Below are 140,412 nucleotides of genomic sequence, written 5' to 3'. Positions count from 1 at the left end.
TCAAGGTAGCCAAAAACCTGTTAGGGGGTAGACTTTCATCCTTGCCCCTAGACCAAAAAAGGACATTAAAAAGCTACCAGATCTGTACCAAACTGTATTCAGTTTTACTTCGATTAACTTTGTATCAAGCAGAATTTGTGAAATAAAAATGTTCATAATGAATTATAAGCAGTGTATTGTGTAAATTTCTTTGTTTCAAACCTAAAGAATGTTTAGGTATTGATTCCACCACACGTGTTTTATATCTAAACACAAAACATTTAATATCTAAATATCAAGTGCTTAGATGTTAAATGGATTGTGCTTAAGTATAGACACTTGGCAAGTATTTAATACCTAAACACGAGTATTTAATACCTAAACACAAAACATTTAATATCTAAACACTGAATGTTTCAGGGCTAAACATCAAGTGTTTCAGGTCTAAACGCCTAAATACTTGTTAAGTGTTTAGGTATACAACGTGTTTACAAAGTGGTGGCAAGAAAGTGTTTAGAAAAATGTTTAGAGTCTAAACACTGTTTTTACAGTGTAATTCATGTATGATAATTATATTACTCTGGTCTGTTTACATTTTGAGATAAAGTTTTTTTTAAACATTTTTGATAATTTTGGTTTTTGACAGGAAGTAACCCCTTAATGACCTTTGACCCCAAAATTGTAGGCATCCTAAAGACCCTAGCTAGTAGCGTTGCATGTGTGCTAATGGCGACTCTCTGCTATGTAATTTGTAAAGACAGTGATTTTTTGAATATTTTTACAAATTTTTCAGACTTTTACCGAAGTGACCCCTTAATGACCTTTTGATTCCAATTTTGTGGTATAACTTTTAGACACTGGCTATAGGTGATGCATGTGTGCAAGTGCCGTCACGGTGCTATGTAAAATGTGGAAGGACTAGCATTTTTAGTGAAAATCACGGTTTTGGCCACTGACATGATGCAGTCATGTCTACAGTAGAATTCATCTCGACCTTTGCAGGACTTAACCCCATTAAAAAGTAGTACTGCTAGCGCACTAGCCTACTGCGGTCCCACAGACCCCCAAGCCCTTGCAACTGTCCTATCAATGTCAGCAACATAGATTCAATGCTGACTTCAACATCAATCCACGGCATTGCCTGGGGTTGATTGTAGATCTGAAGTCTTACAAAGTGTCACAAAATGTGGACCTTTATAACATTAACATCATTTGACACCCAAAGACCCTTGACAAACAAATAGCCAAAGACAATCACTATGGGTCCACCCATACACTACCCTGCGGCCCCACAGAGCCCTAACAATCCCCATATCATATCTAGAATTTGATAGCATTAGCAAATTCTAATTTTATTATAAATTCTTGACCCAAAATGCTCAAGTAATATTATATAACCCGAGTTCATGTGTCAAGTGTAAATAATGACATTACACTGGTAACAGAACAAAATCAACAATCGCACAAAACAACTACAACTCTTATCTTGATTTTTAAACTTAAAAAAAATTAACTAGAGCAACTGTGCCCTTTGCAAGGGCACAAGGTAAGTTAGGCGGATGACTGTGACGATCTGATCAAGCAGCAATACTGTGCTGGATAGTATTAATTTTAATAAGACTGTTTCATTAATTGTCGTTTTAATATACCTTGATCGTGGAAACCCGGCATTTTGAAAACTTGACCTTTGTCCATAGCCCATACCATTGAACAAATTGTCTGAATTTTCAAATGTTGAAATTATTGTTCGCATGAAAAGTCTGAAGGAAACAACACATACAAAATGAGTACAACTCAAGAAGGACTACAAATATTAAGTTTAAAATCTTTAATTTCACCTGTAGAATTGATTTATATCATAGTTATCAGGTGATGATCTCCAGACTATTAAATCATGCATCTCTATAAATCGTAGATGGTCTTCTAGTCAGTCGAGTAGATCCAGGAGACAAGAACCCCGGGTGCAAGATGTAGCAGATGAAGGGAGGAGAGTTGAAGAAGGGACCAGCAGAACTGGTAGAAAAGGGAAAATTATCACATATGACTACATTTAAGGTGTTGCAACTAGCAAGCTAATTTTAATTACCTTTGTAGTAATGTTGTGCATTTTCTTCAAGTAAAAACATTTGGCTCAAGTGGCATAAGGTGTTGCAAGCTAAAGACCCCATTTGTAGTAATGCTGTGCATTTTCTCCAAGTAAAAACATTTGGGTCAAGTGGCACAAATAGTCAAGGGCAAGGTACATGTAACAAGAAATCATTGCAGAAGACTTTTCAAAGTGTTTGGAGGAGGTAGATTTACCCAAGTTGTGTGTGGGCTAAAAGCCTTCCCACATTCTTCACCACCTGTCAACCTTTTGTCAACCCAGTACTGTGGCGTATACTAGAAAGTATTACCATGATGAATAGGTTTAAGGATGCTTCATGAGGACATTCATGTGAGATTCATAGATAACACCCAACCATCAAATACCTTGTCTTGGCCAAGGAGTATGCCTGCCACTTCCACATACTTGTGCATAATACGGAAGGTCGATTTGTGCCCATAAATGTTTAGGCCTATGTTAAACTGTATGTTATACAAATTGTACAGCTATCATTTCTACCCTATGACGAACCGACATACCTGTAAATCAAATAGCCCACAAAAAACTGGTCATCGCTGGTATTTTTTCATGAAGAAAAAACGACACTTTTTTACGCCGGAACATGTCCAAAACACTTCAGCTGACGTACAAGCCTCCCCACGCATGTACATAAACAAGCCGTGTTCATTGTTTAATTGTCACCTGCAGCTGTTCGCAAGAAAACTTTCTGCATAAAATTACCTGGGGTCGTTATCAGGCCTGAGACACACTGGCGCTTAGTTTGAGGACAGTCACTATGAGTTACTAATGTCGGCACATGCAGAAAATGCGTGATGGGTCGCCATTTTGTGACTCGTGCAAACTAACACAAACAAATTATTGGACTTAATAATCTTTTCAAGTTTTAATAAAACGTGCATCTATCATGATAATATTACATTTTATTATTTTATTATTTGAATTACATAAGCTATGTCAATTTTGTGTCCATGTTAATTTTTATATGGATTTACCTGTGTTGATTTTAAACTGTTGTGAACGTGGAGCTACGCAAATTGGCAGGCGATTACCCACCATGCAATGCGAATACACGGAAACGATCCAGTTTAGGATGCATCGCAGTTCCTGTTGTGTAAACCAGGCGTAAACCGCGCATCCAACCTGATCGTGTGCACAGGATTTGTGCTGGAGGCTAGTTAATGTGCACAACCAATGCGCAGAAGAAGACCTTGATACTAGGCGGAGCTTACGTTTCACAAGAATGATTGACAGCTGTGAGTAAGTGAAATTCTGTTCTGTGATTGGTACAAAAATATGGTTCTCGTATAAATGAATATATTATCCATGGCTTCAAAATTAGGAACTGTTTCTTCCACAGAGCCCTATATAGGGCTCTATGGTCTCTACTCATCATACACGACCGTAGAAGATCTGGCCAGCGGCGACGCTTGCCAATCAGGCTAGCTATTTGTACGGGCGTGGCCTCTCATCCTTTTTATTATCTCTGGTCTTGTCACGCTGGTAGATTCGCCCACCTGTGATTACTGACCTGGATCTGACAGAAGATTGTGGAATTTACGATTTTCAGCAGCAGGATTTTATGAAACTGCCAATATTTGCAAGTATTCTGAAGGATCGGTAATAATTAAAATATTTTTCATGGTGTCGGTAGTGCAAGTTGAAGTTAGTGAATTTGTGGTTTTGTATGTTATGTGCAAGAGTGTTTTCAGGAAGCGTAAATAGGCAGGCCGTTATGCTAAGCTCTCCATCTTATATGCAAGTTCGGCGACGAACTGGACACATCACACGGTAGTGTGATGTGTCCAGCCTGGATATAGCCAAGGAGGGACATTGAATGCAATATTCCACTTTCCTGTATGTGAGTGCCACAAGACATCCAACAATGCGGAAGACAGTTCCAGATTGTATGTATTTATTATGTATTTAAGGTGGGACTTACCAGTTATGGTATAGAGTCCAGTGATTATCGCAAAAGGTCCAAGGCAACGTCCTGGGCGATATCAGGTCCGTATTATGATAAGTAGGGATGGCCGTATTCCAATATACTACACTCCTCCTTTCTTAGCTAGTCCCGTGGTAATTCGTTGTATGTAGCAAAGTTCATAAATTCTAATAACTTGTAACGTAACACAAACAGTTTATAACTTCAACTCCAAACTTGTAGAACAATGTTCTTGAAACGCGTAACTTGGCTAACTCAACTTTTAAAACTTAACGTATAATACATAGTTCCTAGGTGACCTTATTACAGCTCCTCAATTAGTCTCCGCGGAGGTCGTGTATTCCTCTGCGAACGACGTGGCACTGATGATGGACTTTGACGTGCATTTCTTTGAGCTGCTGCTTCCGGAACAGTTCCGCAAGGTACTATCGCTGGACTTGGAACATCTACCGGTGTCTTGTCACTAGTGCTTTCACTTGGAGTCGGAAGATTTGGACTCGTTTCTCTTGGAGTCCATTCTCTTGGAGTCGATCTTTGAAACGGCGTTCGTGGCAAATTACTCTCTGTAGCTGGTAGCAAATTGCTTTGAGTAGCCTGTCGCGATGGCATCACATCTCCTCTCCGTAAGTGATCTACATGTCGCTTCCATACTCTTCCATCCGTAAGCGTCACAATGTACGACTTAGGCGCTGACCGCTCTGCAATGGTACCAGGCCACCATGTTTGCTCCTTTCTACAATCTTTCACCAGCACTGTCTCACCAGGAAAGAATTCTCTGTATTTGCTGTGCATGTCATAATGGTCTTTCTGCATTGCTTGTTTACTGATGACTCGTTCTTGCAGATTTGGACGAACTAGCGATAGTCGTGTTCGGATTTCTCGTCCAATAAACAGCTTCGCTGGACTGCATCCTGTTGTTGCGTGTTTGGTCGATCTGTATGTCATTAAGAAGTTGTCCAATCTTTGTTGTATATTCCCTGTAGCTGCGCTCATACCTTTCTTGAATGATTGTACCACTCGTTCAGCTGCTCCGTTGCTAGAGGGTTGATCTGGTGATACTCTTATACTTTTTACTCCTTGTTTCTTCAGGAAGTTTTGATATTCTTCGCTCCTGAATTGCGGACCGTTGTCGCCACGATTTGAAGTGGTAACCCATATCTCGTGAATAATTCTCGTAGCACGTTAACTGTCGCTTGTGCTGTCGTACTCTTCATTAGTATAACTTCTGGCCATTTTGAGTATGCATCTGTAATGACTAGGAAATTTTGTCCATCTTTCTCAGCGAAATCTATATGGACTCGTTGCCATGGTGCTCCAGGCCACATCCAGGGCATCAAAGGTGCTGTTGCTGGCTTGTTTTTCACTTGTTGACAACTGGAACACAGTTTGACCGTCTCTTCAATTTCGTTGTCCATGTTTGGCCACCAAACCCAACTGCGTGCAATCTCCTTCATTCAACCATACCTGGAGTGCGCTGTGTGTAACTCTTGCAGTATATCTTGTTGATACTTTGCTGGAACAATCACTCTTAGGCCCCATAATATGCAGTCTTGTTCTACTGAGAGCTCAGATTTGCGATTGAAGCACGGTTTCAAACGTAAATCGTCTACTTCCTGTGGCCATCCAGTTCTAGTAAACTCTAGTACTCTTGACAGTACTGGATCACGTAGTGTCGCGTTCTGGATCTCCTTGCTCGTTATTGGTAAATTATCCAACATCTTGTCTTCTACTCTGAAGATTGCGTCTTCTTCTTTCTCCATCACTGGTAATGGTAGACGTGACAAGGCGTCTGCTAGCGTGTTCTGCTTTGCTGGGATGTACTTGATGTCATATGTGAATGCTGAAAGCGTAATAGCTCATCGTTGCAGACGTTGTGCAGCTAATGTTGGTATACCGGTCTTTGGTCCTAGTATTCGTTCCAAAGGCTTGTGGTCAGTCAGAATTGTGAACTTTCTTCCGTAAAGGTACATTCTGAACTTCTTGAGTCCAAACATAATTGCCAAGGCTTCTTTGTCGAGTTGAGCGTAGCCCTTCTCATGCTTGTCCAGACTTCGTGATGCATATGCGATAGGTCGTCGTGATCCGTCTTCGTAAACATGCATGATCACCGCTCCAACACCGTATGGCGAAGCGTCCGCTGCCAACTCTAACAGCAATTGTGAGTCGTAGTGTGTCAGTATCTTTTCAGATGTCAATATGTTCTTGACTGTCTCAAAAGCTGTCGTGCAAGCGTCTGTCCAGTTCCATGGTTTATCACATAACAGTTCATTCAGTGGATGTATCACCGTGAGACAGATGAGGTACAATTGAGCTTGAAAATTCACCATGCCTAGAAATGATCGCACTTCCGTAACATTCTGCGGTTGTGGTGCGTCCTTGATAGCTTTGATCTTGTGATCCGTAGGCTGAATTCCTTGAGCTGAGATTCTTCTACCCATGTACTCCACTTGCTGTTCCATGAACTTGCATTTCTCTGGTTTTACTCGTAATCCATACTTCTGCAGTCGTTGAAGTACTTTCTCCAGATTGTGAAGATGTTCTTCGTCATTTCTGTCCATAATGGCACATGTGTAATCCAATCCTGCCAAAGCTTGATCCATAAATCGTTGCCAAATGGCTGGACTCGAGGAAATTCCAAAGGGTAAACGTGTATAGCGGAATATCCCCTTCCATGTGGATATTATCACCAATTCTTGAGCTTTGTCATCTAACAACATCTGTTGATAAGCGCATTTCAAGTCAATTTTTGAAAATTTCTCGCCTCCCGCCATCTTGCTGAATACTTCCTCTGGCGTCGGCATTGGAAATTGCCTGTATGTATCGCTTGGTTGACGCTTCTTTATAATCTCCACATAATCTCACCGTTCCGTCTTGCTTTGGTATGCAAACCAGGGGTGTCGCCCATTCACTAAAATCTACAGGAACGATAATACCTTCATCTTGCATTCTCTGTAATTCTCTATCTACCGCTGGACGTAGGGCGACGTGCACGGTCGTGCTTTGTGAAATACTGAACTGCGTTTTCCTTCACATGAAGTGTTGCTTTCATACCTTTCACTGTACCCAATCCTGGTTGAAATACCTCACTATATTTCTGCTTCAATTCAGGCACCGTGCATGAACTCTTGACACTGTATTGACCTTGTTGTGGAAACAAATTATGCCAGTCTAAGATCATCTCCGCTAGCCAATCTCTACCAAATAATGGTGGTGCATATCTGTCTGCATCTACAACAACTAATCGAAGTAATCCTGCGTGTTGATCTTGGTACTTTACATCAACATTGATCTCACCTGCCAAGTTCAAAGGTGTACCGGCATAAGCATGTAGTGGACGAGACACTGGTTTCAATGGAAAATTACTGAAATGCTTCAGGTAATCCTTGATATTGACCATCGACGGTCCTGCTCCGTGTCCAACTCCATCTGTAATTTCACTCCTTCAATTTCCACTGGTAGGAAGACTGGTTTTGACGATGTGTAATTTACACTGTCTTGCTTGCGTTATCTTGTTTGTCGTCATCATGCGATCGTCTCGCTTTGTCGTCACTATCGCTGTAGTCGTAATGGTGAAAGTAGCGTCACGAAAATCTTCAAATTGTTCATCGCCTTCGTTACGTAGCGCACTGTGTTTTGTTTTGCATGGTAGTTTGACGCTGCATGACATTCTGATTTCAAATGTCCTACTCGATTACATTTGTAACATGTAAAGTTCTTGTACTTGCATTCATTTGGGGAATGATTAGTTAAGCCACACCTGTAACACTTGCTTTCCCATTGTCGTTAGGTCTGCCGTCCGTGTTGGTTGACTTCCGCTGACCAAATTTGGGTCTAAATCTCCCCGTCCACTTCCAGAACTTCTGTTGTTACCTCGTCCATGTCCTATTTTGTTTACCGTTGATGGCGTTTTACCGCTGATATCCTTAACATTCTTCGTTGCCTCTTCTTCAGCTATTGCCATGTCTACCGCTTGAGCAAAATTATAATCCTTTGCTTGGGGACCCAACAATTTCTCTATCGTATCTTCAGATCTTAAACCACAAATGAACTGATCTCTTAAATTCTGCTCCAACTGATCTCCTTGAAATTCACATGAAGCAATTAATTTCTTCAAGTTGGTAGCATAATCACTGATAGATTGACCAGGTTGTTGTTTACACGATCTGTATCTAAATCTTTCTGCTACTACTGAACGTTGTGGTCTATAATGCTTCTTTAACAGGTCTGCTAATTCCTTGTAGGTCTTACCGTGAGGCGGATCTGGGTAGCTGACATCCCGTAAGGTTTTGTAGACATTATTTCCAACGCTACTCAGGAGTATTGCTCTCCTTTTTGGCATCTTTTCTTCCGTGTCAGCAATATCCATAGCGATAAAATATTGCGATAATCTATCCAAATAACACTCAATGTCGCCATCCTGATCATTAAACTCCTCAAAAATTGGCCTTCGTGACATCGTGATTGTCGAGTAGATCGTCGATTGGTAAGCTTAAACTCTTCGGTGCAAAATTCGGCAGTTACGTCGTGTGTCGTCTGCTCGCGTGTCAAAAAGTCGCGATCGTAAATCACTGTTTTAAAGTCCCAAAATATCCGTTGTACGTTAGCCAACTTATCCGTACGTGCTATAACAGTTCTGTCACCTGAAACTTTGCTGTAGGTTCCATAAAAATGATTCTCGTCGCCAATATTATGTATTTAAGGTGGGACTTACCAGTTATGGTATAGAGTCCAGTGATTATCGCAAAAGGTCCAAGGCAACGTCCTGGGCGATATCAGGTCCGTATTATGATAAGTAGGGATGGGCGTATTCCAATATACTACAGTATTGAAGTGAGGTTTACCTCATTCACCAATAAGAATTTATCATGAAATATTGTGTGTACAGATGGACAGACGGACGGAATGACGGACGGCCAACCAGGAAATATAATGCCTCCGGGTCGACTGGGCCAGTGCTAGGATAGCTGAAGAAGAAAGCAATGAAAGAAGAAGGAAGTTACAGATACTACTTCCTCATGCAAGAAAGTACGATTTGGAGTTAGGTTGCCCATGTCCTGTATGACGGTGACTGGTTTTTTTTCAGTGTTTGCAAAATTGATCAGATGCAGCAACATATTATTCTACTGCAAAATCTTCTGATTTTTTTACATGAATCATAATTCAATTTCAATTAGCTATTTAGTAATCATTACTATCCTTGCTTAAAGCCTAATTGTAACATTTGCTCAGGAGGACGCCCTCCATATTTTTTCAAAATTCTATTTTTTACACGATTGTTAAGTTATGTACATACCCTGCAACAATCAAGACTTTAGATGCTGTAGTTTTGTCAAAATTTTGAATAGAGAGCAAGAACTGTTGTTCAATTATTACAATGGAAATATTAGTTGAACGCGTATGTGATGTTCATAACACAGTACGTACATGGCATGGCACTGGTGAATTTTTTATATCCAACTTAAGGCATTAGTTTTCCCTCCCCCCATAAAAAATCAAATTAATAATAATAGTATTTTAACAAATGAAACAAGCCACTCTGCCACTGAATGATCATTATCTTCAACAGCAAAACATTGCTGCATCAAATGCACAGCCTCCAGAAGTGATTTCAACATTGAACCATCAAACAGGACTAACAAGGCAACTGAAAGAAGTTTACAGTCTCTGGAAGATGACTATGATAGATTTGTAGAAGCCGGTGGAAAGAGAGAATTGAGTAAAGATGTATCGGACAGTGTTGTGGCTAAACCTCTGCTACCAATAATCTTTGTACATTCTTAGAGAGGGTATGAATCATAATTCACAATTTGCTATTTAGTAATCATTACTATCCTTGCTTAAAGCTAAATTGTAACATTTGCTGAATTATTAAGCACTTTATTAAACTATCATACCCAGCAACAATCAAGACTTTAGATGCTGTAATTTTGTCAAAATCCGAGATTTTGAATAACTTGTTTAATTACTACAATGGAAATATTAGTTGAACGCATATGTGATATTCATAACATAGTACGTACATGGCATGCGAGACGGTCATACACACATCAAAGGACCGGGATATAGTACGGCCGATTGAGTGATACGCATTGGTGACATTGGCGCTGGTAGTAAATTGCAATTGCCACTGGTGAATTATTTATATCTAACTTATGGCATTAGCTTTTACAAAACTTGTTCTTTTCGTTGAACATCCACGAATGCACATCAAGTGAAACAAATGTCACAGCGTAGTCACAGAAATCTTTCGCTGTGAAAATTGACAGCGAGACTCTCTACAACGAACTCGTCAGTACGTTTGACAAATTTAAGTTAGGCCTACCACATGTGGAGTAACTTAATATCTGTACTCATAGAGTCATGTTAATGTCATGCAAGGCTCAAAAAGCGACTTTGAAACTCGACTTTGAAGGCCCACACTTGACAGTGATTCCTGTCAACACATTCACAATACCAATTACGGAAGTGGAACTGGCAACAGAGAGGGAAATATTATTAGTTGGTATGCATAGTCAAGGTGCATAAAGCACAGAACCTTAGAGAAGAGTCTATGACTTAAGCACTAATAAGATGTGTGGACAAAATGTTTCATGATTGTCGGTTGGTCTTGGAGAAGATCTAAGAAATTATTTGAAATCATGTGGAATAAATTCGACATACTTTTCGACAGTTCATATCTACTTCATCTGTACACGCCATCAATAATCAAAAGAATTATCTCAATGATGTTACTTTGTTGCATTCTTTCTGCATGGTGTCGAGAGGGGCAGACAATAGAAGACACACTTAACGACATCGACCAGGCAGCAGAGCAAGAGCAAGAGCAAGAGGGGGGCCAATTGTTATGGCAGCAAGTTACAAACACAATGTCGAATAAAAATATGTCATTTGGCACATAATACAGTATCCACTTTACATTGCTCCAAGAAATGGCTACAATTCTGTGTAGACAATGGGCAATTATCCTTATTGTGCATCTCTTTATATGCCATATTGTGCCTCTTTTTTTCACTTTCATACCAGAATGGATGAAACACATCTTCAGAGGAGTTCAACAGGAAAAGGTACATAAATCGTGATGAACCTCAGCACTGTGGTTGAAAGACTGGGCACAAAAAGTGTTGCCTCTGCGCTTCAGACAAAAAACAAAATTATTTTTGGGAAAAGGGCATGTCTGTTGCAGTTGACATTTTCTTCACAAAAGGTGATGGCCCAAATAACTTGAAAAAAGAAGTTTACTTCACAATATTAGAGAGATGCAACCAGAAAATGACATCCACATTGAGTATTGCTGAATGCTGATCATGTTCTGCAAAAGTTAACATGTGTACCTGTGTGTGCCAACAGTGCTCAAAGCAAGTAACACTCTGTCAAAGGATGGTGCTACAGCAGATGGTTTGTTTAAAAAAAGATGCTACAAGCAAACAAACACCAGCAAGAAGTGTTAGCTGAAGACACATTAACACAAGCATCATCAGCACTGTGAGCAAGCCATTGAAAGGGGAGGATAACAGCTAGCGTTGCACGCAACTGTATAGGAAGTATACGAAATGGAACAGTGTCAGGACAGTCGCAAATTGCTCGAGTAATGGGCTATTATGGTAGTCCTAAGTTATTGGCCCTTGGGGAAAACCAATGAGAACATTGCATGCAAGCAATACATTGCCCATCATCAGCTACATAATAAACATACAGGTGTATCTTGTGAGGAGACAGGACTGGGGTAAATCTCCAATGTCGATCCCTATGTGGTGCATCCCCAAACAGCATTGTTTCATGCAACCGGTGTGGAAGGGGTCTTCTAGAACTCAAAAACCCATATACCCACAGGCACTTGCCTATAAAGGAACTTGCGTGCCAAAAAGGTAGCTTTCTTACCAATAAGAATGGAATTCTCCAACTAAAGAGAACGCACAATTATTAGGCACAGGTGCAAATACAGTTGTAGACAAGTTGCTTTCAGTGGTGTGACTTTGTCGTCACAACAGTGAGCTCATCTGATAACTTGCCTGATAATAGATTTGGACTAAATTGTAGCCGTCCGCTCCAAGTAGGAATTATTCTTCCGTGGGGAATGATGGTCGACATTCAACACAAGTAGAATATGGTGGTAATAAGAAGATTGATTTGATTCCATGTTAACAATGAGTTGTGTGTAGAAGTGTAATCAATTTGTGAAATATTCGAATGTTATTTCACTATCATATCCCACGCTAATTTGCATATGTCAGACGTTGCAGTAAAATTTATAATTTTCCATCCTTCTCCAATGGTCAGTATAAATTTGTTTTGATCCCCTTCAGATAAGGACTCTTTGACATTACTGAAGAAGTCAACCGACCTGGTTGACGAAACTCGCTAATACCGTGAGTAGAAAATTGGATTTGACTACATAATTAACAAACTTTATGACTCTTTGACATATTTTGCAATGTTGTCCCATTTTTTCAGCGTTTCAGCTGGTAGTTTACGTACTACAAATACCAGAGCATTAAACTGGACCAACTAAATTGCCACCTTCATTTTGTGTTTCTGAGCAAATGTTCATTTACAAACGACTATGAATGACTCATGAAGCCATAAAAGGCTTCCGAATAATTTGTTAGATTGCATAAATGGCCTAGTTCGGCCTACTGACCCGTTTGCATGATATTCGTATTAAAAAGAGATGATTTTATTGAAAAAAAAAAAGGATTCATCCCCAAACAAAGGTTTCAGTTATAACTTGTAACAACCCTTGTTACTTGATCATTAAACGTTGACTTCATTTCAACCCTGGGATTTCTAAGGTTAACACACTATTATTTTCATCATGGCTGGTAAAGTGGACAGCGAAACCGTTAAAGTAAGGGTGACAAATGCCCAAAGTGAGGTGATTAATTTAGGTGACATTATATGTTCAAATTTGATTTCGCAGATGATAGAGGCCCATGGAAGTGCTATAGGATGCCTCCAGAGTTTCTCTTTTTTCCATTACTAACAATAACTGCAAGGTGCATGGGGTCAGATCGAAGATCCAAATTAATGAGCAATGATGAGATTCAAATTGGATTTGAATGTAAGAAATTCATGGAAGAAAATGAGAGTACCTTAAATGAAAAAAAAAATTTCTATATTGCTGCTGCAACATACATGATTAAGAACTATCCTTTCCAAGATGAACTGCACCCCAGAGGTACCCAGTTCTCAGACGGGTCATGGTTTTTTCTTCTCTGAATTCCTTCTTTATTCATCCTGTACCTTGTTAAGAATTACTTCCTATCAATTATTTTTCACACAAAATGGACATTCTTTTAGCCTTAGTTATCACTTCTTGAGTGTTAATGATATTATATGCAGCGGGTGTGCTGGTTGTAACCCGGTGTTTGACATTGGTGAAGAATCCATTCATTTTTTGTTGTGGATATTAAATTGCATGCATCTTTGCAAACACTGTCAATATCCTTTCGATGGCCAGCACTACCATCATGGCATTTCAAATTTTCAGAATTAAGCAAACCATGGCGCTTATAAAAACCAGGCCTCAGTAATACCAATGACGAAAGTGGCACTGGCAACAGAGAGGGAAACATTATTAGTTGGTATGCGTAGTCAGGGTGCATAAAACACCGAAACTTAGAGAAGAGTCTATGACTCAAGCCTTATAAGGTGTGTGAACAAACTGTTTCATGATTTGTCGGTTGGTCTTGAAGAAGATCTAAGAAATTACTTGAAATCATGTGGAATAAATTCAACATATTTTTCAACAGTTCATATTTACTTCATCTGTACATGCCATCAATAATCAAAAGAACTATCTCAATGATGTTACTTTGTTGCATTCTTTCTGCATGGTGTCGGGAGGGTGTCGAGAGGGGCAGACAATAGAAGACACACTTAACGACATCGATCAGGCAGCAGAGCAAGAGCAAGTTCAAGGGGGCCAATTGTTATGGCAGCAAGTTACAAACATAATGTCGAATAAAAATGTCATTTGGCACGTAATACAGTATCCACTTTACATTGCTCCAAGAAATGGCCCCAATTCTGTGTAGACAATGGGGAATGATGGTCGATTTCTAATAGGCAAGACATACACAATTAAAGGAGATAATAAAGTGCCATCAAGCGTCATGACGAGCACGTCATATGTACAAACAAACGGCTCCAGTCAAATTCAAAGAAATGAAGAATTGAAACCTGAAAAGTGGATGTGGAATGAACTTTCACTAGAGCAAGAAGCGGGGCTACTGCGACTTCAAGATGAAGAAATCATGAAAGATATATTTCAAAACACGCAAAACAAACACATTGACCACTACTTAAAATTGATAGAACGTCAATTAGACTCAGAAAACCTTGACTATGTTGACCAACAGATTAAGGAGGAAAATGAAGTACTTGAAGAGAAAGTTTGTATAGATTGTGGCTCAGTAACTGCCTCGTCCTACAGATACTGTAGAGTTTGCGGTGGTTTCCTGAGTGGTTGCTGAATGGCTAAACCACAACTTCCTCACACTCAATGTTAAAAAAACCAAAGGGATTATTTTAGGTACTGCCCAAAAACTTGCTCGTAAAGACATGGAGCTTGAGGTTTACATCAATGAGTCTGTCATAGAGAATGTTGAGAAGTTCAAATACTTAGGTGTTTGGCTGGACCTGTCCTCACTTGGTCTTCTCACATTGAGAAGATTTCAAGCTCCGTTCTAAACGTAATGGTTTGTTAAGAAGGCTGAGAAACATCTTGCCCAAGGAAACTCTCATTCTTTTGTATAAAACGCTCATCATTCCGCAACTTGATTATTGCCATACTGTGTGGGGCAACGCTGCTAAGACATCCCTCAGTAGACTTGATAAACTCCAAAATGCAGCTGGTAAGATCATTCTGGGGCTCCCACTCAGATATCCCACCGAAGTACTTCTCAACAACCTGAAATGGGATAAACTGGATTGCCGCCGTAATTTCCATCTAAATATAATGGTGTACAAAAGCCTTTGTAACCTACTCCCATCACCCCTGTGCAATATATTCCACACAGTTGCTTCGAGTCACAACCACCTGACTAGAGCAGGGTCACAAGGTAATCTGGTCATCCCACTTAGTAAGAGCGAGTCGGCTAAGCGAAAATTTACATCCAGAGGCGTGGTCTCTTTTAATTCATTGCCAACCCAGGTTAAAGTACCATTACCTCATACACTAGGCTGTTTCAAAGCGATGTGCAATTAAATTATTTAATTATTCAGGTTGTTGCATGATGGTCAGCTGCAGTGCGGACTCTGTCTGCGGGCTGTCTTAGAAGCATTGCTGCACTGCAGCCGACCAGCACAGATGTGCTTCCTTGGTGTGTTCATATATGATGTTATTTGTTAAATCCATGGTATGTAATTCTTTTGTATGTATTTCATTTGTATTTTTGATGTATTTTGTTTGACCCCTGGGCCAGACTGGAAATCAGTGTAGACCACTGAGTTTGTTCCCCAGGCAAAATAAGATCTAATAAAATAAAATAAAATAAATATATAGCGATTTGACCCCGGATGACCCCAATGACCTTGCAATTATGCAAATTTTGCGCTGAAAAGCAAATCAGGTCAAGAACCTCTGGTCCCGGCCTCTGGTTGTCCTGTATACAGGTAGATCAGTTAGCCCAATCTTTGGGAAGAGGATTGACAGATGTCCTGCTTGCCTTTGATTCAACCAATCCTGCCAAGAAGCGGCAGACAAGGGAGCTACAAAATGTACTAACAACGATGTGGGAGGAGGCCCCTGTGCAGTTGTATCAAGCAACTGCTGTAATCAAGGCAAAAACAAGTAAGTAATTATGCCAACTAGCGGTCACCCATCTTAGGCGGTGAAGGTGTTTCAAGATTATCTTAAGCTTATTGACATGGATTTGGCAACAAAAACCTGCTAAAAGTTGGAGACCACCAATTGCCACCCCTCTAACAAATTGTATCAAAATACGCCTTACCAGTTCCGGGAAATTGCACTCGCAAGCTCGTTTCGTATGGGTTACAACAAGACAATTAGCAGTAAGTTCCTTGTCCGGGGGAATTTCAACCTAACTCAATTTTTCCACGAGAGTGTACTAGGCAGCACCAGGGTTCGACCCCGCAACCTCTTGCACCATACCACACATTTAGTTTCTCACATTTTTGTTATGAAGGTAAACATCTACTCCAATCAGGCCAAATGTGAACAAGAAATTTAGGGCCGATCTAAATAAAAAAATAAGTTAAAGCACTGGTATGAGTATTGACGTGAATGAAGTTGAGGGAGAAATAAGCATCCAAGATGTGATCTGTGACTCGCTAAACAAAGCAATGGTGTGTAGGACTGAGGACCAAGACTTAACTACCGTAAACACACAAGCAGCAAAAAATGGCGGTAAGAAAAGTAGCAAGCAACAACAGCAGCAAACTAGCAACAATGACATCCTACTGATGCTGCAAAAATTTATGACACTGATGTTGACACTGCAGTCAGCAAAGTTCTAAGCCAGCAAAGCAGACAAGCAATTCCTAATGAAAACATACAAGCAGCGCTCAAAAAGCAGGCTTTGGTTGCTAAATATGACACTGACAAAATAGAACAATACTCAAGAAGAGAATCTCTTCGATTCTCTGCTATCGCGGAGACTGCTGATGAATCTGAAGAGACATTGGCTGGAGCTGTTCAGAATATCGCTAAAGCTATTAGCGTGGAATCCACGCCGTGGATATCAAGAGCAGTGATATTGAGGTGATTCATCGAGCAGGTAAGAGTTCAGGTGCTCAACCTAGGCAAGTATTGTGTAATTTTCTTCGAGAAAACACAGAGATAACATATACAAGAACAAAAAGAAACTGACCTAAAGAACAAGGTCTTTATCAACGAAGACCTCACCCCACTAAGAAGTAAAATGGTTGGATATATCAAAAGCCTCGGCATCACAACGAGCATATCAACATACAATGGCAGAATCTTCTGCAATATGAAGGACCACAATGGCAGAGACCAACTTGTCATCATCGATAACCCAGATGATATCTTCACGCTGGGAGTCGATAAAGTCGACTATGAGAGACTTGGGCTTAAGAACTATATTCGTTCACTGCATAGGAGTGTGGCAGAGAGCCTAAACAAGTTAAGACTGCTAATATAGATGCATCAAATAGCAAAACTATTCATCATTTTCATTTCGACCATCAATATGCACTCTCAAGCTGTACTAATATGAAAATTTTAAATGTTTGTGGACTATCTTCTAAGATCAACAACCCAGAATTTAGAGAACTTGTAGCAGAAAATGACTTTATTTTAATTACTGAAACCAAAATGGATGATTTTGATATACCGAACTGTGACATTGATGGATATAAATCTCTTTTATTATTATTATTATTATTATTATTATTTGTAAAGAAATCTGGCGGGACTGGAATTTATGTTAAAAATTGTTTTGTACATTATGTAAAAAAAATCGAAGGCACAAGTGATGATGTTCTGTGGATAATTCTTGACAAAATAATTTTTGGGCAAAAAACTCTTCTTGGAATTGTTTATATACCACCAGAAACTTCCAGATTTTCTAATATAGATACCTTTGACACAATTGAAAATGATATTATAAACCTGTCCAACCAAGATGGCATTAAAATCACTGTTTGTTTAGGTGGTGATTTCAACTCTTGGGTTGGAAAACTTGATGATTTTATAACTTATGATGACTGTATACTTAATGATATTAATTTAAATGCAAGCAACTCCACTACAGTCCAACAATTTGTAAACAATAGTAATCTTGACATCCTTGGCATCCAAATATACCACAATTCATGTAATATTAAGGGCTGGGGTATGAACGTTTGGACAGTATTTATTGTGGGACATTGGAGCACATCAGACATATCAATTGCATTCTGAATACTGAAGAATGTCCTTCTGATATCAAATAATTTTGATTTTTTTTAAATTTGCAATGTAATACACATTTTATGGCAAATGATTAAAAATTGATATTTTTGATATTTAACAGTATACTAAGTAAACTTTATAAATCTGATGATTTATACTTAAAGTGTATGTAGGTGGGATGAAAAGCCGACGATCAATTGAAAATTTTGACCTTTTCGTATTGAAGATATGAATTTTTTCCCAAAACACCAAAAAAAAATTAGGTCTTTTTGGCAAAAAAATCTATATCTTCAATATGAAAGGTCAAAATTTTCAATTGATCGTCGGCTTTTCCTCCCAGCTACATACACTTTAAGAATATATCATTAGATTTATAAAATTTACTTCAGGACTGTTATATATAAAAATGTGAAAAATATCAAATCTTAATAATTTGTCATAAAATTTGTATTATATTGTGAATTTCAAAAAATGAAAATTATTTGATATCAGAAAGACATGCTTCGTATTCAGAATGCAATTCGATATGTCTGATGTGCTCTCATGTACCACAAAACATACTGTGGAGTGTCGAAATGCTCAAAACGCTCATTCCAGATCCCTTAAGACCAATAATTTTGGCCATAGACTTGGCTAGCTATACAAGAGTTTCAGAGAGCGTCTTGGCCAGAAATGTAGATATATACTTCGGAGGAATTTGCACAAGCTGAACAAGATGTGTGCTCTAACATCGATGTCATTTATGAAACAACATGAAACCCCAATTCAGCAAGTTGGATTCTAGCTGGAGTCCAAGTGGTTTTCAGATATCTGGAATTCCTGGGACACGAAGTGCACACTATTTTCAGGCTTTGAGCTCAAACACATAAAATGGCTCTCAAGACTCACAGCAGTCCAAAGGGAAAGCAATCCTACCTATTTCAGTTTCAGGAATGGATCCATTTCTAATACTCACAAGCAACAGTCAGTATCCCAGTTCGTGATGCCTCAACACCCCCAGGTCAACACCAACCCCAGTCCAAATCTCAGTCAATCTCAATGTTGGAACATGGGTTGAAGTGATATGATACTCAATATTCAAAACAACAACTACCAAATATTCTTTGACTCCTTGTTCAAACCAACAGGGTTCATGGTCCAAAATGACAATGTCATCAATGCCAAAACTGTGACCACTGCCCTTAAGATGTTTGTAGACAGCTGAATCGTTGGCACTTGTGTTGTCAACAAACATCTTGAGGGCAGTGGTCAGTTTTGACATTGACAACATTGTAATTTAAAAGAATATGAAATTACATAAATGATGTGGATGAGTTAAAAAGTCAAAACAAGAAGCTCTCAAAAGAGTATGAAAAAACATCAGAATCCCTTGATAAAGCAAATCAAAAGTTGTCTGATATGCATGATGCTTATAAAACAAAAGACAGCTGAAGTGAAGAATTTTGACAAAATGATAAAACGCAAAAGTGCAAGGCTTGAAAAACAATTTGACAAATTGCAGAAATCGAAAGCTGAAATAAAAGCAAGCCAAAAACTGCTGAAGGAGACAGGGGAGAAAAACGAAAAGAAAGATGCCCACCTATCTGAGAAAGATGAACAAATTAAACATGCAGTTGAAATGATGAAGACACTGGAAAGTGAAAAGCGAAAAGCACAAAAAAAAACTGAGCCAAATGAAAAATAGAAGTAACATTATAGGAGTGGGCTATAGATGGCTCATACTTTGTTTTAATTTCTAAACAGTTTTTTTTTTGTTCTATATAACCTATCTCAGCATGAAATGACAAAAGTTTTGGCAGGGGGTCTGAGAAAAAAGTGTGCAGCGCCCTCTTTTGTCACCATACCTTATCTTTGTGGAGGAGTGGATTTGAGTACAAAATCCTTCATAGTACTCCTTTTCTAGCATATGATTTTGGTGTCTAAATATATGTAAATGAGCTACAGATACCTAATTTTGAAAGTTTTCATGAAAATCGGACATTACGTTTTCTTAAAAATTGCCATTTTGGGACAAAATTGAGCGTGAGGGCGCTTTTCAAGATTTTGGGCAAATGTTCTTCCTTTCAGTATTTTATTGTTTACATCTATGAAAATACACCAAAGTTTGATCTGCTCGAGAAATTTGAGCTTTTTAGCAGAAGTAGTTTGTCCGCAACACTCATCAGAACGTTCATTTGGATGCCACCATTGGATTTACATGACAAAAGGTCGTTGACCCCATGTATTTGTATAGCAGTATCGAAGAAACATTCAAACAAGTGCTACGGACAAACTAATTGTGATAAAATGCTCAAATTTCTTGAGCAGTTTGAACTAATGATCATCTTCATAGCTATTAACTTAAAAACAGCGAATGGACGTTAACTTTTGAAAAATCATGAAAAGTTTTTAAGAAAACGTAATGTCCAATTTTCATGGAACTTCCAAAATTAGGTATTTTGAGCTCATTTACATATATTTAGACACCAAAATCATTTAGACACCAACATGCCAGAAAAGGACTACTTTGAAGGATTTTGTACTCGAATCCACTCCTTCCACAATGATAAGATATGGTGACACAAGAGGGCACTGCACACTTTTTTCTCAGACCCCCTGCCAAAACTTTTGTCATTTCATGCTGAGATAGGTTATATAGAACAAAAAAAAACTGTTTAGAAATTAAATTCTGAGGCATATAATTGTATGGGTTTTTTCTAATATTGTTTTTCATTTTTAATGCATGCAACCCCTAAAAAGTTTATTATAATTAACACTTTCTTAATTTCCCCACTAACAAAAATGTTCTTGCTCTTTTTATGATGAAATATCATCATCCACTTCGAAATGTAAAAAAAAATAATAATAATTTTTTTTTTTTTTTTTTTTTTTTTTTTTTTTTTAGTAGAAAAAATTGGAAAACCGATTTAAATCGGGAATAATCAGGCCTTGGTTGAAGGCAATGATCCTACCTCACTAGTAGGAAATTGCTTGCATAGTGATACCTCCACAAAGTTTCTTTATCACTATCAAAGCTTTCAAGTTACTCTAACCAATGGTAAGACAATGTCTATCAGACTGGAAGAGGTGGGATCAGGTGACAGCCAGTCGCTCATGACTGCTTTCCATGATACCATTACGTCATTGGCTTCTGCAGTGGCTAAGGAAAAGAGCCAGGAAGATGTGATTGCTGACCTTTTGACATCTCTTAAAAATACCATGAGCGATCAAGGATCAATAAATCCACTTTTTAATGCTCAGTTGAGAGAATACAGAGGATCTGTCTTACCCAAAGCAGTAGAAAACTGGGAGAACTTATTCCAGGAGTCCAGCTTGTTGAAATGGGTCATTTACTGCAAGATGCATGTTTTAGTCAATTGGACTACAGAGGCAGAAAAGGTTTTAAAACTCAATGAATGTGATGCCATTGTCAGGGGTAAAAATCCTTTCCCATTTGGTGTGGAAGGTGAAGCAGTAAGACTCATCAGGATTGCAGCTAAAGCACTTACTCAGAGAGGCTCAGAGGAAAAGCGGGGAAGCACACTGGGAGGACTACTTAGCAGAAAAAGGGGAAAAACACATCATAATTATCCACGGAAAGCCTTTTATGGTGCTGCTGCAGTCTTCTATCACAAGGATGATATTGAGGCATTCATATCAAATTTGCCTGAGCCTAACAGCTTGCTGAAAAGTGTTGCCTTTGACATGAATAAGAAATTATATGTAGCTCAATTAAAAGCTCTTGGTATTCTGGATAAAATTGTAACTGAACCATATTGGCGTCTAGTTGAGTCCACAAAAGGTATACTGGACCTAACTGATGACATGGAGCACATGCTGAAGAAATTGAAGGAGTGGAGTCTGAATGCATCCACATTGTTTAATGAAGAGAAAGTACCACTTCACAAGGATGAACTACACCCCTTCTGAAGACATCAAATTAGATGTGTATACCCAGATTGCATTATCAACTCCATGATTTTGATTATTGAGAGGCAAGAAAAAGATCAATTACCAGGGGGTAAATACTTTGACCCCACCCAACAACTCGGAGACCAGCTCGAAATGTTCCCACAACAAATACTATCAGTGAGAGGGACCTCGCCATACTTGACATTCTGATACGGATCAAACCTTCTGCATCATATTTGTCGTATGAAACATATATAATGTGGATCAACAACAAGCCATCCGAGTGGCTGGACACGCTGTCAACAGAAGAAAAAGACGACCTTATCAACAAGGCTAGGTTGAATTACCCAGTCATTCGGCAGCAATCTCATAACAGAAAAAATAAGCTAAAGCAAAATAGGCTTGCCAAACTTCATGAAAAAATGAAACGAAAAGAAAAGCATGATGACAAGGCACGTCTAGATAAAATAGCAGCAGCAACAGAAACTGTTGTGAAATTTGGTGGCGTATGGACTTTGCATAACATGGATGACAAATTAGAAGAGATTGAGGAAGTCAAACAGAAAGAAGCTATCATATGTCAACTCAAATGGTTGAAAAAGAGTGTTCTTGCGAAAGGACCAGCAGAACTTTTCTACAAGTCACGAGGTGGTGTAGAGCACACTGAAGCTACATTACGAGAGAACTTGAAATGGGTGCTGGATATGAACTCTGTGAAAACATTGCATCAAGTAGTCTCAGATATCGCCCAATTGATGACCTTGCAGAAAAGGCAGAGTAAAAAATCGGAGTAGAGCAACAGAAAAATCTCCTTCCAAAGCCACTATTGATTATTGCATCCATTGCCACAACCTCAAGAAATCCTTTAAAAACCATGTATTTGGTGAAGTATGATGTAGATGAAGAATGGGAATGTCCTCTTCTGCAAGATATGAAATATGGTGACCTTATTATAAAAAATGTGGCACTCGCATGTTAAAACTCTCCTTGTTCAAGGGCGATTTTTCGATCTTCTTGCTCTAGAAACAACATGTCACCATTGGAAGAGCATTATTTACAATCTTCCCCACGGTGTCCTGAAATTTTTGGTCAATGCCCTTGGTGACACAATGAATAATAAGACCAATCTTAAACGATGGGGCAAAGCAGCATCTGATAAATGCAGAACTTATGGGAACCGTGAGACCCTCCACCACGTGCTTAACCATTGCAAAACTTCCCTTGAACAAGGTCGGTTCACATGGAGACACAACAACATTCTCAATTATATTGTCAAAACCATTAAATTGGGCTTTATTAATGATGTTAGTCCTCCCCAAATTTTGTCCGACTTGGTAACCAGAGCAACTAACATTCCACCCCCCACAACAATTCCTTTTGAATGTTCAACTACAAACCTGGTTCCTGACATTTGTCTTTTTTGGAAAAACATAAAAAAATTAGTCATCATTGAGCTTACTGTCCCTTTTGAATTCAACGTTGCTAAAGCTCATGTTCGAAAGTGCAATAAATATGCCCCCTGGTCGCTGACATTGAAGACTCTGGTTACGAAGTTAGTCTTATTTGTCTAGAAGTAGGTTCAAGAGGATATATTACACCAGACAATATTCATCGTTTGAAAGAAATCTTGAAACTGTGCAATAACCCGACTTCCTTCAAAATATTCAGGGATAATCTTTCAAAACTGGCAATTGTTTCATCTTTCAGTATTTTTCATTCAAAACAAGAGCCTTCCTGGATTTGTCCACCGCTTTTAGAAATTTAATATTTTTATATTGTTAATCTGGGTGTCTGGTCTGTTTTAGGCTGCTCTCTTTACTCTTCTGATTGTCTTTTTATATTATGCCTTTTTATACAATGTTTTATAACATGTTTTATATTTGTGTGTGTTTATACCTATATGTCTTGCATGCCACCATCAACATGGGGCACTGATCTAGATTTGTATATTTTTGTTTCCTGTTCAATGAATAAAAGTGATGTAAGATTGATTGATATCTCATTTTTGAAAGTATGAATTTTTGAGGAATGAGTAATGAATGGAGATGAAGGTTAAAATCAATTTGGTTGAATTTAAAAAGTTCCCTTGTGAAATTCAATTAAGTTCCCTCAATGTTAATGAGGTACTCATTCAAGGGAACTTAATTGAATTATAGGGAACTTTTGAATTAAAATTGATTTTACCCTCCATTCATTACTCATTCCTCAGTTCATTAACCTTTATATTGTTAGTTTGTTACCAATCCTATTGCTGAGCGCATAGCAAAACCATCATGCTGTACAGGATAGTCCATGGCCTTGTCGCTATTCCATGTGGTCCACCTACTTCTATCCATCCACCAGTGATGCAACCAGAGGTCACTATTTGCAATTCAGACAACATCACTGCAGAATCCAGTCCTTTCCAAGTGGCATCTGTGGAATGTGCTCCCAGCTTCAGTTGTGTCGGCCCGTCCTTGGAGACGCTCCCGGAGCCGGTTGAGCCCACTGTAGCTTTGTTAGATGTGGAGAGGAATTTTTTACTCGCACTTCATCACCAATCTTCACCTGCACGTCTTCAAATTTGTGTTTCCGCTCGCACCCTTTGCACCACAGACAGTACAAAATACTCTGAAGTTCAACCTCTAAGAGGGGTGTACTTATTGGAAGAAAGAAAGAAAATGCATGCATGAAAAATAAAAAGCGTGTCGATAGCTAGGTGGATGGAAAAAAATTGATTAGCCCATCTGCTTTTATCGCCGGAAAGGTGTGACAGTATACAATTCTGAATCAAAAACGGACACCTTAGTTCAACAACACAAGTAATTATTTCAGGACATTGATGAACCAACTATATCAGAGGTGATGGCAAAACGAGACACAATGAACATAAGCCACAATCTTTGCAACATTGTGGGTATGGTTATTCCGGAAACTCCAGATCTAATTGCAGGGCCAGGTGCTCGAAGGTTCATCACACATCCTTACCTCCATAAAACGGCCAGACACCCGGACAAGCCACAGACACAAAGAAAGCCAAGTATTAATTTAGATCTGTGCACGCAAGTAAGAGTAAATCATATATCAAAATTTGGACAATAAAATGGAACTATCAATTACATTTTAATTGAAGAACCGTCTGGTAACACATGGGGTATTACTTATGATGTCGAAGGCTACCATAACCGCTTAAATCTGAAGGCTGCAGGGAAAAGTAATTTGCCCTTCTATCTACTCCTTTAGCTACTGTATTTATAGGCCAAATTTGGCAATGTCCAGGTAAAGCTGGTAATCGAGAGGAAGATGGTTAATCATCAACACAAGGTGTACAAGAGGATGCAGGGACAACTGGACAAGTTCTGGACTCAGTATGAAGGAAAAGAGATATCTTCAAAGACACTCCTGCGGTCATGTGCATATCTCAACGGTGCTGGTCCCATTCTATGTATTGAACCTATAGGCTAAATATTATGTGCTAGATCAATCAAACATGTACCAGATACCATATAAATTACAGGATTCCTTCCACATTGTGAAGGCATGTCAGAGGTGCAATGTAGGGAGCTTCTGGGTAAACTCACCAAAGAACAGTCAGGCATAGTTCTAAAACTGATGGACATGCTATCTCATCACAAGCCTCCTGCCCTACTACGTTACAGATATAATTAAAAAGACAAGGCTCTGCTTGTTTCTTTTATTTGTGTATTTTTTTACCTTCTTTGAAAAATTTTAATGTTTTTTTATAATTATTTAAAAAAATATTTTTAACCACTTGCTACCCATGCCCAAACTTTCATTTGTTCAATATACTTTGCTTGTTTGGGAGGGGGTCAACATTTTCAACCTATGTTGTTATTCTTACCCATTTATAGTCGCACTGACCTATTTTCTTTACAATTTTATTTCAGATCAAGTGTGAAAAAATGGCTACCCTGGTAACTGTGGTTGGATCATCTACTGGAGAACCACATGTGGGTGTTGTTGGACCATGTAAACTTCCCGCAGGTGAGAGAAAACTTTGTGTGAAGTAACTAGAGCTAATTTTTTGTACGTTTTGTAAATGCAGTCTACATGTTAGCAAATGGATGGCATCAGACACACTTCAAATTTTAAAATTAGCTGGCTTCACTTGGTCAAAACTTCCTTTTCCAAAGTGTAATAAATCATAAAATAAATGAATCAATGAATAAATGAGTAGAGGAAGATAGAAAGGAAGAAACAACAATGGTAATACAGAAACTAAAGGTTATAGTTTACAACTTTACATTATAGGGTCCAAGCTTTTGAATTCATACACTCGTAGATGGCGAGAACCAATCAGAGCAAGTGTTACAAAAAGGCAAACCATACATTGATTGTGTCTAATGCATGGGTGCACACTCCGCGCACTGCTGTTGGACAAGTTTTTTTTGCGGGTTGGAGCATATATATTTGCTTGTATTTTCCAACATTCAATTGACAATTTGTTATAAAAACAGCAAAAATCATGTGTTTTTTTCTTCTCGTGTATGAAATAGGTTAATGAACGTGTATTACTTGTTGTTTGAGAAATTAGACAAAATAATACACTTGCGCTTATGTTGATGCATCTAATGCACTCCCCCTTTGTAGCTCGTGATTAGAGTAGACACATCAGTGAGTGCACGTGCATTATTTGGCCTAATTTCTCTCCCAACAAGTAATACGCGTTCATTAACCTATAATTATTTTCATTTGTAAAGCAAGGTTTTTAAAATTTCCATATATTTATATTTCTTCCATTCTTTCTTTTACATTTTTTCCACATATCAAAATAAAGTGGGAGAGGAGTGTTCGAAACTTGGGATTACTGCTGAGGTGTTGCTTAATGGAGATTTAAAGGAGATTTATGTTCGAAAGGTTACCAAAGCTGTCATAGCAGAACTTTATATATTTTATCAAAAACAAAGGGATTGTACAGTTAAAGATCTTGTAACATGGATGCGAAGAATATTGGGTTTTGTGCCCTGCCAGGGGAAGAGTGACAAACCCTGGCAGGCACATCATCCCAAATCAAGAGACAATGTAAAAACAAAGGTGGAGCAGTAAAGGATACCATTTACAAGTTTAGACATGCAGATGTTAATAATAAATATGATGATCATAATGTATCTAAGCAATTACCTTATATCTTTGTTTTATCATTTGTTATTTTTTTATTTGTTATTATCTTTGTTTCAGTAGTCCATGTGTTCAAGAGACTTCAGCAAGAGAAGAAAAAGCCGTTCTTTATTTACCCTGATATCATCAAATATCAGCAAGATGATGGCACACTTGTACAGGTGAAGTAAACTGAACTAAACAACAGCTGTTGCTGAACATTAGCATGTTCATGTTTGACTCTTGATAATTGATTTTTTTTTAAATTGTTCACATTTAAACTGAAAGCTTTTGATTGAGACCATAAAAATAATCTGATATAAAACCCAATTTATTTTGGTAGAACTCTTGTGCAGAATTTCATGGACTCTAAGAACTCTCAATTTTTCATGAACATGCATATTGGTTCCTGCTTCATATGTCAATATGTACACTACCCCTAGACTCTTTTTGACTCTTGTGCACCTTTTGTTCTTTAGGAAAGGGATTATTCACAACCACATCAATTGAAGCTGGCCAATATACTGGACAATAGATAGGAAAGCATTTAACAGGCAAAGAGACTGATGAAGTTGTCGATGGTACATACTTATACAAATGTATGTGTATGCATATGATGGCAAAGAATGTGGGACACTTAATATTCATATTTAGCATACACTTTGGCATCTTTCAGCCTTTTACCATGTTTACCATCATTTCGGTACCAGATCCTCATGGTTGAAATATGTTTAACCATAGTTAAAAAAAAAAAAAAAAAAAAAAAAAAAAAAAAATTAGACACAGATATTAATACATTTCACAACACTGTGTTTCACGCCAAAGCGATCTTCAGGTGAATAAATTATTTAACCATAGTTATATAGACTGGTAATGCCCTAGAGAGCGGCAAATGATCACAAAGTCACACTGATTATCTCTATAACACAATGGCAAATAACCATGATTACAGCAGCTAAAAAACATGCATTTGTATTTTTATAAACTTTATTTTAGTTATCAAATGTTAGTCCTATAAAATTCCACTTTTATTTTAAAAGGGAATTACTGTAGGGAAAAAATTGGACTACATTTTGATTTTTGGGATTCGCATAAGAAAATCTTTAGACATGCAACCTGTCGTCACTGTGCCTCCTGTTGAGATTGAAAACTACTCCCTATTCCAGAAAAATACAGCACTAAGTTTTTCAAATAAAAAAATATTACCCTGTTGCGTGTGATGAAATATAGCTCTATCGTGATCCTTTAATTTTTAAAGTAACTTCCATTTCATAATAATATCGGATTAAAAATACCAAAAATAGGGGTAATTTTGAGGCGTTTTCGGCTGAATTTACCATAAACACCAATGTATCATAATATGAATCTGCGCATCTATGTCATACATAGGACTCGACCATATTTCACAGGAGCCACAGGAAAATCCCGAGTAAGTACACATACATGGGGAAACCCCGTGCAGATCGTGCCGCTGTTGTTTACCAATTTGAGACGGTAATTTCCAACTTCTTTTACACAATAAACCACTTTTTATTATTGTTTTTTAACACATGTCTTTCGTTTATTTCTATCTACTGCTGTAACTGGCACATTTTAACATAAATTACACATGAATTACATTCCTAGATCTTATGACGGAAACAATAAATAAGCTTCTTATCTTACCGTCCGGCCCGGGATTAGCATGTTAGCTGATTCGGTCAATGTCGATCTCAAGAAAACGATTTGGCCCTTTTTCAAAAGCTATTTTGATTTAAATGGATATTTTCCGCACATGTTTAATGTTATTATTGTTTTATTTTTATTTTCCATACATTTCCATTATGTTGATTCTTGTTAGTATTCCCAAATCGCGTCTAGTCCAACGACCGGTCACAGGAGAAGCATGTGGTCGTTGTGGTCAGGTATGTGTCCTCTAAAGGTAAGCTTACTACAACATACCTGGGAATGGAGGCTATTCCTGATGGTAGGGAGGTCACAGTAATGGCTGCACTTGAGACGGTCCTGAACGCATTTGGAGTCCCATGGAGCAGAGTGGTGGGCCTTGGTAGTGACGGGGGAATACCTTGACACGGTGGATATGATGCTGATGACTTCGGGTAAGTAGGTGGGACATTCAAGTAAGCAAAAGCCGCAATTTTATTCTAGCTAAGTCACTCGACTTCCAGGTTGCGAATACTACGTTTACAATTAGGCTTACCTATTAGTTAATCGGTGAAAATGCCGGGAAAGAAATTTACCAAAGGGAGAGGCGAGGATTTAAATCAAATTGACGCCACCATTGTGGAAAGAAGGATGGAAAGAAAGAAAGGAACACCTGAAAGAAAGAAATGTGGATGAAAGAAAACCGTCACAGATATTGACAATTTTACAGCCACGGTGATAGGAAATGTAATTCATAATCTGCATAAAAGTCACAAGCATTACTCTGGAAGTCAGTAATGCAGAACTCATGCACAAGCCTACATACGATCATCAAAAACTTTTAAATATGGACAAAGGCAGGAGAAGTGTTAGGGAGAAGTAATATTATGATGGCCCGATGGAAATACCTGACTAGTTGAGGCGAATATAGACGGCAAAATTGCAAGATCATATCAGGATGAGACATGGGTGGATTCTCACACTAAGGTCAATGCCAGTGGTAACTTGTGACCAGACTGCAACAAGGAGGAGGAAATGCAGGAGAAGAGGATGGTTTCTCGAGTGGAGTGGGTCTAATTTTCTGAGGCAAACACAGTACTGGTGATTACCATAACAAAATGAACACCAAACACTTTATGGAATGGTTTGAAACATCTTTATTACCAAGTTTGCCCGAACCATTGGTAATTGTACTTGACAATGCACTGTACCATAATGCACTTGTTGAAAAAAAAAAAACCCTCCATCGAGAACTAAAAAGGTGACATTAAACAATAGCTAGATGCCCATGGAATTGAATATTCCAATACAATGACTAAAGCGGAACTCTACGACATTGTCAAAGTGAACAAGCTGATACCCAAATTCAAGACTGACCAACTTGTGGAGTTTAACAGGCACAAATGTATAAGATTGCCAGTGAAATACTGCGAGTTGAATCCTATTGTCTTTATAATTGAGCCTGTGTGGGGCCAACAGGACAATGAAATTAACTGACATAAGAATTTATGGGTGAAGGCAAAGGAGATTATCACCCCACAACAATAGAAACGATATGTTAACCATGTTGTGAAAACAGTTGAGGAGGAGTTCTGGGAGGTAGATAGCCTAATACCTGCTCATCATTCCCAAGTTACTTGTAATACCACTCAATTATTACAACCTCATTTCAAAAGACATTCCCTGAATTTTTTTAATTTTAATGCCACCCAACCAGTTCCTCTCTTCAAGAGCTTTCATTTGATATTTAAAACATTATGTTTTTATGAGAAAACAAACTTGACTGTTTTATTATTTCACCGTCTCTAAATGAGTGTAGCAGTGGCTGTACATTTCTCTAAATGCATACTTTGAAGAGCCATAACTTCCTTATGAAATATGCTAAGGTAAAATTGATTTCACCTGTCTGCAGAAAGAACTTAAATTTGAAAAATGGGATCATTTTTGAAGAAAAAAAAATGAGATCACTTTACATACCTATTATATAATTCAAGCTGTTGGACTAAATTTACACTTCCCCTACTTTTGGAATTCCCTTTACAGTTAGCACTGGCAGATTTTTGAAAAGAAAAGTGCCTGACTCCCTAATTTGTAGAACATATAATGGTGTAGGTTATGGTTTATTATGAAATAATATTACATCCATGGACTTGTAATTCTGAATCCTTGTATAAGATTTTCACACTAAATGAAATATAATGAGAAGCATCAAGAAGTTTGAATCAGAAATGTTTGCATCAGGCAAGTAGTGTTGAAACAACCTGGCATTAGGTGAGCATTTCTTGGCATTTATTTAGTGTCATGGATTTCTAATTCTAAATCCCTGTGTAAGTTTTTCACACTTTCTATCAATGAAACACCACAAAAAGTGGCAAGAAGTTACAATCAGAAATGTTTGCACCAGGTAAGTAACTTTGAAACCACCTGACTGAACCATTAGGTGAGCATTTTTTCGGCATTTACGATTTGACATACAATACTATGTGTGTAAACATGTTAAATGCATTGATTGAAACAAAAGAAAACAGACTTTGTTTTCTGGAAAGGCACGAAGCATTAAATGAAAAAGTACGATGGAACTACACAGTTTTGCTTTAACCAAGCATGAGATAACTTGTCCTCATATTAAACTCACTGACCAGGATACCAAGATGACAAATTACTCGGTCACATTATTCAGTAGATTCCTATTTGAGTGCTCCCTCAGTACAGTAGAGCTGGTACACCAGCTTGCTTAATGCTGGTCCAAGGTTCCTGAAAATAAAAACCAATCAACACATTTTATTTTTAACTCTTTAAAAGTTTGCATAAAACATTTAATTTTTCTTCATCAAAATTTCATTTGTTTGAACGTAAACTTTCTGTTAGCTCAATGCTATTTGCTAATATTCATAGGACATTGAGCATGGTCTATTATGTGTAACATGGCAAAACATACAAAATGTCACACTATGTAATACTTTGTGCTAATTCATGTTGCTCTAAGAAAATAGAATATGTAATATTGTTTAAACCTGTTTGACAAAATTAGAACATAATGTTTAGTAAAATAATACTTTTTGGCAATACTTTAGAATAAGTGCAGTCATTCCCAGAAGATTAAGGTTAAGTTTAAGAGTTAAGATTAAAATTAAGGCTAGTGACCACTATTCTTATGTTGCTATCCTTTTGTCAAACAAATATCAACATTTCTTACCTCTGTGTGCTTCCACATTTGAGACGTGCCAGTAACTTTTCCTTGTCCTTTTCCAGGGCACAAGATGCATAGGCATCCAGGAGGCTGAAATGCAAACAGAGAATAAATTTGGCTTATTTCTTTCTCTATTATGAAAGTAACAAATTAATGGTTGCAATTTTGCCAAGTTTTGCTACAATCTTGCTATGCAACAACTGACACTGTTCTTGTACTTATGCTACTAAATGTGGTATGCTGCCAATTATAGCTCACTTTTGAATGACGAACACATCATTGTCAATTAAACCAGTATTGCATTGCAATGAGATGTCACAAGAATTTTTAGCTTACTTTATATGCTTCCTGTTTAAAATGAATAGTTTGTTATGGCCTACCTTGCTGGTGTCTTGTATACATTGGTTATAGCTACAGCCTTCTCAGCAGACAGTCCTGCAAACTGCAACAACTGCTTAGCAAAAGTCTCAAATACTGTGGTCTCCTGCAAATGCAAAGTGAAATACATAATATTGAACAGAAAATACACAATGTAATGCGATTACAGCATGATTTTATTACTTGCTGAATTCTAAACTGCAACAAGAACTCCAAAATAACTTCACAGCGTTGAAGCATAACAACACGCAGTATTAAACGTGCATGATAGGCATATGTAATGAAGTGCGCAATTAGATATTATTATTTCTTCTTTGCGCGGCTTGGTGGTTTCCTTCCGTGGCGACATTTTAAGATAAGCTAGGTTTTATTGTTGAGCAGTATTTCTAGTTTCTCGTATGTTACACATGATACATCAACTTCATAGGCTTGTACATACCTTGTTTTTAATTGAGCAATCATTGAACTCTTTGAAAGTCATCAACTGCTGAACATCACCAGTTAAATTTGTGTCTGCCTTACCCAAGGTGTCCAAGTCATCCTTCTGATAGGCTTCTAAAGTTTTGTTCTGCAACATACAAACAAATATAGAGAGTTCTTAAACACAGATCAGACTATGCTACTGGGGTTTCAGATTAAGCTACTTTTCAAAAAATAAAAAATAAAGAACACCAACTGCCATTAGGAATTACCTGTGTAAAATCCACAGGTCCATTGGGCATGTGTGAATACGTTCATTTTCTATATATCTACCATTCTTGTCATTATATAGATAACAACATGCTAGTTAATGAGGTAAAAGAGTTGATGCACCAGTACAAATACTTAAAAAAGTTGAACACTTGAGTTAGCTGTATTTCAAAATCAAGTTGAGCGAGAATTCAATTATTTATTTGTCACATATGATTATTCATGTATTTAACTTACAGCATAATATGCTTGTAGGTATCTAGTCATGACAGTCAGGTAGGCCACTGATTCTTTCTGATCTCTTGTATTCTTTACAAAGAAACCATTCACAACCTAAACAGATGTTATATAAAAGAGAAAAACAAATAACACATTTATTTGTAGTAATTTCTAGAATAATTTGAATGTTCTAAGGACAGAAACTTTCAAACACAAGTACCAAGTGATATGAGATTCTCTTTGATTAATTGCATTCTTAAAGAAAAAGCAGAAAAAATAGTCACTAGAATCAGAAATTCAAACAGAAACCTTTTTTCATATTTGATAGTTTTGTATTCTTGGAGAACTAAAAAAGAAGCTCTGATATTGCTCTCAGGTTATAGTTCCTGCAGTTCTGGAAACATAAAACATAGAAATGCCACTCCTTATACGTCCCATCCTATATCAAGAACCACAAACCTTAAAATGTGAACAATATGTTGCATTTCCTTGTGCTTTTTTTTAATAAAATGCAACACCCAATTTGGTTGCAAAGTTGTTTTTTAAATCCAGAATAGTATTTTAAATGAACCAAACAAATTAAGTAAACATAATCTCTACCCTGTTTCCTTAACACTTACTTGAGTATTGATGGCTGCCTGTCTCAAAGATGGTGCTGGGATACTCAGATGATCAATGGAGCCAAACTCTTCCACAAGATAAATGGGTTTACGAAGACCACATTGCTTCATACGGAACTAAAAATAAAACATGTACACTAGCTAATACTAGTATGTGGTTGTCAACATTTGGAAATCAAGCTTATGTCTTAGAAAAAGTATGAAAATCATGGAAGTCACAGTGAAGCTAGCTGGTGACCCATTGCTCAACACTGCAAGTGAATATGTATTTCCCACCATATGCATATATGATTTAAAACTATATGAGTGCTCCCATTTTGCCAACATTGTCTGAGTTACCTCCATCCCCTCAGAGCATATACCCTAATAATACTGTACGAAATGGGATACAAATTTACTTTTCAACCAACAAGATGCTATTTTATATCTAGGTCCAATCAGTCATCATTTCACAAGGTAATGCTTAAGAATTGACCTGTCAAATAAAATATGAACCAAGGCCAATCATTAATAGATAACATTATGCTCCTATTCTAATATTACATGGAAACAGAATCATGTTATCGTTTGAGACTACTTTGAAGAAACAACCAACAGTTTTCAAGTGCATCAAATAACATACAACATTAAAACCTGCCAAGGTTACACATATTAAAGTTAAACATTGAATATTATCGTACTTACCTTTTGCTCATGGAATCTCCCATCCATTATACTGCCACACAAATCATCCATTCTCTTCCTCTCTACCACATAATCAAGTACTAATTCTCGGCCTGTAGGCATCTGTAGCATTCCTGGAACTGGAACACGTCTCTCTCTGGCGATCCAAAGGAAATCCCCCACTTGCAATTTGCGGACATCTAGGTTGACACCATTTTTCTGCAGTTCTGGAAGTAGTAGATCTTTACGTGTTGGTTTGTTGCTTCTACAAATGAGGGATAAAGAAATGCATTTAGCACAGTAAATAAAATTATTATACATTGCAGAGGGATTTTAAGGTGCATTTTGTGATCCCACTATGATTCTACCCTGATCACTTTGTTTTAAAGATGACCAGAAAATGTATTATACCAAAATCAGTTGATTCTGTGATGCCTTCTAAATCTTGTCCCTTTTGTAAATCACAGGCTAGTGCATTAATTTCTTTCCTTTCTGGTATACAAAGTTAAAATAAGATAAAATTTTAAAATACCACAAAATGATGATATAAACAGATATGCCAGATTTGTTATGTATGACCTTTTTACTCTAAATTTGTGCAATTTCACTAATGCTTATTGAATTATGCGATGTCTTTACCCTATATTTGGCAACTCAATTTTAGTATTATATTGTATTTTTAATGTATTTTATAGTGTTTTTTAAAATGTGTCTTATAATTATGTACTGTGTAATTTTAGTTCTTTTATTTTGGTGTGTGTATAAGGGACCCCATCCAGTGGGCCTGCGTACCTGTTCGGGATTGCCCTTTTGCACCACACACCGCATTTTGATATTTTGTGCAATAAAGGTATTAAACTAAACTAAACTATCCAGTTCTCAACAACAACAACAAATCTTAACATTCTACAAAGGAAGTATGGTGACACAGCTAGGGTTTAAAAAACAGTCAACTTACAATAAATGTCACTATTCATAGCAATTGATAACCAACTTTTCAACACTTACTACAAAAGACCCAATGCCTGACTGTAGGAAAAATGGTCATGAGCAACATCTATGTGACGTGACCTTTTCTATGATACATCACAGGATAAGTTTGCAGCATATCACCATTTACTTACCCTCCTTTTGTTTCACAATTGTCCACACACAACACAATTTCAAAAGTTCCTGGTCTCATTACATAAATAGGCTTGGGTGGTTCTTTCAACACATTTGAAGTACTGCTGCTAGCTTGCGAATTCATAGTTCCAACTGAAGAGGCCACTGAATGCTGCGAGTCCTCGCTATATTGTGTTCTGACATTTGTGTGTGGGTAGCTACCATTGGAAGGTGCTGCTGCTGGACGGTATGGTTTAGTGTTATCATCATCAAAAGACGAAAGTCTGGATAATGTGTGAGATGAAGATGCTGTGTTGCCTGATGGTGAAGATGAGGAGATAGTACTTGATGATGGATTCACTATATTGTACTTTAATACTTCCTTACATAATACTTCCTTACATAAACTACGGTATCTTAGCATGGGGAAATACTTGTCAAAAATATTTGGAAAAAGATTTTCAAACTTCAAAAAAAGCCCTTAGAATGATATCGAATAGTCACTTTTTAAGTCACTCAGCCCCTATTTTCAAGAATTACAATTTGCTTAATGTTTATGATAGTTATGATCTCGAACTAAGCACTTTCATGTACAAGTATAATACCAATCTGTTACCAAAGGCCTTCAATAGTTATTTCGTTGAGCAGAGGAATCACCTCAGGTATCACACAAGAAACGCTGAAGATTACAAGATCTGTCTTACAAAAACAGAGTTTGCTAACAAAACAATAAGAACCGCCGGACCAAGAAAATGGCATTCGATCGACAGATGCGCCAAAACGCTACATCAGTAAAACTCTTTAGATCCCAAATTAAAACAAACCTTATGGAAATGTACACTTAATACCTCTTAGTTTTGATTTACTTATTTTTATTTTTCTCCTTTTAAAACAAAAAAATCGATTAAAATTAACTGATCTCTTAGCATTTATACTATATTCACAAAATGTCAGCTTTCTTTTATATACGTGAGCATATGTTATGAAATCCTAATTTGTCTTAAACTTATATTCTGCATGTTCTTTATTCATCATTTTTTTTTCCTGCTTAGTTCGTTCTACATGAATGTATGGAAGAGGGTGGGGGATGGGGGGTGTTTGTATGTATGTAATTGTATTTTATTAAACAAATTAAGAAACTTAGGCTAAGGTTAAGGGGGTGCTTGTTCAGGCCTTTTTGGCCTTCTGAGCATCTCCTCATTCAAATGTGTTGTTTTGCTGTTATTGTATTGTTGTATTTTGAATGAAATAAAGATTGATTGATTGATTGATTGATTGGACGACTGGCATAACTTGAGCTGCTTGGAAAACTTGTACTGGTACTGTTATATGCTGCAAAAGGTAAAGTATTAAACTGTGTTATAAATTAAGTGCATAACAATACAGCCATACGTTTATTTATTTTTAGTAGAAAGGTGAATTTATGGTAATATTTATGACTTACTTAACCAAAAGATATTTATTACTCTGGCCCCAAACCCCTATCCCCTGTGTTGGATTGTTTTGCCAGTTACATTTTCTCCCTGACAATTACTGCCCTTTGAAGGGTATAAAATTACAGTTATGCTACAACTTGAAACACTTGAGAAATAGGCCTACATCTTCCATGCCTACAATGGCTTAGCAAATGATTTGGATGATATGAGAAATGATAAAAAAAAAAACCCTTCAATTCAAGCCTATCACAAGGAACAAAATGGATGGAAGAATAAAATCAGATACAAAGGACAGGCAGATTCTATGAGAAAAATTCTAGCTCTGCATAAACCCACTTGATCCTGACCAACACTCCGACAGACTGGTAAACACAGATTCTGGCAAACTTGTGGGTTGTCCATTTGTCAATGTCAACAATGCTCTTCACCTAAACAAGCAACAGCTAGAGATATATATAAGAAGAGTTGTGCTGCTGGTTTCCATTGCACAATACCAAAGATGGTTAATACAATTGTGTTGTCTTGCAAGAATATCACCTTTTGGCACTGAAATCATCTATGCCAGGGCCAAAGCTCTTTCTTCAGTTAAGTTCTCAGTGCCTTGATACTGATAATCATTTGGCTCATGAACTAGCAACTTACCAGGGCTATAACTGTCTGAAGCAGATGGTCATATGCATGAGGGAAAATCAAAGACAAATCTGAGGAATACTCTCAAAGTAGATTCCTCAAGCATGATCATCTTCAAAGATGTGGAAGCAACATTTCTTGATGGTTGAGCTGTGGGTGGTGTCATGGCCAGCAAATGGAATTGTGCAGGATTAGTTGGATCACTTTTGTGGCTACCTCATGGTATCACCACCATTAAAAGGATGTACTTTGATTGATATCAATGCTACGGTACACAGATACAAAGATATCATGAATGACTTAATTGGCATTTAAAATGCTAACAAGATGTGACACTTTTGCTCTTTACATTAGCATCAGTAAAGGCACTACCCTTGAAATACTACAGAGCAAGGGATATCCAATAAACTGGTTGGTGACACTACAGTGCCTCTGTCTCCAAGTCAGGCCACATAATTATAGGTCAATAAATGCGTATCACTTGTTAGGAGTGAAATTGTACAAAAGAATGCACGCGTACTGAGATGTTGATGCGTCTAATGCACAAGCCCCGAAGGGGCGAGTGCATTAGACGCATTCTGGGCAAACATTTTGGTACAATTTCTCGAGCAACAAGTGATACGCATTTATTAATCTATTTCATACACAAGAATAAAATCCCGTTATTTTCGAATTTTTTTTATAACAAAATTGTCACTAAAAATGTTGGAAAATGCAAGCAAATATAAATGCATCCACCCACAAGAAAAATGGACGCGTCCAAAAGCACTGCGTGTACTACGTGGAGTGCGCGCCCATGCAATTATACAATATTTATGCACAGCAAGTAATTTACTAACGTGTGCTCTGATTGATTCTCACTATCTAGGAGTGTATGAATTTATATTTGTGTATTATGGGCATGCAGCCTCAGTGTCAAAGTTTGGCAGCAGATGGACTTAAAAAAATATGAACTACCAAAGTAGTCGGAGTGTGGCACTGTCACCTAGGTTGTGCATGCTGCCACCCTGTAGCTTGTGCACACCTTCAACTCCAACAAATTGCAGCTCTACCCAACATGGTATCTCACTGGTTCTATGTACCATCCCAAATAACATTCCTCTTGCCCCAAAGCCTTGTTGAAAACAACACAATGGCCTTGTAGAGGTGCTAACAGCATTTGCTTGAACTGCAAAAATTGCCACAAATGTCACTTTTTGAATGTTTTACTAGAATGCATTTCAATGGGTTTATTTTAGTAGTCTATTGATTAGGATCGAACATTACCACTGATCCTTAATGCCATTTTCATTGGAATATTGGAGGTACTATTTCCCCCTTTCCCTTTTCACAAGCAATATAAAAAGTCACATACAAGTTTGTCTCCTTCAGATTAATTCTATAGAGGAGCCACAAATTCATAGTGTTTCACAGTAATAACTGTGCATGAAGCAAGATGTGTGTATACCTGATGAAATAATCATTTTAATGTACCATACCAGCCCATGTTTAGTGTGTACACCATCGTGATCATGATCACCAACTAGCAATGGAACTATGAACATTTCTAAAATTGACTATAAACTAAATTCCTGAATTGTTAGGAGAGTGCACAGTATAACAATATGGAGGTGCAATGTAGCACAGAAGAATTGAGAACACAAGTGATTCTACACAAAGCAAAATAGGGCCTCCAGGCTCTGCAGGTCAAAAGCTTGCTACAGCCAAACCCACATCAATCACAGCACAATCATACCGCTTCTTACAACAAAAAAACTTGTAACAAAGACTGCTATAAGCACTCTTATTTTCCAAGATCATTACTAGATTGGAATAAACTAACCACCTCAAAAGTCCAAGAAGCTATAAAACTTTGAAGCAACCTTAGACAAGATTAAAACATCTCTTGTGCACAGCAATTCTTACACACTTGGTTCCAGTGAGGAGCGTTGTGTAGTGTCAACCATAGATACAGTTATGAGCCGGGCATTAAACGTACACGATCATGAAAGTAGAACTTATCAACAATCACAGTTATCACACTGATTGAATAATCAACAACCATGAAAACAAGATGTTTTGTTTGTTTATTTCTTCTTTACCCTGGGTCAATATTCAAAGGGAAATTATTTATGTATCCCTCTGGTTGAGCAATTGGTCATCAAGCATGTAGATTGAACATTGGATCTTCTACCCGCTTGATGATCATCATCTTGTACCCGGAACTCTAAAGAATAAGGGAAGTTTATTTTAGTTACCTTGTGGTTTGGTAGGCACTGGACAAAATTCTTCAGCATCATCATTGTGAATGTATGCATAGACCTGACCATTGCTAGTAGACTTGGAAGTATCCAGTTTGTATCTCAGCACGGACTGCACCAATGCTTGACGCTGACATTTGATTAAGAAACCTATTGACAACACATCTGTGAACAGAAATGGACAATATAAATAGTGTTTTTTGTCACATGAAGACAAAGCTAATTCATCATACCCAGCTAACATCACTAATATTATTATTTATTGATTGTATTAGGCAGAAGTACTATACAGTAAAATGATGGGGTGAAAAAGCAACTTGTAGGAACTGTGTGACACACACCATCCCATGCTTAACAAATGCAAAACTTTCCATGATTGAACAAGGTTGGTTCACTTGGCAACACGACAATATTCTCAATTTTAGTGTCAAACCTTTTTTGTTTGAATTTGTAGATGAGGTGCCAATTTAAGTAAATGGGGATTTCCGTTACCCACCCTGTACACAAAATGGAAGCCAACATAGTTAGTGTTATTTCTTACCATCAATTAAAACAGCTGCAGCATCCTTGGAATGTACCTCATGTCCCCTATCATCTATGTACCAGTATTCCAGTCTGTCAGGAGGTTTGGATATAGTATGGGGAGCTGTAGGTCTAGAATCGGGAGCAATAGAAATGCTAGGCAGCGGAGGAACCCTGAAATACAATGTTCCATGTCATTAGTAAATAGTTTTATTAGAATAAAGCAACACACACTCACATTAATTATCAGGTACAATAAAATTATTATCTAGAATGTCAACATTCTGCCAAAAAAAAAAAGAAATTTCAAAAAATTATAGAGTCTGTAGCTTGTGCACACTAAAAACTTTAGTCCTTGTTTTTGGTTTGTTGAGGAAAAGCAAACAATGTTTAACTAGGCCAAAAAAAATTGTTTGCTTGCCCTCCAGTGGGAATTTTATAGGCCTCTATAGGCCTGTAGGCAATTAACATTGGTCATATGAAAAAAAATTGTTTTTTGGCCATATACTAATGTATATTGCGTATAGCTCAAACACATCACTAAAGCTTTCAAATACCTGTTTGATGATTGGCTAGGTCTGGTGTATGTATCACTGTCCGATCCAGATGATCCACCAATGGCAGTAGTTCTACCATTAATATGTGGTGGGGATGTTGACTGGTTAAGTTGGTTCTGTGCTTCCACTGTCTCAAGCTTATGAGCCAATTCACAACCAGCTTCAGTGATGATGTATCTGTAGATAAATATACTCAAAACATTTTAATATGCATTTAATACATTTTCGACTAGGGTGAGGAAAAGGCACAGTTGCTCTAGCCTTGTCAGATCTCAAATGGTTTGCCAATTTTAAATTCCCCATGTAAAAGACAACTTAGATGGAAAAGAGTCAGTTTTATTATCACATTACAACTGCTAATATCACATGACATCTAAAATGCAACTGTTTTTTGAAACACAGATATTAAAATCAAAGTTTTGATAGTATACCATTTTTTGTAAATAACAGTTACCAAATTTCTACCACTACAATATAGGTGCTATACATACAAACCTTTTAGAAGCATATTATTGTTTTATTTCAGGCCTTTGCTGAATGAATAGCGATGTAACAGAATCATAATGTTATTGGTTCGATGCTGGGAAGGTAACAAGACTTGCTGTGGAGGAGGTGTAGCGATCCCCTATAGCAACATTACATGGATGAGTCTGGCCCAATCACTGACGAAAGAGAGATGGGCACTCCAATCACTGTTTATACAGGATCGTCTCCTTTACCTTTTTTAGAATACAATATGATGGATTTCCTGTCCTATATGTCCATCATATACAGAGTGATCTAATCAGTGTTATGGTTTTCATTTATAGTTAACCTGGACATAAACTTACTTTGCTGGACTGCCCTCCTTTGTGATGTAATTCTTTGAAATAAGATTACCCATTGATGACCATGCGGTGTAATGGGAGCCAGGTTCAGGCTGAAAAAAATGAAAGAATTATGTTATTAGCTTTGGGCATTCTGAGGAAGAACATGTGCAATTTGAGTAGCAAATTTATGCTGCAAATACTAGTAGGCTAATAAAACAGTGAAAGCATAACTCTTGCCTGTTGAAAGTCTGTTATTCAAATGCAAGTATCCCAACATAGTTCACATTTTGCTTTACCAGATTATACTATAAGAGTAGCCCTATTTTACAGAGACGCAACATATCCATATATCCTGAAAATTTTATCTGGTCCTTGGTTTCTGGCACTCCCAAGTGCTTATTATGCCAAAATCTAAATTTCTGGCAATGTCCTGAAAAGTAACATCTCTGATGTTTTACTTAATAACACACACACCTTTATGTGTGATCAAATTGATCACAGGTCTTTTTAAAATGAACCATATTGAGAGTATTATAGTTTTCGGTAAGATTTTTCAGCAGTCTGCCGATTTGGTGTTGTTTAGATGTAAATACAGTTCAAGTGGAATTATTGAATCATGTCATCATCACACCTGCACTTCATCCGCCGATCACGTAGCATCGTGTGACCTTGTTCTTTTTTCCAAGATAATCAGGTAGAGCAGTCAGACACTGCTAAAGGACCTTGCCAAATACTATACACAAATCTCTTTGTACTTACCAGGGTAAATGACTTCTCACTCAGTGGCTGAGCCTCCCTCTGTAGTTCAACTTTGGTCATGTAACCTCTGCTGCCAGGTTTCTACATTGAAATACAATGTCAGAGATTCCATTTCACATGAACAAAAAAATGACTAGACTTAGCTGTGGTCTAAGACCACGAACACAGCCGTGTTGTGACCCCTTAATGACCTTTGACCCCAAAATATATGAAAACCCCATAGACATTGGCTAATGTCAATGCACATTTGCACGTGACATCACTACGCCATGTTATTTGTGGCAGAAGGGGCACTTTGAAGGTTTTTCGTCTCAGACCGGAAGTGACCCCTTAATGACCTTTGACCCAAAATAAAATTACCACATATACATTGGGTAACCACAATTCATATGAACATACCGTTACTGTCCTTTGTTTTTCTTAGCTAATAAAATTTTTTGAAGGTATTTCGTTCTATACCGGATGTGACCCTTTAATGACCTTTGACACCAAATCTGTGTACACCCCATACACACTGGGTAACATCAATGCATGTGTGCAAGTGGCGTCACTGTCCTACGTAATTTGTGGAAGAAGATGCATTTTATAAGTATATCTTTTTATACCGGAAGTGACCCCTTAATGACCTTTGACCCCAAATTAAAAAATACCACATATACACTGGGCAACCACAAGTTATGTGTGCATATACCGTAACTGTTCTATGTTTTTCTTAGATAATAAAATTTTTTGAAGATATTTCGTTTTATACCTGAAGTGACCCCTTAATGACCTTTGACCCCAAATCTGTGTACACCCCATAGACACTAGGTAATTACAATACATATGTGCGAGTGGCGTCACTGTCATACGTAATTTGTGGGAGAAGATGCATTTTAAAGTTATTTCGTTTTTATACCGGAAGTGACCCCTTAATGACCTTCGACTCCATATAAAAAAATATCACATATACACTGGGTTACTGCAACTCATATGTGAACATACCGTTACTGGCCTGTTTTGTTTAGCTAATAAATATTTTTGAAGGTATTTCGTTTTATACCGGAAGTGACCCCTTAATGACCTTTGACCCCAAATCTGTGTACACCACATAGACACTGGCAGCGTTAAAGAAATTTTGGTTGTCCGGTTGCACGAGACAACTAAAAAAGTCGCCGGACAACCAAAAATACTGATTCGGTTGTCCGCCGGACAACCATAAATCTAGCCAAAAGTCAAATTTGTAGGCCTACGGACAACCAAAAACTTAGACGGACAACCAGAAATTGTAATCTGGTTGGACAACCATTCATTTTTCCTAAATTCGAACACTGGACACTGGGTAATATCAATGCATGTGTGCTAGTGGCGTCGCTGTCCTACGTAAGTTGTGGGAGAAGATGCATTTTTAGTTGAAATCACATTTTTGACCCCTATGTGACCTTTGACCCCATGAGTTTCATGTAACATGTAGGGGCACGGTCAATGATTATTGTGATTAAGTTAGGTCAAAATCGATGTAAGCATGTGAGTGCTAGAGCAAATGTAAAATTGACAGAAGAAAGAAGAAGAAGAAAGAACCTGTAAGAAAAAAGACACAGCCGTGACTGACGTCACAGCTGTGTAATAAACTGTGATTATATCAAGGACTCTGCTGATATGCAGGTTTAACTGTAGCTCTTCTGCAAATATTTCTCAACCTGCTTGGGAAAAGAAATCATGTCCTGTTGGAGACTGATCTGACATAACAGGTGCATGTCCATGGACTTGCAAAAAAACCACGAAAAATATATGTCTATTCTGGGCAAATTTGAGCCAAATTGCACTTTTAAAGCTCTTCTTGAGGACACTGGCAGAACATTCTCCAGCTCTTCACATCATTTTAAAGACCAATCCATGACTAATCATAATAATAATTTCAAAAAATACTTACAATATGATTCCTATAGAGAGTCAGAATAATTGCATAGGGTCCTGATCTGTACACAGGCACATATTCTCTTGGTGTGCGCTTTGCTGCCTTACGTTTCTGTGAAGCGAATAGCATTGACAGAGTGTTGGATGTTAAGTTTTTACCCCTGGAATTGATCTGAATGGTGATATGTGTCGAAAAAGTAATGTTATATTCAATAATAATAAATTACACTACTACTAATAGAAAATGCAAGAGCCCCAAGTGCTAAGAAAAAAATTACATAACACGAAATGATTAGTCCTACAAAACATAAAATTTACAGAGTTTTGCATTAATTAACATTAGTTGAATGTAAATAAGCATTATCATTAAATGTCAACAAATATTAAATATTAATGAAGTTTTCTGGTCTACAACCCCCCCCCCCCCACACACACACACACTTTTTAGATTCTTGAGCGAACTGTCAAAAACAAAAATTTATTGAAATTGAGACACACACCCCTAGAATAAAAAATTAGCCCCTTGTAATGTGTTGACATACAAAAAACTGAATAAAATACCCCTTCAGCGAAATGCTAAAAAGAAAACCCTGGCAACACCCACACAATACTAACCGGTTTCTCTTTCACTGTTTCATCTTGAGGTGGCGGGGGTGGGATGGTAGGCATTCCATCATCTATTATATTTGGCAGACCACCAAGGCTTGGAAGGGGTGGATCATTTTCCCCATAAAATGAAGCCATAGGATCTGGAAGTTCACCTGGTGCAAAAAAATATGTATGAAAACTTAGGTCAAAATTATTTGGCTTACGAATGTTAAAGTTTTTTATTCCTTTTTTTTTTTAATTAAAACCCAAATTTTACAAGATGCCCTGACTTACCGTATTCGTCCGAGTATAGTCCCACGTTCGAGTATAATCCCACCCCCCATTTTTCGAAAAATTTCAGAAATTGTAACAAAAATACTCTATTAATGATTTCAAAATGCATTGAATTTGAATGCATTTTGAAATCATTAATAGAGTATGACATGAAAACAAAGTATCAATTTTCATATTAAAAATACAAAATATCTTGAAATTTTTTAAATTTTTTTAGGTGAACCATGAATGATCCTAGCATCTAGGTCTAGGTCCAGGGACACTCAAAACCGGAAAAAATAAACTTTAAAAATGTTTTTTTTTTTTGTTTTTTTTTAAATTGAGTATAATCCCACCCCCAATTGTGAAAATTTTTCACATAAAAAACGGGTGGGACTATACTCGGACCAATACGGTAATTCCATCATGAGCAGTGTCTGATTCGCTAAATGCTATGACAGAGTGGTCCTAAATTTAAGTACATGGGCTAGGACTCTAGAAAAATTAGATCTTGGCCTGATTTGATAAATCAATCAGTTTAATCTGTAATATTATAATGTAAAGATTGGAAACACTAAAGTTACAATAATTATTATTGTTTGGGCTTCCCCATCAAATTATAGTGTATTGACGAGTCAAGGTACATAACACCTAAAAGTTCATATAATAATATGCAAAACTTGATAAACATGATAAAAAGGAAAAGTAGACCTGTTGTAAAAATTGATAGCACTGACTGACTCCAAATATATTGCGTTGTATTTGCTTCATCATTGCATACATTCTAACTAGAGCGATAACCGCACCATAGCTGAACCATGTGGCTTCGGCAGTATATTGTGGTAGGCCTATACCACTGTCACCCGGAGGTATGACAGCCCGAGCGGTGGTAATGAAAGAGGAGAAGTAAAGAATATAAAATGAACTAGAGGAACTGTGCCCTTTGCAAGGGCACGAGGTACCGTAAGTTAGGCGGATGACTGTGACGATCTGATCAAGCAGCAATACTGTGCAGGATAGGCCTAGTATTAATTTTAATCAGACTGTTTCATTAATTGCCGTTTTAATATAGGCCTACCTTGATCGTGAGAAGCTGGCATTTTGAAAACTTGACTTTTGACCTCTGTATGACCCCTTAATGAATTTTAAAATATTTAAAACATGTTAAGAATGTCATAAGGATCATTGCATTTAAATTCCAGCTCAATTGAAGCATTTTGAAAACATGACCTTTGACCCCTTTATTGCCCTTTAATGACCTTAAATGAATTTTAAAATATTTTCAACATGTTTAGAATGTCATACGGATCATTGCGTTTAAATTTCAGCTCAATCGGAGTATTTTTGAAAAACGTGACCTTTGACCCCTTTATGACCTCTTAAGGACCTTAAATGAATCTTAAAATATTTTTTTAATGTTTAGAATGTCATAAGGATCATTGCATTAAAATTGCAGCTCAATTGGAGCACTTTGAAAACCTTGACCTTTGACCCCTTTATGACCCCCTTAATGACCTTTAATAAATTTTTAAATGTTTTAAACATGTTTAGAATGTCACAAGGATCATTGCATTTAAATTTAAGCTCAATCGGAGCATTTTCAGTTAAAATGACCTTTTTTGACCCCTGTGACCCCTGGATGACCTCCGACGTTTGGAAATATTTTTATCACATTCTTTATGTTTTCCTCTTTCTTATGATACCACTCATGGGGTCATACCTTCGTCAACATTTAGAGATATGTCCATTTCAGACCAAATGGTTAGTTAGTAAGCTAGTAAGCTAGTAAGTAAGCTAGTAACATACACTCTTATAGGCTGATACCATTTCATGGTTCAGCAAGCACAATGGGTACAGGAGTATGCACCAGTTTCGATGCAGAATCATACTCGGCAGTCCACGCTTTTTAATGCGTGCCGGTTCGAAATTCTGAAAATTGGTAAAAGCGTGGAGGTTTAAACTTTTGGGTAAAAAGCGTGGAATGGTATAAAGCGTGGGAATAAAATAAAAAGCGTGGGCTTGTTTCAGCTTACAGTATATTTTTATTGAATGTTAAAACAATCATAATTCCAAGAAAAATCGCCAAACCTGTGCAAGATAAAATTCCATTTGATGCAGGCAGCGCCTGTTTACGTGAGTCCAGACCAGCGCAATGTGCACAATATCCTCCCCGGAAGCCCTTCCGTGATATGCAAATGTCGGATTTTTTCCATGACGTGTTACGATGTGTTGTAGTTAATTCTTTACATCGATCGTACGTATGAGTGAAGTCATTAGTCATGCATAATTGATTGAGCGAAGAAGGGTCATGAATCAGTTCATGACAAGAACAACATTTGGACGCCAAAAAAGTACAGTTATACATTAAAATGTTTATTGTACAGTACAGTAGTAGCTTTTCACATAAAATTTGCATTGTTCACATAATGTATCAACTTCATGGAGAGAAAAACATCGGACTTCCGAAATTTTTTGGAAGGCAAGTGCTGCTCCGAATTCAAAAATGCAGCTCAGTTTGAGAAAATATTTAAAAAGATGAGGCATCTGGAAATAAAATAGAGCCTTGTGCCACTTTTGGCAAAGATGTCTGAGATTTAGAGAAAAATTTAGCTTAAAAGGCACTTGAAATAGGGAGGCTCTGGAATGGAAAAAGAAATTGATGGGGAGTCTCCAGAATAGAAGAAGAGCTTGACAAAGAGGGTCTTAAGTCAGTTGAAGACGGCACTTACCAGTGCAGACCGCAAGGTATATGGAGCCCGCCCCCTGGTTGTTCCTAATACCAATTTATATAATTTTTAAGAAATATCAAATGAATAAGGAAGGAAAATCTTAATTGCCTACATGTAGGTGAAACATGCTCAGATCTAATTGATATTTCAGCACATTTGTACTATGTACCCTCAAGAAAAATTCTCTGTGAATTAGGCTAAATAATTGTATGTGTACAGTATACACGACACGTATAACCACATGTACACTCAAAATCAAAAAAATAAATTTGCATGCAGTATGGGTCATAATATACTTCAAGCATGTCATAATATTTTTAAATTCAACTTACCATGTTCAGCTATATAATTCTCTAGCTTTTTGTCCAACATCTTGCATATTTTGTCACCAAAGTTGTCTAGAATTTTGGCTTCTTTCCCTGATTTAAGTGGTAGCGGATAGCATTTCAATGAGCGTAATGCCTGTAACAAAGAAACCATTTTTATAGGCATGGGAAAAAAATGTTACCGGTACTGTAAAGCGTGATATATTCGCAGAATAATTTTTTTGGGGAGCAGTTTTGCCATTTCTCGGGTAATTTCGTGCCCTGGTACCCGGCGCATTTTTCGGGCGGGTAACCGAGTACCTGAAATTTCGGTTTTGTAGTGTCCCTGGTTGACCTAACAAAACAAACAAACAAAATTTGCACGATGTTTTGTGTTTTTAATATGAAAATTGATACTTTGTTTTCATGTCATACTCTATTAAGGGGGTACTACACCCCAGCCAATTTTTGCTGAACCATGAAATGGTATCAGCCTATATTAGTGTATGTTACTTACTTGCTTACTTACTTACTTCCTTACCAACCATTTGGTCTGAAATGGACATATCTTTAAATGCCACGAAGGTATGAACCCCCAAGTGGTGTCAAATGAAAGAGGAAGGAGTAAAGAATGTAATAAAAATATTTCCTAACATCTGAGGTCATCCAAGGGATCACAGGGGTCAAAAAAGGTCATTTTAACCGAAATGCTCCAATTGAGCTGAAATTTATATGCAATGATCCTTATGACATTCTAAACATGTTTAAAATATTTTAAAATTCAGTTAAGGTCATTAAGGGGTCAATAAAGGGGTCAAAGGTCAAGTTTTCAAAATGGTCCAATTAAGCTGAAATTTAAATGCAATGATCCTTATGACATTCTAAACATGTTTACAATGTTATAAAATTCATTAAAGGTCATTCAGGGGTCATAGGTCAAGTTTTCAAAAATGCTCCAATTGAGCTGAAATTTAAATGCAAAGATCCTTATGACATTCTAAACATGTTTAAAATAATTTAATATTCATTTAAGGTCATTAAGGGGTCATAAAGGGGTCAAAGGTGAAGTTTCCAAAAATGCTCCAATTGAACTGATATTTAAATGCAATGATCCTTATGACATTCTAAACATGTTTAAATATTTTAAAATTCATTAAAGGTCATTGAGGGTGATCCATGTACCACAATATACTGCCAAAGCCCATGGTTCAGCTATGGTGCGGTAACCGCTCTAGTTTGCTTATTTTTGCGTTTTTCTCAAAAATTATAGCACATTGGTGACAAGTAAGATATGTATATTACAGGGACAAGGACTACAACTACTGCACTGAAAATTCAGCAACTCAAGGCAAGTAGTTATTGATTTATTGATCAAATATTGGTTTTCCCTCATTTTTGACTTAACTCCACAACTGCTGTCTGTGCTGAAATAAAATTTCCAGTGTAGCAGTTGTAGTCCTTGCCCCTACATGTATAATATACATATATCTTACTTGTCACCAGTGTTCGATTTACCACCTGCATACCTGCACCAGTGCATGTAACATTCCCTCTGTGCATGCAGCTTTTCACTACCTGCCTGCACGCGTGCATGTACGATTTTAGCGCTAGCGATATGACAAGGCAATATATACAAAAGTAAACAAGCAGTCAGTCCGATTTGGAAAAACCCAATCTATTTTTAGCGCAACATCCTGACTTCATTAGAAGGGCTGGCGCAAATCGCGCAATTGACAATTCCCGATACCCCTATCACGTGAGAACTGTCACTTTTTTTCATTGACTTCCCTAGTCTCCTACACAGCCAGTTTGCGTTGGTCTGATACTTGTCGGTCCTAACGAACATTCGAGATAGCCACATACAGTCTGGTCCGAGACTATGACTTCCCTTAGAGGGGCTAGCGTAATGTGGCGTCATCCACCAATTCGATACCCTCGCACATGTAGAAGCTGTCATTTTCATTTCATTGAAAAAAAGAACCGGAAGTTAAACCGTGGGAAATATTTGTCTACGTATATATGGAAAATAATCATAATAATGTCCAGCAAAAAAGGAAAAAACACAAAAAACACTTGCATCATTCTGGAAATCGTGCACCTCGTCGGCGACTAGTTCTAGAACAGATGAAGCCACAGCATCCAGTGTTTTGGCTAAGAAATCGGCGAGTGATCGGCATAAAAATGACAATGACAGTGGAGCCGGGAATATTATTACAAGCTTAACTGACAATGATCGTGATTCAGACAACAATGTGATTTTATGTTTGCTTTAATTTTGGTGCATGCACACTTTTTGCTGTGCATGTAGAAATTTTGGGCTACATGCACCAGTGCAGGTAGGAAAAAATTTGTAAATCGGCCACTGCTTGTCACCAATGCTCTATAATTTGTGAGAAAAATGCAAAAATAGGCACAAAATTGGGCAGGGGTGTAGTACCCCCTTAAAGTAATGATATCAAAATGCATTGAATTTGAATGCATTTTGAATGCATCATTAGATTTAGAGTATGACATGAATACAAATTATCAACGTTTACTTCCATTTTCAGAGCGTCAAGCCGATCAATCGATACAAACTGCCGAGGCAAAAACGATGTCGCTTGACACATGAATGCATCAACCAATCATTTCCAATGCGCGCGCCAGTTTTCAAAAATGCATAATTTGTGCTTGAATTTTCTCCCAAAAAAGTTTGCAATATATTTAAAAATATATTTTTTTTTAATTTACTTTTTTTTCTTCTTTAATTTCTTGCATTTTTTGCGACGGCATATTTTCTATATTTTTTCGACATGAAATTGTGTTGCAGATCATTAAAACTTCAACTTTTTGGAAAATGAGTACGGTACTTGAAAAATGGTTATTTTGTGAAAATTGATATGACCCAAAATGTGCAAATTTCTGCGCTTTTTATGCATAGCACATTTTCCCTGTCCTTACCCATAGATATACCAAAATTGCTGAAAAGGTACACAAAACCGTGTCATATCCCCGTATACCTTCAACCAGGCTGAACTCCCCCCCCCCCCCCACCACCACCCGTTGTACAACTTCTACAAGTACTGGGGGTACCCAAAAATCCACAGCAGAGTGAGCAGATGGGCTATTTCATTATAAATGACAACATTGAGTCCCAAAAGGGGTCAAAATTCAAACTCATTTATTTCATGCAAATTCATTATCATTTCAAAGTTCAGATGGTGTGTCAATAATTCTCAAAATATTAGAGCGTCAAACCCTCAGGAACCATTAAAAAAATTAAATTGAATTGTTGCTGTGTAAAACATAGCTGCCGTCTGGAGGGGACATTTTTTTAAACAATTTAATACACAACTTTGAAAGAGTATATGTAACCAACATTGGGTTCATACTTATTCATATTTAGTCTGTAATAATTGTTGTATGTTCCTTTACACTTCAGTGTCTTAAATATGCCAGTTTCAATATAAAACAATTAGTAAATTGATACTAATCCAGATAAATGGTGCAAAATTACTACATATTTTAAGGATAAACTTTATCTTCACATGAAAAATTCATGAAATAGTCATTTTGTCCTGCCCAATAGCTACACTGATGCATAAGTGAGTATTCTGCGTCAATCTGTTGTACTAGTCATGGAAAACCTAAAATAAAAGACCCTCCTGTGTCATTTGTTCTGGATAGGACACATTTTTTAACACATAATAAAGCATACTTTAACTTTAGAAATAGCTGCATCAATATTATTGCATCAATATTATTGCATAAAAGATCCCCAGCATTTAAAATCCACTACAAACAGGGTTAATATTCTGGTTAAATTAGGAATATTGCAATTTTAGCTAACCGTTCAATGCAGAATAATATCATATGTGTTCTCAACAACTGGACAATAATTTGAACACTAAAGTGGTTTGTAAGCATAATTTGCAATAAAATGCAAAAATTTCTTGTGGGTTTGGCTCTTTGAAATTTTTATTTTTTAGTTTGTTTACCAATTCATGGAAATGACATAATTGTGCTGGAGAGGACATTTGTTAAATTGCAAACAGAATCGTGGATACAGGCAAGGCTTTAGCTAGAGACCCGTCCGGCCGTCATTTGGACGCCCTGTCACGAAAATGGACGGCCTAGGACGGCCTACGAAAAAAAAAAAAAAAAAAAAAAAAAAAATTTTTTTTTTTTTTTTTGTTATTTTTTCCGGTTTTGTAGTGTCCCCGGACCTAGACCTAAATGCTAGGATCACTCATGGTTGACCTTAAAAAAAAAAAAATTTGCATGATGTTTTGTGTTTTAATATGAAAATTGATAGTTTGTATTCATGTCATACTCTATCAATGATATCAAAATGCATTCAAATTCAATGCATTTTGATATCATTAATATAGTATGACATGAATACAAACTATCAATTTTCATATTAAAAACACAAAACATCATGCAATTTTTTTTTTTTTTTTTAGGTCAACCATGAATGATCCTAGCATTTAGGTCTAGGTCCAGGAACACTACAAAACCAAAAAAAAAAATAACTTTTTTTTCTTGAATTTCGGGTATCCGGGCATGGAATTTCCGCCCGGGTACTAGGCTACCCAGGCGGGACTCGAATTCACAGGAACCAGTCCCTACCTTAGTAAGTCAAGAAAAGTAAGTTTTGAATGGTATTGATGCAAATTGCTTTAATACAAATAGTTGGATTTTTATGTCCAAAAAGCCTCTCCTGGGCCCTTCAAATTGCTAAAATCCCGGAGCTTTGGGGCTCTGCCCCTGATCCCCCGCCAGGGGGCCTAAAGCGCCCCTGGACCCCGGCCGGTGGGCCTTCACGTTAAACCGCTCACTTCGCCGCTCACTTCGCTTTACTTTTTGTACTTTGGACACCCTACTTTCAAATCCTGGCTAATGCCTTGGATACAGGCTTGCAAAAATGCAACAAATACCAAATCATGTGCCACCTTGGTAGAAGGAAGACCACTCTTCCTCTACAAATTTCACATTCTATGATATAATCCTTCTTATTTCAACAATTAGTAATTAACTTCAGTTCTGGAGAGGACAAATTTTAACGCTGAACTGTGGTATCAAGAACAAGTGGTCTACTGTATGTAAAATAAATGAATTCCTCAATCAGTGCCCTGTCCCATCAATTGGTAATATAACACAGATTATACAGGTAGGGTAAGGGTTTATATTTCCTCTTTAATGTTAACAAAAATGGAGGCATGAATTGGAGAGGACACTCATTTTTTTATTTAACGCAAAATGCCAATTTTGCAAGAATCTACGGAATGTTAACATTTTTGCACCAATTTTCACCATTCAACTTGCATGATGTTCCACACATATCATATTTTCATTGCAACAAGCACATTGCCATAGAATGTACCTAATTTTTCAAAGAATTAATTCAGAATACATGGGCAAAATGAAATGGGACTCCAAAATTGGGTTAAAAATGTACCTTTTGGCAATTTTTTATAAAAAAAATAGACAGAATTCTGTAAAAATGCTCATGTAGCTTGTAGTTTGTGGCATACTTAGAATTAAGTTAATAACACTGCATTATCACCCTAATTATATCAACCAGATATGATAAAAGCCATTTTTGTGAACGTGTCATTTATAATGAAATAGCCCAGATTACAAAAAATGTATACCATTTTTGCCCAGGATTGTTTCAATCAATAAATAAAAAGTGGATACAATTTTTATGTGAGTCACAGACTTACAGTGTCATTGTGCATGTGTCAATGAGTGTAATTTTTTTAAAACAAGTTGAATTGACATTTAAGTTATAAGTTTATATGAAAATATTTTTTTAATTTTAAAATTTTGAAATGGAATGTTTTAAAGCTAGAAAGGTGGACAAGCACACTTCATCTGTCCATGCTAAATGCTTGTACAATGTTCTTCAGTATGATGGCATATTCAGACATGCCAACTTTGAAATCCAGATTTCCGTACTCAGAAGAACAAAAATCCGTATTTTGCACCCTAAAACCGTATTTTTTAAAAATGTACCTTTTGCATACCTGCCAACGCCAGAAACCCCAAAAGTAGAACACATAATTGCGAGGGAGCACTTATGCGACCGAGCACGTAACAGCCGGGGTCCAGGGGCCCACCTTACGAATTTGCAATCAAATTTGGCAATACCAAAGAACCATTCCATCAAAGTAATAAATCAATCCAGAAAGATGCTTCCTTTACGAGTTATCACTCATTGAAAGTGCTACTTTGCTATACCGGTACCGTACTTAACATGGAAAGCGACTATCTTAAAGTCGTCGTATTTACTTAAATTACATGACTGATCAAGCTGATTTTTGGATATATGTGATGCAAAGTTAAAAATTATTTATTAAAAGATTTGGTGACCTCAGTCGACCTTTGACCTTGTATGTGACCTTTGACCTCACGAAAATGGATAAAGTATGTAGACCAAACAAATTGATATAATTATTTCTGGAAACATTGTGTTTTGTTACTTCTAATGTTGTTAGAAGCATGCTTTGTTAAAACTTTCAAGTTCAGAAAATCATTGATCATCATCATCATCTGAATCATCATCATCATCATTATAGTATCAGTCTAGGTAGGCCTAACATCGGGTTTTGCTCATGTTTTCAAAAAAAAATTAAATAGTTTAATGCCAATGTCAATTAGAAGATGGTGGGTATAGCAGTTGTTTATGCATGGTTAAAGAAAAATATTAAAAATATTTTATTTTAGAAAACAAAGTCGGAAAGCATCTTGCAGACCTAAATAGTTACACTGCTACACATGCTATGTCTTCTGGAGGTATTTAAAATACCTCCAGAAGACATAGCATGTGTAGCAGTTGGATGAAGAATTGAACTGCTTAATAAAAATATTAATATGCATAAAAAATCCGTGAGTCAGGAGAAAATTATTTCGGAAACCATCTTGTAGGCCTATATATATTTCTTTAATGTGCATATGTACATCATGCGAAAGTCGGAAGTAAAAGGAGGTCGGAAACCTTCTTGTAGGTTTATTCTTTTGCACCAATAGAGCTAAATAGTTAACTAAATACCTTCAGAAGACATACATTGTAGCATTAGGTGGTTAATAAAAATATTAATGTGCATGAAAAATCTGCAAGTCAGAAGAAAATTATTTCGGAAACCATCTGTAGGCCTATTAATTATTTCTTTAATGTGCATGCATGGTGCGAAAGTCGGAAGTAAAAGGAGGTTGGAAACCTTCTTGTATGCTTATTCTTTTGCACCAAAAGAGCTAAATATAGTTAACTATAGTGAGATTCCAATTGAATGAACGCAGCTTTTAATAGCGTGACGAATTTGTGCGTACACTGCGTGATGTACGCCAGCGTGTGCGACTGTGCGTGAGTAACGCGAAAGTGAATCCAACCGTGCCAACGCACTCATGATTGGTTAGCATTGTATCCAAGGTCGTATGCGTTATGCGTTGTAGTTTGAAATACGCGATATACGATCGCGGCTGGATCGAGTGCAGCTGTTGAAAGCTGCGTTCATTCAATTGGAATGCTTACTATAAATACCTTCAGAAGACATAGCATTAGGTGGTTAATAAAAAATATTAATGTGCATGAAAAAAATCTGCAAGTCAGAAGAAAATTATTTCGAAAAACATCTTGTAGGCCTATATTAAATAATAATTTTTTAATGTGCATGCATCATCGAAAGTCGAGAGAAAAACGATGTAGGCAACCACTTTAACAGACCAAGAAAGTGGTCAAATGATATCAGTAATTCAGTCGGTAGTCAAATCTTGCAGCTGATGTTTATCTTTTTAAGACGCAACATTTTATTATTTTGGTCAAAATTCTGGAATTCCGTATTTTTTGGGGGTGACCGTACTACCGTATTTTTCACGTTTTACCGTACAAAATACGGTGATACCGTACTAATTGGCATGTCTGCATACATGCATATTGAATTCCAAGCAAATTTATATATTTTCCAACCATAATTAACCTATCTTTACCCATTAATTAACCGCTGTTTATAATTAACCGGTTAATTAAGAACACTAGCGAGAAGCGTTTAATCGCAATCGCTCGGCGATTGAGTATAAATTCAGCTTTACGCATTGCACGCAGTACATTCATTTTAGCTAAATTTAGTACAGAGTATGTCCATGAATTAATCCAGTATATGTCATGAAAACACATGTACATTTTTAAAGCCCCATTAATTTTAAGCTTACCTTTCCATAAGCATATTGAGTTTTTATGCCCTTGTCTGCGGCTTCATCTCTCCATTCTGTCAACCATTGGACAAATAAAGGGTTTGGGCAGGTGTCAAGTTTCTTTTTGCGTTTGACTTTTGGGGCAGAAGCCATAATTTCTTGGCAATAACTTCACCTGATCTGATCTGAATGAACGAAAACGGCGCTCGCCCTTTCAATCTGAATTTATACTATATCGCTGAGCGATAAGCGATTAGTTTTTAGCCAATGAGGTAGCGCAATTTTTGTTGCGTTGGAAAAAGCTCGCTGTCTCAACGTTCAAATTACCAATCGCTCATCGCTGCTAGCGATGGCATATGAATATAGTTTACTTAAGCCGACTGCATGATGGGATATTATTTATCATCTGGAGATTTTTTACCGAAGGAGTGTGGTCTCAGAAAGAAAGCTTTGCTTTATCTTAGAAAATGAGCGCAGATATGGATAACAATCCTACAGTAGCTCGCGACTCATCTCAAGAAGATCTGAGGTAAGATGAGAATAAAATTTAATGTCATGTTGTGCTTTAAAAATGAAAATAATCGGTGGTTGGCAACGTAAACAAAATTGGTTCCAAATTCGGCAGTTTAATAATTATGTAGGTAACCCAGGCAAACCTTAGTTAACACATTTGCTGGTCAGCCAAATTCGCCGACAATGTCAATGCATTTTTACATAGAAATTTAAAACTTGTGCCCGAAGAAAGAAACCTACATAAATATGTTTTCTATACTTCACTTGACCCAAATATATAATTTTTATGGTGATAAGTCACCCGCACATGGAATTTCAGAGGGATTTTGATAGCAGTTCCATTAAAAAAGCTGCTATCGCCATGAGACTAAGATCTAGAAACACCCCGAAATGCCGCTTTTGGGGAATTTTGCTAGATGAATCTTTTTGATGAAAGTCAGGCTTTGACAAGATGTAACTTTGCTACGGAAAGTGCTATGAAAAAAAGGTTTTCAGTTTTGGCTTTGTTTACTCAAGGGCTTTAATTTGATATATAAAATGATGCAGTTTGATGGCAAATTTGAATTCACCTAGGATACCTAAATTATGGTTCTTGAGATACTGCACAACACGGATCGGTTGATATTCGCATGCTGGAGCTGGATGGATCTGGTACAATATTCCCAACGCTCTTAAAGAGCCAAGCGAGAAGTATGATGTGCGAAAGGGTATCTTGTCCTTTTGCTGCTTCCGTATGTGCTATTGCTGCTTCAGTGACGTGACAGTGCTTCTTTAAAATCTTTTTGTTTATTACCCAGGGGCAGTTCCAATAATTGAAACACACGGCTCCGACCGGGAGTTCCAACAGGTGCTGTGTATGTGTTGTATGTGTTTAATGTGCATTCACATACACATTTAACCGGGACTTAGCCGTCAGTACGAAGAAATTGTTGCTCCAAAAATGATTGCAAATTACACATTTGTAATTATTTTTCACCACAAAATATGATATGAAAACACTGGTGAGCAATGTATGAATTTACTATACCTCATAAATATTTATTAGGTAATCCAGACATCTTATTGGTTAATAACGCCAGCGTCCGAGTACGGTATTTTGACTACTTCCCGCGCCTGTGCAATTACGCGCACGCCTGGGAAGTAGTAAAACTTCCGCACCCTACTACCACACGGTGTCTTGACCCCGTGCGTCGCCGTTCCTTCTGACGTAGCATTATGCTACACGACGGCAATTCTGCAGACGCATTTATCGTGAAAATGGCGTCTGCTGCAGTTATTTTGCTGAGATTACCGATGAATAATTAAACGCGAATTTGACATATTATGAAACAAAATGCTATTTATGGAATGTTAAAAAGAAAATTAGAATAATATAAGTCAAAATGTAAATTGATTGAACAGAAATCTTACAATAAAATCAGGTAAGCAAAATATTAAGCTCATTTGCCATGCTGGCCGGCACGTTGACTGGTGTGTGTGTGTTGACTTTTGTTTACGATTTTACCGTGATAGTGAAAATATTTATGAGGTATAGTAAAACAAATACAACATGTTTTGAGGGGAAGTAGTCAAAACTACTGGTCCCTCGGTGTTGGATGATTTGACTTCTTCCCTCCGCTGACGCGTCGGGAAGTAGTCAAAATCATCCAACAACTCGGGATCAGTAGTTTTGACTACTTCCCCTCAAAACATGTTGTATTTGTATAATATGGAGAGATCAAACAGGTTGTTAATTATTGTCAAATTTAATATTTGGCAACATTTATAATGAAAACAATTAACACTGAAGACACCCTATGGAACCTGCTACAACTTGAGAACAAGTCCTCAAACGTTTGAAATTTGTAGTTACTACAACTGACCCAGGGGCCACTTATATGCTTTTATGTGTTGTCATCATCAAGCAGGCCCTCAAATTTCACACCCTAAACACGGATCTCGAGCATATGAAAATACCAACCCTAATCACAGACAGTGGCGGCGCCAGGAAATTTTTTTCGGGGGGGCATTAGGGGGGCAAAGTGAATTTCAGGGGGGGCAAAATCAACAAAGTTTGCGCAAAATTACCGTAAAAAGTGGAAATTTTCGTAATTTTGGGTTTTTCTGGGGGCAACAGGGGGCAAGAGTTCTGACTGGGGGGGCATTTGCCCCCCCATGCCCCCCCGTGGCGCCGCCACTGATCACAGACCTTCTTGTAAAAAAGGCCCGGGGGGGCCACCAGGGTCTCAGCTAGCCACCCGCCTGGCCGTCATTCTAGACGGGAGTTTGCTCCTGGGACGGGCAAAATTAATGCCTTTGACAGATGATTTATTATAAAGTGTATGTTTTGAGAAGCTAATTGACCTTTTAGTAGACCCAATTTATAGGACAAGGCCATATCAGCACATATTTAAACTCTTTGAACCCCCAATGGGCTATAGAAGTCTGGTAAATGTTTTGAAGGTCAAATTAGGACAGGCAATTTTATTCAAATGACGGGCAACCCTCAATTTCTAGCTAAGACCCTGGGGGCCACTCATGTATAAAAGTTGTAAGCATCCGCGTGAATTGACTTTCAAAAATGACCCTAAGCTAGGATGTTGAAAATTTGTCAAACCAACCCTAAACAAGGATTTTACTCAAATAAAAATACCCTAAGTGAGGAATTTGTTTGAAATTTACCCCTAAACAAGGACAGGAAATATAAAAACACCATAAGTGAGGAATTGGTTTGAAATTTGCCCCTATTCATTGGGCGAGTCGGTAGAGTGCCATTGAGTGACAGTGATGATATCGGTAAGCTTAAAATTGGTGCTGTTGAAGTAGGCTCCGATTTAAAAAAAATCTGATTAGTAAAATTGCTCAGAAACCACTCTTTTGTGCTGAATAACTTGATAAATATGTCATTTAAAAAACTACCCTAACAAGGATCGTCCTTAAAAAAAACACCCCTTCTTTTAGTAAAATGAGTGTTTTGAGACCCTAATCGCAGATCCGCACGGATCCTCGTTTTGCTTTTCAAAACAACCCTAAATCTGTGTTTTCTTTCACGCGGATGCTTACAACTTTCAGTGATCCCCGGGAAAAAGGGAGGCTTTTCACTGACCAATTTGTTTAAGCACCCTTTTCACCGACCACCATAAGGCCATGGGAATTAAAGTAGTAGATTTGCGTCCACCGCCCGCATGCTCCAAAACCTACCGCATATTTTTTCATTATTTGCAAAAAATTTCATTATTTACCAGAAACAAAAAAAATTGCTTTTAAACATAAAATCAGCAAGTTTGAAGTTGGTAAAACAGTCGTAAAAACCGTGAAAATGAGTCTGCAATGATGTTGTTCACCCGTGTTGGCTGTTTACCGCGAGTCCCGGGCGTGTAGTTCAGTACAACAAGCATGACAGGCCAGGCAACGCCGGTAGCCAGCAGCCATCTTGGAAAAAAAAACCCACATGAATATGCTATTATGCCTGTTAAGGTCATAATTTCATTCATAAAAACATGCCTGATCAATCCCAACCACTCCGAGCTACCGATTAAGACCATGTGAATGTGACGTGATTGGGTTCATGAATATTTAATGAGCAGCGTGATGTACTGCCTCAAACGGTAAAAAAGATGACGGGATCACCAAAATTCCGATGCTATGCACTTTGCATGCTTTGTGGTGCCTGGCGTGCTAACCGGCTCGTTTACTTTTAACTTTGTACAGCGTGAATGGGGGTATAGTTCGTTTGTGCCTAATTTTAGAATAGAAATAATGAATAATGAATTTAATGAAAAAAAGCCACGTGGGATTTCAAAAAGTTCTGGACGCAAATCTACTACGGTACTTCAATTCCCATGGCCTAAAAGGTACCCTTTTCACTGACCAGAAATGCCAGAAAAATTGGTCATTAAACCGGCCCTTCATGTCCTCCAAATCCATACCCTCAATCGCCTACCTCCGTGAAATCCATACCCTAAACGCTGACCTGTGTTGAAATGTATACCCTTTTTACCAAAATAGCATGAAATAGCTACCCTATTTGCGGTCCACGCGGACCGCGACTATGCGTGAAAAAAGTACCCTTTCCCGTGGATTTCTGCTCGGTGATGACAACACATTATGTATTGAGTGCCCCCCCCCCCCGGGTTTATTATCATGGATGGTTACTTACTATATATGCTTTGTTCTGGTTCTGGTTCTGGTTGAGTCGGCATTGCCAGACATGCTGTACTTCACCAACTTTGGTCAAAGGTCTATGCGCAAATTAAGGCGCCGCGTTGCGAAAAGAGCTAATGAAGGTTCTTGAATATTTCCCCGCTGGTTGCTGTCACTGTCGTCTCGTCGAGGTCATTCCAGTCGGTCGTCGTCCTGTGGAAGTAACTGTATTTGTGAACATCCTTTTTGATCAGTTCCTTTTGAGTTTCTTGCTATTTCCTCTTGTCATCAATCCCGCTGTTCCGACATGATGAACATAGTCTTCCGCTCTGATTTAAGGGTGTGAGTGAGTCCCGGAATTCGAGTCCCGCCGAGAATCCTGTTACCCGGCAGGAAATTCCCGACCGGTACCAAATTAAAAAGTTTTTTAAAGTGTTTTTTCGGTTTTGTAGTGTCTCTGGACCTAGACCTAAATGCTAGGATCATTCATGGTTGACCTAAAAATAAAAAATTTAATATAAAAATTTGCACGATGTTGGTGTTTTTAATAAGAAAATTGATATTTTGTGATAAATGGGGGACGTTTTACTTCCTGGAACCCTAAACCAGGCATCCTCTACCATCAAAAAATATAATTTTTTTTTGCAATTTTTTTTTTTTGCAATTTGGTACCAGTTACCCACCTGAAAAAGCGCCGGTACCCGGGCACAAAATTACCTGAAAATCACACCCCTACTCTGATTCCAACTTCCCCATTCATGATCCTATACATGAGCTGGAGTCTGGCGTCTCTTCTTCTGTCTTGTAACGCTTCCCATTCCAGCTCTCTGATCATTTCTGTGACACTGCTGAGTTGCTTGTAGGCATTCATACAGAATCTTGCTGCCTTTCTCTACACCGCCTCGATGGCGCGATGTCCTTCTTTTTGTACGGGTCCCATGAGCATCTAGCGTATTCCAGGGTTGGTCTTACCGGCGTTCTATAAGCTGTCTATGTCATTTCTCTGCGATATACCATCTGGGCCAGGGGCCTTGTTTGGTTTCAGGTTGTTAATCTGCTTAAGCACACCTTCTTCACCAATCCGGAGATCTGGAATATCAGGGATGCTACTTCTTGCCAGTGATGGTATTCGACTTGTATCTTCTTTGGTGAATACACCTGCAAACTGGTTACTAAGGGCTTCAGCCTTACCAAGATCATCACTGATTACTCTATTGTTGACTTTCAGATCGGCTACTCCTGTATCTTCCTGGCGGATCTTCTTTATAAAGGACCAAAAGGCCTTTGGATTTTCCTCCATAGAAATTGTGAGCTTACCCACCACAAACTCTCTTTTGGCATGGTTTAGCTCTCTTTTGACAGTTCTACAGAACTCTTTGTAATCTTCCTAGTCTTTCTGATCACCAGTTCTTTTGGCTTTACTGTACATTCTACCCTTCTTCTTGCACATTCTTCTGTGTGTTCTAGTGAACCAAGGAAGATTTCTTCTGTTGGATGACATTTTAGTTGGAACGTTCTCATCCATCACCTGCTTGATCATTGCTATCAAACATGTCCCATTTTTCTTGGACAGTGAGGTTGACTTCATTTTTGAAGGAGTCACCAAAGATCTTCATGTCTTGCTTTATCTTCTCCACATCAGCCGTGTGCTTCAGGTAGATCTTGTAAGGAGGTTTCTTCTTTACTTGAGCAATACAATTTAGCACTGATAGCACAACCTCTTGATCACTTAAACCTGGTATGACTTCCACATTCTTGATTAAGGAAGAGTTGTTGGTGAGAACCAAATCAAGTATGCTGATGAGTCTGTGGTTGTCAACCACCTGGTCCAAACCATGCTCTTGCACAGTCTGTAGCAGCCTCTCTGCAGTTATTTTGGATGCAGGATGATTTACTATCACTTTCTTGTTTACCCAGTCTATGTTTGTTTGATTTAAGTCACCCTGAATGAATGACTAGATATAAGTCACCCTGAATGACCCTGAATGGTTGATTTAAGTCACCCTGAATGAACCTACCTTGTGGCAGATTATTCCAGTCTTTAATTGTCTGTGGAAAGAAGGAAAACTTGTGGCAGTCTTTGTTGGATGTCTTCTGCTTGTAAGCTTTGGTGTGGTTATGTCTGGATAGGCGTGTGACCGGTTGTAAGAATTTTCCTGCCGGTATGGCAGCCTGACCATGGTGAATTTTATGAAACATGGACAGCCGGGCTGCTTTCCGTCTGTTTTCTAGTGTGTCCCAATGAAGGGCATCCAACATTGCTGTTACGCTGCCTGTGCATCGAAAATCGTTGCATACAAATCTTACTGTGAGCTGTTCTTTGAATCCTCTCAAGCTGATCTTTCAAATCTTGTTTGTGGGGATCCTAGATGGTAGAAGAGTATTCCAAGTGGGGCCGTACTAGAGTCTGGTAAGCTGAAGCTTTCAGGTCTTTTGGACAAGAACACAGGTTACGCCTGATAAATCCCAGGGCCCTATTGGCCTTAGCCACTTTGGATTGGATATGATTCCCCCACTTGAGATCAAATGTTATTTCGACACCAAGATATGAGTGAGATGTTGCATTTTGTAAGATTTTGTTTCCTAATGTACATTGATGTTGTTTAGGGTTGTTTGCATGTGTGAGCCTAAGAACGAAGCACTTGTCGGCATTACAACTCATCTACCATGTATCCTGCCACGTGGACAATGTGTTCAAGTCATCTATCAGTTGTTACGCATCCTCCTGTTTCTTTATGTTGTTATACATCACACAATCATCCGCGAACAAGCGCACGGTGGACTTAATGTTGTTCGGCAGGTCATTTAGAAAGAAGAAACAGCAGCAGTCCTAAGACCATGCCCTAGGGCACTCCTGATCTAACCGGTACACAGGTGGACATGTCTCCATCAACAACGACTCTCTGACTCCTTTTTGTCAGGAAATTTGAGATCCAGTTCAAGGTATTGCCTGTGATACCATAATTAATTATTTATTGATCTTATATCATAAAAGGCGCTGGAGGGGTACACAGTCGAATGCCTTAGAGAAGTCCATAATCACTAGGTCAACTTGGGATCGCTTATCTAAGGATCCTGCAAGATCATCAACTGTCTGGATCAACTGGGTTTCGCAGGAGTGTTGTTGTCGGAACCTGTGCTGCTTTTCCGTTAAAATGTTATAACGTTCCGAGTGTTTCATGATATTACTGTGCACAATATGTTCTAGAGTTTTACAGCATATCGATGTAAGAGATACTGGACGATAATTACTTGCAACAGATCTGTCACCCTTTTTGTAGACGGGGAAATATTGGGTGGAACCTCGATAGTCCGACGGTTCTTTATTCCGACAGTTCTTTATTACGAAGGTTCTTTATTCCGACGGTTCTTTATTTTGAAGATTCTTTAATCCGAATTTTAAAAAAGGTTCCCCAGTCCGAATATAAAAGAGGTTCTTTAATCCGAATTTTACAAACGGTTCTCTAGTCCGAATATGAAAATAGGCTCTATAGTCCGAATTTTAAAAAGATTTGGAATATAGAACCCTAGAGAGTCGTTTTTAAAATTTGGACTATAGAACCTTCTAAATAAAGAACTGTCGGAATAAAGAACCGTCGGACTATGAACTACTGTGAGTAACGCGAAAGTGAATCCAAAAATGCCAACGCACTCATGATTGGTTAGCATTGTATCCAAGGTCGTGCGTTTGCGTTGTAGTTTGAAATACGCGATATACGATCGCGGTTGGATCAAGTGCAGCTGTTGAAAGCTGCGTTCATTCAATTGGAATTCTTACTATAAATACCTTCAGAAGACATAGCATTAGGTGGTTAATAAAAAATATTAATGTGCATGAAAAATCTGCAAGTCAGAAGAAAATTATTTCGGAAAACATCTTGTAGGCCTATATTAAATAATAATTTTTTAATGTGCATGCATCATCGAAAGTCGAGAAAAAAAGCGATGTAGGCAACCACTTTAACAGACCAAGAAAGTGGTCAAATGATATCAGTAATTCAGTCGGTAGTCAAATCTTGCAGCTGATGTTTATCTTTTTAAGACGCAACATTTTATTATTTTGGTCAAAATTCTGGAATTCCGTATTTTTTGGGGGGTGACCGTACTACCGTATTTTTCACGTTTTACCGTACAAAATACGGTGAAACCGTACTAATTGGCATGTCTGCATATTGAATTCCAAGCAAATTTATATATTTTCCAACCATAATTAACCTATCTTTACCCATTAATTAACCGCTGTTTATAATTAACCGGTTAATTAAGAACACTGGCGAGAAGCGTTTAATCGCAATCGCTCGGCGATTGAGTATAAATTCAGCTTTACGCATTGCACGCAGTACATTCATTTTAGCTAAATTTAGTACAGAGTATGTCCATGAATTAATCCAGTATATGTCATGAAAACACATGTACATTTTAAAGCCCCATTAATTTTAAGCTTACCTTTCCATAAGCATATTGAGTTTTTATGCCCTTGTCTGCGGCTTCATCTCTCCATTCTGTCAACCATTGGACAAATAAAGGGTTTGGGCAGGTGTCAAGTTTCTTTTTATGCGTTTGACTTTTGGGGCAGAAGCCATAATTTCTTGGCAATAACTTCAGCTGATCTGATCTGAATGAACGAAAACGGCGCTCGCCCTTTCAATCTGAATTTATACTATATCGCTGAGCGATAAGCGATTAGTTTTTAGCCAATGAGGTAGCGCAATTTTTGTTTTTTTTTGAAAAGCTCGCTGGCTCAACGTTCAAATTACCATTCGCTCATCGCTGCTAGCGATGGCATATGAATATAGTTTACTTAAGCCGACTGCATGATGGGATATTATTTATCATCTGGAGATTTTTTACTGAAGGAGTGTGGTCTCAGAAAGAAAGCTTTGCTTTATCTTAGAAAATGAGCGCAGATATGGATAACAATCCTACAGTAGCTCGCGACTCATCTCAAGAAGATCTGAGGTAAGATGAGAATAAAATTTAATGTCATGTTGTGCTTTAAAAATGAAAATAATCGGTGGTTGGCAACGTAAACAAAATTGGTTCCAAATTCGGCAGTTTAATAATTATGTAGGTAACCCAGGCAAACCTTAGTTAACACATTTGCTGGTCAGCCAAATTCGCCGACAATGTCAATGCATTTTTACATAGAAATTTAAAACTTGTGCCCGAAGAAAGAAACCTACATAAATATGTTTTCTATACTTCACTTGACCCAAATATATAATTTTTTATGGTGATAAGTCACCCGCACATGGAATTTCAGAGGGATTTTGATAGCAGTTCCATTAAAAAAGCTGCTATCGCCATGAGACTAAGATCTAGAAACACCCCGAAATGCCGTTTTGGGGAATTTTGCTAGATGAATCTTTTTGATGAAAGTCAGGCTTTGACAAGATGTAACTTTGCTACGGAAAAGTGCTATGAAAAAAAAGGTTTTCAGTTTTGGCTTTGTTTACTCAAGGGCTTTAATTTGATATATAAAATGATGCAGTTTGATGGCAAATTTGAATTCACCTAGGATACCTAAATTATGGTTCTTGAGATACTGCACAACACGGATCGGTTGATATTCGCATGCTGGAGCTGGATGGATCTGGTACAATATTCCCAACGCTCTTAAAGAGCCAAGCGAGAAGTATGATGTGCGAAAGGGTATCTTGTCCTTTTGCTGCTTCCGTATGTGCTATTGCTGCTTCAGTGACGTGACAGTGCTTCTTTAAAATCTTTTGTTTATTACCCAGGGCAGTTCAATAATTGAAACACACGGCTCCGACCGGGAGTTCCAACAGGTGCTGTGTATGTGTTGTATGTGTTTAATGTGCATTCACATACACATTTAACCGGACTTAGCCGTCAGTACTGAAGAAATTGTTGCTCCAAAAATGATTGCAAATTACACATTTGTAATTATTTTTCACCACAAAATATGATATGAAAACACTGGTGAGCAATGTATGAATTTACTATACCTCATAAATATTTATTAGGTAATCCAGACATCTTATTGGTTAATAACGCCAGCGTCCGAGTACGGTATTTTGACTACTTCCCGCGCCTGTGCAATTACGCGCGCACGCTGGGAAGTAGTAAAAAACTTCCGCACCCTACTACCACACGGTATCTCGACCCCGCGCGTCGCCTTTCCTTCAGACGTAGCATTATGCTGCACAACGGCAATTCTGCAGACGCATTTATCGTGAAAATGGCGTCTGCTGCAGTTATTTTGCTGAGATTACCGATGGATAATTACACGCGAATTTGACATTTTATGAAACAAAATGCTATTTATGGAATGTTAAAAAGAAAATTAGAATAATATAAGTCAAAATGTAAATTGATTGAACCGAAATCTTACAATAAAATCAGGTAAGCAAAATATTAAGCTCATTTGCCATGCTGGCCGGCACGTTGACTGGTGTGTGTGTGTTGACTTTTGTTTACGATTTTACCGTGATAGTGAAAATATTTATGAGGTATAGTAAAACAAATACAACATGTTTTATTTCGGGAAAGTAGTCAAAACTACTGGTCCCTCGGTGTTGGATGATTTGACTACTTCCCTCCGCTGACGCGTCGGGAAGTAGTCAAAATCATCCAACACCTCGGGACCAGTAGTTTTGACTACTTTCCCTCAAAACATGTTGTATTTGTATAATATGGAGAGATCAAACAGGTTGTTAATTATTGTCAAATTTAATATTTTGCGACATTTCTAATGAAAACAATTAACACTGAAGACACCCTATGGAACCTGCTACAACTTGAGAACAAGTCCTCAAACGTTTGAAATTTGTAGTTACTACAACTGACCCAGGGGCCACTTATATGCTTTTATGTGTTGTCATCATCAAGCAGGCCCTCACACCCTAAACACGGATCTCGAGCATATGAAAATACCAACCCTAATCACAGACCTTCTTGTAAAAAAGGCCCGGGGGGGCCACTCATGTATAAAAGTTGTAAGCATCCGCGTGAATTGACTTTCAAAAATGACCCTAAGCTAGGATGTTGAAAATTTGTCAAACCAACCCTAAACAAGGATTTTACTCAAATAAAAATACCCTAAGTGAGGAATTTGTTTGAAATTTACCCCTAAACAAGGACAGGAAATATAAAAACACCATAAGTGAGGAATTGGTTTGAAATTTGCCCCTATTCATTGGGCGAGTCGGTAGAGTGCCATTGAGTGACAGTGATGATATCGGTAAGCTTAAAATTGGTGCTGTTGAAGTAGGCTCCGATTAAAAAAAAATCTGATTAGTAAAATTGCTCAGAAACCACTCTTTTGTGCTGAATAACTTGATAAATATGTCATTTAAAAACTACCCTAACAAGGATCGTCCTTAAAAAAAACACCCCTTCTTTTAGTAAAATGAGTGTTTTGAGACCCTAATCGCAGATCCGCACGGATCCTCGTTTTGCTTTTCAAAACAACCCTAAATCTGTGTTTTCTTTCACGCGGATGCTTACAACTTTCAGTGATCCCCCCGGGAAAAAAGGGAGGCTTTTCACTGACCAATATTGTTTAAGCACCCTTTTCACCGACCACCATAAGGCCATGGGAATTAAAGTAGTAGATTTGCGTCCACCGCCCGCATGCTCCAAAACCTACCGCATATTTTTTCATTATTTGCAAAAAATTTCATTATTTACCAGAAACAAGAAAAAATGGCTTTTAAACATAAAATCAGCAAGTTTGAAGTTGGTAAAACAGTCGTAAAAACCGTGAAAATGAGTCTGCAATGATGTTGTTCACCCGTGTTGGCTGTTTACCGCGAGTCCCGGGCGTGTAGTTCAGTACAACAAGCATGACAGGCCAGGCAACGCCGGTAGCCAGCAGCCATCTTGGAAAAAAAACCCCACATGAATATGCTATTATGCCTGTTAAGGTCATAATTTCATTCATAAAAACATGCCTGATCAATCCCAACCACTCCGAGCTACCGATTAAGACCATGTGAATGTGATGTGATTGGGTTCATGAATATTTAATGAGCAGCGTGATGTACTGCCTCAAACGGTAAAAAAGATGACGGGATCACCAAAATTCCGATGCTATGCACTTTGCATGCTTTGTGGTGCCTGGCGTGCTAACCGGCTCGTTTACTTTTAACTTTGTACAGCGTGAATGGGGGTATAGTTCGTTTGTGCCTAATTTTAGAATAGAAATAATGAATAATGAATTTAATGAAAAAAAGCCACGTGGGATTTCAAAAAGTTCTGGACGCAAATCTACTACGGTACTTCAATTCCCATGGCCTAAAAGGTACCCTTTTCACTGACCAGAAATGCCAGAAAAATTGGTCATTAAACCGGCCCTTCATGTCCTCCAAATCCATACCCTCAATCGCCTACCTCCGTGAAATCCATACCCTAAACGCTGACCTGTGTTGAAATGTATACCCTTTTTACCAAAATAGCATGAAATAGCTACCCTATTTGCGGTCCACGCGGACCGCGACTATGCGGGGAAAAAGTACCCTTTCCCGTGGATTTCTGCTCGGTGATGACAACACATTATGTATTGAGTGCCCCCGGGTTTATTATCATGGATGGTTACTTACTATATGCTTTGTTCTGGTTCTGGTTCTGGTTGAGTCGGCATTGCCAGACATGCTGTACTTCACCAACTTTGGTCAAAGGTCTATGCGCAAATTAAGGCGCCGCGTTGCGAAAAGAGCTAATGAAGGTTCTTGAATATTTCCCCGCTGGTTGCTGTCACTGTCGTCTCGTCGAGGTCATTCCAGTCGGTCGTCGTCCTGTGGAAGTAACTGTATTTGTGAACATCCTTTTTGATCAGTTCCTTTTGAGTTTCTTGCTATTTCCTCTTGTCATCAATCCCGCTGTTCCGACATGATGAACATAGTCTTCCGCTCTGATTTAAGGGTGTGAGTGAGTCCCGGGAATTCGAGTCCCGCCCGAGAATCCTGTTACCCGGGCAGGAAATTCCCGACCCGGGTACCCGAAATTAAAAAAGTTTTTTTAAAGTGTTTTTTTCGGTTTTGTAGTGTCTCTGGACCTAGACCTAAATGCTAGGATCATTCATGGTTGACCTAAAAATAAAAAAATTTAATATAAAAATTTGCACGATGTTGGTGTTTTTAATAAGAAAATTGATATTTTGTGATAAATGGGGGACGTTTTACTTCCTGGAACCCTAAACCAGGCATCCTCTACCATCAAAAAATATAATTTTTTTTTGCAATTTTTTTTTTTTTTGCAATTTCGGGTACCCGGTTACCCACCTGAAAAACGCGCCGGGTACCCGGGCACAAAATTACCTGAAAATCACACCCCTACTCTGATTCCAACTTCCCCATTCATGATCCTATACATGAGCTGGAGTCTGGCGTCTCTTCTTCTGTCTTGTAACGCTTCCCATTCCAGCTCTCTGATCATTTCTGTGACACTGCTGAGTTGCTTGTAGGCATTCATACAGAATCTTGCTGCCTTTCTCTACACCGCCTCGATGGCCGCGATGTCCTTCTTTTTGTACGGGTCCCATGAGCATCTAGCGTATTCCAGGGTTGGTCTTACCGGCGTTCTATAAGCTGTCTATGTCATTTCTCTGCGATATACCATCTGGGCCAGGGGCCTTGTTTGGTTTCAGGTTGTTAATCTGCTTAAGCACACCTTCTTCACCAATCCGGAGATCTGGAATATCAGGGATGCTACTTCTTGCCAGTGATGGTATTCGACTTGTATCTTCTTTGGTGAATACACCTGCAAACTGGTTACTAAGGGCTTCAGCCTTACCAAGATCATCACTGATTACTCTATTGTTGACTTTCAGATCGGCTACTCCTGTATCTTCCTGGCGGATCTTCTTTATAAAGGACCAAAAGGCCTTTGGATTTTCCTCCATAGAAATTGTGAGCTTACCCACCACAAACTCTCTTTTGGCATGGTTTAGCTCTCTTTTGACAGTTCTACAGAACTCTTTGTAATCTTCCTAGTCTTTCTGATCACCAGTTCTTTTGGCTTTACTGTACATTCTACCCTTCTTCTTGCACATTCTTCTGTGTGTTCTAGTGAACCAAGGAAGATTTCTTCTGTTGGATGACATTTTAGTTGGAACGTTCTCATCCATCACCTGCTTGATCATTGCTATCAAACATGTCCCATTTTTCTTGGACAGTGAGGTTGACTTCATTTTTGAAGGAGTCACCAAAGATCTTCATGTCTTGCTTTATCTTCTCCACGTCAGCCTTGTGCTTCAGGTAGATCTTGTAAGGAGGTTTCTTCTTTACTTGAGCAATACAATTTAGCACTGATAGCACAACCTCTTGATCACTTAAACCTGGTATGACTTCCACATTCTTGATGAAGGAAGAGTTGTTGGTGAGAACCAAATCAAGTATGCTGATGAGTCTGTGGTTGTCAACCACCTGGTCCAAACCATGCTCTTGCACAGTCTGTAGCAGCCTCTCTGCAGTTATTTTGGATGCAGGATGATTTACTATCACTTTCTTGTTTACCCAGTCTATGTTTGTTTGATTTAAGTCACCCTGAATGAATGACTAGATATAAGTCACCCTGAATGACCCTGAATGGTTGATTTAAGTCACCCTGAATGAACCTACCTTGTGGCAGATTATTCCAGTCTTTAATTGTCTGTGGAAAGAAGGAAAACTTGTGGCAGTCTTTGTTGGATGTCTTCTGCTTGTAAGCTTTGGTGTGGTTATGTCTGGATAGGCGTGTGACCGGTTGTAAGAATTTTCCTGCCGGTATGGCAGCCTGACCATGGTGAATTTTATGAAACATGGACAGCCGGGCTGCTTTCCGTCTGTTTTCTAGTGTGTCCCAATGAAGGGCATCCAACATTGCTGTTACGCTGCCTGTGCATCGAAAATCGTTGCATACAAATCTTACTGTGAGCTGTTCTTTGAATCCTCTCAAGCTGATCTTTCAAATCTTGTTTGTGGGGATCCTAGATGGTAGAAGAGTATTCCAAGTGGGGCCGTGACTAGAGTCTGGTAAGCTGAAGCTTTCAGGTCTTTTGGACAAGAACACAGGTTACGCCTGATAAATCCCAGGGCCCTATTGGCCTTAGCCACTTTGGATTGGATATGATTCCCCCACTTGAGATCAAATGTTATTTCGACACCAAGATATGAGTGAGATGTTGCATTTTGTAAGATTTTGTTTCCTAATGTACATTGATGTTGTTTAGGTTGTTTGCATGTGTGAGCCTAAGAACGAAGCACTTGTCGGCATTACAACTCATCTACCATGTATCCTGCCACGTGGACAATGTGTTCAAGTCATCTTTCAGTTGTTACGCATCCTCCTGTTTCTTTATGTTGTTATACATCACACAATCATCCGCGAACAAGCGCACGGTGGACTTAATGTTGTTCGGCAGGTCATTTAGAAAGAAGAAACAGCAGCAGTCCTAAGACCATGCCCTAGGGCACTCCTGATCTAACCGGTACACAGGTGGACATGTCTCCATCAACAACGACTCTCTGACTCCTTTTTGTCAGGAAATTTGAGATCCAGTTCAAGGTATTGCCTGTGATACCATAATTAATTATTTATTGATCTTATATCATAAAAGGCGCTGGAGGGGTACACAGTCGAATGCCTTAGAGAAGTCCATAATCACTAGGTCAACTTGGGATCGCTTATCTAAGGATCCTGCAAGATCATCAACTGTCTGGATCAACTGGGTTTCGCAGGAGTGTTGTTGTCGGAACCTGTGCTGCTTTTCCGTTAAAATGTTATAACGTTCCAAGTGTTTCATGATATTACTGTGCACAATATGTTCTAGAGTTTTACAGCATATCGATGTAAGAGATACTGGACGATAATTACTTGCAACAGATCTGTCACCCTTTTTGTAGACGGGGAAATATTGGGTGGAACCTCGATAGTCCGACGGTTCTTTATTCCGACAGTTCTTTATTACGAAGGTTCTTTATTCCGACGGTTCTTTATTTTGAAGATTCTTTAATCCGAATTTTAAAAAAGGTTCCCCAGTCCGAATATAAATAGAGGTTCTTTAATCCGAATTTTACAAACGGTTCTCTAGTCCGAATATGAAAATAGGCTCTATAGTCCGAATTTTAAAAAAGATTTGGAATATAGAACCCTAGAGAGTCGTTTTTAAAATTTGGACTATAGAACCTTCTAAATAAAGAACTGTCGGAATAAAGAACCGTCGGACTATGAACTTTTTTTCGGACTATAGAACCTCTTTTAAAATTCGGACTAGCGAATGTTATGAACACATGTTCGGAATAAAACGAACCTTCGGACTAAAGAACCTTCGAATTGTAGAAGCGTCGGATTATAGAGCAGTCCCCAAATATTGGCGGTTCGCCGGTAATTCACCAGAGGCAAGTGATTTGGAGAAGATCAAGCAGAGCGCAGGTGCAATCTCCTCAGCAGTAAGCTTCAGTATTTTAGAGGGTATTCCATCAGGTCCTGAAGCCTTGTGCTCATTAAGTTCTTTCAGAAGCTTTTGAACTCCATCCACATTAATGTCAATTTGTTGTTGTTTCATCGGAGTTAGTTAATGGCTTCTCGTTGGTAAAAACTGACTGGAATTGGTTGTTTAGTATTTCAGCCTTTTTACTACTCGCAGTGTAGAGTAGCCCTTCACTCTTTAAGGCTGGTATCCCAGTTGAGTCTTTCTTCATCCTCTTGATAAAACTCCCAAAACTCTTTTGAAGAAGATAAGCATGTTGTCCTCACATAATTGACAACCTTGTTTCTCTCTGTCCTAATTTCCTCAGCTCTCTGAATTTCTTCCAGTCCTCTTTTCTACCACTTGATTTGGCACGGTTGAAGGCTCTTTGTTTCTGTCTAAGTCTGCGCTTGACTGAGTGATTTATCCATGGTGTATGTTGTTTGCCTGTGCTCATCCTAGTTGGAATATCAAGTCATCCATCGCTTTTGTGATGTCACTTTTAAATTTTGTCCACTTATTCATCTGCTGTCTTTGATTAGTAACTTGGTGAAGTTAATTTATCACTCATCTTTTTCATATCAGCCTTCAATCTTCATTCCATCACTATCCATTTTATTCCACTTGTAAACTTTCCTAGGTTTCTTTTTGTTGATCTTTGGTTTTGTGGAGAAGTCTAAAAACGGTATACCACCATGATCACTGATGCCAGGGACCACTATGGAGTATGGATTGATCAACTAATGTCTGGGTTGTTGTAAAGAATAAGTTGAGGATGTTATCCCCTCTTGTAGGTTCTGTCACAAGTTGTTGTAGGCAGAATTCATCAGCAATGTCAAGAAGTTGACGTGACAATCCAGGTTTGCTGCATTTCTGCTTGGTGGTATGAGAGTCCCATAGGATGTCGCCCAAGTTAAAATCTCCTCCCAGGCAGATGGTTGTTCCTTTTTTCACATCTATCTTGGATAGCGATTCTCTTAGGCATTCAAGGTAACTCTTGTCATTCCTATCCGGAACGATCTGTGGATTGACTCAGGAGTGACTTACATCCAGCAAGTTCTAATTTGACCCAGATGATTTCACATTCCGTGTCAGTTCAATCTGTTCAGTGCCGACCAGGTCGTTACGCAGAGCAACAAACACCCACGTCTTTTACCAGGGTCTCTGTCCTTACGAAAGGCAGTAAAATTGCTTGGGAAGATTTCACTGTTGGTAATACTGTTGTCAAGCCATGACTCTGTTCCAATCACTACATGCGGCTGGTGGGTATAAATGCTCTGTTGTTTGCTCTGGGTGGGATTCTAACCCGAGACCCCTTGCATGCCAAGCACTAGGTCGGCGACACTTAGCCACGGATCTTCTGCTGACCTGGCCAGCGAAAGCGTGGCTATATAACTTAGGGTGATAAGTGTTATTTTGTAGAACCTGGTACTGTGTTAGGGGGATAACAAACTGTATTTTTTTTTTGTAATTTTTTTCCCATTTTATTTTTTTCAAATTAACTGTAAATGATCCTAGCACTTATAGGATAGGTCCAGTGGTTCTCAAAAGTTAATGAAAACTTTGGAAAAAAAAAAAACGATTTACTATTTTTGTTGCAAATATCAGGTATCTGCTGCAGATAGCATAGTATACAAATATTAACTGTCTATGAGTGTAATGGTCGAAATATAATCACGAGGTGAAAGATGGATTGTTCCATTCCACGAGCCGGAACGGCGAGTGGAATGGAACAATACATCTTTCACCGAGTGATTATATTTCACCATTACAAATTTAAGACAGTTGATATTTGTTTTATATCACTCATGCATAAATTCTATTACTAAAATACTATTTAAGGTAGGAAATACATTTATTCATCAACATAACACCATGTTTTGCGGTGATATACTTCACATTTTGGGGTCCACCCCATAACTAAATCGGCGAGTCCAAGAGTCAGCAAGACGGCTTTGGCGCAGGCGCACTCACGACAAAGCACATGATGGTAAAGACTATCACACGGAGTGGGTGATGGTAAAAATGGCAAATGGTAGCAAATGGTAATCAACCAATGAACTGTCTAGAATTTATGTATGAGTGATATAATACCAAATATCAGCTATCTACTGAAGATAGTATAATAGCTAATAATTAGATTACAAATATGAGCCATCTACTGAAGATGGTACTTTTAGTATCAGCTATCTACTGAAGATAGCATAGTAAAGAAAATGAAGAGTGCAAATACCAGTGATCTACTGAAGATAACATAGCAGATAATACTAGTAATTAGAATGCAAATATTAGCTATCTACTGATGATAGCATAATATACAAATATTAAAGGTCCGTAACCGATCGACAGCATCATCCCCGATTTTTTTCATTGTTGATGAGGTTTTGGTATCACATAATAGATACTATTTTTCTCATTACTATCCTGAAATTTGACGCTCCAAGTCGATGTATTTCCGGAGAAATCATGAAACACATCGGTTTTTACAGGTTACCAGTTGTTCGCATTTTACACGACACGGGAGTTTTGGGTAGTCATAGAATGAAATCGGAATAGATTCGGAAGACTTCACCCCAGTACCAATTTGTCCGCAAAAATACATCAAATAGGACACCTAATTTCAAACTAAAGATGGCGCTATAATGATATAAAACAAAAAACAAAAATAAAGAAATACATAAGAGGCGAAATAAATAAGGAAACATGACCTATATTGTCAAGCATGATACGAGGAATATGAAAAAAATTATGAGAGCACCTCCCCCCATTAAAAAATTAGTTAAAAAATAAAACAAAGAAAAATCATAAATATGTGAAAATATGTATCATATAGCTAAAAATAAAGAAATAATTAAGCGAAGTAAATACAGCATGGGCTATCTTGTCAAGAATGATAATGAGCGCAGTGATATGTAATGTTTTCTAAGTATGAATAGAGGGTATAAAAGTGTACAGGGGCGAGCCGGTTTTCAGTGCCAATGCGAACACTTCCTGTTTCCACCGGGACATGCGCTCGGCCGTTGTTTCGGGATGCCTGACCAGAATGCAATTCACGCGTACCAGTGTATTGGCTTGCTAATATGCTAATTATTCACATTTATGATGAAATTGTTTCCGTTTTCTCACATAGATGGATAAAGGGGACAATATTTGACATTGTATGTAAGTTTGAAGAGAATCCATATCCTAAACCGATAGGGTTACCCCCCTTTAACTGTCTATGAGTGTGATGGTCGAAATATAATCACGAGGTGAAAGATGGATTGTTCCATTCCACGAGCCGGAGCAGCGTGTGGAATGGAACAATACATCTTTCACCGAGTAATTATATTTCGACCATTACACAAATTTAAGACAGTTAAGGGTACACAAGGTATTGTTGGTCGAATCAGCCAAAAAAAAAAAAATCGATTTTCATTATCTGAATCAATATATTATTGAAAAATTACACTTTGGTGTTTTGCAAAAGTTCATTCTACAAATCATATACTTTGAAAACTTGCTTAATTTATTGTTGTTAATGAGTTAAGTACATTTTACAAAAGTGTTGTTGTTTCAGCCCTCTTTACAACATAACTCAAGAACCACAGGACCTACAAAAGTATATCTGTGATATTTGAATTCTTCTACATCGTTTGCAACGCTCACTACCATTACGCAAGATGCTGTGAACCACATTGTGCTATCTTCAGTACTAAATCGGCGAGTCTACGAGTCAGCGCACAGCTTGGCGCAGGCGCACTACGGCCCAGCACTATGATGGTAAAAACTATCACACGGAGAGGCTGATGTTAAAAATGATAAATGGTAATCAACCAATGAACTGTCTAGAATTTATGTATGAGTGATATAATACTTAATAATTAGATTACAAATATGAGCCAAGTACTGAAGATGGTTCTTTAGTGCAAGTATCAGCTATCTACTGAAAATGAAGAGTGCAAATACCAGTGATCTACTGAAGGTAACATAACAGATAATAATTAGAATGTACATATTAGCTATCTACTGAAGATAACATACTATTTAATAATTAGATTACAAATATGAGCCATCTACTGAAGATAGCATGCCACTTTAGTGCAAGTATCAGCTATCTACTAAAGATAGCATAGTAAAGAAAATGAAGAGTGCAAATACCAGCCATCTACTGAAGATAACATAGCAGATAATAATTAGAATGCACATACAGGGTGTCCCAGAATGATTTATACCGTGTTTGAACAAAATATCAAAAATATATAGTCAACAGTATATCTAATCTTAATAAGTGCAATACAATGCCACACATATCTCCTACTTATTCTGTGACTTTCATGGAAATAGCTTGGTTCGTTTTGGCGTGACATTGCTATTACTGAAAATGGACGAAAACTGCATGTGTGTAATTTACAGTGCAAAGGCATCATAACACATGGATCCTTTATCACCATCGTCCAGCCGCACTGTGCAATATATGGGAGAAATCCTACATTCTTTTATAGGAAATACACCAAATTTGGCACAGATGTAGAGCTTACAATGCTAAATAATTCTTGATATGGGATTAAGTAAAACATTTCAATATGACATCAGATATTTAGGTTGAAAAACATACTTTTTATGTGATTTTTACCACAATTTAGACCAAAAAATGTCATTATTACAGAGGATATAACTTCCTCAAGGATCCTCCGCAGTATATTTTAATCTTCTTCATTACGTAGCTGTGGGCTTGCCCATATACTGTGGACATAAATACATGCTGTGACACTAAGGACGAACCTTCTCTATACTTTTATGAAAAATCCATCTCTGCCGACATTTCAAATGATGAAACTCACACACCGCAATAATTGTCTTCAAAACTGCCGCCAAAGAAAGAATAGTTTAAGGTCACGCAAGCGTAGCAAATTCTTTATTCCATACAAGGATTGCTTCTTAAGATCATAAATAAACGATAGCTATCGACTATTTAGTAGCAGTAAGAACAGGACACAGCAAATGTACTGAATAACATTTTCCAAATAACTTTGTGCTGAACGGTTAGTAATTTTACAGATTTTCAAAATAGGTTGCTTTGTCAAAACTTGGAATTCACCATTTTTACGCAATCCTCACTAACTTCTACTAGAAACGTCCAATTTTTAAAATCTAAAATATCTGAAATCTGAAAATGCAAAATGATATGACCAATAGAAATGCCGTTCATACCTAAAAAAATCCATCTTTCCCGGTATACATCATTCTGGGACACCCTGTATTAGCTATCTACTGAAGATAACATACTATTTAATAATTAGATTACAAATATGAACCATCTACTGAAGATAGCATGTCACTTGAGTGCAAGTATCAGCTATGTACTGAAGATAGCATAGTAAAGAAAATGAATATTGCAAATACCAGTGATCTACTGAAGAGAGTATAGTACCTGATAATTAGAGGGCAAACACTAACTTTCTACTGAAGATAGCATAGTAAGAAAGATAAACACTGTAAATATTAGCTGTTTGCTGCAGATCTATCATAGTACTTGATAATTTATAGAGCCAACTATCAGCTATCTACTGATATTTATAGAGATAGCATAGTACTTAATAATTCGAGTTTTGATGAGTCATCTACTGAAGATTCAAGATAGCATGGTAAAAAAATAAAGAGGGCAAATATCAGCTGTCTACTGAAGATAGCACAATACCTAATCAAATATCAGCCATCTAGAGAAGATATCATAGTACTCAGAGTGCAAATATCAGCTATCTACTGAAGATAGCACAATACCTAATCAAATATCAGCCATCTAGAGAAGATATCACAGTACTCAGAGTGCAAATATCAGCTGTCTACTGAAGATAGCACAATACCTAATCAAATATCAGCCATCTAGAGAAGATATCACAGTACTCAGAGTGCAAATATCAGCTGTCTACTGAAGATAGCACAATACCTAATCAAATATCAGCCATCTAGAGAAGATATCATAGTACTCAGAGTGCAAATATCAGCTATCTACTGAAGATAGCATAATACCTAATCAAATATCAGCCATCTAGAGAAGATATCAGAGTACTCAGAGTGCAAATATCAGCTATCTACTGAAGATGACATATATGTAGTACCTGATAATAAGATTGCAAATACTGGCTATTTACTAAACTGAAATAACAATGAAAATGAACTAACATACCCTGCAAAAACCTTGCCTTTAGGTCCTGTATTTATGACAAAATCATTGCAGGGGAATGCAATTTATGTTGTGAGCCCTCTGTTGGCATAATCTATAATATTCTTGCTGTACACCTTGGGAACATACAGTGTAGGAGATAAATAGATGTGCATAATTACATGTCATGAAATTAATCCAAAAAATCATGCATTGTAACATTTGTATAAAGCTATATTAACCTTCTATATATCCTAAATTGGCAAATCATGAAGTGAAAAGCAGGAACAAACAACACTACAAAAATAGATGCAACAGAAGTGAAAAGAATCATATTAAAACGTAAGAAGACAAATACATTAAATTTCACTCAGTCAAACATTGCATATAAGTTTTCAATGTAGCTTTCATCTAGAGTAGTTTCCATGAACGGAAAACAAATATATCTCAATAACTTTGATCATGATATTGCAATCAATATACTGCCATCCATAGACCGCAGTTGAGGTTTGAATTGCCTCTCTGTATGCAGCAGAGAGTACTGTGTTGAGTTGTCTGGCCTTGCTATGCATATAGTGAGTCGCTATCAAGTCAAAACTATGTGTGAGGGAAAGTGAGAGCTGTTCACTTTTTTGTGCTGGGGAGTATGTGAAGGATATATAACTGGCTGACTGCATAGTGTGAATGAAAGATGCTTGATGGAAATTATATGACATAGGAGAAAAATATGAATTATTGAAGTAGTAACCATATATAACTTCACAATTTCTTGGGGGAGAGAAAAGGTGAATTTCTTTTTTGCTTCTACAAGACTGATGTGGGATGTATTCTTCATACTTGGAACTCTGTTCACTTGCACTTCAAGTTTGATGTAATTTTGGAGGATTTCAATCTATATTATATGCTCACTTTGAAAGGTGGAGATAAAAAATGTAATTGGTTCAACTTTTTAGTGGATTGATGGCATCATGCAGATTGCTAGGATTTTCGTGGATTTATTTTGTGATGCAATATTGAGTATTCTTTTGTGATCAAAAGACTAGTCATGAGTGACAATTATGAGAAAGGCTCGGAGATCTTCCACTGTGTCCGAGGAAATTTGGGACACCATCTTTCAGACGGCACCAACACCTCCCTGGGAGCTTCATGACAGAGAGCTAACTCCTACAGGAACTGAACAACAGTTTCTTGATTCACTCAGAAAGTGTCAAGTTAGCAAAAAGACTCAACCCTCAGTTTCCTCTGATGCTATCACCTCATCAAGGGTGAAAGTTGGTGAAGGGTGTAACTCAGATGATGAGGATAGGTAGGAGCTGCATAGTTTGTGTTCAGTTAATTTCCATCAATGCATTAAATGATATTATTTGCATATATAATTTAAGGCAAGAGTTACTATAATAGTGGGAGGGTACTCAAGGATTTAGTATATTACACTACCCTTGTGTGACCAATTTTTTCTCATCTTTTTGAAGCCCTTTATGCTGGGCCTTTACATTAAAAAAAACTATATACCAATTTTTACACCCAAAACACGTTATTGCTCTTTAAAGCCAAAACATGCTGATCATGATTTGGATTAGGTTCAAATAAACATCTCAAGTTACATTTTGTCTGCCTAGTGCCTACTATGCTAATTGCCAAAAATTTTTTTTATTTATTTTGAGAACAAAGTACAAAATGTGGTTCAAGCATGCATCAGTCTCATAATCACCATATTTATTTTGTATTATTGACTTAATTTGCATCATTATCATTTGTTTTTGTGCAAAGATTGGGAAATAAATATGTTTAAATGCATCCTTGAACCATATTTTGTACTTTGTTCTCAAAATTACAAAAAGGCATTTAGCATAATAGGCTGAAAATTTATTGTAAGCAAGTAACTTAAGATGGTACTACACCACTTGATAAATTTGTGGCTATTTTTGCATTTTTTTTTTCAAAAAATAATAACACACTGATAACAAAAGTTATGTATATTATAGGGGCAAGAAATCCAGGTACTACACTGGAATTTCAGTGACTCAAGACAAGCGGTACGTTATTTATGATAAGAAAAGAGGTACCGCTAGAATGTACCTCATTTCTTAACATATAATGAACCACTTGTCTTGAATCACTGAAATTTCAGTGAAGTAATTGGATTCCTTGCCCCTAACTTTTGTTACCAGTGTGCAGTTATTTTTGGAGAAAAATGCAAAATTAGTCACAAAATTTATCAGCGGGTGTAGTACCACCTTAAGCAGGAAGATCTCTGTATTAATATAACATGCAAGTTGCATATCATGCAAGAAGAGTTCATCACCCTCTAATCCAAACAAATGTTTCAATGCCATTATTTCATCACAGATTAATTTGTGAACAACATAATCCACTTCTGAACTCTGCCATTATTATATTTCAATCAATGTGACTGATGTCTTTCATCAGTCTCAAATAATTGCTTTTGATTGGGAGGGGTGTTCTCAAGTTCAATTTGGGTAGGAGTATGCCGCTGATAATTTCAATGTGGACCAATCAATATATACTAATTTTTCAAGAAATTTTGACCCATCGATCTACCAAAATTCCAAATTTTCAGCAGAATGTATCACAAATTACCTGAGTCTTTGTTTAACTGTTTCCCCAAATTGTGGTGAAATTTCCAAATTTTGGCTAGAGTGAAGCAAAATGGGGTTATTTTCCACACAAAAAAGAAGAGAAAATTGGCCTAGATAAGGCGCCTTTGATATATGGTCATTTTCACAGTAAAGGGTGTAACTTTTGATTTTTAAGGTCAAAATTTCAAACCACTTAAATATGTTTCTGTTTACTGAAATCATGCATAGAAGCAACTTAAATTCCAGTAAAATAATGTTTCAAGGCTTAAACCTTTTGATTTCTAATAAAAAATTTGACATTTCCATAACATTTTGGTTAAAATCTAAGAAAAAATGTATTTTACATAACCTCAGAAAATTATGACATGAAAGCTGGAATACATGTGAAATCCCATTCCAAAGTAAGTCAACAGATATAAGTTAAATTTTATACCATGTTTTGCTATGTTTGTAATTGCAGTTTTGAAAATTTTTAACATCAAGTGTCATTTACAATGGAAATTCCCAAACCTTAAACATATTTTTAAAGTTTTAATTGGGTTCCTAAAATAATTTGAATGTCTAACTTCATGTACAAATACTACTTGATGAAAGGAACCTCCCAGCCAAGTTTCACAGAAATTGGAGTTATTTTTAGAATTGGCAATTCAAGCGATTTGTGTTTCGGAGGCTTCAGTTTAAAACAACACAGGTGATCATAAAAGTAAAATATTTGGCTAACTACTACAAGTTGACATAAAAAATAGGTAAAAAATATCACAATTACCAATTTTCATGCTTTGCTTCTAAGTATTGAATTTCAGTTGTGACAAAATTAAATTATCCCAGCAAGTCATTTTTTTTGTTTCGGAGGCTTCATGTTAACAATTGTTAAACATTGCAGAAGTAGTTTTTTGAAAACAACAGTGTTGGGATCATCTAAGCTGTTATTTTCTTGTGTGTATTGAATCAATGATTCTATGCGGCAGATATTGTAGATTTATCACATGTTAATTTTTTCACCCATTTGTTAAGTATGGTGTTTTTTGCATGTGAAGCCTCGAAACAGGCTTTTTGGGGTATCAGTATATTTTTCAAACATTAACCATAATGTCAAATTTTTTTAAATTTATGACATTCTGCACATATCAAGTAATAATTACAATGCAGATATCAGTATGAAACACACCAATTTAGATATGCATAGATGATAATTAATCTTATTGTTGTATCGGAGGCTTCATTTGTTTCGGAGGCTTCAATTGTTAACGGAAAGTTTGTATTGGGTCCCATTTTCAAACGGTGGTATATATCTCCACGATTTAAAAACATGTGACTTGAGGATCTACTTTGCTACATTTTGATAAATAGATTGGATGAGCTCTTTTATTTATATTTGCACAAGCTTGCTGAACAGTTTGTTTCGAGGCTTCAAAAAGTTAACGGAAAACGGCTCTTTGAAGTCAAGATTTTATAAAAATTTTAAAAGCTTGCAAATTGACTAATTTTTGTTACCCATTTCAAGTTAAGATAACAACTGTTATGAATCAAGAAGAAGTGAAGAAATAACCAAGAATTATGAACCAAAGCTACACCCACAAAGTTTGTTAACAATTGTTAACGGAAAATGAAGCCTCGAAACGACAAATATCAAAGTCCGGTTATCAAAAATACAGGGCTGTTCACAATTAAATCTAATGTGGCAGTGTTTACTGAACATATGACTGTACTTTCAGGATAAGAAAAATTATCCATGAACTAACTGAAGAAAACACAGGGTATAACAAAAATGTTACTATTTTTTATAGTTTTTCAAAATGGCAATATTAAGTACATTTAAGGCTGCTAAAACTGAACGCAGTAACTCCCAAAGCTGATTATGCTACCCAAGGTAGCTGCTAACTAGATGACTTATGTGGCCAAAAATCATGGAATTCTGTGGCTTTATTAGAACACTACAGATTAAAATGTTAAAAATCCAAAGTTACACCCTTTACCGTGAAAATGACCATATACCAAAGGGCCAAAAATGCTACCCATGTTTGCAGCACGTCCCTGTATGGTCATTTATAATGAGTACCCCTGGGCTTTTGATGCATCATGCAAATCATTTAAAGAGTTTAGATACAAAAGCAAAGAAACACTTTTTTTAGTTAAGGCAACCAACATCTGCCATAAATAGCTAGATTTAGCTACCTTGCAGTATACATTCTTGATGATATGTAGAACAGGAAAACAGCCATCTTTTTATGGTAGGATTAACCAGACAGGGTCTAATTCTGCATAAAACCGGGCAACGTTATTTCTATAGATCTGCTGCGCATTCAAATTGCATTGTATTGCATCGTAATTTCATTTGTGTCTATGCTAATTATGTTTACACAACATGAACTCACGTGTTTTCAAGCAAATTCGCCGATAATAGGTGATCAAAAGCGATCGGAATGTTACAAAAGTACAGATCGCATTCAGCTTACTTCATATGAGATGATCTTTGGAAAAATACGGCATAATTTGTCTTGGTGTTTGCGGAATGCCATGCAGTAAAATATTAATACGTTGCGGCAATTCATGATTGACAACTAACAATCGGCGTGTCCTTCGTATCCTCCACTGTCAATTTCTTATCCACTCACTAATCCTCACAAAAGCTCTGTGTTGATTACGTAATGTGTGGAGGCAAATTGCAATAAGTACAATGAAATAATGAGTAGGGCGGGCTCCGAGGTGGGTTTCTTCTTCATCTTACGTAACAGTATTGTTCTCCAAAAACCCGGAAGCTTGTCGTTTGGAGCTCTAGCTGAAATACAGCAAGATAATGTAAGATAGTAAAATAATGTAAACCTGTATTTTAGCTAGAGTATCTCGAGCTAGGATTAACTGCTATTGGAAAACTAATACCCGAGTGCCTAATGAAACACTACATCCTATCATTAGAAGCTGTTATACATAGAAAAACGCACCTGTTTCAAGACATTTGTCTTCCTTTATGTCTCTGACTGGCTAGTCAGATCAGTGTTATTGACCAGTCTACGTATTTGTATTCATTGTTATCATGTTCAGATTGCTTTTTTGTTGGGTATTGTCATATGTAATTGAGGGAGAGAAAGGTAGTAGTATTTCTTTCTAAGCAAGCTGACAGAGTTAATATTTATTGAGGAATTGCAGTTATCCGCTTGTGCATTAAATATAGCAATTTCAGTGAGAAGGCATATGTCGTATTATGTATCATACACAGTGAACACACAAAATTGTGTTGATTTAGCATCATTTTAGACATCCTCATTTTGATAGCAATTACACAATATATTACACAATGTCCATGGTTGCCGATAGATACACAATTTTGTTGGAATTTGAGTGGGTCAGTCACCAACAGCCATCTTAGGATGCAGAAAAGTCACTAAGTTTTGAGATATATTTATAAGACAGGAAAAAAAACAATGTGTGGATATCATTTGTTTACAAATTACTGTATTCTCAATGTGTTATCTCTGTTTATATATTTCTTTGATTACAGTACTCATGAAGGTAATAGCAAATGGTTGGATGCTCATCAAGACCCAGTGGCAAGCCTCTACACATTCTCATCATGTATGAGTAAGTATACAATATCAGCTTGTTGATGAGAGATGCTAGAGCGATATAGTCTGAGCTTTCCAGGTCTAAACTACTTTGATCTCAACCCGCAGTCAGGGGCGGCGCCAGGGTATTTTGATAGGGGGGGCAAAACAATTTAAGAAATTTGTTATGCAGCGCAATAGCGCTGCCCGTCTCGCTTGCGCGACACAGGGGGGTGTCTGAGGGGGAATGTGCCCCCCTTAGAATTTGGAAAATTTTCAAAATGAAAGCACAAATGAAACCATTTGATGCACCTTTTTCACCCTTTTTTGGGGGGTTATTTATTTATTTTCCAACCGCATATTTTTATGGATTTCATTCACGGGCCCGACTTTCCGCAGCCCGCAGGTTTTAGGCATGTACCTACTCAATTAGTAAATCCAGCATCTTTTGGCAACAAAATGGTACATTTGTGCACGAAGTGAAATACGGTGGAAATGTCAAATAAAATCGCGCGAAGCGCACAAAAAATGGCACTTTTTAGGCTAAAATGGCCAAATATGAGGTTAATTTGATCAAAACATACAGGCGTCAACATTGGGGAATGAATGTTTGGACCATCTACCCTATCAAAATATTGGGGTGATTTATAACCCCACACTCCTGGTCGGATCTACGCCTCTGGTCGCAACGCGGTATATAAGTTAAGTCAGTTGTATATTTTTATAAATTGGCACGATAAAATGATATGAATGGTGAGTGTCTTGAGGTTGGAAATAAGTAGCGTATAGACGGGAGGTAGTGCCCCTATCATGCCTATGATCACTAAAAGCCGAAAAGGTCCACTTTGCGAGCATTACGATCGAAACAAAACCTAGTTTTTTTATGCTTTTTCAGTCAGAAAAGGACAAAATTTGCCCATTCGCGAGTGTAGCGAGCGAAAAAATTATAGGTTCTTTATGCTTTCTTGGTCAAAATTTTAGGAAAAGGTCCAAAACAGGTCCACCTTTTCAAAATCAACCCCCAATAAATCCTGGCTACGCCCCTGGCCGATTGTAATGAAGCCAATTGCCTATTTATATCATTGTATATTGGTGCATAATTTTTACACTATTTCTGAGAGAGGCGTTCTAGTATAGGTTTTGGATATACAATGTGATGAAACTCCGTAAAAGTTGTGTGATATCGGACTGAAAGTAAACTTATTTATCATGATTAATTGCTGCATGACACAGACTTGCATGTGTTGCCGCGCCAGGAAAGTGATGTAGCCAGGATTTTTCCAAAGTAGTTGGGAAAAAAGGCAAGAAGAGGCCATGTGACTTTTATGGGGGAAAATTTGCCGAAAATGGGCCCAAAATATAAAAATCAACAACTTTAAAACCGCGTAGGTCAGCATTCCACAAGGGGCAAGATGTCCAAAGGGGGAGTTTCCTCCTTCTAACCATGACCAGGGAGGGGAATTGCTCCTTTTCTTCTTCTCCTCCTCTCTTTCTCTCCTCCCTTTCTCTCTCCTTCTTCTCTTTCTCTTTTTCCTTCCTTTTACCTCTATTTTGAAAATCATAGGGGGGGCAATTGCCCCCCTTGCCCCCCCCCCTGTGGCGCCGCCCCTGCCCACAGGCAACTCATCTCATAATGATTATAAGTTCAGAATGAAAACTGCTCCTATCCCAAAACTGTGATACCCGAGAAAAGCAGAGTGGTAACTGGCGATGTGTTGTTTTATGAAAGGGCAAGGCTGGGGTGAATTGTTTATCAAAAAGGGAGTGCAAAGCAGTCTAGTAAACCGACAAATGGCAAACCAAGGGCATTTGGTGACAACACCTTGATAAAGCAGTAAGAGTCTTTAACATTGGTGGTCTGTTGGTACATGTGTGTCAATAATTTTACAAATTCTGACTTAGGATCCAATTGGGTGACAGATATGCTCTAAATTGGCAAAATTTGGATCAATCTCAAACAAATAGATGTCACTGGCAAATGCCTAGTTGTGTGATAATAATTAGTCTTTGGGTGATAGGCTGCTGTGTAAAATGTTTTTTTTGTTTTTGTTTTTTTTTGTTCGGATTTTGACAACCCTGGATAACCCAAGAAAGCCTCCTCTGAAGCTTATTTCCATTGGGGTCCATTTGAAGACCGGGACGGATTGGGAACAGTCAGGGGTTAACACCCTACTCTTTTCAAAACTGGCTGCGAAATACATGTATAGGTATGACTCTCTGCACACGGGACCGACGGTTAACGTCCCCTCCGAAGGATTTGAGTACTTTCATGATTCATTTACCCAATTCTAAATGAACCATGGGAGAGCGGAAGTCTGAATTTAATCTACAGAAGTTGCCAATTAATTTCAGACTTTTTTTTCCAAGTCAAATCCCAGCAAATCGCCACCGCCGGGAATTGAACCTGGGACCTCATACACTAAAGGCAAGTACCCTAACCATTGCGCCACACTCTTTAGTGTACATTTAAACTACATTACATCTGTGCACCCTCCAAAATAGGAGAATGCTTTCAACAATAGCTGAAAATGCTCAGAACTCTTACGATCATCGCCATTACCAAGTACAAAGTGTTGTGTCATCCTATGTGTGCTTTTGTTCAAAACCTCTTATAACATTTCCTACTCATTTTTTGCAATCAAGAGATCTATTTACAGGACTCCAATGAATTATAAGAGGATAATTGTATTCTTGAATATGTGTACACTGTACAGTTACTGCAAGTTCAAGTAGAATCTAATTTGTTTGCACGGTGCATTGAATGTATGCTTCCTGGGGCAATTATTTCACTGCAACTGAACAGCTTCTTGTCTCTGTAAGGGCATAAATGTGTTCACAAATATTTACTCAAGACCTAATAATAAGAATGTTTTTAAATAATGAAAAATATTAAGTTAACAATCAGCATCATCTTTTAAAATTTATTTGGGGTGTTGGGATGGAAAACAAAAAATATGAGGCTAATTACTATTATTTGCTTATTTGAGGAGGTCAACCCCTACTCAACAATGCTGGTGACAATATAATTTTAATATAGTTTTAGTTTGTTCATATTTTTTACATTTTTTATTCCCCAGATTTGAAAGCCATAAAGGAGATATTTTGATGGTGTATTCCTGCTGTGCGTGTACATGTTATTTATATTACAATTTCAAAGAACCTTTAGTATTCCATATTCTTCTGTGTTATATTTAACTGAATTATCATTTCATTTTGAGCCGAGTAAAATTTATTCAGTCTTGTAATGAAAGAGAAATTGTTTCAAAAATATCTCGCATTTAAATGGCATTGTTTTGTCTGTGTATTTTAGTCATCTTCAAAATGTCAATGCTTTTAAGGACTTGCTATTTTTGTCAAGTATATTACAAGGATGTTTTGAAGTAAGCAACACCATTAAACGTTCCCGTGCCAGGTAGCTGCCTTGTAGACAAACTCATATTTGAAAACTTGAAAGTACTTACTTACATTTTTGTTTTGGAATTTACCCCAGAATCTGGGAAACTGATTACACAGTTATGTCCAAGTTGACCATTTTGCCATTTTTCAGTCATCACTAATAAAAAGCATAACACAATGACATACAGGTGCAGTTATTAGATGACAGATTTAGTCATGACATAAATTTGTCAGAGACAAGAATAGCTGTTTTTCCTAACAACAGTGAAAAAAGAAAAGCTTGCGAGCCTCATAATTGGAGTACAATATCAACTTTGTGTTTCTTTATTTTGAATTTCATTCTAGATGCAGAATCAAAGTTTAGCCCTAATATATTTGCTCAGGCTCAGGGAAACACAGATAATGTATTTCAGCAGCTTCGAACCTTCAAAGTTCTATAAATCTGTTTCCATTCTGTTTACATTCCCATAATGTTCAACGCAGAACTAAACTGTTCAGAGTATCAGGAATGTGATGGTGATCATCAACGGTTTAGAAGAAGCAGTGACTCTGCTCCTTGTGCATGCTTGTTGTTGTTGATCACTATCAAGAAATGATCTAACAACCATCTTGTTGTCATTATACATATTGAGCATTTATAAAGCACTGCTACATTCAAAGCGTAGTGCTACACACAATCTTGAAGGTGGCAAAAGGCCAAAATATATACACAAGTAAAATATATACAGAGCAACAGAATATACAAATGTGACGTCTTACGAGCCTTCTTAAAAACAGCAAGTGATTGTAGATTCACGGATATTGATGGGTAAACGATTCCACATTCTGGGAGCATTTATAGTAGAAAGCCCTGCGCTCAGCAGACTTCAACAGTTTAGATGTATTGTGCTCTGTGAGTCGTGTGGTGTCAGATACTGAGTAGTGACTGACCGATCAGGTCCCTATCTGAATCGGCCGATTGGCCGATCAATTCCCTCTTTGATCTGCCGATTCGATCACCGATTACCAATTCCCCAATTGTAAACAATGGCTGCCATCGCCATGAGTAAATTTCACCTGTATGTTGAAAGGGTACTTGTACGAAAAGTATTACCATAATTATGTATGCTCTGAGCACAAAAATACACTCCCGTGCTCATTTACAATACTTAATTTGACCATGATTATTCCAAGTTCAATTTACCTTTTCCCCCTGATATCCGAGTGCGTCGAATCATTCGATCGCCCCATTTTAATATTGTGTTTACGTTCAAGTCAGTATTGAGTTTTGCTGACGGCCCGTAGCTCTCTCCACGTGTGTAACCCGGAAGTGTTGAGTTTTGCACGCGGCCCGTAGCTCTCTCCAATCTGACACGCATGTGTGTAACCCGGAAGTGTTGAGTTTTGCACACGGCCCGTAGCTCTCTTCAATCTGACACGCACGTGTGTAACCCGGAAGTAAGAACTACAATTGTACATGTGCATGCGGGGAATTACCTGATTATCTCAGCTGCGTGCATGAATCACGGTATGATTATATGTTTATCGCCTACAAAGCTTGTTCTTTTGCTAAATTTCGCTTGATTTAACTAGACTAATTCAAAGAAATATACCAATAAATGAATACTTGTTAAGCTTCAACAATTACTTTCATGATATTGGGTGATCGGTGCGTTACATCGGCGGATGAAGGAAAAATCGGCCGATGCAGATCACTACCGATAAGCTAATATTCGGCCTGATAGGGAAGCTACCGATCTGATCGGTCAGTCTCTAATACTGAGCGCAGTCCAGCTCTACCAGGTTGATTGAGAATGATAAGAGGAGATGTAATTAGGAGCCATATGATTCAGGCATTTGTATACAAATAAAAGTACTTTAAACAAAATCGTTTTTCCATAGGCAACCAATGCAGTTCTTCCAAACATGGAGTTGCATGATCTAGTTTACGGACTTGACATATCATCTTCGCAGCCCACTTCTGGATGCGTTGAATACACTGAATGTTAGTTTTGTTTGACCCTAGGAGCAGTCCATTACCATAGTCGATTTTAGACAAGATGAGGGCACGGATGACAAGATGACAAGTATCACGATCAAGATACCTACAAATCCTAGAGAGGTTTCGAAGATGATATGTCAAGCCACAGCAAAGGTTTGTAGTATGAGCAGACAATGACATGGAAGAATGAAATGTAATACCTAAATTGCGAATGTTTAATATCAGATGGATTGATGAACATATCACCAACACACAATGACACAGGACCCATAATATGCTTAAGGTGGGACGGAGTGGCTACAAAGAAATTGTTGATCATATCTGCATTCACACTTGTACATGCTCAACATAATGGCACTCTGAAGAAATAAGGAATTTACTTCATCAGCATCTTTTTTGTGCCAGCCATTTCGTTATTATCTAATCAATGTTGCCCATCTTGACAGGTCTGATCAGGTAATCAGGGATACAGTGTAAGCAGTCACAATCTCATCTCATCTCATTATCTGAATAACTGTCAAAATGGTTCTTGTTATCTTCTAACAACTTCAGTCTTCACTTTTACAGCAGCTGACACCTTGAGTAAAATATAAATATTAGGTGTGAAAACAAGAGTTTCCTGTAAGCTGTGCATATTTGATTTTGGGAAAATTCACTGCATTTCATTTTTTATTTGAGAAGAAAAAAAAAAAAGAATGATTTGCTCATATACGCTCACATGGCTAAAATGGCTGAAAATAGTTTTCTCGTATAGATTTAACAAGAAGACTTTATTATCATCCAATGGCAGCTGTTTTGTTATTATCTAATCAATGTTGACCATACTGACAAGTGTGACCAGGTAATCAGGCATACAGTGTAAGCATCCATCCAGGTTGTGAACTTGTCACTCAGTCACAATCTAACCTCATCTATCTCATCTGCTGAATGACTGTCATGGTACAGTATTCTTCAAGGGACTTTTTCTTTCTTTTTTTCATAGCTGGGGACACAGAGTAAAATTCTGGGGGTTGGGGCGCACTCAACTTTAGAAGTGACAGATATGTGCGTACCGACATCGGAAAGTAGGGCTTATCGGTATAAAATGTTTAAAAAAGGGGGGGGGGGGGGTCATTGGGCGTAAAGTATATTCAAAAGGGGTTATTGGTTATACAGTTTTAAAAAAACAGGATAATTTGGCATACAATTTTGGGGTTATCCTGTAAAAAATTTTGAAAAAATGAAGCAACATTTGTTGTTCCAAATTTGCAAATTACAGATTACAAAACAAACTTGCAGAAATGAAAGTTAGTTTTGAAAGTTTCCAGGATACTATTTGGCATTTTGATGATAAAAAAGGGGGGTCATCAGGTTTGACTTTAAAAAGGGGTCATTGGATATATTTGACTTAAAAAAGGGGCCTAATGACAGGCACATACCATCAAATGTTTTAAAATGTCCTTTCTTTGAAGTTGACATCACAATTTGTACAATTTTGACATAAAATGCCAAATGAAACTTTCTTCGACATGTTTTATATGGACATTTATAATTGATTTTTCCCCATAAAATGTTATTGTAAGCTAGGTTACCATAAAACAAAATTAATGCCAAAAAATAATTAAAATCTCCAATGCCCTACAAGATGTTTTTCATCATGTGACATGATCACCAAAGATGGCAAATTTGAAAACAATCAAATACATAATGTTCACAATACTTCATAACTTTAGAACTCGTAAGTATGCTAGTCCTTTGGTGTTTTCAGTATAAAACCTAATATTGGTATGAGATAATAATTATAGTAACTCAATTTTCAAAAATGCCTCCTTTGGCCTCCATGAACCAGATCATGTCACATACATGTATAAAAGTAATTTAGGTCGCTTTCTAGAAAATGTCATGTACTGCTAATTAGCAGGAAGCCATTTAAATTTCATTCCAGTTTTTCTCAATTTGTGGGTTATATTTTAGCATGGATGTACCTGGCTTTGGATTTTAGCTTTTCATTTATAAAATTCTAAGATTCGAATCAGACCCAGGATGTCTTGGGTATTCAGCAATTACTCGACAATTTTAAATTCAATCTATTTTATTAAAGCTTTTTGTTACACCACTCATCCCATTGTATTTCCCCAAGGTGCTCAGAATCCAGGGAAGCTTCTTATTTGAATAGTAAAACCTGGATTAATGTTTTTACAAGCATAGGAAGACAACTCACATTGCTATTCATTATACGGCCTACCTGACGTGTATTGTAAATCAACGATGGCGTAAATTACCAAGCGGTGAGGAAGCGCAGCTTGCGTGGGCTTAAATTGCGTGCTTCCCTTGTGGAAAGTTAGTTTTTTGTCATGTTTTGTAGGTTGAATTTGTGAGTAATAAAAATACACTCAAGGAATCAGCGGGATTACATGTACTGCAAGGACTTTAAGTGGTAATTTCTGGAGTAAGATTTGGGTTATATAAATGAGCCACTCTTTCAAGCTCTTCAAATTTCATGTGTAGCTGTTTATTCCTACTGGGTTTATACATGGAGAAAGAAAATTGTATTTTAAGCCTGTTTTATAGAAGCATTAAATGTAAATATTCTGCAATGTAAATTCTGGGACTTTTTAGCAGATTATACATGTTGTAGTGATTGTGTACAGTCAGCGCTAATATTATTCTAGCAAGAGATGGACTGAAAGTTTAACTTGCACTATTTTGGTATTTGAAAGGAAATTTAAGTTTTAAATATAAAGAAATTCATAACAAATTGAAGAGAAAATCTTTTTAAGGGAAATTTTGAGCAATATTCTTGAGAAATTTAAGGTTTTCCCGCTCTGAAAATGGAGCAAGATGAAATTCATTATATTTTTTTAAATATACCGTATTCGTCCGAGTATAGTCCCACGCTCGAGTATAATCCCACCCCCCATTTTTCGAAAAATTTCAGAAATTGTAAAAAAAAAAAAAAAAAAAAAAAAAAAAAAAAAAAAATTTTTAATTTTTTTTTTAAGTTTTTCAGTTTAGTGTCCTGGACCTAGACCTAGTTGCTAGGATCATTCATGGTTGACCTAAAAAAAAAAAAAAAAAAAAAAATTTCAAGATATTTTGTATTTTTAATATGAAAATTGATAATTTGTATTCATGTCATACTCTATTAATGATTTCAAAATGCATTGAATTTGAATGCATTTTGAAATCATTAATAGAGTATGACATGAATACAAATTATCAATTTTCATATTAAAATACAAAATATCTTGAATTTTTTTTTATTTTTTTTTTTTTTTTTTTTTTTTTTTTTTAGATCAACCATGAATGATCCTAGCATCTAGGTCTAGGTCCAGGGACATTAAAAAAACAAAAAAATAAAAAACTTAAAATTTTTTTTTTTTTTTTTTTTTTTGAAATTGAGTATAATCCCACCCCCAATTGTGAAAAATTTTCACATAAAAAACGGGTGGGACTATACTCGGACCAATACGGTAATTGAATGCAGCATATCTTAATACAAGGATTTAACTTATCAACATAAACTTTGTGATTTTTATTGGCAGAACTGTACTATAAGTCTTCTTGAATAAATTTGAACATTTCTCTTTGTAATATGTTTTAATTGATACTTTTTAAAGATAAATTGCAAAAATTTATATAAATATGGATATATGGCATTTTCTCTAGACTTCTTTTCCAATGGAGAAATGCTATACAGTTATGGCTTGGAGCAAATAATATGATCTCAAATGTTTGAACAATTATGTTCCGGTCAAATAAGTAGAACAATGGTTCCATTGTGTTGATGGGGGATCAATAACGTGCAGGAGAAAAAAAATCGAATTGTTTTTGTGGCATACAAAATCTACTTTAAATGAAAGAAATGGAGTTACTTGAATGCAGGGTTGCCAGTTGCCACACTGGTGATTGGTAGCCCAATTAGGCAATTTAAAATTATCATCATGTGAATTCTAGCTATTGTCAAATAAGAATTACCGCCAGCACGGTTTTTAGTTTGTCAAAATAAAGGTGGGAAAAATCGATGAATATCATAAAATGTGATTTGAAATGTGCACAATTAATTTTTCCATCTATCGATTTACGGCGTACAATATTTTTTATATTGACAAACTAAAAATATTGTCAAGTGTTCCTATGTAATAGCATGGTAATATTCGTATTGCGCGGACTTGGATGTCGACCTTTTCCCATGATACATCTCGATTTTTCCCATGATACATCGCAAACCGCTGACGGCGCCCTTATTGCGAATAGCGAGAATTGAAAATGGTTTTTGGGCTACTTCTGAGCTCAAGCTGGAAACCATTAATTTAGCCCATTTTCAGCCAATTTTGCTACAGAAACAACAAACAATGAAGTTTTTGGTTTTGGGTAACACAGAATGGTAAAATTATGAACCAAATTTGAATAAAAATGCGCCCTCAAAAATTGATTTCTGACAGATTTTTGGTAAATTTGTGCGACATTTCAAGTGGCACATTATAAAATGGGCTGAAACTATGCCAATTAACCCTGCATGAATGCTCCGAGGCACGTATCACAGTGTGCCTCTGTGTGTTTATGTAATGTTGTATGCATCAGTAATTAGCAACAAAAGCATACGTGTCTTATGATATTATGCGACTATGAAGACATCAGTAACAAGGCATTTTGTAATGCAGTTTTCCTGGGAGTTTTTCTCCATCATGTTCAAGTATGAAGGAAATAGTGTAGTGTTAGGTTTCATCCCTTCCTTTTGTTGATTGAATAGTGTGGGTTGCAATGCTGATTTCTCAGATCTTGTTACATTAATGATTTGCATATATTGGTATGAAGCAAAATGGTTTCTCTCAGTTCTCTCTGGGGCATAAGCTGCGCATTCTGGGGAAAGCAGAACAATTTATATTTCTGTGCTCTGTTGCTTTTCTTTTTTTATCACAGATTCAAACAATTCCATGTCTGTTGTCGAGACTTTTGAATACATCAATCTAGCACAGTGTGCCAAGTTGGAAAAACATCCCAATTCAAAAACTTTTCAGATCTTTGTGGCTGCTATTTATAAATAAGACTTCAATTAAAGGCTATCCACAGAAATGTCTCAGATCAATCATTAAAAACCTTGGCCTGGCAGAAATAGTAGGTATCAAATCATACTACCTATCAAAAGCAAGCAACTTGCGCAATATTTTGCTCAAAGCTCTTAAATGTGCGTATATGAAAGAAGAAAAACAAGGTCACACAAAATGACAAATATATATGTCATTGTATTTTAATGGAACCATTTATAGCTGGATCCAAGAACTCCAAGATTACAGTTTCGTTCATTCCTTTGATTTGTGTGTATTTGTCAGGATTTATAGTGAAATATTCTTCAAGTCCTAAATACTAAATATTTATTTATTTATACGGTATAACAAAACCAGAAACATAAAAGCCTGCCACAACTGGCTAACAATAAAAATATAATTTATACATATACATTATAAAATTGGTAAAGTGTAATAAATGTAGCATTCCTATAATCAGAGACTGAATTCAAAAGACTAGTTTGCGTCTGACGGTCAACTCCCCACAGCCTGTGACTGGTTAGTAGTGCATAAAAGGAAGATTGATTCATCAATCACAGAAATTGGTGAAAATTACGGTACTTTTACAAGGCAAAAGGCGACTTTTCTAGACATGGTGCCTTCAGGAAAGAAAGTTTCCAGTTACCAAGATCCAACTTTTGAGACTGTTTGTATGTTTGAAGGTGCAAAATTAAACATAGGGCACTCTGTTTTACCACTGCATTCAGAACTTTTAATCCATCATGACAAATTGTAAACAAATTGTTTCTGAGTTTGATTTACAGGTTAACAAGGACGTGTCCGATGCAAACTAGTATTTTTATGAATTTCAGTCTCCTGCTATTACAACTCTTGAGGAATTGTTGATTTTCTAATACCTTGATCTTCAAAATTATAGTCAGAACAGTTTCAAAGTAGTCTGGATAGCAACATTTTAATTTTAGGAAAGATATATTTATTTGCAATGAAGTGTTTTAACACTTCATTGCAAATAAATATATCTTTAAAATATATATAATTAAAATTATTTTATCTCACTTGTAAGCAAATTCTAGGAGAAAAACTTCGTGAAAATATTTTCTGGATTTCTTAGGGAGAATCCTTTGAATATAATAAAGCAAGTCTTTACAAACCTGATTTTTAGCTCTCCAAAATAAAATATGTTTACCCACAGGAAACAATGGCTTTATAAAATACTCATCCCTTCCAGATTGTATGTTTTTCAGCCCAGCATAATTTGTCTACTGTGTTAGGTTGAAAGTTGGGACATTTGCTTACATTCAATTTCTTGTTTCAAATGCAGCTTCAGGAGGGAGAATTTATATATTGACGTCAAATTCAAGAGAAGGATTTAAAGTAGGATTCAACCAAATATCAAAGGGCGTATCAAGTTGACCTTTCCGACACATTTTGAATACAAATGAATAACAGGCTCCATTAGTGTGCACTTGCTATTCTTCAAGTAATATGATTGGGTCTGTGAGAAGGGAGGTTAGTAAATCAAGGCAAGGAACAGATATTTCTTCTTATTTGTTTTCTGCCTGAACATAATTTTACTACAAATCTTCACTTATGACAGTGTTTCAAAAGGTTTGCAACCACACCATCACTTTAATATTACAGCTGTTAGAGCATTTATGGGGAATGCTTGTCTTTCAGAGTAACATCAGCTACAAGTGGCATTCAGACAAATTTGTGTATTTTCTAATTGTAAAATTGTATCAAAATTGACTAATTATTTAAAATCTGTTAGAAGTTGGTTGAAAAATGACCCCTTAATCTAATTTCTGTCACCCAGTGTCTTTTTCTTTTGCCATAGCTTGACTTTTATTTCCCCTAACAGATATCTGCCGTTGGAAGTACCTAGTTTCATTTTCTATATAGTGTGCTTATCTCCTCTTCATAGACCTCCATTGGTACCTAATAAGAACCCCTACTCTGATAAGCACATAAAAAGTGTTCAAGTGACAACTGTTTAAGTGCTCCCTTTTCAATGTCAAATATCAACACCTTGCGACTTTCTGATTATGACTAATTAGGTCAAATACAGTATATTGAAACAATATTATGTTGCTCTAGTTTGAAATATCAAATTTGGATCATGACATGTTTTGACATTTCAAGCTAAGAATAATGTTTGTTTAAAAAACAATGTATGCTTTCTAACAGCATAAAGATATTAACAATGACATTTAATGTCTGATCCTCCTCTTTTTCTTTCATGTTTATTTAATCTGTCACATAGCATTTGCAGACATCAATGGCGACGGCGAAAATAAGTTGGTGATAGCAGATCTTGGTACCGGTACTTACAACATGAAACTCAAGGTGTATAAAGGCACAAGTCTGATGAGTGAAAATGCTATTATTGATCTACCTACGGGAGTCTGCACATTCTTTATGGATAACAACGAACCACGAGTACCGGGTAGGTTAATGTAGGGTGTTTTCATTATTGATGTCACCATAGGGGTGATTGTGGATTGGGGTGCCTGAAGCTAAAGGGAATACATTATACCCCCATTTGATCAATTTTGATCAAAATAAAGTACAAGTATCATCATTTTCAGAGTCCAGTGCTCCTGTTGGGTACCTAGGAAATAAATTACTTGCAAAGAATTGCATCAAACAATAAACATATTGCATTGGAGGAAATAAAAAGAGTTCCTTTAGACTTACTTTCGTATATTTTCAAATATTGTGAGCAAGAAAGAATATTTATAAAGTGCTATTGGTATTTTCAAAATCATAATTTGAGGGTATTAAGTAATTTCAGTTCACGTAGTCTAATATTCCGGCCAATTTGTTTTTACTGATAATAATAAAAAGGGTATGTTTTGGTGTAACAGTATAGCTACACAGGGTTTGAGGTCCAAAGTTGGTGTGCTGCATCTCTCTAGATGTTTTGCTGCATCTCTTGAGATGTTTAGCCGACTCAACCAAATCCAGATCCAGAGGTAACATACAGTAAGAACCCTACAGGAAACTGACTACATTTGTTTATGGTCATGAAATACATTAACCCTAACAGTACCAGGTACTACAAAATACTACTTGATATATGCGCTGTTCGTGCGTGCATCCCACGCGTGATGACGCAATCGCATTAGCGAAGCCCAACACCCGTGGCAAAGTGTCGCCAACCCAGTGCTTGGCATTCGAGGGGTCTCAGGTTTGAATCCCACCTAGAGCAAACAACTGCTTTCTTTGTTTACTCTCTTTATTCCGTCCTTCTTTCCCTTCCCATCGCCAAAAAGCCCTTAGACCGTTAGGGTTAGAGTGCTTTATCATCAATCCAGGGGCTGATCACTTGATTCTTATGTAAAATTGGAAATAAATCCCTTGAAAGTATTTTGTTGGTTACAAACGTTTGAAGATGAAGTGGATACATACAAGGCTGGAATCCCTATGCATTTTATGTTTTGTTCACAAATGCTTGTGTGTCCATATATTAATTATTATCACATCGTTTGAACCCAAAATATCTTTTTAACCATTTTTTTTTAATTTTCAAAAAGTTATATAAAACATTTAAATTACTCTTAAGTGCTGAGATATTAAAGATTATAAAAATGATTGAAAAAATTCAACACTTACATATCATATGTTGCAATTTTTTTGATGCAACTTTTAAAATTGTTTTGTGTTGGCTGAGAAATGGCTCATAACAAGAAGAAGATAACAGCAAAATGTTCATTGTCAATGTACATACATTAAGATTTGGATCATTATGGAAGTCCCTGGTAAATAACCTTGTACAGTCAGCACAATGCAAGGTAACTGTTTATGAATCATAACTTGCAGCAAAAGTGAGGGTAGATTGAAAATAATGTGCGCAAAGATGGTTTCATTAGTTTGAGATATCAGTGATGCCAAATAATGCAGAACTCAGCAAGTTATAAAACGTAAAGCGATGGAAGGTACAGATTCTAAAGTTGCAATTTTCACTTCTGTAGCAGACATTCTACACATGAGCATACAACAACAACCCTTACTCAAAAAGTGTATTATGTATGGTGTAGTGCAGACAATGGGGCCTGCTATTGATAAAGGTTGATATACAACTTTTGAATATTGCCGTCTATCACTCTGCTTTTCACAACTTAGTGATTTCTGTATTATTGCTATCACTAATATATCTCAAAATCTCAAATTAAAGAAAACATTCGTGCGCACAATATGCACAAATTGACCGTCACTTTTGCTGTAAGGTATGACTCATAAACAGCGGACTGTGGTTCTGACTAGCAATGATATTTTGTGATTTTGACATTTTTTTGTAGGGGGAAAGAGAAACATAGAAAACACCTGCACAAATTTGACAATCCATTAACAATTGAATTATATGGAATTAGTATCTTCCATATTGCACCTCGTTGACTTTAAATGGAGGAATCATGTCTTGATGACCACTTTCTCCAACACTAGTAATCACACTGCTCACACATCACCTTTTCCTCTACTTCCTGACATGGTCCAGAAAAGATATCTTACACTTCCCACAATGCATTTCCCCATTTCATTTTTCTTTACTGATTTGCTATCAAGTGCAACATATGGGTCGATAGTGACAAAATGTAACTCAATGAACAGAGCATATCCAGATCTTGCAAAATATATTTGTTTCTTGACTATCGACCCATGTTTAGCCAGTCTGTTCTCAAAATGAAAACAAGGGGAGCCAAGTAATGGGAGTGTGATTTGATGAAATGAACTGATGCAAAGGATATAGAGATATCATGTTGGTTAAGGGAAGGGGTATGGACGTTTGGACAGTATTTATTGTGGGACATTAGAGCACATCAGACATATCGAATCGCATTCTGAATACTGAAGAATGTCCTTCTGATATCAAATAATTTTGATTTTTGAAATTCGCAATGTAATACACATTTTATGGCAAATCATTAAAAATTGATATTTTGATATTTAACAGTACTCGAAGTAAACTTTATAAATCTGATGAGTTATACTTAGCGTGTATGTAGGTGGGATGAAATGCCGACGATCAATTGAAAATTTTGACCTTTCAGATTGAAGATATGGATTTTTTCCCAAAACACAAAAAAAAATAGGTCTTTTTGGGAAAAAAATCCATATCTTCAATATGAAAGGTCAAAATTTTCAATTGATCGTCGGCTTTTCCTCCCAGCTACATACACTTTAAGAATATATCATTAGATTTATAACATTTACTTCGAAGACTGTTATATATCAAAAATTTGAAAAATATCAAATTTTTATAATTTGTCATAAAATTTGTATTATATCGTGATTTTCAAAAAATGATAATTATTTGATATCAGAAAGACATTATTCGTATTCAGAATGCAATTCGATACGTCTGTGGTGCTCTAATGTCCCATAAAAAATACTGTCGAAACGCCATAAACGCTCATTCCAGATCCCTTAATTGATCATGCCGGAGAAAGCCAGGCAGTGGCAGGAACATCAAGGTTGTCCGAATTTGCCCATATTTGGTGTAGTAGGGGTGTTTGATGAAACATTCTCACTGAAACTTTTTCAGGATTCTGACCCCCTTGTTAAGGGTTTATAGCCCTTATTTGTTTTGGTACAATCTACCCCTTAAAATGGATGAATTTTTCCTGAATTTAAGCCAATTTTGTATTCTCATTTTTTCACAAGTGGTTGAAGTTATTTAAGTAAATTAAGTATTTGTAGGAAACATCTACCCCGGGCATTACAGAGAAAAATTGACATTCAACCAACCCCTATCATTTGGCTCTGGGGGGTGTCTAACCATACCCCCCTCAAAAAAAAAAAAAAATTGAATTTTTATTTGATGAATTCAAATGCAAATATAAAAAATATACATCAAAATTTTGAATTTTTGTTGGTGTCATTAGAGTGACCCAACATGTGGCTGTGGGAAACAAATTACAATATCTTGGGGCGGTGTTGCTTTTTAAAGAAAATACAGTGTTTCTATATGGTATTTAACCAATATTACAAAGCTGAAAATATTGTAATATTAACGAAATACGTGATTATTTCAACTAAATACTTTATTTAGAGCTGGTTATTAAGTTGAGTAAGGTTAGTAATTAGAATAGCTTGGGGCGGTGTTGCTTTTTTTAGAAAATACAGTGTTTCTATATGGTATTTAAGCAATATTACAAAGCTGAAAATATTGTAATATTAATGAAATACGTGATTATTTCAACTACATACTTTATTTAGAGCTGGTTATTAAGTTGAGTAAGGTTTTAAACTTTAATAACAATTACTAAAATTTAAGTGTTTCTAGATTTTCTTCGATCTAAAATGAGAAAAACCTAAAATACTGATCAAACACTCAGGAATTTTAATAAGAACAGTTTGATTAAACAAACCGTTTATGAACAGATTCAAACAAAAGTACGAAATAAACAATTATTTGGTAACAAAAGTAAGAAATAAACAATTATTTGGTAAGCAGCACTCCTTTAAGATTTAAATCATGATCATACAACATTACTTAGCATCAACATATAAATATATGAGTTATTATAGACCTAGCAATTCAGTTATTTATTAGTGCATAATCATGATGACACTTTGCATGTTACCGTTTTTTTCTAATTCTAATTGTACTACATGGTGTCGCAGAATGTTTCATACCGTGTTTGAACAAAATATCAAAAATATGTAGTCAACACTATCTAATTTTAATATGTGCAATACAATGACACATAATGTCTCCTACTTATTCTGTAACTTCTATAAGAAACGTCCAATTTCTAAAATCCAAAATCTAAAAAATACAACCGATAGTAATGCCCTTCATACCTAAAAAATACAACTTTCCTGGTATAAATAATTTTGGGACACCCTGTAGTTGAGGACAGGCAAGTGTCAAAATGATATTCTAGCTTACACATAAGAAGTTGTATGGAACTGAAAGTGCAATGTTTACAGGGTGTCCCAAAAAAAAGAGGCCCCTCATTGCGCCCTCTTTTTCTCCTATTTCTGAAAAGTTGATTAAATACTCGTATATTTCGGTATGTAAAGAAACCTTTAATCGTTAGCTTTAATAAACCAAAACAATTATTTCAATCGCCTCACAACTTTTGAAGATATGATCTTTTGAATAATAGTACCCGTTTTTCACTCTGTCCACGGATAGCAAACAGAGTGGTTGGGATGGCTCATGCTGTAGAGTGGCCGGCACGATCACCAGACCTCACACCACTTGATTTGTTTCCTTTGTGGCAAAATCCAAGATCTTTGCATACGTATTACTGAATGCATTCGCAAGTATCTGGCGCACAGGGATGGTACGCAACGCAATTAATGCAATGAGAACCAGGGCTGAAACCTGTATTCGCCTAGGAGGCAACCAGGTAGAGGGCAGAGCACCACAGTAAACTCACTTCAGAAGAACCAAAGACAAACTAAACAGCCTTTTAGGGCTACCTTTATCCTAAAAAGAGAAATGACTTATGTTGTAAAGGAAAAAAAACCGGAAAAAAACCCAACAAAGTAAGAAACATAATAAAACAAACAAGATTCTTGGATTTTACTCTCAATCGTCCATTGATATTTCTGATCCTGATAATCATGATAATATAGAACAACTCATCCCTAACTTACCCAATATTTTATTGAAAAGTATACCATTTTATAACTCAAATATTTCAAGCACAATCTAAGTATTCGAGCCAGTATAGATACTTTGATTCAATCATATACATCAAACATGTTTTACTTCTCAAGTATTTATGATGTCTTAATTGCTGTAATGTTATTTCCAGTTCAAAGATGCATTCAAAGGTCACTTTATGACTGTGCAAGTTATCTAGGTTATTTTATTCTCAGGAACAAATAACATAACATGTCTGTCTGATATCATGATGTTCCAAGAAGTTTGCTTTTTAATAAACAAAATATGGATTGGTACCAATCGTTTTGATACAGCCTGTATATCTCGCATGTAAATGTAGGCCTATGAATTACATTCCAGACAGATGTCCAAAAAATACATTTCTAAAATTTGACCTCTGCATGACCTTTGACCTGACCCGTGCACAATCTTCCCCTGGTCATGAGATTTGTTGTCACTGTGTTTGAGCCCCATACCCCTTACAGATGTCCAGAAAAAGAAATTATAAGATTTGACCCCAGATAACATTTGACCTGACCCCTGCAAAGTGTTCCAAAATATTTCCCTGGTCATTAAGTGTGTTGTCACAGAGTTTGAGTCCCGTACCCCTTACAAATGTACAGAAAATGCATTTCTAAAAATTGACCTCTGCATGACCTTTGACCTGACCCCTGTAAAATGTTCCCCTGGTCATGAGATTTGTTGTCACCGAGTTTGAGCCCCATACCCCTTACGGATGTCGAGATAATGCAATTGAAAGATTTTACCCCCTTTCTTTGTACAACTTTTAGACATTGGCTAAAGCCGATGCAGGTATGCAAGTCACGTCATTGTGTTATGTAATTTGTGGAAGAAGAAGCATTTTTAGTGAAAATCACATTTTGGCCATAATGACCTTTGGATGACCTTTGACCCCGAGTTGGTCATGTAACATTTGTGCCCCCACCCATTGGTCCTTGTGACCAAATATGGTTACAGGGTCCTGAAGCATATGGCTACGATGGCTCGTTACAAGTTTGACAGAAGAAAGAAAGAACTGACCAAAAACAGTACAATCGCAAATTGGAAATTTGCAATTGTAATTGAATAAAATCCTGGTTTGATTTAGTGAATACTTCAGTATTTATAAGGCAGCAGTTCAAGCAGCATAGCATGAAATTGACGATCATAAAAGACCATATCTGCCCCAGCTACTAGAAAGGCCTACTGGAACTACATCCTATGGCTAAGATTCTTGGGCACTTGCAGTATAGTGTTTCTAGAATAATTATTTGTGAATGTAAACTGTGATCCAATTTATTTGAAATGATTAACTTACTCCTTTATAAACTCTTGTGATTTATGTTAGTTATCAGCTATTATCACAGTAGCCAACTAATATCTTAGTTTCTTACTCGTAACATTGAGGACTTTTAGGCATAATTTTTATTAATAAATAAAAACAATATATATGATATACTTTTTAAAAAGCATAAACAGTAGGCCTACATAATGGACCTACATTTATATTGCAATTTTGTTCATCATGGTTTATCACAAGGTAGTCTTGTATTCAGTATTTCTGTTTTGCATTTTACTCAGATAGCTAAATATGAATTGTTTTGTATTTAGAAACACTTGACATGATTCTGTTTAGAAAAATCTAAAACAATGTCACCATATGAAAATATCTTAAGCATTTTCAGACTAAAAAATAGAATTGTCACATTCAGTTTCCTCAAATTTTTAGACTTACAATATCATTTTCAAGAAATTTATTAGGCGAAAATACTGTCTAGAAACACCAATTTTATGCAAATTCGTTACACCGCCCCAATCTACCATTTATTGTTTGGAGTAGAGCAATATAGCCTCAAAATGTTGACATTAAAAAAATCAATATTTAAGATGTATATTTTCATAAAAGGGCTTTAAAAATTACCCTTTTTTTACATTTTTTAAAAATGCTAAAGAAGTCTAACATTGATTACACCCTCCTGAAAACCCAAGACCCCAATCATTGCAATTTCAATTTCTATATTACAAATAAACTATGCTCTTGACAAATATTTCAAAATAAAATCCAATCGAGAAGTTGCTGATAGAAAAAAAAATTCATAAACTTTGCCATTTTTCAACTGTTTTCACAGCAATTTTCCTGTGTCAAAAGCCCCAAATTAGGGGGTACCCATATCTCCCTACCCAGGGGGGTCAGGTGGGTCTAGTCTGGCATGTGAAAATATGTCATCCAGTACATCAATCTTACAAAGTATGAACCGATTTGGCCAACCTTCATGTTCCCAGATTTTGGCATATCACCTGGATCTCTCTGGCATGGACAATTTAAAAGATATGTTCCCTGGATCAGGTCATTGAGTGTCACTTGGCAAAGAGATGAACAATAATATCTGTACTTATATCGCTCTCAACCACCTTTCTTCCTGACAAAGAGATATTAGTGGATTCTTATGAAAAATTAATGAACTTATGAGGAAAAGTCAATCACATTCCCTACCCAATTCTGAGTGCGATAACCAAAGAGCTTATGGCTTATAATGTGCCCTATTTGCCCTCTATGAGCAAAGCACAAATGTAACACAAATGTGAAATGAGTCGGATGTCGCTAATATTGACTTTGAGATATTGGCAAAGAAAGTGTTTAAAAAAATTCTTTTGGTTTCTACTGTTTTCAGCGATTGATAAATTGACGTACCTTCGCAAAGAAAAGTCGTATCAACATGGGGTTTTTAGTTTCTGAAAGCTCTATCCTCTTTAGAAACCTATGTAAAACTCATTTTCATCCAGGGTCGACATGTGACTCATTCTCCTTGATCATGTCACAAATATGACTGAGTCAGTACAACCTGTTTGGAGAGACCTTAGATGCACAACACACAATATGGCCATTCCTGAATGACATCAAGCATGACAAGAGTCCACATTTCTCAGTCTAAATTCAATGGATGGAGGTGGAACATCTCTTCTTTAGAACACTGAATCTGTTACTCATTTATATTCCTCTGATCAAATTGGTAATTATGTACCGTCTTGATCATCCCCATGACATTTTCAAATATGTGATCTCCATAAGTCTCCATTATGGGATGCTTTCCTGTTTCACAAGTAAAACAATTATCCCTGTTGTTGAATTTCAAGTTCACTTTTTTCCTCAAATATAAAGTTTTACTGAAATACACTTAACAAATTTTGATCAGTTATGCTTTAAATTTGCCCCAGGTGACAAATAGGTGAACATGAGAGCAACACATAAGACAATATTATGAAAAGTACCAGGTATAGCATGTTGGAACTGATATTGTAATTATTGAAGAGCCATAGGCTATGATATATTATGCGGTGTGGTGTGCAATATCTTACTTCATATCATTTGTGTAAAATGCCAATAATTGAGGAGAAAGTTCAGTAGTGCCCTTAGGCTGCATACAGATGTCTCACAACTTGAAACTGTAAGTTGCTCAGCCAGGTAATTATGGGTTGTTATATGATGATATTGCTTGATAATTCTTAAAAGATTGTAATCATTTTTTTCTTTCTTTGAGGTAGTATTGTTGATAACTTGGCTTTACTGGTTTGTAAGCTCATTTGGAATTTCTCAATTTTGCAGAACTATTAATTATGTACACATCATGCATGACCAAATGATTTCACTATTTCACAGTTTGTTTTTGGCCAAAAAATGGTACCCTTTATTGTCTCAATTAACAAGCTTTAAAACTAAAATGTAAAGCTTGATAGAAAAATCTAATCTTTATCTTTTAGAATCACTGTGTTTTACCTCTAAATTTATGAAAAACTCATGATACTTTTCCAGTTGCCAAAAAAACCCCACCCCTTTCACATTTGTTTAAAAAAAAATCTATCATGTATGTTGTGGATTTCTCAAGTGTATCCCTTAGCTGTCATTGAGTTTTGAATCAGTATAGCCATAAATATTTTATTTTGTCAATATCATGAATATATTTTTGATGATCATCGTCACTGATTAATTATAGACTCTTCTCTGGAGAGCAAGGGATTACAATTTCATTATCCTTCTATACCTTGTATTGAAATATTCAGAATTATTTCATGTGAAATAAAGTGGTTGTGTAACTCTATAAAAGAGCAGACACGTGGCTTGTGACAGAGAGGATTTTGTCACACATTCAGTTGCAATATGAGAGATTTTATGAAGTAAACAAAACACTCCAGTCATGTCTTTATTAAACCTATGTTATTCTGTTCTACTTTATTACCAAGCAAAATTGCACCTAGACAAAATTGCCACAGTGTAGTTTAGTGTACATGTATGCAGGCATTAGATTTTGCAGTCAAAAGTCTGGAACCAGACTTTTGTGATGTCAAAATTCCCACAATTTCATTTATTTTCAGTCCATTTTCATGTGTTTTTGTCGACTTTTACATGCTTTCCCAGCTTTTTTAACCATTTCCAGACCTTTTCATTTTGTGTATTTTCATGCTTGCATACATGTAACAATGTGTTCTCAGACTTTTAAGGCGGTTCAGAGGGGGTCATGATGTAGTAGTGTTTGCACTCAAATATTGAGACAAATAAAGCTGACACACAAGAGGAATGGTATGGGTTTCTTAAAGGAGATCCCAATCAACGGGTATTATTTCCACCCCAGTGCATGATTTTTCTCAGGAAGGGGAAAATGCCCAAAACTTCCATTTTTATATATTATTGGTCTGAACTCAAGAATCACAAGTCCTATATGGAAATATAAATGTGATTATTGGTTTCATGTAAGATCAGTGTATCTAATATTAAGAGGGATATTGCAGTTTTTTAGTTAAATGACTAAAATTGGAAGATATGTCATCCCACTCACCTTAAAAGCAGCTTGATAAATCAAATTTGTTCCTCCTCTTGAAAACCAAGAGTATATCATATAGTAAGATTGTTAAAATGAAATCACAAACTACTTGTAATTATGATCAAGCTTGTTAACTCCTCAGTTGTCAGCTAGTTCTGGCTTCAAATGTTGATGAAATGAAATATTTTAATTTGTTTAGGAATATCCATTTTGATTGTCATATTCTTAATTTGAAAAAGAATGCTTTTAATTAAGACCGAGCTCATTAACTCCTCAATTGTGAACAGGTTCTATTGTGTGCATTGTATATGACACCAGTAATATAGCTCTTTTGTCAGACAAAATCAGTTTTAATTTTGTCTCTCTATCCATTTACATTTTCAACATGATGAAACTCATCAAAATGGAACTATATGTTTTTGAGATATGGTAGTCCAGTGATAATGAAGTACAAAAGAATGTGAATACTTCTTTAATTGGGCCATAATTCAAAATCAGTTTGAACAACACTTTACAATTGCTTGAAATGTCTCATTGTATTTTGAAACACTTATAGATAAAGCTTTAAATATTTAGAGCAATCCTATGTATTTTATAGTCCATATACCTTCCTCGATTCAGTAGAGCAAAATGAAATTTTGACATTTTCTCAAATTTTTGCAGGAATCTGTTGCTGGCTGGATTCCTGGCATCCAAAAATGTATACTTCTCATTATTACATTTGAGATACAATAAAAAACAATATCTATAAATTACTGACTCGAGGAAGGTATACAGGCTATAGTTTACTAAGACTGGTTGTAGAGAGTAGCTTATGGCAACTCCAGAATCAGCAATAATTGAATTAAGCATCAGTAGTTAGCAGGTGTATGTGTGTTTGCTGTATGTCTCATTGACCCTAACAGGACGAGGTACGTCTACAAAATACTACTTGATATTTTTAGTATCTTTGATATATGCAATGTTCGTGCATACATCCCATGTGGTGTGATGATGCAATCGCCCTAAAGTGATATAGGCACAGTTTCACTGGCCAGGGAAGACCAACACCTGTGGCAAAGTGTCGCAGAGCCAATGGTTGGCATGCGAGGGGTCTTGGGTTTGTATCACACCCAGAGCAAACAACTTCTTTCTTTGTTTTCTCTCTTTATTTCTTCCTCCTTTCCCTTCTCGTCACCAAAAAGCCCTTAGGCGTTTTGGGTTAAGAGGGCCTGTTGATTTAATAAACTTAAAGTACGATAGCCAAAAATTACCATTCAAGTTGGTATACATTTGTGTTGTATCATGCTCTTTGTTCAGTTGATCGCATTTTCAAGGTACCCTCTTGTATCATATATTGATCTTTAGATGTTTTTTTGTGTCCTCGTCCATTGAATTCATCTAAATTTCATTTAGAAATTTAACTCGTATGATCTTATATTCGATTGTTTTACTGAAGACTATTTTTGTTCTGTTATCATTTTTCAGCCATTGGTGTAGCATCAGGTCCATATGTGTATGTGTACAAAAACTTGCGTCCATATTTCAAGTTTACATTACCAGCCTTAGATGTCAACCCTGTGGAGCAAGACTTATGGAGTCAAGCAAAAGAGGTAATGATAAGTATATTGTGTAGTAAACAAACAAACAAACAAATGCTTCTTGATATTGAAGTTCTGTTGAAAACTGGTCAGGTTTTATAAGCACCATACCTGTATATTGATGGTTTGGTATAAATGGACATATACACTCTACAAAGGTACAAAAATAAGCTTATTGGGGAGGGGGGATTTACAAAACTACCAGTTTGTCTTCTTCTTGTGTCTCCCTTTTTGTTTCGTTTGGGGTACTTGATGTGTTTGTTCCATGGATTATTAAAAAAGGTTAGCCTATATATTCGTATGAATGCAAGACAGACACCCCCTTTCGAAAAAGATAAGGAAAACCAAAAGTAAGCAAAAAAACCTTTTCTGTTCCTCAAGCATGAGCACTTATGTAACCCGTATCATACACTACAAGTTTACTCAAGCTAAATTTCTGGATTTCCGAGTTCCCAAATCAAATTACTGAAATATTCAAGGATTCCAACCTTTTCATGTCATACACACAAAATCCACTCCTAAAGGGAAAGAATATGTGTATTGTGACATTTATATAATACAAATACTGTACCCATGTGTGATTATAATATAGATGTAAGAATACCCATGTTGTAAGTATGTGGAGTGAAATCCCTTGCTTCCCTCAGCACAAAAACTACTTGAAATATTAATATCAGTTTTGAAGAGTGAGTTAGCAGTCCATGTTTAGAAAGTTGCTGCTATTTTTATGCATCATGATAAATGCATAGACATTTGTTCTTTTTGGACAGACAGGTGCTGTTTAGCTCAAAGTGCATTATTGTTTATAAAAGTCGTACATATCCAATAGTTTCTAAATTGTGTTCAGTTTTGATCCTGTTTATGATGAAATTGGGCTATTCCATTTAAAATCCACACTACCCCTGCATGTGGGAGATTTTGGAACTACAGGGGGATTATGAATTTCAAATGGAATTAGCACATTAACCAACTCTATTTGAAACTCACCCTCCCTCTGTGGAAAATTCAAGTTAAATCTTTCTTAGAGGGTGTATGAAATTCAAATGGAGCTGCCTGATATGTTCATTCCATTTGAAATTCATGCTCCCCTGTGATATTTCCAAAATCTTCCACAGGGGGTAATGTGGATTTTAAATGGAATAGCCCATTGATATGGCCAGCCATAACTAACAGACGATGCTGGACATGACATGTGTGTTTTGTCGTGTTTTATAGTTTATGTTGTAGTTTTTTTTTCGGATAAGCCGTCGTCGTGGTCTGCAATAATGATGAGGCCGTCGGCGTGGTGGGAGGGCTAAAATTGGTAAAAAAAAAAAAAAAATAGTTGCCCCTATGTTTGGCCCCTTCCATTTTGTTCCATTGCAAAGTCGTTGATGAATATTTACGCGGTTACTTGGTGTGTAGGCCCGGTGTGTAGGCCTATTTTTGTCATGTACAAATTTTTTCAATATGTGTGTGTACAATTTATATGCAATGGAAATAAACTATATTGCCTTTTGGTTTGGTTTCAGTGTTGAAGGGGCTGTGTAATAATTGTGACAGGGTTCCTCTCCCGGGGAGTTGCCAAAGGCATGTAAAGAAGTCTATCTTAGTGTCGTCATTTGGTTTTCTACCGTGTTTCTAATTCCTTCCTTCCCCTTGCTGGATATGGTTATGTCGCCAGGGGCCCCTCCCCTCCGGCACATGCATAAAGTGTTCGCAAATTGTAGCAGTAGGCCCAAATAGTCTTGATCTTGATTTATATTGCAAAGGGGGGGTGAAAATGTGCATAGACCTTATTCAGTGTTTCTGTAGGCCTACTGTTTAATCTTGGTGTGTGGATCTCTGGAATGTGGAAATTCTATAATTTGGACGGGTTTCAAAAATTTGGAATAAATTTGTAAGGGCTGTGCAATATCTATGAGCCCTGGGGAGGGTAAAATTGGGGGGCAAGAAATTTTGGCGACCCAAAAGGGGGGGCAAGCAATTTTTGGCAAGCCGAGAGGGCGGGGCAAGCGATTTTTGGCACACATTCATGAAGTGCCTTTTTAATAAAACGCTCTAAAAGGCTTAGGAAAACTGTACGGAAACTTTTAAATATGCAAATTGTCCTGCTCACAAGCGCCGCAACATACATCTAGACCATTTAAGGTTTGCAAATTGGGATCCCAAAATTTGACATGTTTAAGGGGGGGGGCAAAGAATTTTTGGCGGTCCGAGAGGGGGGCGATTTTTGGGGGCCCGGAGGGGGCTCAAAATTATTGCACAGCCGCTAACGTTGGGTTCAGTGTAGAGGTCATAAAGTTCATTCATCATGAACTTCAGCATCTCTACCGGGCACTATTTACACAAACAGCACGGAGGTAATTTCTTACCATTTTATTAAGATTTTGACAGCGCTCTTTGTCGAAATGCAAGAATTCTGACAGTTCCATGTTTCTGACGCAGCTTGTCAAAAACTTGGAACTGTCAGAATTCCAGGATTACGGACAGTGGGCGCTGTCGTAATTCTAGAATTCTGACAATTCCAAGTTTTTGACAGGCTGCGTGAGAAATTAGAACTGTTGGAATGCCAAGATTGAACATTGCAAGTTTTGGACAGGATTTTGCTTATTGCTTATTTTGTGTGCCCCTTGTTTTATATACTTTGATGATTTTTTAGCATTACTTTGGTGGTTGTTTGACATTTTTTCGCCAATTTCGCGAACAAGTAAATGGTAGATTATCGCGTCCCACACGATCGCGTCCGACCACTGCTGCATTGGCGTTAATCAGATGGTGCTCCTAATTAAAAAGGAATAAGAATTAATGGCCCCTTCCATAGAAGACAAACATGTCGCGATTTGTATAGTCGCATCCATTTGCATGAAAAGTGTGATGATCTGTCTGAAGGTAGACTGTTAAACGATATCGCAAGTGTGTGTTATTTCAATATAATTAGGATAAAGAGAGTGGAATATCGAGTGTCGCAAATGTTAATATTAAGGTGGGTGCGACTCTGTCTTAGACTTTAGTACAGGGATCGATCTATACGATGATTATTTTCGCAGGTTGACATTTAAAATACACGTAACCAATGCACCACGCATTTGAATAGCAGAGCGGTACTGCACAGTGCCGCTTGTTACCTGTCCATGATGATGATTATTATGATACTTATAGACGTACATCATCATTCATGAAAATGGCAAATGCACTAATGCTGCCGATATTCGGCTGTTCCATCTTGCGACCTCGCACGAAGAGGACACTTACCATTGTTATTGCACTCAATGGGAGAAATCACAAAACATGACATAAAAGAAAGGTATTTGGATACAAAACATGCAAAAGTTGTATTTATGACCAGGGAAATTGACTTGATTTCCCAGTGAACTAATTTTGCAATAACATACACGCAGCAGCCCAAAAGTTTCGAGAACATGCTGCAAGTGGGAACGAAACGGAACATGCTCCAAGTCATGGATTAAACGGAATAATTACCAAAGACAAGGCAAATGAGTGGTATTTTTTGTTTTGAAAAAATTGACTTTCAACTGAAAGGCCCTGTACAAAGCATTAGGGATTTTGCAATGTCCCCGTTCAGAACCGTGACAAGTGGGTAAATGCAATAGATGGAAAAACCCGCTCGGCTGCTGCATGTATGTTATTAAGAAAAATAGAAACACATTTTGGCCGTAAATCCCCAGGTGTGAAGGAAATGCGTAACCATCAGACCTAACACGCCAGACCTAAGAGTTCACACTTTCTTACTTGCCCTCATGGGCTCGTCCGCTTTGGTCCCACTTGGAACGCTTCCGCTGCTGCGTGTATGTTATTAAAGAAATGAGCAGTTCAGTTTCTTTCTTACCCTCGGGGCTCTTCCGTTCTGGTCCCACTGGGAGTATGTTCTCAAACGCTTTGGGCTGCTGCGTGTATGCGTAAACGTTGAACAGTAGAATGAAGAGGTAAAGTGAAATTCTCAAAATTTCTCAATAACAGTTCGCACTTAAACAGCATAAACATCAATTTCTTAAGAAAGACCTAACACATCAGTCATCAGACCTAACAGTTCACACTTCCTTACTTGCCCTCTGCGGGCTCTTCCGTTGTGGTCCCACTGGGAGCATGTTCTCAAACGCTTTGGGCTGCTGCGTGCATGTTATTAAAAAATTAGCAGTTCACAGTTTCTTTCTTGCCCTCTGGGTTCTTCCGTTCTGGTCCCACTTGGAGCATGTTCTCGAAACGTTTGGGCTGCTGCGTGTATGTTAGGAGAAAAATTATCAGGTCACAGTTTATTTCTTGCTCTGCGGGGGCCCTTCCGTTCTGGTCCCACTTGGAGCAAATAGAAACACATTTTGGCCGTAAATCCCCAGATGTGAAGGAAATGCGTAACCATCAGACCTAACACGCCAGACCTAAGAGTTCACACTTTCTTACTTGCCCTCTGGGGCTCTTCCGCTTTGGTCCCACTTGGAGCACGTTCTCAAACGCTTCCGCTGCTGCGTGTATGTTATTAAAGAAATGAGCAGTTCAGTTTCTTTCTTACCCTCTGCGGGCTCTTCCGTTCTGGTCCCACTGGGAGTATGTTCTCGAAACGTTTGGGCTGCTGCGTGTATGCGTAAACGTTGAACAGTAGAATGAAGAGGTAAAGTTAAATTCTCAAAATTACTCAATAACAGTTCGCACTTAAACTGCATAAACATCAATTTCTTAAGAAAGACCTAACACATCAGACCTAACAGTTCACACTTCCTTACTTGCCCTGCGGGGCTCTTCCGTTGTGGTCCCACTTGGAGCATGTTCTCAAACGTTTGGGCTGCTGCGTGCATGTCATTAAAAAATTAGCAGTTCACAGTTTCTTTCTTGCCCTCTGCGGGTTCTTCCGTTCTGGTCCCACTTGGAGCATGTTCTCAAACGCTTGGGCTGCTGCGTGTATGTTATGAAAAAATTAGCAGTTCACAGTTTATTTCTTGTTTGCGGGGCCCTTCCGTTCTGGTCCCACTTGGAGCATGTTCCCAAACGCTTGGGCTGCTGGGTGTATGTTATTAAGGAAATTAGAATCTGAAATTGCAAAATGTAGGGCAAAATTGCGCCATTTTGTGGAAATAGCGAATAGCGCAATTATCACTTGAATGAGGAGGTAAAGTGAAAATCTGAAAATTGTGTCATTTAGCGCAAAATTGCGCAATTTTTTTGAAAATAGCGGAATAGCGCAATTATCACTTCAATAAAGAGGTAAAGTGAAAATGTGAAAATTATGCAATTTAGCGCAAAATTATGCAATTTTTTTGAAAATAGCGGAATAGCGCAATTATCACTTGAATGAAGAGGTAAAGTGAAAATCTGGAAATTTGAAAATTGCAAATTTAGCGCAAAATTGCGCAATTTTGTTGAAAATAGCGAATAGCGCAATTATCACTTCAATGAAGAGGTAAAGTGAAAATCTGAAAATTGCGCAATTTAATTGCAAATTTAGCTAAAATTGCGCAATTTTTTGAAAATAGCGGAATAGCGCAATTATCACTTGAATGAAGAGGTAAAGTGAAAATCTGGAAATTTGAAAATTATGCAAATTAGCGCAAAATTGCGCAATTTTGTTGAAAATAGCGGAATAGCGCAATTATCACTTCAATGAAGAGGTAAAGTGAAAATCTGAAAATTGCGCAATTTAGCGAAAAATTGCGCAATTTTTTGAAAATAGCGGAATAGCGCAATTATCACTTGAATGAAGAGGTAAAGTGAAAATGTTGAAATTTTAAAATTGCGCAATTTAGCGCAAAATTGCGCAATTTTTTTTGAAAATAGCGGAATAGCGCCATTATCACTTCAATGAAGAGGTAAAGTGAAAATCTGAAAATTGCGCAATTTAGCGCAAAATTGCGCACAAGTTATTGTCATAATTGCGCTATTTTCATTGAGCATTGTGAAAGATTCATAATTGCAATGTTTAGTTCAAGATTGCGCTAATTTCAAAATGGGGTTGATAATTGCGCTAATTTGGAAAAGTTATTATCATAATTGCGCTATTTTCATGGAGCATTTTGAAAGTTTCATAATTGCAACGTTTAATTCATAATTGCGCTAATTTCAAAAGATGGTTGATAATTGTGCTAATTTCAACAAATTCTTATCATAATTGCGCTAATTTCAAAGCCTCACATTGATAATTGCATATTAGCAGTCAGTGTTGCTATTCTGTGTTAATATCGCTATTGTCAGTTCCAGCGCCTTTATGGTTCCTCTACAAATGGAACATATTTTTCAATTACAGGGTTTTTGCTCCCTTGGAATGACCAAATCGGTTACATGCTTGGTCTGTGACAACTAATAGTGGCAAAATGGTATAGGTTCAGTGTTAAAGAATAATATTATAAAGTAGCCATTTTTATATGCAGGAAGAGACCATATAGATCTGTACTATAATCTGTTGTCAAAGAGTGTTCAGAGGTTTTATATTTTTGTGTAGGAAGACTTGATGAATTATTTTCACCATCAAAATATGTCATTATACCCTTCTCATTATACACTTTAAAGGTCAGGTCTATAGCAAAAACAATATCATATCATTGGCAAGCTAATATTATGAGGACAATGAAAATGACTCCTTTTTTTTTTTAATAAGACGTTTAAAATTAATATTCCGCAAAAACCAACTTAAGCGTGAGTTCCTTCGAACGAGACAGATTTGGCCTAGAAAACCGGTGACGTCATGAAATGAGATGTGCCCGCTGTGAGAAAAGGGACTATAAACGCTCTCAATTGACATAACGTATACCTTTGCTGTTCACAGAAAAAAATTCCAAATTAAGTATTACAAATTTCATGGTTTTTAAACATATGGATAAAATCAGCCGCTTCTTTTTTATATATTAGACAATTGTGATATTACAATTCATATGTATATCAATATCATGAGAAATATTAGGCCTAAAAAATAAATACATAATTTGAGCTTAGAATTTCATCTGAGACGAGCATATAAACCATGTTAGTCCACAAACATATTGCAATGCTATAGTTTCAGTTGGATGAAATATTACAAAGCAAACGCATAGTAACAATTACTGTGTGGGCTTTGTTCCCGAAAGAGAACAATAGCGTGCATATTGTTATGCAGCATTGTTATGGTAAGTGATAGTACAACCCATTGTTGCTAATGTCAAACTTGTCAAAGTGAGTGTGATTGTATGATGAGAGCAAGATAAAGTGTCCGCTTCATTTACCTACGTCATCAGTCAAATGGGGAGAACACGACGCTTCAAACGGGGAAGAACACGTCGAGGCTGAACTTTACCCACACAATTTCTCCTTTTCCAGGAGAAATACACACAAAAAAATTGCAACAAGTGTCAACTTGTAATGTAATAATTATTCTCTTCGAATAGAGATAAACTTGTTTTTGCTATAGACCTGCCCTTTAATACTTGAAGCTAGAAAACCAACCTACATGTAGTTTGTACAATGCAGCAATGTTCCCATGTGAATTTGTCTCTTTGGCAACAAGATTTACCTTTCTTTAAAAATAAATAGATAAATCTTGTAAACTATACCATGATCAGCTCGTAATAGGCCAAAATTATGTGGTATTTTGTTTCTGCACACATCAATAATGTCCCAACTTAAGCCCACATTAATTCACAAAAGTCACGCAAAGTGCAATTTCGCTGCACCCAGCTCACATATTGTATAGGCCATTCGATATCAATCCACAATGTTATGAGTCTCGTCTGCTACGTAGACCAATCTTGCAAACTGTAACACATTACTTTTTGTCCACTCAAAGACCCCCTGGCTTTAACCAATCTGTTAAGAGCAGTGGCCTAGATTTTTTTCTTGACATGGGGGGGGGGGGGTGTGGTTGGAAAAAATTCTTGAAATATAGTGAATCCAGCACCTTTTTGTACAAAAGTGGAATAAATTTGTGTGTAGTGTGAACAAAATTGCGCTTTGGGGCTAAAATGGCCAAATATGAGGTTAATTTGGTCAGAAACCCACATATAAGCATCAGCATGGGGGGTGGTGATTGTATGTACCACCCCGCAAAAATATTGGGGATTTTTCCCCATCCCCGGGATATACGCCTATGGTTTAAGAAATACTTTCTGAATGTTTATGTCATTTGGAAAAGTGTGGGATGTGCATGTTTTATTTCATTTTTGTTTTCAAAAAATACAATAAATAATAAAAACTTAAATGGCAGTGGCCAGTTATCCTTATTGAGTTTAAAGCTTGAATTGTTTGCTCACTTTAGAATCTTACTTGAATAGAAAATTGAAATTGCACTGATCCTTGTAGAAACAACCTAGCAAAGTAATTTGGCTGTCTGTGCTGTATTTTAATAGGGCCATTTACTGTGCAATTGACTGCTATGATCAGGGTAATTTATAATTGTATTAGCTTTACCGATGTGTACTGAATGAGAGAAACGGAAATGAGACAGCTGTAGGGAGCAATGAACGAGTAGTAAAATGGCAAGAGTGGCTTCATGTTTTATCAATGTGGATGAATTAATCATGAATTTCACAAATGAAGAAAATTATGTATGGGTGTCAGCCATCATAAGGGATTTTGAAAATGTGTTGATGTCAGCCATCCATCATAAGGGATTTTGAATGCCATGTTCAGACGGCCATAGAATTCTTGAGGATCAGTATGCTTGAGAATTGCGATTCCTGAGTCAATACTTGATTGTGTGTCTACACTTCTCCACTGAAGCCTGGAATCCTCACGTTTCCTGATGACGTCAGCTCTGGAATTACAACCGAAAACTTAGTGGGCCCCATCTAGTGGTGCGCTGAATTGCGCCATATTAAATATAATTAAACCAAGCTTATAGGTTAAGCTTAGCATTCAACAATCAAAAAAATATAGCATTCACATCGTGGTATCACTCCTGGAACCCTCTGGGAAATGGTGATACCAAAAATTGGTGAAAACCCCCAAATTTCTTGGGGTAGTTCATTTAGTGGAAAACTTATGAATTGGAATCATCAAGGCAATTAACACAGCAGATTCCCCCAAGGTTTTGCTCATGAAACGTGTTACTTAAGCAAAAAGCCCTCCTTGTGGATGTGCCTAGTAGAAAGTATATTTGATATTTGGATGAATAACGTGGGTGGTGTTGACCAGTTTATATCATCCCCGGGGGGGCCACTCAAATATGACAGTGTACGCATGCGTGACCAAATTTTTTTTGAACACCCCCTAAACAAGTTTTTCTCTGTGAGCAAAATGACCCCTAAGCAAGTTTTTTAGCTGGTTTTCCCAAAAATTTGACCCCCTAAACAAGTTTTTGTCTAATTTTGACCCCTAAACAAGTTTTTGACTAATTTTGACCCCCGAAACAAGTTTTTGTCTAATTTTGACCCCCTGGACAAGTTTGTGTATAAATTTGACACACTTTACAAGTTTTGATGGATTTTGACAACTTGAGAACAATTTTTGGACTAACATGTCATTGAACAAGTCTACCCTTCTTAGATATGACCCCAGCCCAGTAGAACAAGTCTACCCTTCTTAGATATGACCCCAGCCCAGTGGGTATACCATACCACTTTAATAGATAAATAATCATGTGACACAATGAATTCAGAGTGTATGAGGCCTTCAGATTCGTAGCTTGTTACGTGAATCTGCTGGCTTCTCGTATAAAGTACTTTCGTGAGAATATAAAATATCAATATAGGCCTACAGCGTAATTTATACAGAAGCAACGTTTAAATACTCAGTATTCACGCTGTATTTGATTCCGAATTCGGCACCTAAAGTTGATTATCGTGTCCCGGTATCGTGTGCCCATTCCATGCTTTTACCGCAAATTTTCATTAAGTAATCCAAAAGGTTTACATTTTTCAGTGGAGAAAACTCACAAATCTACTACAGTAGTAATAAATAATGCATGAGGAATCTATAAAGTCCTGAAAATCTTTTTGAGAAATTTAGGATGATGTCGGCGAGTAGGCCAACACACGATATATTTTCGTCTGTCCACTGAACTGTATACCCATCAAATTTTATATGACGTCATTTATGAATATGCATGTTTTTTATTCTAAACGGTATTTTACATAGAAGTACGAGGCCATGATTAAATCACATGTAACACGCCATGAAATATTTGCATAACACCGTGACACTTTAGATTTGGAGTATACTGTAAACATTTCTACGAACGGGGAATTCCGGCGAGTGAATAAACTTTCCGGAATCGGAGTGTCAGCAGATTTGAAAAGCGGATTAAAATGGTACCCTAAATGCGTTAAAACAATTTTAAAACTACCCTTTTCATGAAAATCATCGTTTTTACCCCTTAACGCGTCACGCAGCGTACGTGCTCAACCAAAAAACACCCCTTTCACGCGTTTTTTGGTCACGCATGCTTACATCATTATATTTGAGTGGCCCCCCCGGGATATCATCAAACTTTAATTTGAAAGTGACCCAGTCTTGAAATCTTGTATTTCTCATGTTTTGTTTACTGTTACATCTATAATGTCAGTGGATGACCTAAAGCAAAGGAGAGTATGATGCTGGTAATGTAAATATGAGATGCGTCCATTTCACATGGAAACTAGTGCTTTTATATACAAGGTATCTTTTACCTGTCTAAGGGATATCTGAGAAGTTAAGAAACACAATCAGTTTATAGCTTCACCAAGGCATTATGTTGTTGGAGTTATAAGTGAAACATAAAGCCAGTGTTTAACATTTAGCTAGGAGTTTCTTTGGAACACCTTTTTGTCTTAAATGTCATATGTATTTTATGGCACACCTTTTAAAGCATATCATTTGTCAGTTAGTGGTTTTATGCAATACACATGGATATTCTATTGTACAGTCTCCTAAAATGCTTATTCTCTGGATCAATTTGAACAAGATGATCAAAAGTAGCCTATGGGCAAGCAGATGCAAGCAAACAATCTTTTTGTTTTTTTACTTATCATTTAAGGTACCAATAAGGTCACTCAGGACATGTATCTCTTTTCACAGTCAATGTGTATAATATGGAGTTTGTTGAGAAGAGAAAACCATGGTATAAAAGACATAAATTTGTATTATATTACAAATTAAAAAAAAAATCTATTATTTGATATCAGAAGGATGTTCCTCATATTCAGAATGCAATTTGGTGTCATTTGGTGTGTCTGATGTGCTCTCATGTTCCACAGAAACACTGCAAAATTCACTATCCGATAATCCGAGCCATTAGAGGATAGTTGTCAATTTTTTATACAACACACAGATACAACAGGGGTACATGTATGACATTTAATGTTACTGTATGCTTGATTTACTTGTAATGAAGGTCTCACTACTGAAAATATGTACCGATCGACAAGAAAATCAAACCTCTTCTAAGTAGGTATTCTGTGTTGTATAAACCTACCAATAAACATAGAAGATATCAGTATGAAATGGATACCTGTTAAAAATCATGTTGAAAGCAAGTCATACTGTCAGTAGAAAAAATATAAGCTTTTTCATGCCTAATACTATTGAAGGGCCTCAGTAATGAACACACAAGCTTGTATCTGTTCCCGACTATTACGTAGAAGCATGCTATGAATATGATAAAACAGGTGGATTTATTGCCATTCAAGCCTTGACCTGATGCATGAGATGCATAGACAAGAGTAGATTTACTTCTCATGATCAGAGGCTTATGTAGAAGTACCAACGTCAAGCAAGACTCCCATGCATATGCATTAGATCTCCTTTGATCAACCACTGGTAATAGATTTAGTTTATATCAAAGGCACATTAACTGAATACGATGTAAATAATGACAAATATTTTGCTTGAAAATGTCAGGATGTAACAAAATATTAATGGGGTGAATTAAGTGTTGTGAAACTTTTGTGTATAGGGTCCACAACTTATAAGTTCCCCCCTAAATACTTTTTAAAATATATCGAAAAATATTTGAGGAAATGCAAACCTGTAAAAAGATATGGGTAGCCTTATTTGTTTTACACATGTGGACCAAATTTCAGCGTTACACGTCATTGCGTTCAGTCACAATGTTTCATTATGTAAAAAAAAAGAGACCGTTTTAAAGTGTTAAAAGTTGCATCTGAGTCCATAGGACTCAATTCTCAAACAATACAGTAGGCCAGGGATATTCATGTGTATGTAAGAGAAAACTGAATCTTAATGGTATTCTTCTTCTTCTTTTTCAAAAGCAAAGCAATTGTTTAATTCTTTTCTTTTTAATGATAAATGGCTGAGATGGAAGGGATATGTTAAAAATGAGGTTAACCACATTATCAATGAAAACACAACACTGCAAGAGCTAACCCGAGCAATCCAACATGTATGGAACAACATGGACCAGCAACGGGTCTGGAATTTAATAAACAGCATGCGGCGACGTTGCAATGCACTTGCTAACAGTGCAGGAGGACACATCCCCTACTAAACATCTAGACTTTAAGTTTTATTTCCATTACAAACACATTTACAGGCCTAACATACTGTATTGTTTGACAATTGACTCCTATGGACTCGGGTGCAACTTTTAAAACTCTCTCTTTTTTTACATAATGAACCATTGTGACCAAACGCAATGATGTGTGACACTACAAATTGGCCCAGATTTGTAAAACAAATAAGGTTACTCATAACTTTTTACAATTTTACATTTTGTTAAATAATTTTCCGATTTATTTTAAAAAGCATTATAGGGGGAACTTATAAGTTGTGCACCCTATAGAATGATGTGTTGAAGAGGTTTTTTTGTTCTCAGTCAAAATTTTGCTTCCTGAATTATTTAATACAGAAGTTTTGAAACATGTAGAAACATGACAGTAATAATATCTCCCCTGTGTGTCTTACAGGATAAAATAGATGTGACTGTACTAAGAGAGATGTTGGATAGTATACGCCGAGAAGGAAATGAAGGTGCCCTCACAGTCCGATCATTAAGGTTTGTGATTTGTTCAGCTTACAAAATGTTTTTCATTTGTAATTTTATTTTGAGATGAGTTTAAAATTGATTATAGAAATAAATTTCAGTTGAATATGATCAAGTATTGAAATCACTTATACTTGCATTTCTGTAAGTTTGGCATAGTCTCTTTCATACTATTAAGCTGCATCTAAACTTGATCGCTGAGCGATTGCGATTTATGCATTTATACTAATCACGTTTGCAGACGACAATTAAAATATTCAAAAGGCCACAAAATACTTTTTAGACCACCCATTGCTGTCAATAATTATTGCTTTGAATTAATTCATCTTCGAAAGTTAATGATTGAGAAAGGTAAATTACTTAGCAAAATAATATATCCAGTTGATAGGAAATGATTGGTTGCATTAAACAAAGTTAAAAAGTGAGTTGTTGGCCCGGGGTTGTTGGAAATTGCTTATCCACAAAAATAGTTTTTACTAGCCTGAGCTTTTGATCCTAGCAGGATCTTTATCAAAGGTAAAGTGAAATAAATGTGATAAATAAGACTTCTTTCATATCTTAATCTAATTATTACACAATGAGTAAGCACAAAACATATCAATATTTGATTTAATACTAACAATTAAGCCATTATATTGGCTACTAACTATTACTCTTACATAGTAATACTTGGCAGTATTGCATTATGATGAGCCCAATATTTAATAAAAATGTATTATTTCTTGCAAAAAAGATTTTAAAAAGGTGATGTCTGTATTTCTCCTTTCTCACATAGATTTCTTAATTTACAAGACCGAGAGCAAATGGAGAGTTTTGCCCAAGTGCACAAGCAAGCACCACTCAAGAGACAGACTGTGATCACCTGTATCGATACCCTCAAGAAAACCACGGCTGATGAAGATGCCATAAGCTGTCTGGTGGTTGGCACAGAGAGCAAACAAATATTTGCTCTAGATCCGGAAGCTTTCACTATACTGTCCAGGGTAAGATTATTGTGTAACAAGTGAATAGCTGCCTGAGGTTAGTTAAGTGCTTGGAACTGAATGCAGGCTACAAGTTGCTAACTTCAACAACAACCTCAGTGACTAAAAGAATACTTGCTCTGGATTCCCATGCTTTCATTTTCTGTCTTAGATAATAGTGTGAAAGTTTCATTTGAATAGTTTTTTTCTGCAGTTACTTTACCTGTTTCACAGCTATAGGTTTGCTTATTGCACACATTCTGGCCAAGTAAGGAAATTCTATATTTGTTTGCAAATTAAAGACCTTTTCAGCAGCTGATTGGATATCTTCTTTAATAAAATCAGAAAGATATCGCGTGCAGCAAACAAAAACTCAACAACCAATCACAAACTGGCAACAGCGCATGCAATGAGCATGTGGTGTGGTATTTTTGTTTCGCACCAATTATGTACCGCATTTCTCTTACTTGGCGTAGTGTATTGAAATGTGTTCAAATTGGCAGAAATTAATTGGTCGAATACATTTTGATTTGTTTTGATGGTCATGCATGATCGGTTTTTTCCATGTTCTTCTAAAATGATTTATAAGCCCGGTAGAAAGCTGCCCATAGCAAACATATTAAGAACCTTGTGCCACTTATTAAGCTTGTTTGTACTCTCATGGGTACATTTTATGATAATAATCTTGAAATTAAAGTTTAAGACATGCATATATTGAAAACTACACATGGGAGCTTTGTTCTTGAGGTCAACCATCTTGGATTTCCTAAGTGAGACAACCTCTTAACATCTTGCTCTAGATACCTGCTGGAGGCTTGGTTTGGGATGGATTCTGTATCATCAAGCTGTACAAAGTGATATGGTCAAGATGATTTCTGAATTCTCATCCATCAATTTTCTTAATATTTTTTATATAAATTAGTATCCTAGAAGCATTTTTTCACATTTAAGTCTTGTCACAATTTGCTTTTTAAGTTAAGATAAAAAAATACATCTTGCATCTTGGTTTTTGGAATGCCTACAGGGAACAAACACATTTTTTTTAGCTTTTTATGTATGGGGAGAACTTTGTAACTGAACGTCCTTCAACATGAATATACATGAGGTTTTACTCATGCCAATGGCGTAATAGATTGAAGGAGTTGCAGGTCAGCTACACAAGAAGAGTTTGCTTGCTTGGTCATGGAGCTAGGAGATGCCAGTTTGCCAATTTGTTAAGTGCTGACCATAAGTAGTAATTTGATATTCAGATATTATAGGGGATTGCAGGGCATTTGTCTTACATGAGTATAGAAGAGGTTATTCACTTTTTTGCAAAGAAATCACTGCTTGAGATGAAATATGATGACCAGAGAATCTCAACGGTTTGTTAATTATATTAAACTTAAAGGAGGATGGTCTGAATTTCATCAAATGCAATTTCCACATAAGTTGAATAACCTTGACAGGTTTTCTGCAGGTATTTCAATCCTATTTGATATGAGAGCCATAAATGTGCATTTTGAAAGCCCCATTGAAAAGGGAGTTAACTCACTTTAGACCAACTTTAGGGCAACTAAAAAAACCCAAACAACATGATCTTCCAGCCAGAATATTTCACAGGGTTAATGAAGAAAAAGTGGTGATGGGGCTGTTGATCAGAACATCCTCCTTTATATGTGCCATTTGGTTGAAATCCATACACCCCTGACCTTAGTCGCCAACATTGGGGTGTGAATTTTAAAATGGGGTTACCTGAAAGAGGGACTCCATTTTAAATCTACATCGCCTGTGTTGGAGATTAAGGTCATAGTCTTCCATAGGGTTTGTATGGATTACACCTGGACAAACTACTTGCTCTTTGGTCCTAATGCAATGAAATTTTATTTGGCTGAATCCAAACAGGTGTAACTTGGGACATGTGTAAACATTACAAATATACCAAAAAATCAGGTTTGAAAAAAATTGACCAAACTCATTTTAAAAGATCGTACATTGTGGCTTTAATTCAAGACATATGATTTGACATTGCTTCTGTAGATTATGCAAAAAAACATGTCTCATCTCAATGCAAATCAGCAGATGCTGATGATTTCTTTCAATTTTGTTGTTTCATGTAAGTTCAGTTTGTGTAAAAAACTTTGTTGATTGACTCTCTATGTTGGTGGTATCCAAAATAGTCAAAAATGTTTCTTTAGTGATAAATTTACGTTTCGATGACATTGTATGTTGGGAAAATTATAAATAACTTCAAAGAAGTTGAAATTTTCATTAAAAACTGGAGTCAAAACCAAGACTGCAGCACATTTTGAGTAATTTTTGTCAGGTTGTTTCTTCATTAAGGGGCCACATCCAAATTGGTTTAATCATTGATGCTCCATCAATACTTGTTTATTGAACAACTATCGACTAATCAATAAAGTTAATGGTGAAATTGTATATATTAATACATTGAAACATTGAGCAAATTGTTGCACAATAAACACGTCAATTAAAGCCATAGTGTAGAATCTTTTAAAATGAATTTAGTTAAATGTTTTTTAATGTTTTTGGGCATATTTACACATTCCATTTTACACCAAATTTGAGTCAGCCAAATCCAATTCAATTTTGAATATTAATGTCTTAATCATACATTATATCCCCCATAGAACACCACAGTTAAGCAACCAAGTTAGTGTGTTTTCTTTCATTTTACCTTTTATTTAATCATTTTGGGCAAAGAATAACTAAGCCAAAATTTGACTGAAATCATATATTATGGCTGCAGTGGATATTTCATAAATTACTACAAATCCCAAGATCGAATCAATTTGGATGCTGCAATAAGTGAAACCGATCTTGATACAAGTGCATTTTTGTTTCTCATATTTTGATTGCAACTCCAGAGTTGTTTAGTGTGCTGCAGCTCTGATCATATCATGCTTGGCATGTGGCTCTTTGTATATAACTCACTGCTTCTTATGTTTTCTTATAACTTTCAGATGGAAGTTCCAAGTGTACCTGTATTTCTGAGTGTTACTGGCCTATATGATGTTGAGTTCAGAATTGTAATATCTTGCCGAAATGGCAACATATATACACTCAAAAGGTGAGAATGTACAGATTTGAGCATTTTCTTTAATCTCTACCAAAGTAGAAAAAATATTGATGAAGAAGTTGCCAAAATATTAAAATTTGACTTTTTATTGCCAGTTAGAACTAATTAAAGGATAAGGATTTAGTTATGTTTCATTTGGAAAAACAAGATTACACACAATTTGAGCTGTATTTTTCTGGAATCACAATCATTTTTTTTTAAAATTAGTGCTGTATTTTTCTTGAACCAGGAGTAGATTGTAACAATGCTGAACCCTTTCTACCAAAAGTGGGTCAAATATAACATCAGTATTTTTTGAAGAAAAGAGAACAAACATAATTGACAGGTTTACCCTTCACCTATTCACCTTCATTTATAATAAATGAACCTGTTATCATTCATAAGGCTTCATCAATCTTTTGTTTCATTTCCTTGGAAGAAGCCTGAGGAATGGAAGAAAGATGAATAAGAAAAATATGCCATCAATTTAAAGGCACATTCACACATTTTGTGCGGATGGGCCACTTTATTTTAATCACATGCTTCATGATATTTCACATGAAATAACAAATAAAAGTTGCAACAAGTGTATTTTAACAAACGCCAATTTGTCACTTTTAAAACTGGACCTTCGTCTATTCAATTGCTTGTAACTTTACTTCTTGAGGTCACATTGGATTCAATGTGGTGTCATAATGTGCAGGATTATATAGTGCATCTATTACAAAAACAAATTTACCCCAATATGGTTCAGTTTTGAAATGGTGATTATTTTTCCAAGTGTAAGGATATTTTCTTGGCACAGTATATGTATGTATGCCAATCTATTTGGCATTGATGATTAACTGAGAATGGTTGATTTTTTTTCTAGGGGTATGAAAACAGCTCGGCTGTGTGTGGAATTAAACGCTCAACCAGTAGGCTTACAGAGAGTCGGTAAAAACATTGTAGTGGGTTGCATGGACCAAACAGTGCAGTGTTATACAACTAAGGTAAAGTCGCAAGGGCTACTTTTTATGTATTTAATATATATATGATGAAAAAATATAGCTTTTATTCAGATCAATGCATGAAATTCAAACCCCTGATTAATAAAATTACAGGTCACATTTGTACCATCACTTGTGGTTTCTTTTATCGTAGGAGGCTATCCTCCTACGATACTTGAATTTGTATGTGGCCACGAGCTTGCTTCATTTTCAGTGAAATAGTGTGAGTGCTTAAGGTACATGGTATTAGTTTCGATAAATTGTGGTGTAGTAATTAATGGATATTGAATTGTTTTTTCTATTGCGATTTGTGTAGTGGAGCGTGACAGGGTAGAAAAATGTGTTTTGGGAAGAGTTGATGATTTAATGAATGTGGTGTTAATGAATGTTTGGACTGGTTTTTGTGGAGTTTCAAGGGTTAATATTAATTGGAATTTGCAGTGGGAATTGTTAAAGTTTGTTTAGTTGAACTTGGCCAAATTGTTTGTTTTCAGTTGATGGAGATTAATGGAGAGTGTATTAACATATGGATTGATGAGGTTGTGAATGCACAATGATCTCTTGGGAGTAGTAAAAGGTGTTTACTAGAAGTGAAATACCAGTAGTGATTTTAGGAGTTGTAAGTGCAGCAAGTAATGTGATATTGATTGAATGCACTTGAACCGAGTTCAAGGTTGTAGGAGGTTGTAACCAAATAATTTAGTTACTTTGAACTCAGAAAGTTTTGTAGATGACTTGTGTGATAGCTGCTGTAAGGTGAGTGGGTGCTGTTTGTGTTATTCTTAATTGTGCGTAATATGGGACGTTTGTTTTAAAGGAGCTGTTATATTAGTGGCAGGATTGGTGTGGCTGTTTTGTAATGAAGGGAGTGGTGTTCACACTAGCTAAGGGGTGTTCAGTTGTAAGTATCTTGAAGGTACTTTCACACTAGCTGTATTGCGAGAGGGGGTATTTAACTCGAGTAAACTGGGTATTTATACCTCGAGTAAAGTGCCCAGTTGTGTTAAGCGTGTGGTACTGTAAGCTTACCCCATTGACTCATTACAAAACGTTTGTTTAAGAGCTTTAAAGACAGATATTACTAGTACTTGAGGAATATGTCACTAACCATTTGCTTGCCTCATCAGGGTATAGATAGTACCGGAGATAGTAAACCTTAGAGGAGAAGGCCCTGTAAGAATGGGTGACCATTGGGAGAGTCTGTTTAATATTCAGTAGTAACACTAACATCAATCCCCATCGCACCAGTTCTTTTGCCCAATATTTCTGTACAATAATTGAATGACCTTTGAATGTGCTAGGTACAAAAACTCATATTCCAAAAGATGAGGTCAAATTTGAGCAATGATTGGTATTATGCTGGTGAGCGATAGCTAACGATAGCCTTTACGGAGATGGTGTCACTGTACATACCCACAGATTATAGGGACTGTGGTATATATGAATATGAACTTGACCAGGTCAGTGACTTTCTCTGTCAAAACATATTATGGTATTGTTTCAGTGCGAAAGGGGAGATATCTGAACAAAATGATCATAGTGCAATTATCTTGATTGTATCAAACAGTCAAAAGTCTTTTTAAAACCAGTTTTATGATGTAAGTTGATGTAACAACTTAACTTTTGTTTGAGATAAAGAGGTATTGCAACAATGTTAATGTCTTCACATCCGAAATGGATAATATTTTGATGGATTTGGACAGATTTGTTGGGTGATTTGTGTTTGTAATTTTTGCTATTCGTGATGTGTATTTTGAGTTGTGTTGGTGGAAAAGGTAAGCTTCTGAACCAAGTTTGAACTGATGAATGCCAATGGAACATGTAGTATGAATTGAGGGAATCATTCTAAAAATTGTCAATTGATCAGAATTTTCAGCAGTAGGCCTATTGACCAGAATGAAATGGGGGAAATGATAAGTACAATCAAGATCGCTAGTTCTTATTGACAGAACGAACTCATAAGAGTCATAAGTTCTGAATATTGGGGAAAATATCTCAGGTTTGGGCATATAGCCACAAAAAAAATGGTATTTATAAACAAGCAACAAGTTAATAATAGGTCATCACTGGGGTGATTGGTTTCTGGCCCCAAGTAAACCATATAATAACAAAGCTATTGTGGCACTTTCGACTGCCCATCTATATGCTTGTTCAGGCGATCGCTTGTAAAATTCGCTTGTAACTACATTCAAGTGTAAACTTGCATGTAGTGCCCGTCTAAACGCACTCGCATGTAGCTACATGCAAGTTACAAGTGACGATTCTACATGTAAGATATCTTACATGTAGCGAGCCGAGGGCACTCCCACTTTGGAGGTCACGCGTATGTAGGGCTGTTAAGACCCCTTTTTCAGCGTCGCTCTACCCAAAAACCCATCTTTTTACGAACACATGTTCTGTCACCCGAAGGCCCCTTATTTTTCCATTTGATCTGTCACCCAAAGACCCTTATTTTGTTGCAGATTTGTTGGGTGATTTGTTGGGTGATTTGTGTTTGTAATTTTTGCTATTCGTGATGTGTATTTTGAGTTGTGTTGGTGGAAAAGGTAAGCTTCTGAACCAAGTTTGAACTGATGAATGCCAATGGAACATGTAGTATGAATTGAGGGAATCATTCTAAAATTGTCAATTGATCAGAATTTTCAGCAGTAGGCCTATTGACCAGAATGAAATGGGGGAAATGATAAGTACAATCAAGATCGCTAGTTCTTATTGACAGAACGATCTCATAAGAGTCATAAGTTCTGAATATTGGGGAAAATATCTCAGGTTTGGGCATATAGCCACAAAAAAAATGGTATTTATAAACAAGCAACAAGTTAATAATAGGTCATCACTGGGGTGATTGGTTTCTGGCCCCCAAGTAAACCATATAATAACAAAGCTATTGTGGCACTCGACTGCCCATCTATATGCTTGTTCAGACGATCGCTTGTAAAGTCGCTTGTAACTACATTCAAGTGTAAACTTGCATGTAGTGCCGTCTAAACGCACTTTTCGCATGTAGCTACATGCAAGTTACAAGTGACGATTTTACATGTAAGATATCTTACATGTAGCGAGCCGGGGGCACTCCCACTTTGGAGGTCACAGCGTATGTAGGGCTGTTAAGACCCCCCTTTTTCAGCGTCGCTCTACCCAAAAACCCATCTTTTTACGAACACATGTTCTGTCACCCGAAGGCCCCTTATTTTTCAATTTGAACAGAACAGCATTTTCATTTATCACTGATTTTGTTACCTATTATTTGACAAAACAAAGAAATTTGAAGCCTTTTTGAACTAAAAATTTGATTTTTGAGGTTTTTTGACACTGTTTCGGCTCTCACCCAAAGGTTCCAAAAGTCATGTTCTCACCCAATGACCCCATATTGTTTACATTTTGCTCTCACCGAATGCCCCTTACTGCGAAAGTGCCAGCCCTACACCTATATCCATTTCATATTGAAGTGCCCCCCGGGGTAGCGAAGTACATTCAAATGTAAGGCCAGTGTGAACAAGACTTACTTGTAAACTCGCATGTAAGCATGACCTTGATGACCCAATTCTATTCTGATTGTGCATAATCATGGCATAATTTACCGGTGAACACTCTTACTTTTGAGTTGGCTCATAGACCATGTTGGCTTACAAGTAAGTCCCGTGTGGACACACACTCCCTTGCAGTCACTTCCCTGGCATAATTTAATTGCCGGCTTGCTTGTAAGTAGGCTACCGTCTAAACACACCTAATTTGCAGTTGGTGGTGCAATAGGAAAGTTTTTGGGAAGGATATCAGCCTTTGGTAGGGCATTAGGCACAACTAACCACCAACATCCTAACAACCAAGCCCCAACCCCACCTCATCCCCACCCCCATCCAGAGTTACAACAGCCATCACAGAAAAAACCTACGATATATGTGGCTGGAGAGCCACAGCGGCTCTAGTTTTAGCTGTCTTTCTCAAGTTATTAAAAATCTGAGCCAGATGTCTATCTTACATTCTCAGCAAGTTGCCCTTGACCTCACATACCCCAAACATAAGATATTATGATTACACATTTTAGAGCAAAGTTGTGGGTTATCTGTGGTCATATTAATATTATTAATATATGGAGCAAGCATTTAAAAGTAATCAACAATAAGAGAAAACAATTATAACTCACTTTGTCGTGTTATATATGCCACCACTGGGTTCCATCAAGTCCATGAAGCATCTGGTTGATGCATGAATTCTGGCAATTTTATTGGTCTTTCTTTCCAGAGTATTTCTATCACATTTGTACATTTGTTTTATACTGCATGCAAATAAGAAATACCAGAAACTATACTCTACAACTATAACAAAATGCTACTTGGTAACAAAAATATTTCTTTTATTTTTTCAAGGGCAAGAAGTTATGGACCATCTATCTACCATCTAGTATCAACACTATGGAGATAATGGATCATAAGCAGAAAGGTTTCAAGGCTGTCATGGTTGCTCTCAACAATGGAGAAGTACATTTCTATAGAGACAAATACCTCATCAACACTATCAAAACAAATGTAAGTGTCAGATTTGTTTGACATCATAGGTTCAATCCTTAGTGATGGCTACTTACTGTGCTATTGACAGAGGGAAAATATATTTAATTGGTTGCATTACTTGCATATGAAACCCAGGGAAACTGTCCCAAACATACTGCACACCATCAGAATAATATTTGATCTGAAAGTAAATAGGTGCTCTAAACTTGGGCAGTTCCTAGTCATCTGACCACAAGACCAGGGGCATTATTAATAAACATGCTGCAAGTGCACTATCTATAATGATTTCATAGCAATCTGTCCTAAAAGTTTAGTTCCCCTTAACTTTGCCCACACTTTTACAAGATTATAACAGTGCAGATGAAGCATGGCACAGTGGTAAGGGCACATGCCTTGCCTTGGGTACTGAGGTCCAGCTAGCAATCCCAGGTGGTGAATTGCCAAGCTATCAAAATGTGTCAGAAAATGTTGCAAAGCATGAAAATGCTAAAGTGTGATTGTTTACTGGATTGGGTTACTGACACTTCAAGCAACATATCCTGTTTAGTGATTAATTTTATTGTCTCTACTTTAATCTCAGGATGTGATAACAGGTCTGAAGTATGGCAGATTCGGACGGGAAGATTCCACACTAGTTATGTCAACAAGGCGTGGTGGTTTACTTGTCAAAATTCTGAAGAGAAGCTCTCAGTTTGAGGATAAAGATCTTGTAAGAGGTCCACCTGCTACACAGAACCAAAAACTCAATGTGCCCAAGAAGACAAAAGTGTTTGTAGATCAGACTATGAGAGAAAGGGAGAATGGAGTATGTAAGTGTACTCATTGTTTTATTCAATAATTTATACAGCTATTTATAGTGTGGTACAGGGTGTCCCAAAAAAAAGAGGCCCCTCATTGCGCCCTCCTTATCTCCTATTTCATAAAAGTTGATCAAGTATATGTTGGTATGTAAAGAAGCCTTTACCCGTTAGCTTTAATAAACCGAAACAAATATTTCGATCGGCTCATAACTTTTGAAGATATGCCCTTTTAAAGAAATTTATCCGTTTTTCAATCTGTCCACAGAGGAGGTTTGGCGACTTCAAAGATTGAAAAGTGCATACACCATGCATGAATATAAAACATTCCTCGATGATAACTTTATAAAATAACAACTTTATTTTAGGGAATGGGATTTACCGGTGGGCTTACACTATGGACCACAATGGCCTCATCCCAATGGCATAGTCCAATAACCTCAATTAAACAATAAGAGCAAAATTTGACCTCAAGTTGCAGAGTATGAGTTTTTGTACCCAAAGTTTTCAAAGGTCATTCAATGAATGTACAAATGTATTGGGTTAAAGAACTGTGCCCTGATAGATGAACATGTTGTGGATCCTAGTGTTATGGGTTATGGATTTTGTTATGTGTCATTAATTTGGGTGAAATTGATGTGGGATGGGACTTCTTTTGCGATACTTGCAATTACTTATATTTTTCTCGGTTATTTTATGCATTTTTGTTTTATTATGTTTCTTACTTTCTTACTTTATTGTTTCTTGCTTTCTTTTTATTGACAACATAAGTCATTTCTCTTTTTGGAATAAAAGGTAGCCCTGAAAAGGGTTGTTTAGTTTGTCTTTGGTTCTTTTGAAGTGAGTTTACTGTGCTGCTCTGCCCTCTACCTGGTTGCCTCCTTGGCGAATACAGGTTTCAGCCCTAGTCCTCATTGCATCAATTGCGTTGCCATGGTTGCGTATCAACCTTGTGCGCCGGATACTTGCGAATATAGCAGTAATATGTTTGCAAAGATCTTGGATTTTGCCACAAATGAAGAAATCAAGTGATGTGAGGTCTGGTGATCTTGCAGGCCACTCCACAGCATGACCCATCCCAACCACTCTGTTTGCTATCCGTGGACAGAGTGAAAAACGGGTACTTTTCTTTAAAAGGGCATATCTTCAATAGTTGTGAGCCGAATGAAATAATTGTTTTGGTATATTAAAGCTAACAATTAAAGGTTTCTTTACATAACAAAATATATTTGATCAACTTTTCAGAAATAGGCGAAAAAGAGGGCGCAATGAGGGGCCTCTTTTTTTTGGGACACCCTGTACTAGTAGATAACTCCAAGATATTGGACTAAGCTTAAACGTAGGGACGACTATCTTTTGCTTTCAATGGTTTGCTTTTGGACTTCATTGGAAGTAAGACATGAGCTTTATCAAGTCACTTTATAAGTGGTCTTTTTAAATGAAGATTAAAAATTATAAAATATTGTATTATATCTGATATAGAGAACTGATTCTTTGGTATCAATTTACATATCTGATATTACTATTTCTTGTTGCAGCCATGCATCGCATGTTTCAACATGACTTGTATAGGTTACGTCTGAACACAGCAAGGGCGTTTGTCAAGGCATTAGACACAAGCATGACACCAATCTCATCGAATCCTCAAGAGCCTCTTAAACTATCTGCTCAGGTATGAATCTTTCTTATCTAATGCATGTGTTTTAGTTAGCAAACAATATTGATTTTTCTGCTCATGTCTCATAATGAAATTTTGCCATAAAACCTAGCTTTAAACCTTTGATTTGACAGATATTTGATGATGCTAACCAAAGCAGTCACACTATCAAATTTTATATCATATGATTTAAGCTTAATTTGGTGTAGTAGGGCCTCTGCATATGTTTGACCAAAATTTTAATGAGAATAGAACATATTTACATCAAAGCTCATTCACATTCCTTTAAAGCCCACGTGTGTAAGTGTGACCAAAGCTTTTGAGTCACACCATCAAATTATTTGTCTTCAAATTTGCCATGAACCAGATGTATACAATTCATCATTTTCATTCCCTATTGATGTTTGATGGCAAAATATGACTGAGACATGAGCTTTACACAGTTTGATAACATGCAGGCCAGATACACCCTATGCATGCAAGTTCTAAGTATGCAAATAGATAAATGAATATGTTTCATATAACAGGCAGAAAATTGGAAAACTGTATTTGACAGATTGCAAGAAAGGTGCTACCATGTAACTTCCTTTTTGTTTTGATTGATTTGTGCAGATTCAGGGTATAGGACCGACATTCAAGCTCACAGTAGGGCTTCAGAACACATCTCTCAATCTACCATCAATGAATCTACTTATTAGTTTTCTCTATGATGAGAAATTATACTCACTACAGAAGACAATGATTCAGGTAGGTGCATCAACTTTGAACAGAATATATGTGATGTGATCAAGCAAAATGAGTCGGTTTTTGGCAATATGGATTTTCAGATATAGCAAATAATAGTATTCAACTTCCTTTGTATTCTATTGTTCTATGGCCATATCTCTGATGGGAGTTTCAGCTAATTAAAACTCTTGAGAATGGCTCATGTATTGAAATTTAAAACTGAATTTTGAATTTGATTGATATCAGACTCATTTAGCTTCACATCACATCTTTGACCAAATTGGAAACTTATCAATGTAAATCTTGTTTTTAACAAAATCAGTATTATATACTTGCAATGCTAATTCCAATTCATACATTATATAGGCCTGTCCATTTAGTTCCTGTGGTAAGCATGAGTGTTCTCATGCACTCATACAGGGCATGCACTGCATTGACTGATTTCAGGAGGTAATTGATGCCAAGCCTTCAACAAAAGATGTAAAGAACTACATCAGATGCCTTGGGTATTATTCAACAGTAATGTGAAATTGCGATAACATCTAAACTGCAACACTGCAATGCAAAGGTAATTTGAAATAATGTGATGTGTTGATAAGCTAAACATGAAAGCAAGATGTTGGAATCAAATAACATGCAGCAACTGGGACAGATGAGCCTATGAGCATTCACCATTTCATAAGTTCTGTACTATATCACACAAATGTAGACAAATATCATGAAATGCTCCTTTAAGGAGGGTATTGACCATTTGTTCTGTTTCCTTGTAGGTACCTATGTTAGTGCCAGGACTAAACTACTCCTATGAGACTCTTGTGGAGTGCCTTAGTGACAAAGGAATTTCAGATGTTATTAAGGTAGGTCTCATATTTTAGAAGCTAACAAATGTACATGCTTACTCATTTCATTTCATATGCTGGCTCATTTCATATCTTTCACATATGTGATCTTGTATGTCAGAAGGTGCAGGAGTCAATTTTGAGTTCATTTCCTTTTCAACACTGCTTTTTTTTTGTTGACAATCAGATTTTGTAATTGCCATTGCTAAGTTCCATATTTGATTGACTGCTCTATTATAAACGAAGGGTATAACTTACACAAACAAACATTTGAACCCCTCATATTTATATCAACTGACTTTCTATATTTGGTACTACCAGTAGGATTAATCAGCACTATCATGTGTACGTCTTTTTAAAATATCAAGTTAAAAGGAGCTGTTGGAAACTGCTTATCCACAAAAAATAGCCTATGTACCGGTAGTTAAATTTTTTTTTACAGAAAGAAAAAAGAAAAGCCCAATTTGAGACTGTACTGTGTAGACAAGGAGACGCATATATGCTGATCTAATATTTTTGTCTATATAATTAACAGGACTATTGGTATTTAAAATAATTCTTGTACAAGGTGGAATACTTGACACACTTGTAGTCCTGTGATAAACATGTGCATATAACACGGTACAGAAGATTGAATGCCCCACACAATTAGTAAGCTACATGGAGGCAACAGCTGCTACCTTCCACCTTGGCAAAGAATTACCTAAAATCAGGCGCGTAGCCAGCATTGTCAGTCTGGGGTTGCAAACGTCAGTATCGTCCCTATTTTTACTCTCCCTCTCCTCCCTTTCCCTTTTCTTTTTCCCTCCCTCTCCTCCCCCCTTTCTCTTCGCTTTCTCCCCCTCCTTCCTCTTTTTTCTCTCTTTCTCCCCTTCTTCTCGTCCCCATTTTCCCGCTTCTTCGTCCCCATTTTAGGTGTCCGAGGGGGCAGTCTGCCCCCCTGCTACCCCGCTGGCTACGCTACTGTCTAAAATACTTATACTGTAAAATTCTGTCTACAAGCATATATATGCCTCTAAACAAGGTTTTTTTTTACACAAGAGACAAGAGGCAGACACTCTCAACAAAAATGTTATTTGAAGTTTGAACAACTATATTACTGATAAAGGCGGCTGTACAAACATGTATATTTGTATGACCAATCTATTGCAATGTTTTTGAGAAGGGTATTGGCCTTTCATATCTTTCGTTAAAAAAAACCCTCGTTTAGAGGCATATATGCTTCTAGACGGAATTCTCGGTATATTGTGTAGTTTGGGTGTTTTTTATTCATAATACATTTATTTCAATACTTTCTTCATTGTCTGAATTAGAGTGCTGATCATGTTTCAAATGACTGATATTTTACTAACCTGTCTGGGTCCCACAACCAAATTTCTTTCTGTAAAAATATGTAGCTTATCAAACCTATTACAAGAATGTATACTTTCTTTGCCTTTATAGGTATTTGTACTGAAGGAAGGAAGAAGTGTGCCTATCATTACTGCTGTAATCAACATGCCTGTCAGCGAGACCATTGTTGTTGTCTAGTGACTGCCAGTAGAATACAGACTGATGTGTACTTTGTGAGAGGACCTGGAATGGAACCTTGAGGAACACATGTTAGAACTGGACTCTTTCAAATTCTTTGAAGTGGATTGTACATCACATGTCATTTTATGTTCCATTGGAAGTAATACTGTGCTCCACTTGTCATCTCTGACAGTCAATCTCTATATATTTTTTATCTATCGTTGTGGACTTAATTTAAGATTTAATCTTGAGCATAACATGAGATTGGCTCATTTCTGTGTCTTATGATGAGAGATATTTAGGGATCTCCTTAAATGCTGCATCATACATCCTTGGTAGATTGTGTCTCCCCTGTTTTCAAGTTTCTTCACTCCAGACATAATGGCTACTGCGTCCGTTTTTACCACCATTTGTGTTCCTTGTCCAAAATCAACATGCTTCATACTGTCAATAAGTCGACACAAGAGCAGTGGTGAAGTGCGATGTCAGAAAAACTAACTCCAGAAGCCCAGATTCAAAATCATTTGTTATTCTACTCTATGATTGGTGCAGCATTACTCAACTATGAATGATATGCCATACTTTAGAGGATGGAGGTTGACAATTCATTTCACCGACACAATGATTGGAATGTTTTAACATTAAAATCATTCCAATGTCAAAAACTCAATAGCTAACATATGTGTTTACTATCAAGCGCTTTTGAAAACATATAATTGTACCAAAGTCCGGCGCTTTACCAACTGAACTAATGGGGTTGAGACACACATTTGCAGGTTTACTTGTTCGTATATTACTATGTGTATCGATGATTTGCTCAAAACCCTTAACACTTTTGTGGATGGGTCACATTGCTAACTATTGAGTTTTTATGGTATGAACTAGCAGTAAATTGTATTTGTTGTAATTTAATTAATGTTGAGATAGAAATGATACCTTAACTGGTTCTGAAAACACTCCAGTTCAGCGTGTAGACAACAAACCATTTTTAGAAATATCTGATAAACAAAGATTAGGCAGATTGAATTTTTTTTATAAAAAGTAATGTTCTTGGAAATGTAAAAATAAATCACATGTTGCAATATTTTGCTGCAACTTTTTGAAATATTTTGAAAATTATTATGAAACATGAACATTTCCTGGCAACCTTCTTAGTGTGCCCTTCTGAAAATGTTGCAAAAACGTTTTGTGTTTGCTGAGAGTCATAGAAGAATAAGACCATGCTGTAACATTCCACATTATATATGTGACACGACGTGGTCCATTGGGGCCAAAGGTGGCAAATTTGAAATTGAGATAAAGGCAAAAATATGGAGTAAAAAAACCAATACAATACATAAGAAAATACACATTACATAACTTTAGAACCAAGTATGCTAGACTTTTGGTGTTTTCAGTATAATGATAGCCTATTTGTATAAGGAAATAATTACAGGAACTCAATTGTCAAAAATGCCTCCTTTGGCCCCCGTGGAGCAGATTGTGTCACACATATGTTTTTCCAATTTTTGTGCAATCACCACTCCAGCGTGCATAAGAAATAAGGTAACAGTTTATGAATCGTACGTTACAATGAGGGTAGATTTTAAAAAATCAGCAAGGTTTGAAACGCAAAGCGATGGAATATACAGATTCAAATGTTGAATTTTCTCTTCTTTCAGTGTTTATCCAAAGCAGGCCCAACTGTCTGCACTGCACCATGCATGCACTTTTTGAGTAAGGCTTATTGTTGTATGCCTAGTGTGTGCACTCAGTGTGTATATATCATTGGGGTCTGCTACAGGAAACGTTGACAGAAGCAAAAATTGCAACTTTTGAATCTGTACCTTCCATCACTTTGCATTTCAGAACTTTTCTGTATTATTTTCCATCACTGATATCTCAAATTAAAGAAAACATCCTTGTTATACACTGTCACGTTATGGTCACATTGATTTTTTGAAATCTGCCCTCATTTTTGCTGCAAGATGATTCATAAATTGTTACCTTATTTATTGTGCTGACTGTAGTTGTAGTTTATTATTTGTGTAAATATTATTCCTGTTATCAGAGGTGAAAATGTTATGCAAAATACTGCATAGGATTGCCATAATTGTTTAAAGGTTCCGACTTGACAAATGAATGTTCTGTTAAAAATAGCTTAAGAAAATCATTGACTAGTAATGTGTTCTTATGTGTGAAGGGGTGGGGGGAGATAATCAAAGACTTAAAACAGGACCTGCCTATGTCACAAAATGATGTTTTTGAGGAAAACAAGTTTAAATGTCTGCCCAACAATTATGTCTGAAACCAAAACGATCTGTCCAGTGGGCCTGTGTGTTAGCCTACATACATTTAACTACATGTAGCTATTCAGGATTATGCACAGTAAGGCCTATCAATCTTCCTGGTGCACATAAGACATCACTGAACTCATTGTGTACAACTGGGTAT

The 140,412-nt window shown here is 36.9% G+C and overlaps 2 protein-coding genes across 3 annotated transcripts; one reads left to right on the top strand and one right to left on the bottom strand.

Annotated features, from left to right (window-relative positions):
* Nucleotides 1-30,295: 30,295 nt before the first annotated feature.
* Nucleotides 30,296-56,630, bottom strand: LOC140152078 (crossover junction endonuclease MUS81-like). The gene is made up of 18 exons (XM_072174377.1): nucleotides 56,338-56,630; nucleotides 48,172-48,301; nucleotides 44,865-45,010; nucleotides 44,266-44,361; nucleotides 42,354-42,434; nucleotides 41,616-41,704; nucleotides 40,786-40,962; nucleotides 40,248-40,402; nucleotides 39,704-39,871; nucleotides 36,682-36,732; nucleotides 35,421-35,760; nucleotides 34,318-34,561; nucleotides 33,634-33,750; nucleotides 33,032-33,127; nucleotides 32,544-32,672; nucleotides 32,107-32,210; nucleotides 31,733-31,816; nucleotides 30,296-31,290 (listed from the first exon to the last, which is right to left on the bottom strand). The coding sequence occupies exons 1-18, from the start codon at nucleotides 56,470-56,472 to the stop codon at nucleotides 31,224-31,226; spliced, it is 2,409 nt and encodes an 802-aa protein (XP_072030478.1). The 5' UTR covers nucleotides 56,473-56,630; the 3' UTR covers nucleotides 30,296-31,223.
* Nucleotides 56,631-65,798: 9,168 nt separating this feature from the next.
* Nucleotides 65,799-140,056, top strand: LOC140152841 (BBSome complex member BBS1-like). Of its 2 annotated transcripts, none has more exons than XM_072175363.1 (14): nucleotides 65,799-65,913; nucleotides 85,611-85,690; nucleotides 98,303-98,485; nucleotides 109,945-110,069; nucleotides 122,855-122,943; nucleotides 123,707-123,914; nucleotides 126,857-126,963; nucleotides 127,823-127,943; nucleotides 132,308-132,466; nucleotides 133,029-133,257; nucleotides 134,784-134,917; nucleotides 135,515-135,649; nucleotides 136,399-136,485; nucleotides 137,911-140,056. In XM_072175363.1, exons 1-14 carry the CDS (start codon nucleotides 65,852-65,854, stop codon nucleotides 137,995-137,997), a joined length of 1,806 nt encoding a protein of 601 aa, XP_072031464.1. In that variant the 5' UTR covers nucleotides 65,799-65,851; the 3' UTR covers nucleotides 137,998-140,056. The 2 variants fall into 2 exon arrangements, with proteins under 2 accessions (XP_072031464.1, XP_072031463.1); XM_072175362.1 differs by lacking the exon at nucleotides 65,799-65,913 and adding an exon at nucleotides 80,092-80,817.
* Nucleotides 140,057-140,412: the final 356 nt, after the last annotated feature.

Source organism: Amphiura filiformis, chromosome 5 (assembly GCF_039555335.1).
Source record: "Amphiura filiformis chromosome 5, Afil_fr2py, whole genome shotgun sequence".
Taxonomy (NCBI): Eukaryota; Metazoa; Echinodermata; class Ophiuroidea; order Amphilepidida; family Amphiuridae; genus Amphiura; species Amphiura filiformis.
This window is presented reverse-complemented; position numbering and strand designations above follow the sequence as displayed.

What these genes read in the sequence shown, in the direction of transcription:
- LOC140152078 (XM_072174377.1), bottom strand. Translation starts at nt 56,472, where the DNA reads ATGGCTTCTGCCCCAAAAGTCAAACGCAAAAAGAAACTTGACACCTGC. An exon ending in GAATTATATAGCTGAACATG is followed by an intron (nt 45,011 to 48,171) that starts GTAAGTTGAATT and finishes TTTTTGCACCAG; the next exon opens with GTGAACTTCCAGATCCTATG. An exon ending in AGGCAGCCATCAATACTCAA is followed by an intron (nt 33,128 to 33,633) that starts GTAAGTGTTAAG and finishes ACATCTGTTTAG; the next exon opens with GTTGTGAATGGTTTCTTTGT.
- LOC140152841 (XM_072175362.1), top strand. Translation starts at nt 80,570, where the DNA reads ATGAGAAAGGCTCGGAGATCTTCCACTGTGTCCGAGGAAATTTGGGAC. An exon ending in CTCACAGTCCGATCATTAAG is followed by an intron (nt 122,944 to 123,706) that starts GTTTGTGATTTG and finishes TTTCTCACATAG; the next exon opens with ATTTCTTAATTTACAAGACC. An exon ending in TGCAGTGTTATACAACTAAG is followed by an intron (nt 127,944 to 132,307) that starts GTAAAGTCGCAA and finishes TATTTTTTCAAG; the next exon opens with GGCAAGAAGTTATGGACCAT.